Source organism: Chiloscyllium plagiosum, unplaced genomic scaffold, assembly GCF_037043375.1.
Source record: "Chiloscyllium plagiosum isolate Xiang-an unplaced genomic scaffold, Cpla_swu_hap1 HiC_scaffold_44, whole genome shotgun sequence".
NCBI classification, from domain to species: Eukaryota; Metazoa; Chordata; class Chondrichthyes; order Orectolobiformes; family Hemiscylliidae; genus Chiloscyllium; species Chiloscyllium plagiosum.
Genome location: NW_028270182.1, coordinates 10,400,295 through 10,531,957, shown reverse-complemented (window position 1 = coordinate 10,531,957; position 131,663 = coordinate 10,400,295). Strand labels below are relative to the sequence as shown.

The window sequence follows — 131,663 nt, the reverse complement described above, 5'->3', positions numbered from 1 at the left end:
AAGTGAAGGAACCCTTAGGAAGCAGTGATCATAACATGATTGAGTTTACTCTGCAATTTGAGAGAGAAGATAGAATCAGAGGTCACCATATTTCAGCTGAATAAAGGCAACTGCAGAGGCATAAGGGAGGAGCTGGATAGAATTGACTTGAACAGGAGCCAAGCAGAAACGACAGTGGAACAGCAATGGCAAGAGTTTCTGGGAGTAACTCAGGAGACACAGCAGACATTTATCCTGAGGGAAAAGAAGCATGGTGCGGGGAGGATGAGGCAAACATGGCTGACTAGGGAAGTCAGAGACAGCATAAAAGCAAAAGAGAAAGTATGTAATGTAGCAAAGAACAGTGGGAAACCTGAGGATTGGGAAGCTTACAAAGACCAACAAAGGCAACAAAAAGAAATAAAGAGGGAGAAGATTAAATATGAGAGTAAGCTAGCCAGCAATATATAGGAGGACTGTAAGAGTTTTTTCAGATATACAAAAGAAAGGCAAACGTGGACATTGGGCCACTGGAAAACGATGCAGGAGCGATAGTAGTGGAGACCAAAGAAATGGCAGAGGAACTGAATAATTAGTTTGTGTCACTCTTCACAGTTGAAGACATGAGTAATTTCCAAAAAATTTAGGAGTGAGGGGGCAGAGCTGAGTATGGAGGCCATCGCCAATGAGAAGGTGCTAGAAAAACCGAATGGCCTGAAGGTGGATACATCACCTGGACCAGATGGACCCCAGAGTTCTAATGGAGATAGCTGAAGAGATAGTGGAGGCGTTAGTAGTAACCTTTCAGGAATCACTAGGATCAGGGAGGGTCCCAAGGACTGGAAAATCGCTAATGTAACACCCCTGTTTAAAAAGGGAGTAAGGCAGAAGACAGAAAATTACAGATCAATTAGCTTAATCTCGGTCGTGGCCAAAATATGGAATGTTTTCAAGAAGGAATGATATAGTTCTTAGGCGAAAGGGATCAAAGGATATGGGGAGAATGTAGGAAGTGGGTACTGAGTAGGATGAACAACCACAATTATACTGAATGGTGGAGCAGGCTTGAAGGGCTGAATGGCTTTTTCCTGTACTTGATTTTTGTGTTTCTAAATAGGCATAGGAGTCATGGAAAAGTCCCTTGGTGACAAACCACGATTTGTGGAAATGAGGCAGTCTTTGAACCACCGCGGCATGAGTTATCCATCATAGACAGGTTCAGGATAAGCCAGGGCCCTGTGTAGCCAACTTCCACTGCTGGGATCTCAGTACCAACACCATGTGAACCTGTGGAGAGACACAAACAATGCTGCACACCGCCTAGGAGTAACCCCTCTACAGTCTAAGTGGTAAACTAATCAACTTAAGCTCAGCAAAAAAGCTCTGTGGATCTGTACTTGCCAAAATTTGGAATCGTTAACCAATCAAATCAATAATTGGGCTAGCTTCCAAAAGCAATACTGACAACAGTATGCAACATAGCTGATTATTAATTGAAGCTGACCTCAGACATTTTCCTTGGATCAGTGGTAGAATTCCTACTTCTGGAGTTTGTTGTATGTCCCACTCCAGAGATGTGAGCATGTAATTGGAGCTGAGCCTCAGTTGTGCCCAGTTAGTTGTTCCTGGTTGTAGTTGTCCCTTTTTTGATAAGATGTTAAACCATGGCCCCATCTCTGGCCCATTGGCTGGGTGCCAAAGACCCTGTGAAGAAGAGTGGGAGCTCTTTTCTGCCCGAGACCCTAACCCCTCCCTATTCCCCTGGTGATCTAGACCAGTATTTTGTCTTTTGTCCAATGTTACAAACATACAAATTAGGAGCAGAATCAGGCCATTTGAGCCTGCACCATCATTCACAAAGATCATGGTTGACTTTGTTCGTGTTCCGCATTCCATATTCTCATCTACTCCGAATATCCTTGATTCCCTTGCCTATCAGGTATCTATTTCCTCCTGACTTAAAAATATTCAGTTTTCACAGCTTTCTGAGACAGAGTTCCGAAATTGCACAGCCATCTGACAGAGAAAAAAAACCCCGACTTTAAAACTGTGTTCCCAAGTTCTGGAATGATTTGGTCATAGTTAATTACTGTTTGTGGGATCTTGCTGTGCGTAGACTAGCCAGCATACTTGCCACAGCCATGACACTTTAAACATTCTTCTTTGGCTGCATACTCTCAGAGGGGTCTGAGGTTATGACAGGAACTAAATAAGAGACGCCTGTCTCTAATAAATCTCCTATATCTGATCATTATCTGATCTGAGTGATATGTGTGCTCCCAGATGTGAATCACTTTAGCTGTGTCTCAAGGAATTGTAACAAGCCTTCAAAAACAGGTCACAGGGCATGTTTACTTCCCTTCTCATTGCTCAAATGAAATTAAACACATAATTTGAGTCAAAAGCTGTTTTTTTTAACATTCCTGCCACTTTTAGTTTCATTCTTCTCTCAATCCCACCTGAATTGGTTGGGTTATTAATCGGAGCAATCACCAGTTCGCTGCCCGGACCTTAATTTTAACTCTCAACCCCTGCCTGCCCTTTCTCACTTGCCATGTGCGGCAGTAGTGCCTCAGTATATTTATGAATGTGTGTATGTGTGCTAGGACTATCACTCATCCTCGTGCCTTACAAGTCCATAGCAGGGAAAGAAGTATGTATATTCAGATTATGTCTTTCACAATCTCGGGACATCCCAAAGCCTTTCACAGCCAAAAGGTTACTTCTGCAGTGTAGTTACTGTTGTAGGAAAGTAGAAACCATTTTGTGTGCAGTGACCTCCCATAGTGAAGTAATAGCTAGATCATCTGCTTTAGTAAAGTTGGCTGAGGAGCCAGGACATGGGTGCAGTTGCCACCACTTCCCCTTGAGGTATTGCCATAGGATCTTTTTATGTCTTACCCAAGAGGACAGTCTAGATTATGGGACGTGAACCCTTGCCCGAAGAGGCTTGATCATTAAGTATATTCAAGACAGAGACTTTTTTAAAAAATCTGTGAAGGACAAAGGACTACGGGATAAAGGCAGCAATGTGGAGTTGAGGATTATGAGAAAAACTATGAGCTAATTGAATGGTAGAGCAGACTTGATGGGCTGAATGGCTTCCTTCTGCTCTGCGTTTTACAGTTTGACAGAGAAAGCAAGAACAAGCAGACAGACACAGAAATGCATAAGGTTCTGAGTTTTGATGCCCAATAGTTGGCTTCCATAGAGATGGCACAGACATGATGGGGTAAATAGCCTCCTGTGCCATAACCATTCAATGATATTTGACTCTGTTGTCAATGACAGGAGTACTGTGTTGCTGCCATTGATAGATCTCCCCTACATTATAAGTGGTTACACCTCAACGAAACATTTAACTGTCCATCGTGCATATACAGGGATAGTACACGGAAAATGATATAAAACCATAAGACTTAGGAGCAGAAGTAGGCCGTTCAGCCCATGTTGTACTGATAAAATTCAATTCTACTTTCTTGCCTTTTCTTCATAACCCTTGATTTCCTCATTGATTAAAAATCTACCTATATCAGCCTTGAATATACATACAATGCAGTAGATGATCAGCTTTGATCTACTTGAATGGTGAAGTGGTTCGGGGGCCACATGACCCATTCCTTCTCCTGTTTCTAATAAATACAAGCCTATCTAAATGATAAGGGTTGTCACTCTTTTGTGGTTTTTCACAGAACGAAAAGAGGAATTTTTCCCCAATAGAAAATAAGGAAAGTAAATGAAGTGAATAAATGCTCCAGTATTTTTTTGGTGGAAGTTATGATTACCTGAGTTGGTCTGACAGACAACTGGTGCAGACATGATGGGCCAAATCACCCTCTTCTGTACTGCAACCTTTTTATGAATCTGATGAATCATCAGAAAGTTGTTTCCAATTTGTAGAGATCTCTCCAGGTCCAAGACTTGGACCTGAGAATTAGAAAATAGGAGCATTTTGGCCACTCAAACTTGCTCCATCATTGAATAAATGCATGGCTGATTTGCTGGTCGACTTTCTGCCCTCGACCACCTTGTCAATCAAAAATTCAATAAAGAGAGGCTGGGACTTCTTTCAATAGAATGTAGGAGTTCAGGGGTGACTTACAAATCATGAGAGGCAGAGATAAGGTGAACAGGAAAGGTCTTTTCCCTAGGATTGGGGAATCCAAAACCAACTAGGTTTAATGTGAGAGGGGAAAGGTATAAAAGTGACCTGAGGGGCAACTTTATCTGACAGAGAGTGGTGTATTTATGGAATGAACTGTCAGAGGAAGTGATAGATGCAGGGACAGTTACAACATTTAAAAGACTTTTGGACAGCTACATGGATAGGAAAGGTTTAGAAGGATATGGGCCAAATGCAGGCAAATGTTTAATTTGGGAAACTTGGTCAAATGGACAAGTTGGACCGAAGAGTCTGTTTCCCTGATATATGATTCTATATTATGGGTGCTGAAGTAAAAACAAAGTTCTGGAGAAACTCAGCAGGTCTGGCAACGTCTGTGGAAATTATACATTTCGGTCTGGTATGACTGATAAAGGTCATATCAGACTTGAAACATTTTCGCTGTTTCTGTCTTCACAGATGCTGTATCCCTCCAGCATTCTGTTTTGTCTTTGGCATCTGTCTTAACTCTGCCATTGAGTACACCCAGCCTTTACCACTCTCTGGACGAAACTATTCCAAGCATTAATAATTCTCGAGAAAAGAAATTCTTCCACATGTCTTAAATGGGGGCCCCCCCTCCATTTTGAAACTGCCCTGTTGTTCTAGATTCTTCCACAAGGGAAACATCCCATCAGCTTCTATCCTGTGCATGTTCGAAGTCTTTTAATAATGTTTCCGTAAGAACACCTCTCATTCTTAAACTCGAACTCCAACCCATATAGGAAGAAAAGTTCAGCATGTTGAACCTAAGACGAATTCTTAATCACTTGAATCAGCTGAATGATTTTTTTTTTCTGAGCTGCTAGCAATGCAAGTAGATCCTTTTTAAACACTGCGACCCAAATTGTACACAATACTCTAGGTGTAATCTTCCCAACACACATTACTGTTGTAGAAAGACTCCCCTTACTCTCTTGTATAATTTAACTCTCTGATCTGCTCACATGCCAACTGTGACTACATCTTAAGTAAAGTACTGATGTGAACCACTTAAGATTCCAAGAGTGTGTTGAAGAATTTAATTCATGAGTCAAAGCATTCAGCCTAATCAGACCTCAACACCTTTAATAAGTATAGAACATAGAACATAGAAAAGTACAGCACAGAACAGGCCCTTCTAGTATTCCCAATGTTCCTATGAATCAACTTTCTTCAATCAACACAATCTCACAATCATAAGGATTGCCACAAAGAGGGAATTTTCTGCAAATGTGTACAGAGAAATTAAATGAAGGTAAACACTGTTAGTTATTCAGCAGACGTAGTCCTGTTTAGCTGCAGAGAGCCGGAACAGTCACGATGGGCCTGATAGCCTGTTATGTTACAACCATTCTACAACAGTATGACTTTTACAAAGTTTGTGAGTATGACTACAACCTTACCTATGTTCAAGAGTGGTTGAGAGCTGATATCTCCACCTGTGAGGGATCTGCCTCTGGAATGGCTGTCTCTTGGCAAAAACTGACCAGATAGAAACTGAATTAAATTATCATCAACCTGCCCTTTCCCAGAACCAATCGGGCGACTCAGAGATGGAGGGTGGGGGAGGAACAGGAGGCAAATGAGCTGCTAATGGCCCCATTGTCTCCGAGAGGCAACATCCATGGTCGGCTCCAGGTTGATGAATGCCCATCCCCCAAAGTGGAGGCTCAGCAGTCAAATGAAAATATTGCTTTACATGTGTAAATGACATAACTAGACACTCCTTGGTCAGGAGCTCTGCAAGGGAGGGGTGGGGGGGGGGGAAGGGAAATTGTGTATTCACAGACCAGATTCTCTATGGATTAAATGGGAAAATCAGCCAGTAAGGTCAGTGATTTTGTTTGTTACGCATATGCCAATTATGGTCAAGAGTACCTATTATGGGAAGAGCCCAGAGTTTTATATTTTTGGACTTGGAGACTGTTACAGCATAGATGATGTTCATTTGGACAGTCTTACCTATGTTGACCATCTGAAGCAGCAATTCACCAAGTGTCATTCCTCTGCTGTTGCTCAGCCCTGCAAATGATCTCTTTTTAGATAATCTAATTTTTCCTTTGAAAGGCTTGTCTGAACCTGCCTCAACTTCATTCATGCAACAAGTTCCAGATCCTAACCGCTTGCTGTGTCATAAAGGTGTCACCATTGCTAGTTTTTCTGTCTACCTTAAAAGTTTTGCATTCTCTCTGTCACTCCTTCACCAATGACAACAGTTTCTCCATATTTGCTTGTCCAGATCCCTCATGAGTTTGAACATCTTGATCAAATATTCTCTCAACCTCCTTTTTGTCGAGATAAACATTCGCAACTTAGAGTTATAGAGATGTACAGCATGGAAGCAGTAACTTTGATCCAACTCGTTCATGCCAACCAGATCAACAAATCTAGTCCCATTTGGCCATTAAACCCTTCCTATCATTGTAGCCATCCGGATGCATTTTAAATGTTGTAATTGTGCCAGCCTCCAATAGTTCGCCTGGCAGCTCATTCCATGCATGCACCACCCCCGGCATGAAAAAGTTGCCCCTTCAGTCTCTCTTAAATCTTTCCCACCTCGCCGTAAACCTATGCCCTCCAGTTTTGGACTCCCCCACTCCTGGGGGGAAAAAAACCTTGTCTATTTTCCCTATCCTCATGATTTTATAAACTTGTATAAGGTCACCCCCTTATCTCTTGATGCTCCAGGGAAAATAGCCCCAGCCTATTCAGCCTCTCCCTATAGATCAAAACCTCCAACCCTGGCAACGTCCTTGTAAATTTTTTCTGAACCCTTTCAAGTTTCACAACATCCTTCCTATTAGCAGGAAGACCAGAATTACATGCAGTATTCCAAAAGTGGCCTAAGAGATGTCCTGTACAGTTGCATCATGACCATCCAACTCCTATACTCAATGCTCTGACTAATAAAGGCAAGCGTACCAAACATCTTCTTTGCTATCCCATCTACCTGAGATAACACTTTCAAGAAACTATGAACCTGCACTACAAGGTCTCTCTATTCAGCAACACCCTCCAGGATCTTACCATTAAGTGTATAAGTACTGCCCTGACTTGCCTTTCGAAAATGCAGCACCTCACATTTATCTGAATTACACTCCATCTGCCAATCCTTAGCCCATCTCATCAAGATCCCATTGTAGACTGAGATAACATTCTTTGCTGTCCACTACAACTCCAATTTTGGTGTCACCTGCAAACGTACTAACCATATCTCCAATGTTCACATCCAAATCATTTGTATAAATCTCTTATCTTCCTTTGCAACCGAAGTTCCTCATCCTTGCAGCCACGGGTCTGGAGTGACATGTAGGCCAGACCAGGTGGTAACAGCAGATTTTCTTTCCAAAAGGACATCTGCGAATCAGATGGGTTTTCATGACAGTCAATATTAGACACGTGGTCACCATTAAACTAACTTTTTATTTCTGATTTATTTTCACTGAGTTAATTCCACCTTCTGCAATGGTAAGATTCCCTCCCCAGGATGCCAGCACGTTATCGTGGCATTCTAGATTACTATAAGACCATGTCAGCCATTCAGCCCATCAAGCCTCCACCATTTAATGAGATCATAGCTGATCTGATAATTTTCAATTCCACTTTTTTGCCTTATTCCCTATAACCCTAGGTTCCCTTCATGCTAAAAGAAATCTATCTCTCTCAACCTTAAATACATTTAATGACCCAGACTCTACAGCTCTCTGTGGTAATGAATTCCACAGATTCACTCCACTGAGAGAATAAATTCCTCATCATCTCTGCTGATGATTTGGAGATGCCGGTGTTGGACTGGGGTGTACAAAGTTAAAAATCACACAACACCAGGTGAAAGTTCAACAGATTTAATTGGAAGCGCTAGCTTTCGGAGCGCCGCTCCTTCGTCAGGTGGCACAACCACCTGAAAGAGCAGCATAGAGTCATAGAGATGTACAGCATGGAAACAGACCCTTCGGTCCAACCCGTCCATGCAGACCAGATATCCCAACCCAATCTAGTCCCACCTGCCAGCACCCGGCCCATATCCCTCCAAACCCTTCCCATTCATATACCTATTCAAATGTCTCTTAAATGTTGCAATTGTACCAGCCTCCACCACATCCTCTGGCAACTCATTCCATACATGTACTACCCTCAGTGTGAAAAAGTTGCCCCTTAAGTCTCTTTTATATATTTCCTCTCTCACCCTAAACCTATGCCCTCTAGTTCTGGACTCCCTGACCCCAGGGAAAAGACTTTGTTTATCTATCCTATCCATGTCTCTCATAATTTTGTAAATCTCTATAAGGTCACCCCTCAGCCTCCGACGCTCCAGGGAAAACAGTCTCAGCCTGTTCAGCCTCTCCCTGTTGCTCAGATCCTCCAACCCTGACAACATCCTTGTAAATCTTTTCTGAACCCTTTCAAGTTTCACAACATCTTTCCGATAGGAAGGAGACCAGAACTGCACACAATATTCCAACAGTGGCCTAACCAATGTCCTGTACAGCCGCAACATGACCTCCCAACTCCTGTACTCAATACTCTGACTAATAAAGGAAAGCATACCAAACGCCTTCTTCACTATCCTATCTACCTTTGACTCCACTTTCAAGAAGCTATGAACCTGCACTCCAAGGTCTCTTTGTTCAGCAACACTCCCTAGGACCTTACCATTAAGTGTATAAGTCCTGCTAAGATTTGCTTTCCCAAAATGCAGCACCTTGCATTTTATCTGAATTAAACTCCATCTGCCACTTCTCAGCCCATTGGCCCAGATCCTGTTGTAATCTGAGGTAACCCTCTTTGCTGTCCACTCCACCTCCAATTTTGGTGTCATCTGCAAACTTACTAACTGTACCTCTTATGCTCGCATCCAAATCACTTATGTAAATGACCAAAAGTAGAGGGCCCAGCACCGATCCTTGTGGCACTCCACTGGTCACAGGCCTCCAGTCTGAAAAACAACCCTCCACCACCACCCTCTGTCTTCTACCTCTGCACTCCAAAAGCTAGTGCTTCCAATTAAACCTATTGGACTATAACCTGGTGTTGTGTGATTTTTAACTTTGTACATCATCCCTACTAGTCTAGTAACATTAATACTGCACTGCAATGTTTCCTAATCATCATCCATAACACAACTTGCTTTTTTATTGTACTGTATGCCCCTCTTGATAAACCCAGAATGCTTTATTTTTGTCTTTTCCCCTCCTGAATCCCTACTTCTCTTGTGCTCCCAGAGGGTTGAATGCCACAGGTATCACTGTTGCTTGTGTGCCAGCCTGATGCAGACTGAAGACATGTTCCCCATTTGCTAAGAGTAGGACCATTTGAGGGCCAGGGGAGGCCTCCCAGACCTTCGTCAGAAAGACCTCTTGGAAATCAATGATTGATCTCCTCAATGCTGAGACAGTGTGGAGTTGGAAGCAAGTGCGAAGGATGGTGGATTGGTGGTTTGAGATGGTGGGAGTTTTCTCACACAAAAATATGTAAAGCCAGTCCTATTCCTTCTTCCATTGTGGCAATGGGAAACTCATCAACCATTGTGGTTTGTGAGGCTGCAAGATTGCAACTGCTACATGTGGTGTTGCCAGATTGAATCACATTGAAACAAACAGGTCAAAAGAAGTAAAGAATATACAGAGTGCCTTTCACAGCCTCAGAGTGCTCCAAAGTTCTTTGTGGTTAATGGCACACCTCCAATTTAGGAATGTCTGACTTACAAACGCTTGTATTTATGAACATGATCCCACACATAGTCGTAATGTTTAAATGCCCACGATAAGAACATTTCCCATACTTATAAATGCTTTCCGTTATCCTGTATTGAGCTCTGATTTGTGAACACATAGATTTGTAAATGGACTCCAGAAAAGAACCCGTTCACATCTGGATCCTACCTATATCTTTGATAAGAGTTTCCTGTTGACGCAAGGAGAGGAAGGAATGGGATTGACCTTGGAAGTCTTTGTGCAAGAAGCCTCCCCCACATCCTCCATGGGCACCATCCTTGGCATTTGCTGCTTACTCATATTGTCTCCCAGATCAGTGTTGGGGAATTGGCAATTGATCTACTCGGAGGCTTTTCGGGATAGAGTTCTGGGAGCTCCATTGGCATTTTGTAATCTACTCCCCAAGTACCACTTTCATAAAGCAGTGAATGTAACAGTTTATTTTAACAGGGCAAGACGCCACAGATACTGGTCTGGCAAAATACTTTACTCAAAACATCAACTTTATTAATCTGTCCACACAGGCTGCCAGACCCACTGAATATTTCCAACACTTTGTTTCCACTTTGGATTTCCAGTCACCGCAATATTTTGCTTTTCTTAGTCTGTTTTCAGGATGTTCGTTGAAAGAGAAATACCATGAAAACCACCGGCTAAGTCATGTTACACCTTGTATAAAGTCTTCGATAGACCACATTGATACCTGTTTTACTGAAAGGATACAGAGGCACGAGAAAATGTGGAAACCATTTCTTATATTGGTACCAGAACCAGGCTAGTTTTTTTTTGGTATCCGGTAAATGGTGAAAGTCTATTCTATATCTAAGCATTACAGAATGGTATAGGATAATCAAATATTTGAAAAAGGAAACAAATAATCAAATAAATTATTTATGTAGTTAAAATGACTTATTGAAAACTTAGCATGTGTGCAGCATGTGGGTACTTCTGGATGCCAGGGCGATCCAGGGCAAAGATAACTATTTGTATATATTTACAGCTGGAATAGCTTCAGCTCAGCATTTGAGTTGCAGGCTGAACGACAGACACTGACACATCAGGAAGGGGACATTGACCTGCATAGAGGAGGTCCCACCCCTTAGAATTGGGTCTTCTGTTTTGATCAGCGATCAGGGAAAGGAGGATTTGTTAGAGTGAGACAGGTAAAGCGTCTCAGAGGGGAGCAGTGCAGGAGTCTTAACTTTTGCAATTGTCCACCAGGTTCTGAGGTTCTTTATTTGTTTGGATGAGAGAAGGCTGCAGGTGGATACTATAACATGGCACCATGGTAGGGGAGGCTATTCGCATAGGAGGGAATAAAAAGGACTGTAGTCTTAATAGGATGTGATACAATGAAGGGGAGAGACAATTCTGTGCAGACATCAGCGTGAGTTCAGAAGATTCAGAGGTGGACAAAAATGTTCAGGAGAGGGAGGATCCATATGTTGTGGTCTCTGAGTACCAGTGACTTATGCAGGACAAAGAAGGAGGTTCTGCTTGGACAGAATGAGAAACTAGGACCAAATTGAGCAGCTGAACCTCTAGATTATTCCTGGATCCAAATACCAATTGGTTGGGAAAAAAAAAGATAAATAAAATAATCACGTGGCTCAGTGACTGGTATGGGAGAAGTGGGTTGCAGTTTGTGGATGAATGAAACCAGTGTTGAGGAAAGTGGGGTTCTGCATTATTGAGACAAACCTAGTTGTGCTAGGACCAGCATTTTAGCAAACTGTATAACTAAGGGACATAAAATAGGCTTTAAACTAAACAGTGAGAGCAAGGGATCGAGCTTATAGGTCCATGTAATAAATCTAGGGGTAGAGTCAAAGTAGGAAGGTAAAATAGTCACATTGAAAATTAGAGAAATATTAGAATGGTAGGAAGGAACAGAGAGTATACCTAAGAATACACAAAATGACCCTCAGATTTATTACTATTTCTGGCTACTTTAGATGCTTTTTTTAAGAATTCATAACTTCCTTTGTGAGACTACATGACATCCTGAATACGGTGTGGAGGTTTAGTCTCTTTAGTTTTGGAAAGATGTAAATGACATTGGAGTGGAAGTGTATAATGAGAAAAAGTTGGATAGACAGTTTATTTCCAGAGTTCTGAACAGTCTTGACAAGGGAGACGTGGATTGGATTGTTTTCTGTTGTGGGTGAGTTCAAAATTAGGGGCCATTGTTAAACAAGTGAAGTTATCTTTTTAGGATAGAGGCAAGGAGCTTTTTTTTAAACCTGTGTGACTTCTGGACTCTGCCTCAGAACTTGGAAAAGGTGCTGGTCATTGAATATTCTTCAGGCAGAGTTAGATTGAGTTTTGTTAGGCAAGAGAATGGAGGATTATTGCATTTGAAGGAGAATGTTGAATTTGAACCAAAAAATGGATCTGCCATGGCTTTATTAAATGATGGCGCAGCCTCAAGGGGTTGAATGGCCAGCTGCTCCAAATTTGTGTGTTTGTATGAACGGTTATAATGCACTGAAAGGATTGAACAGATTGAAACTGAGACTAGCTTTAAATTCAATTTTAGCTGATGAATTTGAATTCACATTTCCAGAGCCTGGACCACTGGATTACATGTCCAGTGACATTACCATTATGCTACCATATCCCCGAACTTACGGCATCTATTAATTACATATCATTTGGTTCAAAGAGCTCGGAAGAAATACAGGAAGGAACACGAGTTGGCCATTGAACCTCATCTGCATTTTAATTTTGCTCACCTATCTCCTATTAAGATCCACACGGTGGCTCAGTGGTTAGCACTAATGCCTCACAGTGCCAGAGACCTCGGATCGATCAATTCCACCCTCGGGCAACTGTCTGTGTGGAGTTTACACATTCTTGCTGTCTGGGTTTTCTTTGGGTGCGCTGGTTTCCTCCCACAGTCCATGAGAAATGCAGGGATAGGGTGGGGTCTTGGTGGGATGCTGTTTGGAGGGGCACTGTGGACTCGATGAGTCGAATAGCCTGCTTCCACCACTCTAGGGAATCTATGAGTCAGATATGTTCTGTTCACTTCAGCATCTTAAACTAACTCTGAGGCTTGAAGATTTGACTGCTGAATAACAACAATGCCCTGAGGCAGATGGAATCCCTACTGAAATTTGGCACAAATACACTCGAGATGGGAGACAGCTTTGATTGATTGCAGTAACTGTGGAGGAATCTCCACACTGACTAACATTGGGAAGATCATTGGAAAGAACCTCCCTAGGAACATCTTTCAGGACCATTGCGCAGCTTCCTCCCATTGAAGCGTGCCACAAACATGAGGGGCACTGCACTGCCAATTTAAAAGACGTGGAAGGAACAGCACCGACTGCTGTTCACAGCCTCTATTATCACCCTGATGAGAGCCTTTGACTGTGACGGCATCTCCTCCTCACACAGCTGCAGAAAGTTTCGCCTTTTCCCGAGAGGTTCACTCTAAGGTCATTGTAGATTACAGCCTTAGCAAAAATGGTTAATTAATTAAATTTCCTTAGGCCCTCTAAACACTTAAACCCCTCCAACTGAACATCTCCCATTAATATGGCTATATCTCTGCAAATTCCATCTGCATGCTTTACCAATAATTGGGATTAAATACATGCAATATTCTATTCTCACCACTTGGTGTGCTCTTTTTCATATGCTCAATTCTGAAGCTGAAGCTAATGATAATTTATAGCAGGCCTCCGAGAATTGGATACAAATTAAATTTGGGTCCCGGCAGCACTGTTTTGGATGTAAACTACACCCATGTTGGAAAACTTAACTGTCCAGGGAAAGGGAGATTAGTCCCCTTGGAACTTTTCTCCAAAAGTCAACACCTAGGGAGAGCAAATTGTCAAAGAGAAAACAACTACTAAATTAACTAAGTCTTTTACTATCTTCACTGAAGTGGAAACAATCTGTATACAATTAGCAAAGAAGTGTTTCCTGTTGCATCATCTATTCATAAAACAAATATTTGGTTTCTTGTGATGGTGTCTTTCTGTTTTATTCTTGGAGTTATGCTTTGAGGTCTCTCCTTGCTAGTTTCTTCATAGTAAATGCTCTGTCCTTTTAATTAACTATTGACTATTTTATTGCATAGAAACTCAATGGTTACAGCAGAGGTGGTGGCCATTCAGCTTTCAACAGTAATTCAGCTCGAACCCATGCCCATTACTCTGCACACAATCCTATTATAGATTTTTTGAATGAAGCCATGATTGTGTTTCATTTGCATACTCTTACATCCTGCATATTCTAGATCCTAGTCGCTCACTGCATTAAAAGGCTTTTCATGTCACCCATCACTTTAAATTGGTCCTGTCTGGTTCTTGACCCTCTGACATAAGAAACATCTTTTCCCTCATCTATTTTATTGAAATCTCTTAGGAAATCCACACTTAATTTCCTGAAAGCATTCTCTGACCAGACAGACAGACACAAGCTTCCTGTTTCCAATTATAAGATGGCATAGAGTAACAGAGATGTAAAGCATGGAAACAGACCCTTTGGTCCAACTCGTCCATGCTGACCAGATATCCTAAATAAATCTAGCCCCATTTGCCTATATCCCTGAAAAGAGGGAGAATAGCTATTTGGATACAAAACTGGCTCGAAGGTAGAAGACAGAGGGTGGCTGTGGAGGGTTGTTTTTCAGACCGGAGGCTTGTGACCAGTGGAGTGCCGCAAGGATCGGTGCTGGGTCCAATACTTTTCACCATTAATATAAATGATTTGGATATGAACATAGAAGGTATAGTTAGTAAGTTTGCAGATGACACCAAAATTGGAGGTGTAGACAGGGAAGAAAGATACCTCATATTAGTGGGATCTTGATCAGATGGGCCAATGGGCTGAGGAGTGGCAGATGGAGTTTAATTTCAATAAATGCGAGGTGCTGCAATTTGGGAAAGCAAATCTTAGCAGAACTTATACACTTAATGGTAAGGTCCTAGGGAGTGTTGCTGAACAATGAGACCTTGGAGTGCAGGTTCATAGCTCCTAGAAAGTGGAGTCACAGGTAGACAGGATCGTGAAGGTGGCGTATGGTATGCTTTCCTTTATTGGTCAGAGTATTGAGTACAGGAGTTGGTACATTTTGCAGCTGTACAGGACATTGGTCACTTTTGGGATATTGCATGCAGTTCTGGTCTTCCAATCGGAAGGATGTTGTGAAACTTGAAAGGGTTCAGAAAAGATTTACAAGGATGTTGTCAGGGTTGGAGGATTTGAGCTACAGGGAGAGGCTGAATAGCTGGGGCTGTTTTCCCTGGAATGACGAAGGCTGAAGGGTGACCTTAGAGGTTAGTGAGTTTTGAGAAGATTTGTAGCTCAGGTTGAAGTTCTGAATGTAGGTTTGCTCATTTTCAGTGAGCCTCTGGATGAAGCACTGCTGATGTTTCCTGCTTTCTATTTATATGTTTGGGTATCTTTGGGGTGATGTCATTTCCTGTTCTTTTTCTCATGGGGTGGGTAAATGGGGTAAATACAGAAGCAATCATTCCCAATATCCATAAATGAAGCTGCATCAGAACATTATTTCAATGAGCCACCACACACTGCAGCACAGAGGAACTACGCAGAGCAGAGGAAAATCACCTATACCGTGTATTAGCAAAGAATAGGTACCCAATGAACACAGTCTGCTGATTTTTCAGTAACAAACCCAAACAAGCAGACAAAACGCATCCAGAAACCCTAGCCACTGTCCTCCAAGTCAAAGACATCTCAGAAATGACTACTCAGACCCCTTAGCATCATAGTAGCCCACAAACCCACCAACACACTAAAACAGCAACTAATGAACTTGAAATACCTTATACAGACAACAAGCAAAACTAAAGTCATTGATAAAATACTGTGGAAGAACTGTTACAAACACTACATTGGACAAATAGGCAGAAAACTAGCCACCAAGATACATGAACATCAACTAGCCACAAATGACATGACCCTCTCTCACTAGTTTCCTTACATTTGGATAAGGAAGGATACCACTTTGACTGGGACAACACATCCATCCTAGGACAAGCCAAACTGAGGCACGCATGAGAATTCAGAGAAGCATAGCATTCCAACCGGAACTCGATCAACAAACACATTGACTTGGACCCCATTTACCACCGCCTGAGAAAAAGAACAGGAAATGACATCACCATAGGAAATGATATCAACCCAAACCTATAAATAGAAAGCAGGAAACATCAGCAGTGCTTCGTCCGGAGGCTCACTGAAGATGTTACCTAGCATGGTGATGAAACGTCTGAAAATGAACCTTTGAGCTCAGTGAGCAAACATACATCCAGAACCTTATAAGAGGTTTATAAAATCATGAGGGGCATGGATAGGATAAATAGATAAAGTCTTTTCCCTGGGGTGGGGACGTCCAGAACTAGAGAGCACAGATTTAGGGTGAGGGGAAAGATATAAAAGGGACGTAAGGGGCAACTTTTTCACGCAGAGGATGTTGCATGTATGGCATGAGCTGCCGGAGGAAGTGGTGGCGGCTGGTACAATTGCAACATTTCAAAGGCATCCGGATGTGTATATGAATAGGAAGGGTTTGGAGGGACATGGGCCAAGTGCTGGCAAATGGGACTAGATTAAGTTGGGATATTTGGTTGGCGTGGAGGAGTTGGACTGAAGGGTCTGTTTCCGTATTGTACATATCAATGACTGTATTCATATACTCATCCAGATGTCTTTTAAATGTAACTGTACCACCCACATGACTTCCTCCGTTCCATATATGCATCAACCCTATGCCCCATAGTTGTTTCTTAGGACTCTTAAATCTTTCCCCTCCCACTTAAACCTATGCCCTCTAGATTTGGACCAGAGTGGCACAGTATTCCAAAAATGGCCTTCCCAATAGCTGCAACTAACCAATAAAGCATACCAAACGCCTTCTTCACTATTCTATCTATAAGTGACTCCATTTTCACAGAATTATGAACCTGCACTCCAATACTGTGTGCAATTCTGGTTTTCCTCCTATCAGGAGGATGTTGTCAGGTTTGGAGCTATAGAGAGGCTGAATGGGCTTCAGAGGCTGAGGGGTGACCTTATAGAGGTTTATAAAATCATGAGGGGCATGGATAGGATAAATAGACAAGGTCTTTTCTTTGGGTGAGGGGAGACCAAAACGAGAGGGCATAGGTTTATGGTGAGGGAATAATTTAAAAGGGAGCCAACGGGTAACCTTTTCACGCAGAGGGTGGTGTGTGTGGAATGAGCTGGCAGAGGAAGTGATCGAGGCTGGTACAATTACAATATTTAAAAGGCATCTGGATGGGTATATGAATAGGAAGGGTTTAGAGGGATATGGGCCAAGTGCTGGCAATAGGGACTAGATTAGTTTAGGATATATAGTCACTTTAGAAGAGTTAGACCAAAGGGTCTGTTTCCATGCTGTACATCTATGACCCATTTATTCCAACTCTTATTTGTCTGCCAATCAGTTTATATATATTTAATTGTATTTGTTTGGAGTATTGCTGGAAGCAACATCTGTACTCCTCCCAGCAATTCACAAGAATATCAGTTTGAGGTGGAAAGAAAATCAACATCTATTTTGTATGAGATTAGTTGTCAAGTGGACTTTGATTGGAAAATGCTCCAGTCAATGCCTCTACTAATGGTAATGATGATTGACAATTAATTGTCAACCTTTGCTTAAATGAGCAACAAGGCAGATTGACACCAATTGGTGGAAGCATTACCCTGAGAAATAAACCAGCAAATGGCTGCAACCTATTTGTTGAATTGAAACAGGCATCACAGCAAGCCCAAAGTAGTGTTAAAATTCTTCCCACATCCAGGATTATCCAGAAATTGTCATCCATTTGCAGAATCACATCTAACTTTGGACAGTGCATGATGGGTACAGCCATTTGGCCTTTAGTCCAAAACGTTGATTTTCCTGCTCCTCAGATGCTGCCTGACCTGCTGCGCTTTTCCAGTACCACACACTAGACAGTCAAGACTTCAGCTGTTCAGAAACAAGACTAGTTACTGTACCAACAGGGCATTTTTTGAGGTGTTGAGGCATGTTGAATTTCAGGTTTTACCATCTTCCCACAAAAACAAATTAGATCAGGATAAGTGAAAGCAAATTCTGGTTAAGTTGCAAATGCAAAACAGGTGGCAGCTATATTTGCTGCTGCTGACAATAACTTTCTTGGGCCTCAAATTAGTTTCTCTAGCCTCACACTCTGCTGAACCCCTGATCATTTGCTCTTTGATTGGAACATAGGGCTGCAGAGCAGGAGGTTCTTTAAAGCCTACTCCATTTGGCTAATCTGGTAGTTTTTAAGGTGACAACATAGTTGAGGCTAACTCTGCCTGGAATAAGTTGAATGAACAAGCCTTCACTGTTTTCTGGGGAAAAGAATCCCATAGGTTAATAACCTTTAAAGAAAAATAATTCTCATCAGTCTGAAAAAGTATACTGCTTATGTTTAAAATGTATCCCCTAGTTCTAGTAAGTCACTTCTCTTTTTCCAAATTCCAATGGGTAAGGTCCAGCCTGCTCACCTTTTCTTCACAAAATATGCTAATGAATTGAGTGAACCTTCTCTGAACTGCATCTAACTCTCAAATAAAATATGTACACCCAAGTTACCCTGAGTACTTCAGATCATAAATCAATCTTGGACTCTTCTGAACCTGTAGTATTCCATCTCTTCTATAACTTGCAATTCTGTAAAGCTTTGATATCACTCTTCTTGCATTGATTGTTTGATGGTTCTACTATTTCAGAAACAATCAGTGGAACCTTCTGACAAGAAGTTAAACTGAAAAATGCCACTTTTACCAAAGTAGGTGTGTGCTGATTGCCCTCAAAGTCATGCCTCAATATCTTTCTAACTTCTACCAGAAATCAAAAGCAACTGGCAATAGTTGGCTTAACAGTGTCACATGGAATTGAATCTTAAATGGTATGAAGGTACAAGGTAATATATTTTGGCAGGACTTAAGTCAAGGGAGCATATGGAAAACTTCCTTTATTAGTCAAGGCATTGAAGACAAAAGGTGGTTATGATGGCAGTTGGGCCACAGCTGGAAAACCAGATCGTAGTTTTAAGGTGAGAAGCAGGAAGTTTGAGGGGATTTGATAAATGCTTAATGACTGACGCAGATACAATGGGCCAAAGGTCCTCTTTCCACGCTGTAAAAGTTCTTTGCTAATGAATTACACTGGTACAATGCCTGCTTCTCACATCAGAACTTACCCCATCTTGTGTGTAACCTATGCTCTATCCCATTATCAAAAGGCACACAAGCAGGAACTGCGACTTCAATACAACATGGCTAGTGTTTACACAACCATCAACACTCCCCCAAAAGCACACTACAAACTAATTACTTGAAAGCATTGCAGTTTAGGAATTCACATGTTGCATGTGCCCACACATCCTGACAAGCAAAAGACCATATAACCCATTTTACTGACTTATGACACAAGGTAAACCACTATGGCAAGCTGATTGATCTGATCACAAACTATATTTTCAGAACACCTTGAATGTAATGGAGTATAATTAAGGCAATTTAGAACAGGATTATGACAGACACAAGATTAGGTCAAATGATCAAAAGCTTGATCAGACAACTAAATTGTAAGAAGCATCTGAAAGGAGGAAAGTGAGTCAATCATGGAGGAACAAAAATAGAAACTGCTGGAAAAGCTCAGTAGGTCTGGCAGCAGCTGTGGAGAGAAATCAGAGTTAACCTTTTGACCAGAAACATTAACTCTGATTCTCCTCCACAGAAGCTTTTCCAGCAGTGTCTGTTTTTGTTTCTGATTTACAGTATCTGCAGTTCTTTTGGCTTTTACTGAATCAGGGAGGGAAAGGGAGTGGATTTCAGAGCTTAACAGCTCTGGTCAAGAAAGGCACAGCCACCAATAGTGGAGCAATTACAGTTGGGAGTATCTGAGTGACCATAATCAGAGAAGTGCTGATAAACTTAGGAGGGTTCAGGTGCTGGAAATTAAAGAGACAGCAGGAAGGGCAAGCTCAAAGAGGCATTTGAAAGTAAGGATACATTGTCTATCCAGGAAACAATGTAAACCAGTGAGCACAGGAACTTGTTGCAAGACAAAGGCAGCAGTCTATCAAATGTCCAAGTTCAGGATGGGTAGAATGTGGAACACAAGCTAGCAGAATGTTGGAACAGTGGAATCTAGAAGTAATTAGGGTAGGTGCATGCAAAGTGTTACACAAAAATGTTTGTAACGTGTGCAGGATTAAATAATTATCCCTAGCCACCAATATGATAATCCAAACAAATGGAAAAAGATAGAGGCACAAAAAATCAGTTTCAGAAACCCAGGTATGAATTTATTTTTTTTACATTTCAAACTATGTACATTTGCTTCAGTTCTCAATTGTTCTCCCCCCACTCCCCCGACATCCCCTTCATATTCACAAAAGAACGCAAAGGTTTGAAAGACTTGTGAAAAGGCAGTATTCACAGGGCTCCCTAATCTCTGGTTTTGGGGCGGGGGGGATTTTTTTTAAAAAGCAGGGAGAAGTTTAAAGTTTACTGCGTAGTGGGCCTTCCAATGAACAAAAAAAGTACAAGTTATCATACAGCAGAGATGTAAGCAAAATATCTACAAAGCTCAAAGACTATGCACAACATTTTTTTTAAAAAAGTACATTATACACCTGCACCCTCACTCTTCCACCCCCCCCCCCAGTATTCATTACAGATAATCGTTGGTAAAATTAAAATCAACCACAGGCCTGTGCAAATAAGTCAAACTTCTATTCACATCCCCCCACCCCCCTCCCCAAAACAAACACACAAAAATAAGTCCTTCATCTGCCAGATTCCTGGATGTACTCCAGAAAGTATAATGTGGCATGGCGCAAAAACTAGACAGTTTAAAATATACACTTCCACACTCTTGAAGAGTGCAGAATTAAGTTAGCTTATGTAACAAGTGGTGCTTCATATCTGATCGAGTAACAGCCTTGGATGAGCTTTCGGTTCATCAGTCCCACGATCATTGTCCTATTCAGAAATAGTTGAACACAACGGAGTACAAAATGAATCAGCATTTCTTTTTTAAAAAAGCAGCATAGCTGAGCCCAGATCAATGCACGACCTCCATGGCCAGGGTTTTTGGTGGGGCCAGTAGTCAGTGCAGCACCCCAAATAGTGACCCGTGCAGCAGTTGATGGGTTTTGTCCTGTGCTCATCTTTCCAGAAATCTCAAGGGCTTTCCACTCGTCGTGATGTCAGTGCTGCCACCAAGCCTGCAGCAATGCTGGGGGCCTGTGAAGTTTCCATAAAGCCACATTGTTACCTCATCAGGGTAACTTCAGTACAAATAGCTCATTTGACTTAAGAACAGTGAACAAAGCAATTATACACTCCTTTGCATCCACATCTGGGCTGTTTCTGAAGAAAAGACCTAGAGTTGGACAGCGATTGGCTAAAGTACTGGTAGATGTGGATTGGTCATGGTTGGTGGAAAGGTATAAATTAAGAGCGTTGTACATCAACATTTCAATGTACAAGTGACAATCAACCAGCCTAATGACAACACTGAATTCTCCAATTCATTAGACTAGGGTCACCAATTCTACCAAGCCAGGTGATTTATACTATTTTTAAAAAAAATGTTGTCAAGGAGAGGGCAATAATATATAACACCATCAGTGGATTGGAAGTCATGCAGTGACTCTCGTTTGAAGACCTCTCCTAAGAGAGAAATATTGTGCGTTATTCCCAAATTTGCAGAACTCCATCCCTCACCTTGGGAAAAGACAAGTGAATCCAAGGACTCATCCTTATTTATAGCAGAGAGATGGGTGGAGTGGTTGGGTGGGGGTGGGGTCAAGAAACAGAGGAATAGTTGAGGGCACACTCTGATAGTGCCACCTTTAACAATCTTGCTGTGGCAATACTGGATTCATGGGCATTGTGTATAAGTGGGGAGATGAGGGGGAGGTGCAGGTAAGTGCGACACTTCCCTTACCCCAGTATAGGTTCAGCTCAAACAAGCTGCACAAGCAAAGGACCAGTGTTAAAACCTTGCCTGTGTGCTTGCACCCTGTGAATGGATTATGCTCAAGGCAGTGCCAACTTGGCAATAAGAGATGGCTAAAAATAAAATCGCACTGTTCAAAACATTCAAGGGCAAGTCCACTTTATCGCACCACTTCCAATCAATTAAAGCTGCAGTACCTTCCTTATGTTTCAGCAAGATTTATCACTTTAAAAAAATCTGTATTTTGTCTAAGGGTTAACTTACAAAGTTCAGTTGCTTGCATAAAGGTAGTTTTTTTTTCTTTTTATTAAAAAGGCTTCCAACACAATCTAAAACAAAATAATCACATAACATAAGCAGTAACCCCCAAATCAGGCTAAATGCATTTCAGAAATTCCCACCCAGAGAAGGGAAGTTACAGCTGCAACAAGTCTATCGCTCTGCCTTCTGATCTCAGCTACTGTTGGCATCCACTAACAGGAACAGCACTGAGCTGCACTGTAGGTGAATCGAGAGATGAGGGCATGGGGAGAAGCACAATGAGCGGTCGGCATTCTTGTTAAGGCAATGGAGAGATGGCGCCTGTACAACCAACAGCGGCACTCTGGTAAATGATGTGACTGACAGTTCTTGGTCCCCAAGGTTCTCGTGCACAGTATCCTGAGCGGACACGAAACCTTTCCACCTCCTTCATGTACAGTAGGCTGGCCCATTCCTATTTTAAACAGTGGGAGGTTTATGTAAATCCTTCCTGAAGGAGACGGATTTGGGATGGGGAAGAGAAGTTGCATTCACGAATTTCAAGGCAGCAGTATACAGAGATGCACTCACTGAATTGGGAGGAAAAGTACACTTGAGGTTTATCATAGGTAATACTGAACTGGTCTTTACAGTTACACTCAATGGTATTGTAACCGCAGAAGAGTTGTGCTCAACTACTGGCAACACCCCTTTCCATTTTCCTCATGTCCTGCAACGTCTGTGTCTCTTGTGGGGATTCAGTTTAAAAAAATCAACTGCCCTACAGGTACAAAGGTCAAAGGCTTATTCAACCTGGCCTTTGCACAGAGACAGGCTACAAGACCAGAGGCAACTGGTTGTTTTATCTGATTACCACATGCATGTTCAAACCAGCAGTTGCCAGGCAGCTATAAGTAGCAGATAGACCTACCTAGGTGAAACCACCTCCTTACAATGCTTCAGGTCCAGTTTAGCCAAGTCAAGGGGCACAGACTGTGACCTGGGATAGTCCATTACGGGTGGCTCACTGAGTTAAATGGTGCACTTTCCTAGCTAAGCAGAGGAAACAGCAGGTGGGAGGGAAAGGTATTTACTAGCACTTTTAACACACTTCTTAGGCAAAGAGAAGCAGTGATCGCCTTTACCTCGTCCAACCACGCATTGATAAAACACAGGTGGGGTCCCAATCTTCCAATAGAGCATCATGTTATGAAAAAAACCGCACAGGTCCGCCTTGCCAGATGCTATTTTTGAATGACCATGTTTCTCAAAAGCTGTAAGACAAGGTGTGGTTCACGGCGAGAAAGGAACTTGTGGGGGAAAGAAAAAGCATCATTTTAAATTGGAGCCACTCTGTTGGAGATAAAAACTAAAGCAGCAAACTCTCTACAGAGATGCACCCTATTATAACCAATTCTGGATCAACATCTATGGGGAACAGAAGTTTGGAAGGGAAAAAACCTACCAGTAGGTCAAATAAAATGACCTCTCCCTTTTAAAGAAATACACGCAAAGTCTGAAATGGTCCCATATCAACACTGGCGATGAGCATACTGCTGTTGCAGTGCTGTCAGGTCAATTCTTCTTTGGAGTGGGGGATGGTAGCGGCAAGGCGGATCCTAGGTTTGCTGCTGTCTTGTCACCTCCCAAAGAACGCTGAGCAGAGCATATGCTGTTGCCATTTCCAACCCTTTCCTCTTGTCCATTCATTCTAGCACCCGCTTCTGGGTCTGCCTTGGCAGGATTGGTCATCATTGCTTTCATCTTGCTGCAGGGGGTAGGATTCCTAAATTAACCGAAGCATGGCTGGGGCAGTGAGTCGAGGCATGCCATGTTTGGGTGGGGGGCTGCAATAGCTGCTTGTTTTAAGAAACAAAACCAACCAAAAAAGCTGTCAACGCAGCAGTCCACTTGAACCACCCTGTCCAAGTACTTATTTATTATTTTTTTTACATTCCTTGTATAGAGCACCACGAAAACGCTGAAAGTCCACACTCGCGCAGTGCTGTCTAGTTAAGTCCAATGTAGCTTGGTGCTGTGTGTGCAACCAAAGTAAAACTCAGAAAGTGGCCTCCTGACGCTTGGGTTTCCCTATCTCCCTCTCTCTGCCCCTCCTTTTATTTTAGGTAGGGACCCAAACTCGCAATCACATTGTCCAAATTATAGCACGCCAAAAGTTCCAGTTCTGGATTCAGTCTCTAAGTGCATTTCTTCAGGCTCCACATCCTTTCAAAAAAACATTTAAAAAAAAAACAGTAACAGTGTTTTGCAGATATATTTCCAAAAAAAGGAACTTTTTAAATTCAAGAAAATCTCCAGTTTCAGTCTATGTACAACGTCTAATAAAGTGCATGGTTATTAAGGTGCTTCATCCAATGAAGAACAGAAGTACCCAGAGGATTCACCAAAAAAATTAAGTGAATTTCACACTTCTTGCCAGCAGAGGGAGCGGAGATCCTGGATCCATCACTGTGACCACCTGCCATGAAGCATGTTCCAGGTACGGTCGAGTAGGAGTCAAAGGCAGCTTTTAGGAATATTTTTTGTTTTTAAACCTTGTTTAAAAGTCATCCAATGTCTCTATTTCTCCCATGTTCAGTCGCTCCGACGATGCGTTCACAGAAAAGCCTGTGTAAAGAAAGATAGCATGGGAATTAATTTAAACTCAACTCATCTCCCCTGCTCTATTTTAATGGACACAATTTCAGTGCTAGATTTATGCTTAATCATGGTGTTTAATTAATAAAGCACAGAAGAGTATGCTAATGCAATGGTTATGCTCATGGAATCCAAAGGTCTGAATTGATAACACAAGGATGATGGGAGTTCAACTTTCAATGTGAAAGTGCAAGGAGTTGAATTTAAAATCTCTGGAAAACAGAAACAAAGCTGGCAGTGGAAGTCACCGTGAAGCTGTCAACACTGTCAAAAATACAGATTTTCCAGGTCCTTTAAGATTGCTCAATAAGGCTTAGCCTTGTCTGCAGCACCCATGCCAAAATATTCAGCACTCAACAAATTTCCATACAGAAAAGCGACAGCACCTTCACCTCGTACACTGCAGTGGCTCAAGAAGGAGCATCATTGTCACAGGCCAACAAATGCTCACATTGCAAGAATGTAAGATTTCTCAATAGGACTACAAGGAATCATCAGGGCCAAGGCAGGTTCAGTTCTCCAGTGATTCATTCAAACTTTCCCCTCCCTTGTCCAATGTATGCCAGTGTCAGTATAACTACCCCTTGGATGAGCTCAGTTAGCTTCACATTGTATAAATCCAAGAGATATACTAGCCAAATGCATCAACAGAAGTGAAGTCGTCCATTTGACCCATCAAATTTATCCTGCATCTCCATGGAATAATCCAGTCAGTTCCATTCCCCTACTCTACCCCGCATCCATGCGTTTATTTATTTCAAGTGTCTATCTAATTTCCTTCTGAAATCATTATCTCCACTTCCAACACCCCTGTGCGTAGAGGGTTCCAAGTCATCAGCATTCAATGCCGTAAAGTATTCTTTGTATCCCTTAGCAAAATCTTAAATGTGGGCTTCCAGTCCTTACATCATTAGGAATGGAAACAGCTTTCCCTTTACTGCCTTATCTAAAAGATGTCATAATTATGTACTCATCGATCAAATCTCTAGTCAATTTTTTTTGCTTCTTTGGAAACAGCTCTGATTTCTCAGACCAACCTTGTAACTAACATCTCTCATTCCCAGAAAATCTCCTCCGCACCTTTCCCAGGGACCTTGCCTTCTTCCTAAAGTGTGGTACTTTGTAATAATATTAAGTATTTTGATAGTCAAAGAGAGCAGGTCAAAAAGCCAATCAATTCCATGCACAGAAGAGACTCAAGTATCATGGTTCCTCAAAATCCATTGCTTTTACCTGACCTTCTTCATGGAGTGCTGTCTTTTCTGCATTCCATGATGCCATTTCATCCAACAGATAAGCTAAGTAGCCAAAAGACCTTCTTATTTGGTTTGTGAACTGAAGGTACAATTGAAGAGTGAAGGAACACACTGGATCAGAGCAAGACTTCTTACTTTATCTCAGAAGTCATGTGATACTTTATTCCAGGGATTGCAGGAGCTCTCCATATTGGATTCAGCATGTCATATTCAAACTGTGGCGGCACCACTGACAGGAACCAGTTTCTAACACTACAGAATGCAAACAGAAGCTAGGTTTTCCGTACAGAATGGAAATTGCGGGAAATGCTTATTCCCTTCTCATTCATGAACTGCTCCATTTGGTGTTGTCTGGTAACTCCATCAAGACGTGAATATGGAGAAATGAAGTGGATCAATAGGGAATTATTCAACTGATGAGGAAGGCAGCATCATCGTTGAGCTCCATACTGTCATCACTTTCCAGGAGCAGTCACTGCTTGTAGTCAGCAGGAATTGCAACCAATTCTTCCTAGTCTTTGCTGCCCTCTTGATTGCTCCCCTTGCTGACAGGAGACAGCTCAGCAGAGGCAAGGAATTGAATCCGAGGCAGTCTGTTCTACTGTGAGTGAAGATTTCTTCATGCAAGAAGCACGCTCAAAATGCAGCTCTACAATTACTCTCAAAACAATCAGGAGTGTGGGCGGAATGAGACAGGCTGGATTTTGCAAAAAAGCAAAAGCACCCAGAAAAAAATAGCACATCTACTTGCATCGAGATATTTCTATGGGTGGGGGTGGTGGGAAACAAGAGTTAAAATGAAGTCTCCTGTTAGAAATAAGTCCTAAATGAGCAGGACTGGAAATGACGAGATCAGCAATTTTAGAGCAGGAAGCAAGAATTCAGTCCCCAGATCTACATCCCTTCTAGGCTTTAAATAAAAAAAATCTTTTCATGTAATGTGGTCACTAGTTTTATTCTTCCATCCCCCATTGCTCTTGAACTCAGTGACTCACTCAGCAATTTCCAGAGAGCAGTTAAGGGTCAACCACATTACTGTAGGTCAGTATTCACATCTGGGCCACAACAGGCAAGGAGAATTTTCCTTCCCCAGAAGGACACTGGGGAACCTGATGGGTTTTGAACGCTTTTAATTCCAGCTATTTTACTGAATTCACCTTCCACCATCTGCTACGACAGGATTCAAGCTTCCATCCCCCAAACTTTAGCCTGGGGTCCTGGATTAAGAGACCACCATTTCCCTCTTGCAAATAGTGGCAATGCAATCAGAATGGACAGTGACTCTTACCCAGGATACTAGGATCAGCCCGCACCATCTTTTGCTTCTTTTTCTTTTTCCCAGCTTGAGAGCTCTCGTAAGACGACTGCTGTGCACTGTTGTGATTACCCTGGAAGAGTGACTGTAGGCTGTTTGAACCGATTCCCCAGATGGAGTCCTGGCACAAGAGAAGCCATCACACAATTAGTTTGTCACAATCCTTTTAAGGAGCAACTGTAATCAGTTGTGTGGGCAGTAGGGTTGCATTCAGTGCCCCTTGACTTGTGGGGGCAAGATTTGCTAATGAGGACAGGAAGCACACGCAGTCTCTGCTTCAACTCCTGAGCCCTCGTGGAAGTCTACATGCTGCCTCCACAGGCAACTGAGGCTGGGCACAAGTGTCCCTATTACTTGGATAAGGCCATAAGGCCACCAGCATGTGTGGAAATTGAACCCTTCATGAGCTGGCATCTTCAGCAAAGAGCAAGCTAAGGGAAAAGCAGGACAGAACCAGTGACCAAATCGCAAAGTCAGGACCCGCCAATATCGCTCCACACAAAGCAACATTAAGTCACACCTGGCTCCCTTTTCATACCCCTCTCCCCAACTCATCCCAATCCAACTTTGGAAAGTTACAGAATTATTTCCGTTAGGTAAGTCATGAGGCAAATATTGCGGTGGTCAGGTGGCCGATGTGTGCAGTACTCAACTGGGAGCATCAGTGGATGCTGCTTATGTGGGAACTATTCCACACATGCTCTTATCGCTAAAACAGATAGCAGGTTTGGAGCCATTTTGATTATATGGCACAACAATGGATGATGAGGGGGAGTGACAGCCTTCAAAGGTTAGCCTATTCATGACTCACTCTAAGCATGAAAAGTCACATTATCGACACTGCTGTTGGCTGCACATCACAGCCTGAGAAACTGCTGCAGGCCGTGGCAACTGGGAAATCTGACATGGCGGCCAAGTTTAGGATGTTTGGCACCAAACTCTAGGCTCAGACTATTTGCTGTATCTCAACAATGCATCGTTTAAGCTGTTCAATGGGTCATTTGCCCTCATTCAACATCAATTTGATAGTAAAACTCTTTGAGGCAACAAAAATCACCTACTGAAATTGACAGCAGCTCTTCTGGCCAGCCACGACAATCCCAGCTAACGCTGAAATTTATAGAGTTCAATTATTTTTCCTCCTTTATCACATCCATTTCCACACACCAACCTTCCCCAGTCTTTGCTGGCTTCCACTGATTCCTTGCAGCACAATGCTTCCAACTTCAACTTCTGCATCCCGCCAGTTCTTAATCCAATCCAGGTCACAGGCTGATTCCTGCCCACCTCCTTTTCTTCATGCCAATGTCAGAGTTCCATTCTGTCAGACTACACTCTTTGAAACTGAGTCCCAAAATAACACCGTCACCTACATCCCTTTCCTCCAACCTTACAATCTTTCTAAGGTCTGCCCTCTTCACATCTACTCTTCCTCAAGGTGATATGGTGAGATTCACGCTGTGTTTGCTTCATCTGATTATGGCAATTTATTTAATATAATTGTTTTAAAAAAAAAGACAGTTCTTTTCTATAGTCAATTTCCAAAATACATGCTTTAAACTGAACTGTTCTATAATCCAAAATACACATGAATAAAGTAAGTATACCAAGTTAGAATGGTCATGCAAAACATTACTTGTGACTAAGTATTTAGCATTCCTCCTTGGGTTGGGTGGCCTGATATACTATCCTTTGAACAAGTAACAGCTTTCACCAGACTCAAGAGCCATTAAACATCACCAAAACACAATCCTTCACTTGGTCTGCTGTCTATGGCAGCAACGAGATAGGCTGGAAAAAAAAAGTTCCATGCTAACCTGTAACCTGTCAGGCTGCAGAGCGAGGTTCCCAGTGAGGCTTAAAAGTTCCTTTGTTAACTAGGAAAGAAAGGGAAAACACCATAAATCCTCAGGGAATTCGATCCAAACACATTGTCCGCTGCACATTACTGTGGCACATGATTCAGTGATAGGACATATCCCCCCCAAAGATCAGGAAACCCATGAGGCAAGGATAAAAAGGCAGGGAGGGAGGGAGATATTTTCCCAGAATTTGCCCTCACAACCCAAGTGCTCAGAAGATAAAGTGCTTATTCAGGATGAGGCTAGTTACTAACTGATGTTTGCTGATATACAACTGCTTTCCATATACAACTATACATAACCAACATGGAGACCTTAATCAGTAACTATTGACCCAACTGCATGGAACCCCCACATTATGTTTAGTCATAGGTTTGAAGAATGTTACTTGCACTGAAGACAATTCAAACTTACTCAGTTCCCCCATCACCGCCATGAGTTTCCCCTCTATTCCATAAACTGTCCCATAACCAAGAGGCAGATAAAAATCGAACACTAGCAACTGCCAAAAGAGAGTACGATGACACAGTGGGCGTGTGAGATAAGGTCACAGATCTTGTCACACCCTGTATAGACTTCATTCTCCAAATAGTGTACATCCTGTAGACATCGCATCACATTGATGCAAGACTTGGCCTCCTACCTCACACTGCCTGTCCCCAGTGCTCACACCAGTTTGCTTTAATTAAATAAAGCAGAGAGCTATAAACTTAGAGATTAGGATAAGACTGTTATCTTTAAAGATAAGCAGCCCATCTACATTGATACGCTGCAACAACTCAACACTCCTTCAAAAACTGGGGTCTCAACCACTGAGAAAAACAAAGATAGCAAGTGTCTGGGTATAAAATCTTCTCCAAATTAGAGGGAAGATAGTAGAGTAGTGTGGTAATAGTAATGTCAATGAACTATTCAAAGACCCAAACTAATGCTTCACAGACACGGGTTCAAATCCCAGCACAGTAGCTGGCAGAATTTAAAATCAATTAATATACCTGAATCTGAAATCTGGTGTCACTGACACCATTCCTTAGACTATTGGTGGCTGACGTAGAAAACAATTTGTTTCATTGGAAGGAAATCTGCTGCCCTTACCAGATATGGCTTATGTGTTTCCAGCCTCTGACATGGCAGAACAAGCCATTCAGTTCAAAGGCAATTAGGGACAGACAACAAATATTGGTCTTGCCAGCGATGTCTATATCTGATCAAAGAATATAAAAGAAAACTTCTTGCTGCTCCTTTCAATACTACAGGGCCAAAATGCTGGACGTCCTGACCTACCTGCCATGATAGCAGGAACTGCAGTGATTCAAAGCATGCGCGTGTATGTGTATGGGTGGAATGAATGCCAGTAGTTAGCCTTGCCCATAATTTTAAGAATAAATTTTTGTTTCAGCAAGTACAAGGACTCAAAAACGTAACCCTTCCAAAAAAAATATTTCTGGCCTTTGATTGAGGGCAGTCACCACTCGCTTGGCCAGGGTGGGGTGGTGCTGGTTTCCTTTCTGCTTTTATCCATGTTATGCAGGGTTGCCACAATGCTCATTTTGGAAGCAGGTTTTATAGCCAGTTTGGTCCTCCTTGCGGCTAACCTTTTCCATTTAATCCTGGGCTGGGATCCACTGCACAGTTGACCAGGAAACTTTTCTGCTCTTTCCAACAGTCCATTGGCAGAGTGCGAGATTAACAGGCTGACTACCAATGCTTGGCCATGTTACAAATGCACCTTCTGTGGCCATCAGGTCCTGGAGTTGGACACAAACCTGGACTTTCTGGCTTAGAGGCAGGGTGCCACAAGACTTCTACTTTGGGGACGAGTTAGGCATCCCACCATACATTACCCACATGCATCACATGGGGGTGGGGGCTCTCCTTTCTAAATTGGTGCTACTTTGGAAATAGTCTATGATGCAAGACAGTTTCCAAGGCCAAGGACCTACTCAATAGTTTTATTGTGCAATTAATTGCCTGCCTGTTCAATGCTGTCAGCTTTGTTTGATATTTTGCCTAACATTAATCAACCTCTCCTAGCTTTCTAAACAAACAACAAAAAGAAACTAAAGAGCTGTTGGATGGATGATAGATTCAATGCTCTACCCAACTTTACATTGTGGAGTACAAAAAAACCTGGCCCCAAATTTTGGCAACCTAAGCTCAAAATATAAAAAGCTAAGTGCAGGCTCGAGGCTTCATAATATTGTTACTGGCTTTTCCAATCACGTTAGTTGACGTGCAAGTATAATGGAGAATGGTCTTCCTCTGTGCTGTAATAATTAAGATTCTTTGAAGCTGGGCTATTCTCCCACAATGTGCAGAGGATGTTGAACCAAAGAAAAACAGCTACAGAATAAATTACTAGTGAGCGAGCTGGAGAATTTAACCCTAGCCAAAAGTAAAGGCTGAATGGAGAAAACATGAAATAAAAAATAAAATTAAAAGATTGCCGGTTTCTAAAGTGGTTTCAGTTGTTTGAAAAAAGGAACATAACTCCATGTAATGCCAATTCATTAGGTACATATGTAAAAATAAAGATATTGCAGACTTATGGAAGATGTACTCTGTTGAATGGGAAAGCAGAGCCTGTCCTGCATTTGTATCATTCATACTCTACCTGTTGCTGTTGTTGCCTTTGCTGGTTAGCCTTTTGTTTGGCACGACGCTCCAGGAACTGCTTGGCAAACTCTTTGGCCTCCGGGGTGTCACCCAGGTAAGCACGGATGTAATCATGCACCTCATACGGCGAGTCCACTTCTTTAAGGAAGGATACAAACGTGGGGACTGCAATGACAAGGAAGCCCATGAAAACCCTGATGAGGTCAGACTGCTTTCCAAATGAGAAATTCTGTGTGTCCAAACCAAAGATCCACACAAACCAAGTTTACTTCTCTCAGGTCCAACTTAGAAGTTAAATCTTGGCAGTTGTAATTCTGATCTGAGTGAAGGTGGGCTGAAAACCATACAACTGCCCCAATTCTGTGTGGTAAAGTGAAAAATTTAACACTGGCCTGAGTGAAGGCTGTTCTTCTGAAGTTGAGATAAAGCAACATGAACTTTATCACACGTTGTCTAGGATTGCTCAATACAGATGCAAAGTGCCTAAAACACACACCTGGTTGTTGGGATGCTTTGAAAACACAAAACTTCATGACCAAAGAAAAACCCAACCAAACCAGAGAAAAATAAATCAGAATGGGGACATGCTCTCTTACTGACCATCCCTCAGGATGAAGGAATTAAGTGGAATTCCAGATCAAGATTTTTACATTTCTATCAGATGGCAGAGGTGAACAAAGCAAGGTGGAAACTCAAACAGAGGACAGGATGGAATCACTCGGTGCAGAAACAGGCCGCAAGGGTGGCCAATTTAATTGGGGACTCAAAGGTGGCAAATAACAAAAACAGAAAGCGGCACAGCATGCAGTGAATGCATTCACATCCAGTGCTGCCAGTACACTGAATCAGTGAATTGTAAGCAGTGTATGTGCTCTGGGGGTGTGGAGAGGTTGAAGGACAAGGAGTTTACGATAGGTGGCATCACACGGAACAATTTGGCGGCACGTTATCCATTAGCCTCCCCATTATAAGGTGCGAGATCCCTTATAAACACTTGATGAAAACTTCGAAGTAAGGTTCCATTACTAGTGCAATGCAGATGCAGATGCAATGCAGAGTCACACTACTCCGAACAAGCTGCCTCATGCTCTCGATACCAACAGCAGGGAATATTACCTTCCAATACAATCAGACTGACAAAACAAAAATACCTGACTAATCTTTGCAGCAGGATTTCAGAGCACATGATCCCAGGCCCTACTGGACTACATCAAAGGGAGTTATAGACTGAAGAGAAACAGGCACTATTTATACATACCATCAAGATTATTGGCTGTATTAAGGACATGCAGCATTTGCTCACACCACTGAGTGAAACCGTCCTGAGTTTTGTTCATTCCCTGGAACAGCTTCAGTAACTTCTCCTCGTCCTCAGTTTTCTTTTTGCTCGGTCTGGAAGGAATTCCATACGAGTCACTGCAGAAGGGATTTGAAGAAAAAAGGTTTGGCATCATGTATTCAGCAATACAGTAACCAAATAAGTTCAAAATATGAGGCTCTTTCCAAGTGAATTACATAAAACTAAGTTTTGAAACAAGCTATTACAACCTTCAAGTACTTATGTTTGTGGAATTAATCAACGGAGATAAAACATCAAACACACACCAGGCTTGTTCGCTAACAAAAGCAAAATATTGAATACGGCACAAATGCAGGCTATTTCACCTATTGCAGTAGTACGGTTATATTTCAAATCTCTACACTTAGTCCATGACCCTGTCGAGTTCCTAATTTTTGGGTATCTGCTCAACTCCCTTTTACAATCTCATCTGCAATTGAGTTTCCATCATTGAGTTTCAGGCAGAGCATTCCCATTCCTGACATGGTGAAAAAAAAATTACAGCACAGCACCCCCCCACCAACATAAAGTCTCCAAGTCTTTTTCTTTTCCATTCAATGAATTTAAATCCAGGTCCTGTGGAAACTGAGGAATAATGGTTTTTGACCTACACTATTGAAACTGCTCATCTTGAAAATATCCACCCTTCTCCATTTAGATGCAGGGTAGAAGGGTCACTGCTGAAGCTAGAAGGTGGGGTGTTGGATTAGACTGATCACTGGTTCTGCTCAATTTAACAAGCCAGACAGGCGTTACTCAATAAACCGAAGACAGTTTACACAGCACTGCCCTGGTACCCCCCAACATGCCAGGGGGTTGAATTCTGACAGTACCTCGGTGCATATTGGGAATTTGGAATCTTGGACTCCCCCTCCCCTCATTCAACTCCTGCCCCATTATTGGCACTGCAGGTCTACCAGCACCATAGGACTGTAGTTATTCAAGAAGGCTGCTCATCACCACCTTCTCAAAGGCAGTTAGGGCAATGAATGCTGGCCAGGTCAGTGACACGCACGACCCCAAAGACATGAAAGAAAATTTTGATGACGAAATATTGGATGACTCTTGGATGAAGTATGGTCAAAGCCAAGAGTTTTGAAATGGGCAAAGTGCTCTGTATACTGTTTCTCATGAACCAAATGCTAAAACACAACTCACACTGTTCTTTTTAAAATTTTTCGATAACACAAACATCTGCCCAACATCACCACTTATTTAAGCATGATAAAAGTGAGCACTCCAAATGGCTTGGAGAACAGAGACAAACCTGAGCGAGGGGCTACTCCTGCTGTTCTTCAGTCCAGCACTTCTAATCACAGGGCCTGTGCTCTTCACAGCTTCATCACCCCAAAGGCTCATGTTAGAGTTCTTATTTTCATGCATGCTCCACATGCTGTTCATATCAGACCCCCACTGGCCAGGCAATCCCCACACCGATGAGTTGTTCATAGGCATACTGGAATGCTAATGGCAGGCAGACAAAAAAAGACGGTGAAACTAATCAGCAAAGTTAAGGTAAAACAACACTGACATATCCAAGCCACTGTCCATTAGGTTGCAAAACCAAACTAACAGACCAACCCAAAGGGAAATAAACAGGAAATTACTTTGCAGCTGCCCGTCCATTTCAGACAAATTGAGTAGGAATTGGGTGAAGAACAAAGGTCAAACAAGTACAACACAAGGAGCAAGGAAAGAGTGGAGGGCAAGGGCACAACAGCCAAGTTAAGGAGGCAAAATGGTATGTGATAGGAACAGTAGAGACACTGCGGAGTGGAGGGGGAGACAGACAGACAGAGGGGGAACGGGAGATCTGACGAGAAAGGGAAAGGATGAAGGGAGGAGGCTGATGGTAAGGAGAAGACAAGAATATGAATGATGAAGAGGAGGAACAAGATGTGGTAGAAGGGATAAAGAAATAGAGGAGGAAAAGAGGAATGCAAAATATTGACAATACAAGCTGCAGAATTTGAAAGAGAGTTTTCCAAAAATTCTTGCATTTCTATTTTCTCATCCATAAAGTCATAGATTTATAAAGCACGGAAACAGACCCTTCGATCTAACTCGTCCATGCCAATCAAATATCCCAATTTGACCTAGTCCCATATCTCTCACCCCTTCCTATTTATAAATCATCCAGATGCCTTTTAAATGCTGTATTTGTATCAGCCTCCACCACTTCCTCTGGCAGCTCATTCTATACACTTACCAACCTCTGTGGAATAAGTTACCTTTCCTTTTTAAATCTCTCTCTCACCTAAACCAGCCCCCTCTGAAGTCAGACAGCATGGAAACAGACCAGAATTGTATGCAGTATTCCAAAGGTGAGCTCACCAATGTCCTGTACAGTCATATGACACTGACTCCAATACTCTGTTCTGACTAATGAAGACAAACATGCCAAATGCCGCCTTCATCACCCTACCTGCAGCCCCACTTTCAAAGGACTATGCACCTACACCCCTGTTGTTTTGCATGGCAACACTCCCCACGGCCCAACCATTAAGATAGGAGTCCTACCCCGGTTTGCCTTACCAAAATGCAATACGTCAAATTTATCTAAATTAAACTCCTCAGCCCATTGGCCCATTTGATCAAGGTCTCACTGTACTGAGATAATCATCTTCACTGTTCACTACACCACCTACTTTGGTGTCATCTGCAAACTAACCATGCCTCCTATATTCACTTCCAAGAAGGACCCAGCACCGGTACCTATGGCACACTGCTTGCCTCAGGCCTCCAGTCCAAAAAGTAACCCTCTACTACCAGTCTGCCTCCTACCTTCAAGCCAGCTTTGCATCCAGTTGGTTAGCTCCTCCAGATCCTGAGAGATCTAACCTTACTAACCAGTCCACCATATGGAACCTTGTTGAACACTTTGCTGAAGTCAATTTAGAAATTGCCTACCGCAGACTTTAACAATCTTCTTTGCCACCTCTTCACAACCTCAATTAAGTTAGAGAGACACAATTTCTTATGCACAAAGCCATGTTGATTATCTCAAATCAGACTTAGAGTCAGAGAGTCATAGAGATGTACAGCATGGAAACAGAGCCTTCAGTCCAACCTGCCGACCAGATATCCCAACCCAATCTAGTCCCACCTGCCAGCACCCAGCCCACATCCCTCCAAACCCTTCCTATTCATATACCCATCCAAATGCCTCTTAAAATGTTACAATTGTACCAGCCTCCACCACTTCCTCTGGCAGCTCATCTCATACACGTAACACCCTGTGAGAAAAGTTGCCCCATAGGTCTCTTTTATATCTTTCCCCTCTCACCCTCTAGTTCTGGACACTCTGACCCCGGGAAAAGACTTTGCCTAATTACCCTATCCATGCCCCTCAATTTTGTAAACCTCTATAAGGTCACCTCTCAGCCTCAGACGGTCCAGGGAAAAACAGCACCAGCCTGTTCAGCCTCTCCCTATAGCTCAAATCTTCCAACCCTGGCAACATCCTTGTAAATCTTTTCTGAACCCTTTCAAGTTTTACAACCTAGTTTTGATAGGAAGGAGACCAGAATTGCACACAATACTTCAACAGTGGCCTAACCAACGTCCTGTACAGCCGCAACATGACCTCCCAACTGCTGTACTCAATACTCTGACCAATAAAGGAAAGCATACCAAACGCCACCTTCACTATCCTATCTACCTGCGACTCTACCTTCAAGGAGTTATGAACCTGCACTCCAAGTCTCTTTGTTCAGCAACACTCCCTCGGACCTTACCATTAAGTGTACAAGTCCTGCTAAGACTTGCTTTCCCAAAATGCAGCACCGACTTACCTTTCAGAATGCATGCAAATTCCTTTCAACAACTTGCTCACCACTGACGTAAGGCTCACCAGTTTCCTGGCTTTTCCTTGCCACCTTTCTTAAATAATGGCACATTAGCCAACCTCCAGTCTTCTGGCACCTCACCCATGGCTATCAATGATACTAAATATCTCAACAGGGGTCCCAAGAATCTCTTATTCAGCTTCTCAAAAAGTTTGGGAAATGCCCAATCAGGCCCCAGGGATTTATCTACCGTTGCGCTCCTTAAGACCGCCAGCACCTGAAATACAAACTCCTTTCAAGATGTCCCTGCTTATTTCCCTCAGTTCCCTCACTTCCATGTCCATTTCCACATTAAATACTGAAACGAAGTATTCATTTAGTACCTAACCCATCTCCTGTGGTTTCACACAGATGATCACACTGCTCTTTACTCATTACTCTTTCACTTTTAATGTACTGAGAGAATCTCTTTGGATTCTCCTTAACTCTATTTGTCAAAGCTATCTCATGTCCCCTTTAAGCCCCTCTTGATTTCTCTCTTGAGAATACTTCTATTTCCCTTATGGGGAATCTAGGGATTCATTCAATCCCAGCTATCCATACCTGAAATATTTTTTTCTTGACCATACCCGCAATTTCTCTAGTCATCCAGCATTCCCTACAACTATCAGCCTTGCCCTTTACACTAGCAGGAACATACCATCTCTGAACTCATTTTTAAAGGCTTCCCACTTACCCATCACCCCTTCACCTGCAAATAGCATCCCCAGTCAACTTCTGAAAGTTTCTGTCTAATACTGTCAAAATTGGCCTTACTCTAATTTAGAACTTGAACTTTTTGATCAATTCTATCCTTTTTCCACCAGTATTTTAGTAACTAATAGAATTGTGATCACTTGCCCCAAAGTGCTCTCCCATTGACACCTCAGTCACTTGCTATGCCTTGTCCTCCTTTGGGGAAATAAGGATCGCTTCTTCTCTAGTAGATTCAGTGACATATTGAACAAGAAAGTTTTCCTGCACACAAACTCCTTCCTTTCCCAGCCCTGAACACTCTGACAGTCCTAAGTTATGTTTGGAAAGTTAAAAGCCCTCCCCATTATAACCTTATTTTTAATACAGGTGTCAGAGATCTCCTTATATTTGCTTCTCAATTTTCTGCTGACTAATTGGGGGGGGGGGCGGCGGTGAGGGATACGAATAACAATCCCAATAAGGTGATCATCCCTTTCTGGTTTTTCAGTTCCACCCGTATAACTTCACTGGACGATCCTACAGGAATACCCCAAGTACACCTGTAATGTTATCCCTAATCAAAATGCCACTCCCCCTCCTCTTTCACTGCCTTTCTATCCTTCCTATGGCATCTATAACCTGGAACATTCAGCTGCTAATCCTATTCATCCCCAAGCCATATCTCTGTAATAGCCCTTAATATTCACTAGAGATTGAAGTGCATGCACCGCTTGATGTAGAGGTGGCAGCCAAGCAATGCTGCAATTAAACTGTGCCAGTGAGGTAAAGCCGAGATGGGTCTTCATCTCAGTGACAGCTCCTTCCTGATTACAGTTTCTGAATGTGAACAAACTCTGGGAGGATCTGTGACATTACCACAAGTTGTCAACGAAGGTGTTCATGCCCTCTGCCCAGGAAGGATTGGGTTAAAGTGTGAGACACAGCTGAATGCCCTTACCGATGTGTATGTCACACTGACAGAAAGAGAGGCAGCCCCAAAAAGGAACAGCTTGGCAGGGGAAGGCATTGTCTGAGGAAAGATTTGCATGTGGGTGAACTAAAGGATACTCACTGCTCGTGCCTGCGCTCTCTGCTGTTGCTGTTTCTGCAGCTCTTGCTGCATTTCCAGTAATGACTTGACAGACATCGACTGCTTGGGAAGATTGTTCCAGCCAGGTGACTTCTGCTGCTGGTGCTGTTGAAGGGCCTTCATTATCTCCTGTTGCTGACGACATTGCTGCAGCATAGAATATTAACATTTACAAAAAGGTTAGAGCGCACACATTATCAAGCCACATCAGAGATGGTTGACAGGTCTAGACACGAGCAACCTGAGCTGGTGCTGCTTTCTGCCAGTCAGCAATAGCACATCGAGCCATCACTGCGCCTATGGAATAACCACTGATTACATTCTACATGCACAAATCCAGGAATTGATTCTTCAACACCATTCAATCTGTGGCTGCACCAATTGATGTGAACCTGACTTTAACAGTCAAGGAAGAGAATCCAGAGGATTAATGGACTAGATCAACCTGGCAATGGCCTGTGTAAAACACTCACCCGAGTTTTCAAATCCCAATGAGATCTTGCCCTTCCTTATCTATGACCATTTCTGGCCCGATAAGTCTCCAAAATGCCTCCTGCTCCTCAAATGTTAGACCTGTGAGCACTCCTGGTTTTAATTGCTACATCACTTTAATTTTCTAGAGATCCCAAGCTCTGAAACTTGCCTCTTTCTTCCTCACTTCTGACTGAGCAAACTTTGGAACCCTTCTTAATATCTCATTAGGAGGCTTGGAACCAAATTTTGGCCAATTGTACTCATGAAATGCTTTTGAGTGCTTTAGACAGTCAAGGGCACCAGGGAAATGCAAACTTTTTTCTGTTGACAGAAATGAAAGTTTTTTTTTTGTTGACTACAACAAATAGAAGCCAAAGCTGTTCACCTGCATACAGCAAACTAAACAGCACAGGACAGAGAGTAGTGGGTTCAGTTCACAGCCCACACTGGTTTGCTGACCTCAGGAGAGCAAAAGGTTACAAATAGTCTTAATTATCAGAATAGGGTAGGAGGAGGGGATTCATGCTCAGAGTTCTCCACTCATTGAGCTCAGGTGTGTAAGACAGGGTCAAGCCTGTCTGCAAGTCAAACACCCTGTATACACACAAATTTGATAGTCCCTCAAGATTAGTGCTCACTTTGACAAGGTGCAGAAAGCCCTTGTCATACCGCACTGAGACAACGGTAGAACTGATTTACTGTGCGAGACTTTACAGCAGAGCCTGAGGCATTATGTGGCGTCCCTAGAGTAGGATCACTTTTAACTCTGCATTGGATTACTACAAAATGCAAACACATATGTGTTGAAAGGCTGCACTTCAGACGATAGCAATTCTCGGTAATGTAAAGCAACCCACACCAACCTCGGTGATCCGTCAGATCAGAAATACCAGTTTCACTGATGGCACAGTGGCCTTACATACACACTGCTTAGACAAAAGAACGACTGGCCACAATTGGGCACTCTCAATCTCCTGCCAACTTCTTTAGTTTGTCCCCATCAGGATCAGCACGCAGGAAGCAGAATTTCTCAATTACAGGGACAGGGCTGGTTACAAAATTGGTATAACCACTGGAGAAGAAACCGATGCCCAAGAATGTTGGGCAAGAAGAACAGGTTCACAAAGATCACATATTACTCATATGTCAACAAGCAAAAGCTCAACCGGAAATGGTGATGTTTTTGTACAGGCTTCCAGTCTGCGAAAGGCAAGTGCATCATGGTAGCACTCAGATATATCCTTTGCTTCAAGGACGTGCATTCTTACCTCCTCCCTGCGGTGTCGCTCCCTTTCCTCCTCCAGCTTCTGAAGTGGTGGTACCGAGTTGGACTGCTGTCCCCATGAAGTGGAAGAGGGGATCTGAAGAACAACAGCTCATTTCAGACATTGCAAAGTTTACAGTAACAGAACAACACAGGAACTAATCATTCAGCCCACCTGAAAAACAGTGGCCAATTGGTTATGTCAGTGAACCAATAAACCAGTAGCACAGAGTCAGACTGTGGGGGCATGGTTTCAAATATCACCTTAGCAACTCAAGAAGTTTTATCAGTTAACAAACAGCTAAGTAATAAATCTGGAACCAGAGCTGGTGACCACAGAAGCCATTACTGTTGGTATTAAACATCTAGTTGCATTTCAGAGAAGGAAATGTGCTGTACTTACCTACTCTGACCTACATGTGACTAGACCCACAGCAATTTGGTTGATTCTGAACTGCTCTTTGAAAACAGCCGAGCTTGCCGCACTTCAAGGACAATTAGGGATGGGCATCAAATGTTGACCCCAACTCTTGACATGATAAGATTAGCAAATATCACTGAATCCCTTCTCTCAAGACACCTCCCAGGAAGACATGCATTGTTGCATGGTGGGCGGAGAATAAAAATCCATGTCTTTTTAGCACAGTCTTTTCACTTGCTCAGGGAAACTGTGATAAAGCTATCCCTGTTGACACTGTCGTGTCTTCTGGAGAGAGAGACAGGCAGTTAACCTCAGTTTACTCAGAATGAGGTCAGAGGCCCAGGATACATGGACCAGCCAGTCTGTAAAAAGACCAATGGTAAGGGAGAGCTGGACTGCAAGTGCTAACGGACACTCTTAACACAAGCCAGGCTCATCTCATTTCACAAACTGGCAGGGGGACTTTGATCCCAGCAGTCTGGTGGGAATCAAATGCAGGACTTTTGATAAGCATGGAGATCCAGTTATGTAAATCTCCGCCCAGTTTCAGAGGAACTAGCAGGTGAGTGGTACCTTTATATGTGCTAACTGCTGCTGCTGCTGTAAGCGCCTCAGTGCCTCTTGCTGCTGCCTGTGTCGCAGCATCTCTTGCTGCCGCTGAAGCTGCAGATCCATCTCCTTGCGTTTCCGTTCCTCCTCCTCAGCAAGCCTGCGCCTGGCTTCCTCCTCCAGCTGGCGCCTGCTCTCCTCTTCCTCCAGCCACCGGCGGGTTTCATCCTGCTGCCGCCTATCTTTCTCCTGGAACAACAACACGTGACCACATGGAGCAGATGAGAAGAGATGCACTGATGCACTTCAGGGAAGGCTGAACACAGGGGCAAAAGCAAGAAAAGGAAGACCTGCATTTATATAGTGACTTCCACCATCAGAGGGAACATCTCAAAGCACTTTCCAGCGAAAGTACATTTGACTTAGATTGTGAAGGAGCAAAAATGGCCTTTGCAGTGAAATGCACTTCTTGTCAGATGTGAGAGTATAAAGAGAGTGTAAGAGTTACTGCGGATTATATCTGCCATAAGATTCGCATCCAACAGCATTTATCAGATCGAGTGGATCGGTTGGAGAGACAAATAGAAGCAATGAGGAATTTGCAACAGCAACAGTATGTTGGCAGTTGCAGGAAGGGAGGAAAGTCTCAGATACAGTCACATAGATGGGTTAACTCCAGGAAGGGTAAGAGAGGTAGGCAGCTAGTGCAGGAGTCTTTTGTGGATATACCCATTTCAAACAGGTATGCTGTTTTGGAAAATGTAGAGGGTGATGGATTCTCAGGGGAACGTAGCACGAACAGCCAAGTTTCTGGTACTGAGACTGGCTCTAATGCAACGAGGAGTACGTTGACTTCCAAAGATCAATTGTGTTAGGGGATTCTGTAGTCGGAGGTACAGACAGAAGTTTCTGTGGCCAGCAGAGAAAAAGCAGAATGGTGTGCTGTTTTCCTGGTGCCAGGATCAAGGATGTCTCAGAGGGTGCAGAATGTTCTCACGGGGGAGAGGGGGCAGCAGGAGGTCATTGTCCACATTGGAACCAATGGCATAGGAAGGGAAAAGGTTGAGATTCTGAAGGGAGATTACAGAGAGTTAGGCAGAAATTTAAAAAGGAGGTCCTCAAGGGTAGTAATATCTGAATTACTCCCAGTGCTACGAGCTAGTGAGGGCAGGAATAGGAGGATGGAGCAGATGAATGCATGGCTGAGGAACTGGTGTATAGGAGAAGGATTCACATTTTTGGATCATTGGAATCTCTTTTGGGGTAGAAGTGACCTGTACAAGGACGGATTGCACCTAAATTGGAAGGGGACTAATATACTGGCAGGGAAATTTGCTAGAACTGCTTGGGAGGATTTAAATTAGTAAGTTTGGGGGGGGAACCCAGGGAGATAGTGAGGAAAGAGATCGATCTGAGACGTGTACAGCTGAGAACAGAAGTGAGTCAAACAGTCAGGGCAGGCAGGGACAAGGTAGGACTAATAAATTAAACTGCATTTATTTCAATGCCAAGGGCCTAACAGGGAAGGCAGATGAACTCAGGGCATGGTTAGGAACATGGGACTGGAATATCATAGCAATTACAGAAACATGGCTCAGGGATGGGCAGGACTGGCAGCTTAATGTTCCAGGATACAAATGCTACAAGAAGGATAGAAAGGGAGACAAGAGAGGAGGGGGAGTGGCGTTTTTGATAAGGGATAGCATTACAGCTGTGCTGAGGGAGGATATGCCCGGAAATACATCCAGGGAAGTTATTTGGGTGGAACTGAGAAATAAGAAAGGGACGATCATCTTATTGGGATTGTATTATAGACCCCCCAATAGTCAGAGGAAAATTGAGAAACAAACTTGTAAGGAGATCTCAGCTATCTGTAAGAATAATAGGGTGGTTATAGTAGGAGATTTTAACTTTCCAAACATAGACCGGGACTGCCATAGTGTTAAAGGTTTGGATGGAGAGGAATTTCTTAAGTGTGTACAAGACAATTTTCTGATTCAGTGTGTGGATGTACCTACGAGAAAAGGTGCAAAACTTGACTTACTCTTGGAAAATAAGGCAGGGCAGGTGACTGAGGTGTCAGTGGGGGAGCACTTTGGGGCCAGCGACCATAATTCTATTCGTTTTAAAGTAGTGATGGAAAAGGATCGACCAGATCTAAAAGCTGAAGTTCTAAATTGGAGAAAGGCCAATTTTGACGGTATTAGGCAAGAACTTTCGAAAGCTGATTGGAGGCAGATGTTCGCAGGTAAAGGGACGGCTGGAAAATGGGAAGCCTTCAGAAATGAGATAACAAGAATCCAGAGAAAGTATATTCCAGGGTGAAAGGGAAGGCTGGTAGGTATAGGGAATGCTGGATGACGAAAGAAATTGAGGGTTTGGTTAAGAAAATGAAGAAAGCATATGTCAGGTATAGACAGGATAGATCGAGTATAAAGAATCCTTAAGTATAAAGAAAGCAGGAGTATACTTAAGAGGGAAATCAGGAGGGCAAAAAGGGGACATGAGATACCTTTGGCAAATAGAATTAAGGAGAATCCAAGAGGGTTTTTACAAATATATTAGGGACAAAAGGGTAACGAGGGAGAGAATAGGGCCCCTCAAAGATCAGCAAGGCGGCCTTTGTGTGGAGCCACAGAAATTGGAGGAGATACTAAATGAATATTTTGCATCAGTATTTACTGTGGAAAAGGATATGGAAGATATAGACTGTAGGGAAATAGATGATGACATCTTGCAAAATGTCCAGATTACAGAGGAGGAAGTGCTGGATGTCTTGAAACGGTTAAAAGGTGGATAAATCCTCAGGACCTAATCAGGTGTACCCGAGAACTCTGTAGGAAGTGAGAGAAGTGATTGCTGGACCTCTTGCTGAGATATTTGTATCATCGATAGTCACAGGTGAGGTGCCGGAAGACTGGAGGTTGGCAAAAGTGATGCCACTGTTTAAGGGCGGGAAAGATAAGCCAGGGAACTATAGACTGGTGAGCCTGACCTCGGTGGTGGGCAAGTTGTTGGAGGGAACCCTGAGGGACAGGATGTACATGTATTTGGAAAGGCAAGGACTGATTAGGGATAGTCAACATGGCTTTGTGCGTGGGAAATCATGTCTCACAAACTTGACTGAGATGTTTGAAGAAGTAACAAAGAGGATTGATGAGGGCAGAGCAGTAGATGTGATCTATATGGACTTCAGTAAGGCGTTTGACAAGGTTCCCCATGGGAGACTGATTAGCAAGGTTAGATCTCACGGAATACAGGGAGAACTAGCCATTTGGATACAGAACTGGCTCAAGGGTAGAAGACAGAGGGTGGTGGTGGAGGCCTGTGACCAGTGGAGTGCCACAAGGATCGGTGCTGGGCCTTCTACTTTTGGTCATTTACATAAGTGATTTGTATGCGAGCATAAGTGGTACAGTTAGTAACTTTGCAGATGACACCAAAATTAGAGGTGTAGTGGACAGCGAAGAGGGTTACCTCAGATTACAACTGGATCTGGACCAGATGGGCCGATGGGCCAATGGGCTGAGAAGTGGCAGATGGAGTTTAATTCAGATAAATGCGAGGTGCTGCATTTTGGGAAAGCAAATCTTAGCAGGATTTATACACTTAATGGTAAGGTCCTCGGGAGTGTTGCTGAACAAAGAGACCTTGGAGTGCAGGTTCATAGCTTCTTGAAAGTGGAGTCAAAGGTAGATAGGATAGAGAAGGCAGCGTTTGGTATGCTTTCCTTTATTGGTCAGAGCATTGAGTACAGCAGTTGGGAGGTCATGTTGCGGCTGTACAGGACATTGGTTAGGCCACTGTTGGAATATTGCGTGCAATTCTGGTCTCCTTCCTATCGGAAAGATGTTGTGAAACTTGAAAGGGTTCAGAAAAGATTTACAAGGATGTTGCCAGGGTTGGAGGATCTGAGCAACAGGGAGAGGCTGAACAGGCTGGGGCTGTTTCCCCTGGAGCGTCGGAGGCTGAGGGGTGACCTTACAGAGGTTTACAAAATTATGAGGGGCATGGATAGGATAAATAGACAAAGTCTATTTGGGGCTTGGCAGTCCAGAACTAGAGGGCATAGGTTTAGGGTGAGGGGGAAAGATATAAAAGAGACCTATGAGGCAACTTTTTCCACAGAGGGTGGTACGTGTATGGAATGAGCTGCCAGAGGAAGTGGAGGAGGCTGGTGCACTTGCAACATTTAAAAAGGCCTCTGCATGGGTATATGAATAGAAAGGGTTTGAAGGGGTATGGGCTAGGAGCTGGCAAGTGGGACTAAATTACACTGGAATATCTGGTTGGCATGGACGAGTTGGACCGAAGGGTTCGTTTCTGTGCTGTACATCTCTATGACTTTATGACTGGACTGCCTTAGAGGGAACCAGCATGGACCTGATGGGCCAAATAGCCTCCTTCAGTGCCATGAATAACTAGGATTCTAGAACCAGTGATTGAAGATTTAAAATCAGTTGTGAAGAGGTAAAAGGAGACGTGCTTTCCTCTCAAACTTGACCTGAATAAGGTGGAGCAGATTGAAACCATGAATAATTTTAAAAAGGATTTGCTCAGCTACTTGGGGATGAAGAACCTGCGCAGTTACAGACAAAATACTGAGGCAAGGAACAAGGTGGAATTGTTCTTTCAGAAAGCCAGCACTAGCACACAGATTAAATGGCAGCCTCCTCTGCTGTAGGTTCCAGTCATTTGAAGAAGGCAAAATGCATACTTTTCATTAAAAAACTAAAGGCAAAATCCATTACAGTCCAAACTAGACTTTGCCCTGTGAAAATCTTTGAGAATTCTATGTGCAATGTGGGTGTGCAGAGATTTTGTAGCCATTCAGTTACAGGGCTCCATAATGTGCCCTCTTAATTTCTCAATGTTTGCATCGCATTTGCTGAACTGAGTGAGGAGATTTGAGGGGCCAGTGATTCATCTACTTGTTGCAGTGTGGAGGAAGGTCACATGAGACATACATCCCACTGTCCCCCAACATGAAAGGCACAGCAAATCACCTGCTTCCGGAGGATGTCCTCCATCTGCCGCCTTTCCTCCTCATCGCGTCGCCTCAGGGCCTCCTCTTGTCGGCGATCCTCCTCCTCTCTTTGGCGCCGGGCAGCCTCTTCCTGCTGCTCTCTCTGAAATCGAACTACCTCTTCCTGGAAGGAAACAGGTCAGTTACTCTGTGATGCAATCAGCTCAGCCGACTGTCGGCTGTGAATAGAGAAGCCTGCCTCCTCAGATCCCTCAAATGCACGTGCCAAAATACAGACAAACAGCAACAATCTAGGGCGGTTCCATTGTGATCTAGCACGTTGAGCAGCAGAACCTGGACACAGATGAGCCCCAACTTCCCTCCTCACAGGAGGACAGAAACACACTGGACACAAAGGGGAGTGCAAGTGATGACAGACGAATACAACAGAGCTGATGAAATCTCCTACCCTGCTGGCTTGCTGCCAAACAGTTGGGAGATTGCAAATGGAGACATCCAAAAGGAGTCTTTTTTGAGAGAATCTGGTCTGTTCAACATTAGCCACAAGAAAGAAGCACTGCCTCGGCACCCTGAGAAGGGCAAGTGTGTTGATTTTTCAATAACACCACCTAAACATTGCTTCTAAGTCACACAGCCTGATTTGGAATATTACTCACGCAAAGTCTCTCCTCAAATGCCACACCTGCAGCACCAACAGCAAGAGGACTGCTTGGCTTGCGAATGAATAGTTTTCCTTTTAAGTTTCCTTTATAACCCACCTCACTTCTCTCTCCTTGAGCCCAGATTTACCCCTGCCAATTCATGCAGAATACAGTTCCCAGACTGGCAGCCAAGTCTCTGGCTATTTCACACTCCGTGGCTATTGCCCACAAATGAGTGTTCTGACCATAGATGAGCTGCAGCTTCACTCCAATCTTGCCCTGGCTCATTGGAAACATGCACTCGCCCAGCAGCATCAATGACTAACAACCAGGAGACAAAAGTCATCCACTTTCTCACCATATGGTGACAATACAACTCAGAACAACTCCCTGCGCATAAAAACTTAGGACATTCTAGGCTAGACATCCCCATATTCACTGCACAACATATTGAGTCTGGAATCATTGCAAATACCTAGATCAATGCAAACACAAGAAATAGGAACAGAAATAGACCAGAAAGGTTCTTGAGCTTGCTTTGCCGTTCAATGTAATTGTTACTCATCTTTAGCTTCACCTCCAGTTTCCCACAATTCAAAACCGTCTATCGCAGGCTAAATTACACTCCATGATGGAGCATTCAACTTTGGGGCTAGGGAATTCCAAACACTGAGACAAGACACTTCTCGTTGGAAAAGGGGTCAATCATTTAGGGCTCCAGAGACCAATGTGTGTGTTCTAGATTGTCCAGCAAGTAGAAACGACCTCTCACTGTCTATCCTATACAAGGTTCTGAAAGGGTTGGACATTTCAAAAGTGATCACATCCTATTTTTCATAATTCCAAACAGTTTTGGCCCAGTTCTCAGCACTGAAGGGCATCCTGGAGCCAATCCAGTGAATCTCCACTTTACTGTTCCTTCCTTAAATATGGAGACCAAAATGGTACTGAATATTCCAAGCGTGGTGTCAACAAAACCCTGTGCAACTGCACAATGTATACCCTTGAGTTTCGAAGACTGAGAGGGGATCTGATTGAGACGTATAAGATTACGAAAGGATTGGACACACTGATGGATGAGTGCCGAACCAGAGGACACAGCTTAAAAATACGGGGTAGACCATTTAGGACAGAGTTCAGGAGAAACTTCTTCACCCAAAGAGTGGTGGCTGTGTGGAATGCTCTGCCCCAGAGGGCAGTGGAGGCCCACTCTCTGGATTCATTTAAGAAAGAGTTGGATAGAGCTCTCAAAGATAGTGGGATCAAGGGTTATGGAGATAAGCCAGGAACAGGATACTGATTAGAAATGATCAGCCATGATTATATTGAATGGCGGTGCAGGCTCGAAGGGCTGAATGGCCTACTCCCGCACCTATTGTCTATTGACTTAGTTATTCCGGCACTCCAACTCTCTTGCAAAAAAGGTCAACGTGCCACTTTCCTTCTTAATTGCTTGCTATTTCTGAAGTTAGTGTTCATTGGTTCCTAGATTAGCACACCAGAGTCTCTCTGAACATAAACAAGTTTTATGCTTGTTAAAACCTCTGCTGGCTTTCCATTCTTATGACCAAAGTGAACAATCCAACACTTCTCCACATTACAGCCTGTCTTGATGCCCACTCAGTAACCAGTTTCTGGCTGAAAAAGTTAGAACAAATCACTACTTCATCAAGATCAGAAACCTACAGAAGAAATCATAAAACCCATGGGACTCAGGAGTGGGTTACAATAATAAGAACCATACCGTGGACAATTACCTGCTTCCTCCTAGTTAACTCATCCTCATCCCGACGTTTGCGTTCTTCCTCTTGCCACCGGATTTCATCCTGTCGTTTTCTGTCATCCTCTTCCCTTTTATTCCTGAGTTCAACGTCTCTTCGCTCCTGCTTTAGCTAAACAAGCAACACTCAAGTTACCCAAGACAATTTAGGAAGCAGTTTCCTTCACCAATACAATTCCCAGAGCCTGAAAGCACCTTTGACCTGAAAGGATGACAAAATATGGATCCACATTGTACACTTCACCCACCTGCTCCACCCGAACGTACATTTGGAAGTTTCTCTCTGCCCACGTGAGCAGGGGACAGGGGATGGGGTGTTGAGCTCCATGATCTTATTGTGTTCTGTTCCAACCTGACAGGTTGGACTTTGATGCCAGATTTATACAACTTTGACCCACATGCCAAGTGAAACTGCTCCAAAGTGGTAAAGTAGCAGCAGCCTCCCGACCTGTTACAGGTTATCGAACATTGCACAGGGGGAGTAGGGGATGGGAGCTGAAGAATAAAAGCGTTCTTGTCAAGCAATTCAAAACAAGCATGGCTGCACTTGTTTTAGTGGGTCAGTGTCCCTCTGAGCTACTTCTTCAAAACTGGATAATTCCTTTAGTTAGTACCCTGCCCTGACCTCAAAAATAATAAATCTGTCTGCGTGTGCACACAACACACATTTCAACACTGATCTTATTACTCTGAAATGGAATAAAGCACACACTTCATTTTACTAGCATTCTTTTTTTTTGGAAAACAATTGCTACAAGCTGCAGTTAATTCCAAGGTCACCTCCATTAGAAAGTTTTTAAACATCGCAACTAACTCCACATACAGTCAGAAGTCTACTGTATGGCAACAGACCCTTCAGCTCAAACTTGCCCACGCTGTCCAGTTTTCATTATTTAAACTAGTCCCATGTGCTCGTGTTTGGCCCATACCCATTCATATCTCTCCCATCTGTGTACCTGACCAAATGTTTCTTAAATCTCAAAATTGCACTTGCTTTCACCACTATCTCTGACAGTCCATTCAACATACTCACCACCCCGTGTGAAAAAGTTGCCCGTCTAGACTCTTTTGTATCCCTCCCCTCTCACCTTAAACCTGGTTTTAGACTCCTCCTCCCTAAGGAAAAGCTATTGGCTGCCTATCGTATACATGCCTCATGATTTTATCGACCTCAATCAACTTAACAGCAACAGACCAGAAGGGAATATGTATAAATCTTCACACAATCTCAGGAGTAGTCACAGGAATACCACACAGTTGGCTGCAGTGACATTTGGTTGTGCATCAGATGTGGTTCAGTGATAGGACTTCTGCCTCAGAATCAGAAGGTTCTGAGTTCACATCTCGCTCTTGTGCGATTTTGAAGGAGTGCTGCCCTGTTGGAGGTGACATCTTTCAGATGAAATGTTAACCCTAGCTCCCATCTGCCTGCTTGTGTGGGATGCAAAATATTCCACTCTGAAGAGGAACAGAAAAACTGCCCACAGTGTCCTCAGCCAATACTTAACCCTCAAGTGACAATATAAGAACAGGTCTGACCCTGATGACATTGCGGTTTGGGAGAGTCTTCAGCTTGCAAACTGGCATTTTTTACATTACAACAGCAGTTAGACTTCAGGAGCACTTCACTGGGTGCAAAATGCTCAACATACCCAGTAATTGTGAAAAGCCAAGCTCTGGTACCTGATCACCAGCCAGCAAAAGACTGGGAGAAAAAAATATGCAATTGTGACCCGATTCATCTGTGATGCTTCCCATGATATATACACTGTCAAATCAAACAGTTTGGGACATGTGAGGAATGGGCACAAATCACACAAGGTGCAGATGCCCCAGATTCATACCAGTGCATGAACTGGCACACAGGATGGGTGTAGGAAAAGGAAGGAGCCTCTCTCTCAATGAAGGGAAATATTGGCTGTTCCACTAGTTTGCAAAGATAACGTGCATCACGATGGTTACATTAGGCACAAGGGTGGCTTTTATAGAATACTTCTCAATAACCTGTGTCCTGGCCAAACAGTTACAGAAGCAAATCAGTGTAACACTAACACATAGGTTCAACATGCTCAGATGAACTGCTCACTTCCTGCACTTAGCACCTCACAGATTTCAGATACACATATACCTTGCTCCACAACGTCTGAACTTATTTCCATCTGCAGATACTGACAAGCTTATGCAAACTCTCAACAGATTAATACAGACTGTGGGCAGCATGGTGGCTCAGTGGTTAGCACTGCTGCCTCACAGCGCCAGTGACCCAGGTTCAATTCCCACCTCGGGCAACTGCCTGTGTGGAGTTTGCACACTCTCCCCGTGTCTGTGTGGGTTTCCCCCGGGTGCTCCGGTTTCCTCCCACAGTCCAAAGATGTGCAGGTTAGGTGAACTGGCCATGCTAAATTACCTGTAGTACTAGGTACATTAGTTAGGGGTAAATGTAGGGGAAAGGAGTCTGGGTGGGTTGCTCTTCGGAGGGTCGGTATGGACTTGTTGAGCCGAAGGGCCTCTTTCCATACTGTAGGTAATCTAAGACTAACACTCTTGGCAACCTCCCACAGACACTTGCACTGAGATCTTGCACAAAATCCCATATGAGTGACTGAGATGTAAAGGCAACATATTGTTTCCTAAAACGTTTACCATATCAGAAACGCAAATTTTATTAGCAAGTTGACAAATGTTACTAGAGATAAGAAGTCGGATATGAGGAGAGGTTGAAACAGTCCAAACTTTTTTCCTTGGAACAGGAAAAAGATGGCCTTTTGGAAGGTTCTAAGATGGTGAGGTCTGGACACAAGTGTAGAAAGAGAAAACCTGATCCCTCTGACTAGTAGGTAATGGCCAGAGGTTATAGTTATAGAACTAAAACATCGGGTAAAAGGTGAAGAGGAGACATGAGAATCAGATTCTTTTAGTTGTCAAGATTTGGAAGGCTTCAAGTTAAAGGAAACTCATTTAAGGGCAGCATGGTGGCTCAGTGGTTAGCACTGCTCCCTCACAGCACCAGGGTCCCAGGTTAGATTCCAGCCTCGGGCGACTGTCAGTGTGGAGTTTGCACATTCCCCCCATGTCTGTGTGGGTTTCCCCCAGGTGCTCCGGTTTTCTCCCAAAGGTGTGCAGGTCAACTGAATTGGCCATGCTAAATTGCCTATACTGTTAGGTGCATTAGTCAGAGGGAAATAGTCTGGGTGGGTTACTCTTCGGAGGGTTGGTGTGGACTGGTTGGGCCGAAGGGCCCGTTTCCACACTGTCGGGAATCTAATCTGAAAGTTGTAAGAGATTGTTGGACAGATTACAATAAGACGGACGTGGGACTTGGCACAACTGAGTCTTTCAGAAAGTCATCATACAAAGAAAACCATGATACAAGTTATACTCAAACAAAACAGAATTTAATAACCTTGAAGATCTGTGGGTTAAAAACAAATCACAAAATGGTTGCAGTGCTGGAGATTCAGCTCAAGCTCGGACCTCTGGGGATCCTAGTTTGAAAGCCTACATGACAATGTTGCAAGTGGACTCCATGAGCATGCTGAAATATCCCCTTGCATTAAAGGAGGATGTATCTTTTCTATGGAACCAAAAAAAACAACATCAAGGTCTTACTTTTGTAGCTTTCTCTCGCTCTAGTTTTTGAATTTGTTCCAGCAGTGGACCCTGAGATGCTGAATCCCACAAGCTTCCTGTATCACAACCTGGAACAGAAAGTGTACACGTTTTTAAAAACAAAACCCCAGAGTCTCTGAAACTCAACATTAATTAACAGGACTACATCAAAAGCAGGCTTTAGGACGACTGTCTAAATGCCTCTCTCCCTCCCCCACCAGCTCTGCCATTGCCTGCACACCTGACTTGAATGGGTGACCTGTATATTGGCCAACAGTTTGCAATGTTTCATCATTGGTGTGGAACAGCCAGTCATGAGACAACTGGAATGGACTCTATGGGCTGAATGGCCAGTGATCTATGTTCCCTGTAAGCTGCACACATGCGCAGCAGCTCACAAAAAACACATCCCAACATACAACATTGCACAACTTCCAATCCGTTTAAGTATACCACTCAAACTCCACAGAAGTCGATGCAGGCACTGCAAAAATTAGCAGGTTCTTTGCCTATGAACAAATGACTTCTTCAGGATCATCATGAGCATGAATCTTTTTCACACATTGCATTGAAGATTATGGCTAAGGTGGATAGGTTCTGATTAGGCAAAGGAGCTAAAGGGGGAGATAGGAACATAGAATTTGAAATGCAAACATGGTCGTACTGAACAGCAGTGCAGGCTTGAGGGGATGAATGACCTACTTCTCTCCTAATGTACACATTCACCTGCATGTTCTTCCTTTAAATCGGTTGCAAAAAGCCTGAATCACAGCACATAGCACTAATGGCCTACAGTGATGAATTTTGGCAACGTTTACAGAAAATACGAAAACAAAACTTGTGAGTATGAAAACTTAGTAATGTAGCAACAACAAAAAACCCATCACCAATAGCACTATCACTGGTCCTGCTCTGGCCTGCATGCCCAAAGGACTGGGAGCCAAGCAGGAATTCAAGCCTACAGGGAAGCAGAGGAGAAAATTTGGGAAGGGAGAGATGGGCCTCATTTTACACAGCAGAATGAATGTGATGTAACTTGATTTGAAAATATTTACACATAATTAGTGCACATCATCCAACGAACCAGTCCACTGCATAACCTTGGCTGCTTAGCAATATCCTATGGAGCAGCAAATGCTGTTCAAAACCCCATGAAATGAATGCGGATCCTCACCTGAGGGCTGTGAAGCAGAGGTCGGAAGGTCCCAAAGAGACCCAGTTTCGGGCACAGACATGGATCTGTTGATAGCAGGAATCAAATTTTGCTCTGCACACCTGTGAGGTGGGGGACACAAAATGGAGGAGAATTTTCAGGTGGGCAGGTGGTCATGATTAGATAAATAAAACACGCTGCACTGGGGAAATAGTCCAAACCATTGTTCATTCTTGCCTTCAGAATGAACAGAATACTATACAATCACGGTCACTGCTTAAAGATGACTGAACAAGTCAAACTGCGATTGTCAGCACTCAAATCTGTGCCAGTGTTTCATAATTCCACCCAGCAATCAGGAAACCTGCTCGAAAGCCCAAAGGGAAAGCAAAGCAGCCACACACTCTTGCGATCTGGTGAAACATTATCCAAATCGAAGAACTATTTTCACGTCAGAGAATGCAGTTAACAATTCTTAGATCATCTATTCCACATCAATATAATGTCGCCTATTTAAACTACCCTCCTTTGTCACAATTCATGTCAATTTCCACCAAACTCTGCTGACTCCACTTCCACAAAGGGAAGGATGCCAACAGGCTGGGATAATACCATTTTTGAGCAAGACTTAAAAAGGATATTTCTGTCTGGGTCTTAATTTAAAAAAATCTATTCCCACCTTTCATTTACTGGGTTTGTAACAACTTATACATTCATCCACACATTCTGCACATTGTCATTTTTTTTAATATCAAAACTATCTTCATGTTCATTAAATAAAGAGCCAGGAAATGGATAAATGAGAAGAGCTGGCAAAGTGAAAACCAGAAATAGGAAGACTGATGGTGGAACAGTGGGGGTCTCAGGAACAATTGCATGATGATAAGAAGCAACAAGAGCAGAGATTCCAGTAGCACAAGTAGACAGACTGGCATTGGACTTATGTGGGACTCAGGAGTGGCAGCAGTGAGGTTATGAGGAGCAGCAAGGAGCAGGTCCCTTTTATTTTTTCTTTTCTTGTCAGAGAAAGTCCCCTAAACTGAGGAGATTCCCTAGGTTTCTCTCTCTTCCTTAACCCCGCACTACCGACTAACTGCAGTAGTGCTTATTTTTCCCCAGTACTCATGCTGTGTGCGCGCATGTGTAGGACACAATGAAAAACAACAGGTGTGTAAACCTATTTGTATTCCACCACCAGGAAGAAAGGAAACACCCGAATGGCCATTGACAAGCAATGCCCTTCTCAAAAGGCAGTAGGTCCCTTTTAAACCTTTCCCATCTCATCTTATACCAATATCCTCTAGATTACGACTCTCCTACCTGCAGGGCAAAGACCACAGCTATTCACCCTCTCTATGCCCCTCATGAATTTATAAACCTCTAAGTGTCACCTCTCAGCCTCTCCTTATAAACTCAAACACTCCATGTCTTGGTAACAACATTGTATATCTTTCTTCCACCCCTTCCAGTTTAATTACATCCTTCCTGTAGCAGGGCGACCAGAATTGAACGCAGTACTCCAAACACAACCTTACCCATGCCTTGTAGTTATTACGTGATGTCCCAACTGCTGTACTCAATGCTCTGACCAATGAAGGCAAGCATGGCAGTACCCAATCTCAGAATCATAATTAACTGATCAAGCATCAACTACACCTTGCAGAAGAGAGTTCTAGACTGAAAATACATTTGGTGTGGGCAAATTGCTTCCTAATTTCTTTCTTAAAGTCTATAAATTAGAACCAGCCATATGTCACCGAGTCCCAGATCAGGTGAAAGCTAATTCTCAGTCTTCCCTCAGTTCCCCTCAATATCTTGAACTTTGATCAAATGCACCCTTTATCTCCAAATATCAGGGAATTAAAAATTTGCTATTTAAAAATTTCAACAAGCCTGAAAGAACACAGTATAACACAAACTTTTATATTTGCCTCCTTTTATTTTCACCTCACCCAGAACACACATGCCTGCATGCGCTCTGTGGAAAATCAAGCAGAACCATGAAGCCAAGTCAGTCCAACATATTCTTCACAACACCATCCTTTATTCCCAACTCCTCCACCGCATCTGTGCCCAGGATGACCAATTCCACCACAGGTCACACCAGATTGACGCGTCCTTCAAAGACTGCAATATCCCCTCCCACATGGTTGATGCCCTCCAGCAAATCTCCTCCATTTCCTGCATCTCCGCCCTTGAACCCCCACGCCTTCCAATGCAACAAGGACAGGACCCCGGTCCTCACCTTCCTACCCCACAAACCTCCCTATACATCGCATCATCCTCTCCCACTTCCACCACCTACAAGTAGAGTCCACCACCAGGGATATATTTCACTCCCCACCCCATCAGCATTTCAGAGACCATTCCCTACACGACTCCCTTGTCAGATCCACACACTCCCACCAGCCCACAACCCACACCCAGCACCTTCCCCTGCCACTGCAAGAATTGCAAAACCCGCACCCTCACCTCTCCCCTCACCACCGTCCAAGGCCCCAAAGGACCCTTCCACATCTGACAGAAATTTACACCTACTTTCACCAATGTCACCTACTGTATCCATTGCACCCGATGTGGTCGCTCTACATCGGGGAGACAGGACGCTAACTTGCAGATCATTTTGAGAACATCGCTGGGACACCTGCACCAACCGACCCCGACCACTCTGTGGCTGAATTAATTCAACTCCCCCTCCCACTCCACCAAGGACATGCAGGTCCTGGGCCTCCTCCATTGCCAAACCCTAACCATCCAACATCTGGAGGAAGAATACTTCATCTTCCACCTTGGGACCCTGCAACCACACAGGATCAGTGTGGATTTCACCAGTTTCCTCATTTCCCCATCCCCCACCTTATCCCTGTCCCAAGCCTTCAACTCGGCATCACCCTCTTGACCCGTCCATTGTCTTACCCATCTATCCATTCCACCCTCCTCGCCAACCTATCACCTTCTCCCCTATCTACGTCTACCTGTCGCATTCTCAGCTACCTTCTCCCCAGCCCCACCTCTCCTCCCATTTATCTCTCAGCCTCCCGGCCCACGAGCCTCATTCCTGATTAAGGGCTTTTGTCCGAAATATCGATTTTCCTGCTCCTCAGATGCTGCCTGACCTGCTGCGCTTTTCCAGCACCACACTCTCTGCTCTGATCTCCAGCATCTGCAGTCCTCACTTTCTCCTATATTCTTCACAACAGTCTACTGATAGAAGAGAATGGAATACACAAGTCAACTAGCACTGCGAGTCTACAATGATTAGATTAGATTACATTACAGTGTGGAAACAGGCCCTTCGGCCCAACAAGTCCACACCAACCCGCCGAAGCGAAACCCACCCATAGCCCTACATTTACCCCTTACCTAACACTATGGGCAATTTAGTATGGCCAATTCACCTGACCTGCATATCTTTGGACTGTGGGAGGAAACCGGAGCACCCGGAGGAAACCCACGCAGACACGGGGAGAACGTGCAAACTCCACACAGTCAGTCGCCTGAGGCGGGAATTGAACCCGGGTCTCTGGCGCTGAGAGGCAGCAGTGCTAACCACCGTGCCACACAATAGTGTTGTCTAACAGCAGTACACCTTTAAGAGACAGGCTCACGATATCACTTCCTTGGCAGGCGACCAGAGAATAGATAAGTCCCAGATTCCATCTTGGTTTGAAGCATTCTCCTTATGGCAACTGAATAGCTGTTGTAGCCTTCAATGCCACATTACCCATGTTCCTAGTTTCTGTTACAAGACAATCATTGATGATTCTCATCTTGCTGGAGACTGAATAAACTCAGGTGCCAAATTAACTGTCATAACTGTTTAGTTTATGTCGATGGTTAAGAATATTACACACGCAGTTTATACATGAAGTGCAAATCCCTGTTATATTACATTGTTGCTGTCAAGTGCAGCAAAACCAGAGTTTTCTAACTTTAATCTACAATTATTTGAAGGTAAAACAGAACAGTTAGTGCAACTATTCCATATCACTACCTTGATTTGAGGGCCTGGATCTGCTGCAGGAACACCACAAGTTGCTGTTGTTGCTGGGGCGTCATGTTTGCCTTCTGCTGTAGCGCACACTGTACAAGCTGCTGCCGGCTACAAAAACAAGGAGAGAGCCATTATGAATTTTGTATTCAGCTTTGGAACATGTTAGTTTCTCTACCTGTGAATGGGGTTGGTTGCTTTGCTCACTGGAAACACACCCATCAAGACAAAGACAGACGCAACGAGGCCAGGCACACGCCACAGTTACAGGAGGAGTAGAGCTTCCTTTGTCTAGACCAAATTCTCACTCTGACGTGCAGTGCTGCCGCTGCTACCAGCACTCTAATTTATCAGGTGACCATTTCTCATGCATCATATATTATAAAATAACGCGGAGTTAGAAGCTATAGGCATTAGGCAAGGAACAGAATCCACCCAAGACATCTCAGGATGCCTTTAAGTACATAATCTGAAAACAAACCCACATTAGAAACTTGCGTGGAGTTGAGTGGTTAGAATAGTTTTGGGAATGGCAAAAGTGAGTTACAACATTGGCTCTGAAATTCTATTCAATAAACCTGATAAAACACGGGCTATCTACAGAATATCAATTAGCAACGAGAGCTGCTGAGGTGTTCTAAGGTCCCAAGTGCTTCCTTTAGGGGAGGGATCCTATCACCTCTATCCAGACTTGCTGACATGTGACCTCTATCCAGACTTGCTGACATGTGACTCCAATCCCACAAACAGGTGGTGAGTTCAGGGGACACTGACCAATCTCAACACCAAAATTAGATTAGATCACAGGGTGCAGACCAGTGGATGGCCACTGAAAAGTTTGGTGTTGGGGGGGAGAAAGAGATCAAACCTTTCTACTTTTGTGCCAAAAGCATATGATGTGTTTACCAGCTAAGGTGCAAAATATTTCATTGCTCTCCATCCAGTTCCATTCCAGGTAAAATACTGTCACTGTTCATGCCCACTCTCAGGTTGAAGATGAGGCAGCTAGGAAATTTGCAAATAATGCTAAGTGTTCTGCTGACATCCCAGAGACATGCAAATAAATGACTGATCATATACCTGATTCAGTAGAGCCAAGCAAAAATCTACATCCAATTAATAAAATTTGAGAATAATGCAATAACTGATGGACAATGCCGTCACCTTGAAACATTGGCCCACCTTTTCTCTTTGCAGGTGTGGCTGGAGCAATCTGTTATTTCAAGCGAACAAATTTTCAATGGGAACATGCACATGAGTGTTACTCTATGTAAAGCACAAATGCTCTAATAAACCTGGAAACCCCGTAGTTCAGAACCAGGTCACGCAGCCAAGGACAAAGTTTCCCTCTTTTCCACCAATATAGGGTGTTAAGTGAATCCAGATCTGAGTCATAGTGGGCCCTCCTTGCTCACACCACTATTCCCAACACATGAAATCATCAGAGACCAATAAATGCGTCATGATGGAAATAATCAGATGACATTAGTACAGAAGAAAGCTGAAGTCCATCTCTGTTAGCTTATGATTTGCCTCAACTTGGGCATGCTAATGGAAGCTAATAATGCAAAAAGGTGTTCCACTGCGCAACGTTAACACTAATCATCCCAGCCAACACATAGCATTCATAAAAGTTTGGACTGAAGAGTGCAGAGACCATGGTAGCAAATGACTTGACGACATTATGCAGCAAAGAGAGAGTGTTTTAACTTGGGGGCCAACAATCAATCCACTATAGCTGAAAACAAGTAAAAAAACGAGATGCAACTTAGAGAGACAGGCTTGCAAACCATCTGTGGGGCCCAAAAAGGCATTCTGGGCCAGATTAGCTCTGTATGGACTAATCGAGCATCACTCACACATCTCAAATAGACACCCTGAATTTAAAGTAACATTGTCAAACCATTGCATGACATCCCTTGTGTGACACTGTGGTGGGTTAGTAAATGGCAAAATGAAAGATATTGCAGGTCATGGGGTGCCCTGTACTTCACAGAGTACAAGAGATCTGCACTTCTTACCTGTTTATGAGTTGCAGAAATTGCTGGTATTGAAGCTGATGATACAAGGCAGCTGCCAACTCCCGCTGCTTTTTCAGTCTCCCCTGGTCCATATCGCCCTACCAAGACCAAACAAACTCCATTTGAAAAAAAATAAACTCCAACTTCTCCGCCTCTCGAACCAACATGTGCTCTGAAAAACCCAATTCTGCAAATAGATTGCTCGGTCACCTTTACACTTAGGTTTTACCACACGCAAATATTTGTACTGGTTAGTCTTGTGAGACACCTGTGAAATGCAGATAGGAAGAAAAATAAAATGAAAAAAAAGTGGTAAATAATATTAAACACAAACTTTACAAATAAAATTCAAACTAAAGGTCTTTATTTGAAGCTATAAATTTGCTAAGTTACTGGCCAACGGGGAGATTTGATGGATGGAAGATAATCAAGTAAGCTCCTTTAAGGGACAGGAAGAGATCATGGGACTGGAGTCTGGTTGGTTTTAATCTGCACTGATGTCCAGGCATGGCCCACACTGGAACCAGTGACAATGGCGTTGGTTCAATTTTTATTTTAACAAGATATGCCTGTGATTTTAGCTTCCGAGTCTTGGGTAGCACTTCCTATCACATACTGATGTCTAATTTTTACAGACAACGTATGCCTCCTACTGGCTGACATAAAGCAGCATTTTCTGCAGGGCTGTGAGGAGGCCACAATTCCACTTGACTGTTCTCTTGGTTGATGGCTTACAGAGTAAGGGACAAGCTTTAACAAAGGGAGGATAAGGACTGACCCCCCCTGACCAAAAATAAATTACTGTCAACTTTACTCCTAATGAGAAGGATGCAATGACCAAGTGGCAACCTTAAAAACAGTCAACTAGCAGAAAGGTCAAGAGATTAGAATGATAATGACGATCCTGCAGACCACAGGGGTGTTAAAACATCAGACTGCTGACTTGGGTCGAGGATAGCCCATCCCTCCAAGGAGAGGTAGTTACCATTGGGCATGCACTCACTGAGGCAAGGGGGTATCAAAGAGAAATACAATTAGACAAGATCACAGTCAATACACTCGCCACTCAAGAGTGCCGATGAACAATGGGCACTACATTTAACAAAAGGTACATAGTCGGCTGTTAAGCACCAAGTAGTCTGGTGGCTATGATAAATGCGATAAAGATGCAAATCCTTTCACTGTAAGGGAGCCGGTTGTTTGAGGGGGGCAAGATTTAAAGGTGGGATAGGGAGCACGTTGAGATATGGGCAGAAAATCAAAAGGCGAGGAAGCAAGAATGTCAACCAGCTCACAAACAATGTAGATTTTTACCATGCTACACTCTAACCCAACATGCTTTGTCAACAAGGCAGAAAACAAATGGTTCTGAAATCTGACACCTCCTTTGTGTGGCCAACAAACCAAACCATTGCAACAATTAGACAATCATGGTTTGTGCCACTATTTCAGTGTGTGTACAAGCTGTATCTCACTAGTCTCCCAAGCTAAACCACAGAGCAGATCCACAAGTTAACAATGTGTCAGCAGGAAATCACTACTATGTCCTCACTTGAATCATGTCAGTGAAATATGCTGACAAGAGAGAAGCCTCAGCCACCCACATCAAAAATTAGCCATAATGAAATTCCTAGCTGGCTTTCCACAGAATTCCATCTCCCACTTAAAGGACACATAGACGCAGTCACGTTGATGCCTAGCTTGCTTTGCTGCCACCACCAATCAGAAATAAACCATCCATTTGTTAAATAATGAGAGAATGAACAGGTCAGCTTACGTTTCTGAGTTCAGCACTGGTACCAATCAACCCTAGAAATCATTTCACGCCACAGGTCTGCTCCACACATTTAAAAGTATTCTACAAAAAAAATACACGATAGCTTGGAGGCTGTGCAGTGATCTCAGACCATGGCTCTGAATGGTACTGAATCAGAACTTGAAGATTCAATCCTGCACCCTACATTTTTCTGGGTTGGGGGGTGGGGGGGGGGGGGTAATCTGCTCCCTGAAGAGACTACAGCATGATTTGGGAACTGGTAGGGCTGCCACCAAATTATCATTGCTCAAGTGCCTGCAGATTAGCCACTCGTCACTACAGCAGAGGGGAGAGTTGAGAGTTCAGCTCAATAGCACTCACTGGGGGACAAATTTTGGCATTATCAAGAGGTTGTGTTTCAAAGGGTTCACTGTCTCAAGTTATGCATGTGGAGAATCTAGCTAGGGTCTGTGCACCAGGAGGAGACAAAGCTAAAAGACAGGATGTGGTGAGGCGTTACTTCTCATTTTCTCCCCTCCACTGACCCCATTACAAGGTAATCTTGCACAAGATGGGTATTTGCATGGGGTGTGTGTGTGTGTGTGTGTGTGTGTGTGTGTGTATGTATGTATGTATGTGTGTGGCATGACAAAACAGTATATAAAGTAAGGAATGTGGACTTTTAAATAAGCCACTAAAGTCAACATCCCCCTTTCAAATCCCAGCAAGGAATGCTTACTTACCAGCAACGGAGGAGGAGAGGGACCAGGAGCAAAAGGCACTCTTCCCCACATCTTAATCACATCCCCCAGCGGCTGGAAGCCCTCATCACAACCCCGTTTAACCAAGAGGGACATGGGAAAATATCCAGCTTGGAACCAGTCAGCCATTTCCTGCGTTGTAAACGGACCTGATAAAAAGTCAACATTTAATTTTAGGCTTCCCTGAATTGGAGAGAAATCAAGCAATTAAGTTCCCCTGCCCCACTGTTAAACCACACAATTAAACTGCAACTGTGTTGTGTAAAGGAGACAAAGCGTTTCAGATTTCTAATGTCAGTCAGGCAGGCAGAGTCTTTCAAAGGCATATCTCACACATTGCAAGACTTACATTTGGTACCAGTGCTGACGAGGGTGGTGCTGGAAAAGCACAGCATATCATGCAGCATCCAATGAGCAAGAGAATCGATGTTTTAGGCAGAAGCCCTTCATCAGAAAGAGGCCTATGGGCCAAGGGGCGGGGGAAGGAAGCTGGGAGTGCGATAGGTATGGTCTGAATGCGGTCTGGAATCCCTGTGGGATCAGTTGATTCCGTAGGCAGGTGGTGAGGAACGAGATGAAGCTGTGGTATGAGTGCCATTTATCTCTCAACCCCCTTGGCCCACAAGCGTCATTCCTGATGAAGGGTTTATGCCAGAAACATCTAGTCTCCTGCTCCTTTGATGCTGCCTGACCGGTTGTGCATTTCCCGTGCCACACTCAAACTCTGAGTGTAGTTTGAGTGTAGTTTTGCTCGCTGAGCTGGAAGGTTCATTTTCAGATGTTTTTTCACCATACTGGGTAACATCTTCAGTGAGCCTCCGGACGAAGCACTGCTGGTGTCTCCTGCTTTCTGTTGATGTGTTTGGGTTTCCTTGGGTTGGTGATGCCATTTCCTGTGATGATGTTATTTCCTATGGCAATGTCATTTCCTGTTCTTTTTCTCAGGGGGTGGTAAATGGGGTCCAAGTCAATGTCTTTTTTGATAGAGGATCCAACTCTGATCTCCCGCATCTGCAGTTCTCACTTTCTCCTATTTCATTTAGTACCAGAATGATCATCAAAAACAGTGACTTTGCCAATTTTTACGTTGCTGCAGAAGCTTTGACGCCAAGCACAGCAAGACTACATGCTCCCTGGATGAAGGTAACAAAATCTGGACAAGTTGGAAATCCGGCACGTGACGTTGTAGCCTGTGCAGTTGGTAGTTTAAAAAGTGACTTGAAGGCTCCCTCAGTTACCAAACCCAGAAACGCACCAAGACATTTCCGTTTGATTTTCAAAACGGCCCACTTCTGCTCAATTTCTTACCTTGGATCTCTCCCTGTGGATCCTTGTAGAACCATTTCATGGCTGCCTCATGAGAGAGGGGTAAGGCAGCAGCAGCTCGGTTCCTCTGATCTTGCATCATCTCCACAAATCGTTCATCATCCAGTGAATTGTCATGTAGTGATGCCACCATTTTCTCAGCCTCCTGCCACACAGAAACCACAACATGGGAAGGGTCGCAGCGAAGTTACACCCAGGTGGCCGCAAAAGGCTGGCATTACATATCTGAGGACCAGCTTTTCATTTAAAAGAAAATCGGGCTCAACTTCTGAGGATCGAGGAAAAGGGGTGGTACCCTTTCGCTTGGGAACATTGACCCACATCGGAAAGTTCTGGGGAATTAAATGTTTCATATTGCTACGTGGAAACTGGCTGCTGTGTTATCAGCATTACTACAGGGATTACTTTCAAAATTACGTCAGTAGCTGTAAAGCACATTGGGATGTCCTGAGGTTGAGAAAGGCACTATATAAATGCAAGCCTTCCCTTTATTCCAAGTTAAACTTCAGGGAATCCACATTCAGTGGCAATTCTTTGAACCGAAGTATCAGCAAGATTTTGAGAAAACTTTAATAAACCATCTACTGGAGCAGGTAAAAGGCAGCCTGTAATTGAGCCATCATTTGCAGGTTCCTGGATTTTCTACTAAGAATGAACAAGGCAGTCATGTGACAACATGTTCAACCCCCTCCTCACCTGTTCAAAACGTTTCATCCCATCGTCGTCATCGTTGTCCACTGGTGCGAATTCGGCAACGGTGCTGGGATAGGGAGGAGAGGAAGAAGGCGAGGACGAGGATAATGTGGACACTGTTGCAGGGCTTAGCTGAGCAGGTTGGCCCAGATTCACAGCTTCTGCATGGGAAGCAAAACATGACCGAGAGAGAGAAAACAAAAGGTCAGGACTCAGGACAATTTATTCCCCCAAAGCATAAGGAAGAGGGAAGAGAAATAGCAGTTATAGGTCTAAAAATGCACCTGAAAGACAATAAATAAATGGTCTGGATTTGTCTTAGTTTGTTCCACTTTTAACAGCTCACAACTGAAATGCCCTTTCTAGCTGCTACCAGTCTTATGTATTTCCTGTCATTTCTAAATTTTTCTGCACCTCAATAAAGAAGGGCCAGTCAGCACAGCCATTCTTATTCACTTCCTATAGCTGGTTCAAGATTGTGCTGGCAGAGCCACATTTAAAAGAAAACATTTTAGAAGTTGTTCAGATGTAGGGAAAGAGTAGGCGAGTAACGTTAACTAGATTGCATCCAAATAGTGTGTGCATATTTAGATTATATTTGATTAGATTCCCTACAGTGTGGAAACAGGCCCTTTGGCCCAATCAGTCCACACTGACCCTCCGAAGAGTAACCCACCCAGACTCATTTCCCCTCTGACTAATGCACCCAACACTGTGGGCAGTTTAGAATGGCCAATTCACTTGACCTGCACATCTTTGGACTGTGGGAGAAAACTGGAGCACCCAGAAGAAACCCATGCAACACGGGGAGAATGTACAAACTCCACGCAGACAGTCACCCGAGGCTGGAATTGAACTGGTACCCTGGTGCTGTGAGGCAGCAGTTCTAACCACTGAGCCACCGTGCCACCCATTTAATGGCTTACCAGTCCCCTTTCTGCACTATATTTTATGCTTTCATGAAAACTCCTAACAACTTCCATGCAGTTCCATCCAGTCCAGCAATCATCCTCTTCAACAAGTGCAGCAATTTACTAAAATTATTAATTAAAATATTTTACAAACTGGAAACTTAAAAGGAGAAAAAGTTTCTTCAGAACAGAGGATGGACAACAGGTTTGCAGGGAGAAACTATACCAGAGTATAAACTAGGGTTTATAACCCTAGGGATGGAAATGTGTTGCTGGAAAAGCGCAGCAGGTCAGGCAGCATCTAGGGAACAGGAGAATCGACGTTTTGGGCATTAGCCCTTCTTCAGGAAGAAGGGCTAATGCCCGAAACGTCGATTCTCCTGTTCCCTAGATGCTGCCTGACCTGCTGCGCTTTTCCAGCAACACATTTCCATCTCTGATCTCCAGCATCTGCAGACCTCACTTTCTCCTTTATAACCCTAGGGCTGTGCTGCATTCCAGGACTGGGCTGGTTATAGTAGCTATCGGCTGAAAATGCCATCAAGTGATCACAGAAGTTGCGATATAAATGCAGGCAGTTTCCTTTTTAATTGGCCCACCCAGCTAAGCTGACACTGCACTGTTGTACTGAGGGAGTGTTGCACTGCAGTGAATGCCAACGGATTGAGTCTTTGTGACCAATATTTTAGGCAATTACATACATGAATATTTTTGAGAGGGTTGAGAAATTAAAGCCAGCCCTTGACAACTACCAATACTGATAGTGCCATAGTTCTGAATGCAGCAGAGAACAGCTGTGCTGTGCTATTTCTTGACAGTTTAAATGAGAATATTCTTGAGATATTATAATAAAAAAAAAATCAGCAGATTGTTCCTACCAACTCCACTCTCAAAACAGGCACAAGGAACATGGAAAATTCAGGATAACTTGGGCAAAAAAATCAGGAAACAACTCTTGCATGCTGTACATTAAAACCAAGGAATTCTTAGCTGAAAGCGGAGGTCAACATCTACACATATATAATGTACCTCAGAAGTAGTGGATGTTAAATGTTCCAAAGCTCCATTCTGAACAGGAGATAGAGGTTCTATGTGTACCCTGACCAACCTTTCTTACTTAAACACAGTCAAAACAACCAACCTGCCATTTCATCACTGCAGGGATGTTTCCCATTACACCAGTGACTACTTTAGACAAAATATTTCATTGGGTTTGAAATGCTTAAAACAACTGCGGCTGTGCACGACAATAAATGCAAGTGTTCCTCTCTAGGTAACCATCACAGCAGGGACTGTTCGAAATATGCCAATACCATCTAAGCATTTACAAGACCATGCTGATTTGCTCAATGGTCCACATCTGTGGGTAGGTAAGCCCAAAACATTTAAAAAAAACATTAAGTCACAGCACTGAACCAGAGGAGCAAAGGAAGCCATCTAGTCTGTGCTGGCTCTCTATATAGCAATACAGAATGTTTACATTATATTAAACAGATGACTAATCTTTTAACATTTGACTGGTTTCTTGTTAGGACACTATATTATCAGCTCTTCCTCAGGAAATGGGGAAGGGGCCTGTGGAAGTTTCACAGCTCTTGCTATTGTGACAAAATACTCAACATTAGGAAAATGTGTGTGGTGTGCGCATGCATGTTGTGCTTGGCTGGGACCTCCCACATACTCAAGATGCCAGTGCCCTGCCCAGAATCAGTTTAATATTTTGACAAATCGGTAAGACTGAAAAGCTGCCAAGCATTTCACAGTTTGTCAATGTGACAGGGAAAAGGAGTGCCAGCGGGGGAAACTGGGAGCAGCCAAAAGGGAAAAGGAATGGTGGTCCTTGGTGAAGTGACTGGATATGTTTTTAAATGTATTAAACATGCAAAATCAGGCGCAAAGTACAAAATTCCCTCCAATCCTTCTGCTGACTCTGTGCTGCACTATGTGGTGCCCTCAAGATGGCTGCTGCATGCATTTTAAAACAGAACTGCGCAAGGCCTGTCTGTTGCTGACTGCTGTGGAGCCATCCAACCATGCAGCTTAGAGAAATAGCATTATAAACAATATGTATTCTAATACGGATTTTCAACAGCAATTAATGCACACATGGTTTTTTGGGGGGGGGGGGGGGGGGGGGGGGGGGGGGGAGGAAGAGACTCATTAATTTTTGCATTCTTTTGTTGCATCAACCAGATTTAGTTGATAACAGCAGAAGCTGAAAATATATTATTAAAATCTGAAGGAAGAAATGTTCGATGGTGAGGGCACACAGTTTGACATTGTTACAAGACGGCACATTTCCACACTGATTACGTAAGTGTCAAGCACCTCAGGTTACCCTTCCACTGACTTCGATAACAATTAGTCATTATTAGAATTTCATACCATCGGCAGGTTTGCTCTGTCCCTGAGCATCTGATGCAGAGTCTGACATATCAGGTTCTGCCCTGTGCACAGTGGGTTCACACTCTTCTGGTACTGCGAGAAACACTTCCTGGGCCTGTGACTCTGAGGGAGAGGATGATGAGCACGATGGCGAGACTTTGCCATTGTAAATCTCAGCTGGTAGATCTGTCTTGTCTGCTGTGAAGGAAGAGGTTATTCAGGAGCAAAACCCTTGAAGGACAGTGGGCACATAGATTAAACTTGAAGAGGAGAAGGAGAAAAAAAACACTACCTTGGCCAGCCTTTGAACATTAATCAATTTCAGACAGGGATAAATGTATGAGGCAGACAGCAAAAGCAATATTATAACTGGACTAGAGTCATGGAGTCCTACAGCCTGGTCCTTGCTAACCAAAATGTCCACCCACACCAACCCCACTTCCCTGCACTTGGCCCATACCCTTCTAATCCTTTCCTATCCACATATTTGTCCAAATGCCTTTTTAAACGTTGATGGTGTATCCATCTCAACCACTTTCTCTGGCAAATTATTCCATATGCATACCACTCTGTGTAAAATATGTTGCCCCTCAGGTTCCCTTTTATTATTTCCCCTCTCACTCTGGATTCCCCAATGCTGAGAAAAAGACAGTATATTCACCCCATCCATGCCTCTCATGATCTTATACACCTCTATAAAAGGTCCCCCCTCAGTCTCCTATGCTCTACAGAAAAAACGTCCCAGCTTGTCCAACCTCTCCCTATAACTCAGACCAGAGTCCAGGCAACATCCTTGTAAATTTCTTCTGCACTCATTCCAGTTTAGCTACCCCTACGAGCTCTCTGCGGAACGTTTCAGAGAACACCTCTGTGACACACGCACCAACCAACCCAACCGCCCTGTGGCTGAACACCAACACCCCCGCCCACTCCGCCAAGGACATGCAGGTCCTTGGCCTCCTCCATCGCCAGACCATGGCAACATGACGCCTGGAGGAAGAGCGCCTCATCTTTCACCTTCCAACCACAAGGGATGAATGCAGATTTCTCCAGCTTCCTCCTTTCCCCTCCATCCACCTTATCTCAGTCCCAACCCTCGGACTCAGCACCGCCTTCTTTACCTGCAATCTTCTTCCCGACCTCTCCGGCCTATCAACCTCCTTCCACCTATCGCATTCCCAACGCCCCTCCCCCCATCTTTTATCTTAGCCTGCTTGGCACACCTTCCTCATTCCTGAAGGGGCTTATGCCCGAAATGTCGATTCTCCTGCTCCTTTGATGCTGCCTGACCTACTGCGCTTTTCCAGCAACACATTTTTCAGCTCTGATCTCCAGCATCTGCAGTCCTCACTTTCTCCTGCCCCTACTAGCTATCCACATCTGGAATAACGTGTACAATTCTGGTTGCCCAGCTACAGAAAGGATGTTACTGAACTGGAAAGGGTGCATAAAATACTTTCAAAGATGTTTTCGAGACTGGAAATAAGGAGAGGCTGAATAGGCGGGGACTTTCCTCCCTGCAGGATGTTGAGGGGTGATCTTATAGAGAGTTATAAAATCATGAGGGGTATGGATAAGGTTTCCCCCGCTCCAGGGTAGGGGAGTCCAAAACTAGAATGCATAGGTTTAAGGTAGAGGGAAAAGATTTAAAAAGGGACCGAAGGGACAACTTCTTCACATAGAGGGGTGGTGCATTTATTGAATGAGCTACCAGAGGAAGTGGGCGAGGTGGGTACAATTACAACATTTAAAAGATATTTGGACAGGTACATGGATAGGAAATGTTTAGAGGGATATGGGCCAAATGCAGGCAATTGGAACCAATCCAGTTTGGGAAACCTGGGATGGCATGGCTGACTTAGCGAAGGTTCTACTTCCGTGTTGTATGATGCTATGACTCCAAGTCATGAATGAGCTGTAGTGTGACTTCTGCTGAAAGATGCACACCAGGGGTTAAGACAGGTCAACCGTTACACTCTCTGCAATCAATTGGCCTGCCATTACCATCTCATCTCACCCACTTGATCATTTGGAGAAGGTGCCAGGTCAAAAATTCCTCCCTTCCAAAAACAATGCATGTGCACAGGAAACTAGATCATGGAGAGATTGCTAGGAGGGTGGTGGACATGGGGGCTGGCGAAAAGGATGTTAAAAAAAAATGGACAAAATCCTCATGATGGCGATTACATCAAAAGACTGGACGATTTCCAAGGTTCAGGGCACAGGAAATCTATTCCCTGTACTGCCACTTGGTGCCCTCAGCACACTTCCAACACTAATTTGGAGCACGAATTCATTCTTTCTGTTTGCTGGACAAAGATGATTGTCCCGGCAGTGCAGGCACCTTGCTGTAAACCAATATATTTACTGCTCACTTGGTTACCGGGGCTGTTTCAGTGCTGTTCTATCTGCATCAACACCATCCTCAGCGGGTGTGAGAGACAGACATTTATCTCCAATGTCTCCATGCTTCCCCCCCTCAACTCTGCTGTTAAGTGGCTGCATTTGGTTCACAAGTGAGGAGCAGGGCCAAGGGAAAATGGGGAAAAAAATACTGTTGTAAGGGGCTGCTTGCAGAAAATCTTGAAGCATGAGAGAATCCTAAGCACGAATTGAATTACGGTTATCTATAACAACGATGCTGGATGCCTTGAACTGATGAGCATGTATTACTCTAGTTACCTGCATCCTCGTTTTCTGTTCTATCAGGTTCTTTATAGAATTCCATATCATATTCATTTTCTGGTCGTTCATCCAATTCATCTACTCCTCGAAATTCAAGTTCCTGCTCTTCAGGAATTGGTTCTTTGGAACCTTTCTGTTTAACACAGCAATTAAGAATTAGCTAGGAAAACAGCACAAGAAACCGGATGGGTGCTTTGCAGAAAGCTGCAAAAACTACATTAAATAGCAATTACATGACAGAAACAGGTCATTAGGCCCAGTGAGTCTGAGCTGGTGTCTGCGCTGAACATGGACCTCTTCTACCTTAACACATCTCACGTTTCCTTTCTTCATGTATGTTCACTAGCTTCTGTTTAAATGCACTAATGCTACTCGCCTCAACTAGTCTGCAAAATAATGAGAGTTTTATTAATGCTTTACTCAGAGCATCACAGAGCCTGACAAATATGAGGCCATTCGGCTCCTCTGATCTGCATTTTAACTCTATCCAAATGGACGGGTTCTGCAATACCGAATATCCTTGCCGAATGTAATTCCTTAGTCCTGAGATTTTCATATGACTCCGAGACAACCTTTCGGGGAAGACTTTCATATTTCCCTTTCAAACGAGGAAATGATTCCTGCCATCACTCCGAATGCTCTATTCTGATGATTCTGTCCTCCCTTCCTCTGGACTCCTCCCAACGAAGAAAATAGCTTCCTCCCCATAAACCCAATCAATTCCAATTATAAACATCTCATTTTTCTCAATCTAAAGGAATACAAACAGTCCATAGGCTTATGAATTAGGAGTAAGAGATCCTTGGGCATCTGATCAGACGCAACCTATCCTTATAATTAAATCCTATTAGCCCCACTAGCAATATGGTAACTTTCTGCCCTCTCACCGAAAAACCAAATGTCCCTTTTGACATTCAAACTGCACTGGAGTTAGCTCATCTCAGCTCAAGACACTGACAGTTAGCACTGTACAAGAGAAGGTTAAAGGTGTGTGAATTAACTAGGGCTCCTGTGCACACATATAAAAATGTGTGATGGCAAAACAGTGATCAGTCTATTAATTTCTATCCACCTGGAATTGCTTGGACAAGCCACTAGGAGATAACAGCATAGTGGCAATATCACTATACAAGCAAATCGAAAGTCCAAGCTGCTTAATGCACTAGTGCAAAGACCAGTGACAGAAATTAAATTCAATTAATAAATTTGGAATTGAAAAATGACCTAGGTAATGCTCTGGGTCCTGGGCCCAAAATCCTAATATCTGCCATTGTTGAATTAAATTCAATAGAAATTGAGAATTAAGAGTCTAATGATGATTGGTGAATTGGCGTAAAGATTCAGCTGTGACGTGAGGAAGAAAATCTGCCACCCTTACCTAATCTCTCAATTTTACTTAAGGCCACAGCAATATGGTTGACTCTGAGAGGGATGGGCAATAAATCCAAAGCCCGCACTCCGAATGAATCAAAAAACTTGGAGCACCCGTAGGAAAACACACCAGCAAAAGTCAGGGCCACCAGATTTCGAGGGAGGGGTGCGGAGGTGTCATTCAACAGAATTAATTGCATTTATCTATTCAAACCCTGGAGGGTTGAGAAAATATTGCCTACAGCACATGTACAGAGAAACATCTGCAACGGTCACTCATTCCTCTGCCATCCCACTTCAACAGCCAAACATTCTGTACCTTTAATGACATGAAAGCCCCAGATGAATCAAACGTCCCCATTTCCTCTTCTGCATCTTCTAGGCACCACTCAGGTAAATTATCCTTCTCATCCTCGTAGCTTCCACTACCAGTCCTTCCCCTTCTGTAGGTACGCTCCTCATCTCGCTCCCGGAAGTCAAAGTCAAACCTTCGCCGCCGATCAGCATGGTCCCTCCAGCCTGCCGAGCGAGGACCATCTGCAATAAGCGGATAAGGTTGAGAATGGGGACGGACACACACAATGGTAAGGACATATATCAGCCTCTCAATTGAAAAGCACTGCAAGATCTCATGGTATTTAGTGCCAGTCTCTAGCATTACAGTTGGCGCAGTAGAATTCAAGACAGAAAAATCTTTGAGTTTGTCCCGTCAAATCCCAGAGTGGGTTTATAAACTTTTACATATAGAATGCTTTACAAAGTTGAAAAGCTTGCCCTTCTTCTGAACATTACCCAAGATAGAAGGATCTGATGCACCTACGAAACACCTCCCCTTTGAAGTAACTTCAAAGTTAGATTTCAAACCGTATGACAACAAGTGATAGTGCTGGATGGAGAAGAGCTAATTTCTTCTGGGCATCCAACCAAATGAACTCATCACATTAACTTTCTTTGGGATCTTCCAACCTGTAACTCCATCTTGAAAGTTTGACACTACCCTGATTTGGAACTAAATCCACTGGTTCCTTTACTGTTGCTGGGTCATTAAGCAACTTAGAACTCGAACTCCCTCCCAACAGCACCATGGACTGCAGCAGCACAGGGCTGAAGCTCAGTCACATTCTCAGGAGCAATAAAAGCTGTTTTTTTCTTCCCAATGTTGGTCATATTCTCCATTTAACAAAAAACCTAAAACCTGCAAGTTTACAGGGACCTTTATGTTTCCGATTATCCAGTCATGATTCATTCCTTCTTTGTGCCAATACATCATCGGGCAACTTCCCGGGAGGAAAGAGTTCCATGAGGCACCTAATCAGAAGACTTGCAAGTTAGACATGCTTGCGTTCTTACCCCAGACATGGCATTAGCTATATAATCAAATATGCTCTTTATTCAGGTATGGCTTCCCATCATAAAGCCACAAACTTTCAATGCTATGCAAATCAGTTCTGGAAAACTGACTCTCTACGGTTCCAACAATTTCAAAAATCCTCTGTCAGGCTCCAGTACTATCCACTTTTGTTACAGATGCGGTGTACCTATCAACTGCGCCGAGAACATAGGTGCCTATTCTTTTTTCATGTACTTTAATTCATTCCAAGGTTATTTAAACCTACTGCACAGACTGATGACTTTATTATGCTATCCTATCTTGAAGCTGTAACTGCCCCAACACACAGTGGAGCCCCCATATCCGCAGAATTGGCTTCTATGGTTTCAGTTATGTGCCATTTACCGCAGCCTGAAAATAGTAACATGGAACATTCCATAACCAGGGACCATGGGGCTGCCAGGGAGGTAAATGATAGGATTCACTACTAACCACGGTTTGGAACGTATAACCCGCAGATATGGGGGAAATTCTGTATAACTAACGGATACAGTTAACAAATAATAGCCAATTCCACATCTTTGCCACCATGATTCCCTGCATAGAAAAGTCAGTGACTTCAAACCTTTGCAGCTTTTCCTTTGTTGCTACTGCACTTCAAATTTTCTATTGTCTTTACTCTCCAGGTAATTTTAAATTCAAAGCAGTTTAACCAGCTCTTTTCCATTCAAGTTTGCCTTCATAATTCTTAGCACTGTGCTTCCATCAAAGGCATTTTAAATGTCTTCACTTTACTAGTTTTAATCACTTTCAAATCCTCCAGTGAAGCCTTTGTCAATCACCATTCTTAAAATGTGGTTACATAGGTCATTGCCTCCCCCAATTATTATTTCAACAATGTTTCAGCTATGCCAGTTAAGCACCTGGTCTGTATATCTTCCTAATGACTGCCTTTAGGAAATATAATGGCCAGATGTTTTTACTTGTTCCTTACCCTGAACTTATGACCTATAATTAGAGCCCTCTGTCCATCCTAGTCCTTAATTCGACAGCAAATTCTGCTATAAATGCCCCCCTGCTACATCAAACACTGCAAAAGATACTCTAAACCTATCTGGCACAAGTTGGAAATGGGTCTTCTGTGGTACCTGGACTTGGGGGCCGCCACCTCTCGCCTTCTCTTCTTGCTCCGGCTGTCCTCCAGCCTCCGTCTTCCTCTTCACCGTTTTGTTCTTCTCGAATGGCTCGCCAGTTCTCGCTGTCAGAACGTGCAAAATCCTGTTTGCGTGACGTGGGAGCTACTTCCTCAAACCCTACCCGTACTTAAAGGAAAGAGGAGGAGAAAAAGGAAGGAGGAGGAGGAAGAGGAGAAAAAATGTTGGGAGGGAGGAGAAAGAAAGATGATAAAGTCAGACTTTCAACCTGCCCAGCCAGACTTATAACTTGCTCAGCCAAAAGGGTCTGCATTTAACTTTAGCACCGAAATTTCACCTTATAGAGGTTTACAAAATTATGAGGGGCATGGATAGGATAAATAGGCAAAGTCTTTTCCCTGAGGTGGGAAAGTTCAGAACCAGAGAGCATAGCTTTAGGGTTAGAGGGGAAAGATATAAAAGAGACCTAAGGGGCAACGTTTTCACACACAGGGTGGTATGTGTATGGAATGAGCTGCCAGAGGAAGTGGTGGAGGCTGGTACAATTGCAACATTTAAGAGGCATTTGGATTGGTATATGAATAGGAAGGGTTTGGAGGGATATGGAGAGGGTGCTGGCAGGTGGGAATAGATTGGATTGGGATATCTGGTCAGCATGGATGGGTTGGACCGAAGGGTTTGTTTCCATGCTGTACATCTCTATGACTCTATGTTGATCCATCCGGATTATTCTGAAAATGAGTTTCCCTAATAACTGATGAGTGCATAAAGTTTCTTAGCAATTTGTAAAAATGTAGTCTTAATCACGCTGGGGTCCACAGAGGACGCAAAATGAATCTTATTTCCACTAAAGCTCAAACCATACCTCCATCTCGACGCCCAGGCTTCTCAAATCTTCTGTCACCCCTGTGGAAAACAAAGAATTGGCAGTTGGAAAACAAACACCCAAAAGTAGAGAAACGTCAAGAATGAAAAGACTGCCATATGACCATTTAGTATTGCTCACCATACTCGCACTCCCAGCTGACCATACAAAAGTACGGAGCAACCTCATATCGTGGTGAGAGTTGTGGGATTCACGCGCATAATTGTGAATGTTATTTGTTGAGGTTAGGTTCTGCTTTCTTAAAATAAAAATAATTGGTGGATTTTTCTGTGTCTGAAATTAATAATTAACTTTTAAGCATTTCTGCAGCTAGGGTAGCTTCTTTTAAAAGCAGCTTTTGAATACTGGCTTTACAGTAATTGTTTCTTGTGCAGCACTAATGGACTTCTGGTTAGTTTAGATTGTTTTGCAATTCTGCAAGGTAAATAATGGAGCCTCAAGATTTGTTAAAGTATAAAATAAAGAACTGTGGAGATCTGAAAAGAAAACTGCTCGAGAAACTCAGCAGGTCTGGCAACATGTGTGGAAAAAAAAGTTAACATTTTCAGAGTTAAAAGTGATATTTACACTGAAGAGAGGGAAAGAGGGAGATATGAAAAAGGAGAGGGTGGACAAAGATTATGGGATAGTAAACCAGGACAGAAGTCTGGTCAGAAACTTAAGTGATAAGAACAGCTAAGAGCAAGGAAAACGCGTTAGCTGTGCTAAATGCAACCCGCGGAATGTGATAATGCGCCTTAGAGTATGCAGGAACGGATGATTGTGCTAAAAACAACCCATGACGTAATATGACAGGGTGTGGAGTTGGTTTAAAAAATGTGGAAAGGTGGAATCAGACTCTGAAATTATTGAAGTTGATGTTGAGTCCTAGAGATTGCAGGGTCCCCAGACAGAAAATGAAATGGTGTTCTTCGAGCTGGCGATGAGGCTTGATGGAACACTGCAATAGGCCTACAACGGGAATACTGGCATGAGAATATGGTGTGAAGAAGTGGCAGGCAACTGGAAGCTCAGGTTCCATCCCCAAAAAAATGACCCTAAGTGTTCACCCAGTCTGCATTTCATCACCCAATGTGCTCTGTCAGATTTTTTGATATCAAGTGGTGAATCAAATCCCCACCATCCCCTGATGGTGGGGATCTCAGTCAAAATGGATTGTCCACTTAGCACTTCAGCTGAGGATGGCTACAAATGCTTCAGCTTTTTAAATATATTGATGCACTGGGTTCTTTTATCATCAATAGGCTTATTTGTTGAGGCTCCTCCAATTGTTAAACTATTCCTGATCGATCATGACTGATTAGCTGATCTCAATCACTGCAACAAGCGAGGCAATCACTATTGGTGCCCCTGTTGCCTGGGAGGTGGACAGGGAAGAATCACCCATTAAAACCTCTGCTGCTTTTGAGCATCCATCTACTGGAAAGCTGTCAGCTGATAGCCAACGAGAATCTATAGCTGGTCAAAGCCTTAAGTGGACTCTTGCTTTAAGAGCTGTTGATGGGATTGAGTGCTGGAGGTCTGCTGGGACGAGGAAACCATACTAAGGCTAAAGTTAGGCCTTTAAGGGAAGGCAATCAGAAAATGCAAACAACATATGCTTTTCTGGAAACCACTGAGGCAACAGTAAGATTAATGTATTTCTGTTTTGTGCAATTCCTTCATTTAGCACCTGAACCAATTCCTATTTCACCATTCGGAGTTTCAATATGGCAGCCAGTACCCCTGAATCTAAGCTGCCATGTTCCTGATAATGATCTAATAATTAAAATATTCCTCAGGGATTGATTAACTCTGTTAGTTATTATAAAACAGAAAAGAACATAAGTAGCCATGACAGCATGTGCAAGTTACAAATTCTTAGTAGACTATCTGGCAGGCAGAATTGCAACACTACACACAGAGCATGTGGAGCCCTTAAAGGTGAATTCTCTTAAAGGCAAGGAAGACTTAGAACACAAGAGTCAGAAATGTCACAGCGTCAGATTCTCTCTCCTGGTATCAGTCATATCTCCTGATATGGAGTCTATACAGCTGCTGCCATGCAAACAATCTTGTATCGCAGCTGATTTAAGAACTCAGCTCTGCAGCATGGCTTCAAAATATTGATGCAAACCGAGCCATCAGTTTCCATGCACTCATACATGGATCTGAGAAAGGCATATCATTATTGCAGTACCTGGCCCTGCAGGAATGATTTTAATTTAATACCAGGGTAAATATAGCTTTAAACGCATAATTTTCAATAGCATTCACAACAACATTTCAACTTGAACAGTTAAAGAACACAAGGATGGAGGACCATCAACCACCTCGTAAAAACCTCTTAGCCATAGTCAACCTCCCCTGGCCTCTGTCCAATTGCACGTAACACCTGTTGCAATTACCTTTCTTCCCAACTTTGACTTCGCAGCATTTCACGTGCCCCACGGCCAAAACCCCCTTCACCGTCTTCGAAACTTCTTTGGTAGTAACCACTTTCACCCCTTCCTCGACCTGCGGGTTAAAGAGACAAGGGAAAAAAAAAGCGGGAAATAACACATGCTGCAAAACAATTTCCTGAATCTGATCACAACTCAAGGGATCTGGATGAAGTAGATTGAAAGAAATTGCTCCGTTTAGTGGAGAGTTGGGGAATCAGAATACAAGATTAGTGATGTATTGCTTCAGTTGCACAGGAGCTTGGTTAGATCACACCTGGAGTAGTACGTAGTTTTGGTCTCATTAACTCAGGAATGATATTATTGCCACAGAGGCTGTGCAAGGAAGGTTCATCAGTCTTGTTCTAAAGATGGTAGAACTGACCTATTAAGAGAGTTTGGCCTAACTGGGCCATTACTCTCCAGAGTTTCGAACGGAGGTGAATTCTTTGAAACTTACAAAATAGAGATACGCTGGGTTGATGCAGGTAAGAAATTTACCCTGGTTTGGGAGTCTAAATCTAGGGGGCACAACTTAGAAATAAGGGGAATAGAGTGTGGCTGCCATGTCTGTATTTTGGATAATATTAAAAGGAAAAAAATGCCAAGTGTGATCTAACAGATTACTTTTGAAAAAAATTGCATACACTTTTGGTAACAAAGAACCAATAAGTTTGGTAATGTCTACAGCCATAAAGCAATCACTGATTTTTGTTTTAAAGATATTATGAAAACACGCAAGGTTCGCCTAGAACTCCTGAATTAGACAGAACAGTAATTAATGGGAAGGGTCACTTAGAATAAAAAGTGAATGACAGGAAAGTGACAAATCGAATAGGGATAACACAGTTAGGTATAGTGTATTGGAATATATCATGTGAAAGTGTAGATGGAACTGGTTATTGACAACTTTCTCTTGAGATTACACGTCCTTACACATGAAGCTTTTTGTTTTAGAAAAGAAGTGAATTTGATAATTTGGCCACCAAATGAAGTGTCAGGACCATGTGGAGAGGATACACACACTTATGTATGTGAAACAAGATTTTACAAAAAGGATTACAACAGGATGAAGAGGTCACCTCAAGCTAGTACCGTGAGGGACATTTGATCAGGCGGAAGACTTGTGTTGATTGTAAAAACAATTAAATGCAAACAATGAATGAGTATTCAGCATAAAGCTGTTCGGTTTATTTTTTGACATGTATGGTACAGAAGTTGGACAAAATTGGACAGGGGGTGGATGACCGCCAGGCGGTGGATTATACAGAGTTCAGTTTAGCCAGTCAGACTTTTTCTCCAAGATAACATAGTTAATCTGCATGCCCATGTCCTCCTGTGGCCTAAGCAGGAGAGTAACCACAATACAAGAGACAGCCAGGCAGCATCCAATAACAAACAGCACTGCTATTTGGGAACAAAGGGATGTATGGAGATGGGGCAGTGAACTGGATGTGGGGTGTCTCTACCATGATTTGTTGTAGGGTTGAGCAGGTTCAAGAGGCTACATGGCTGACTCTTGCATTCCTTCTGCTTCTCTGAGAGATCACAGCTTGTACATGTTGCAGTTCTGGTTTCTTACCTCGGCCTCTTGCACTGCCTCGGCCTCTGACAACCCCTGCCGATGGGGCTCCTCCTCCCCGCCCCATCAACCTCATCACTGCAGAGCTGTTCACAGACATAGAAAAATTTCTCTATGCAGAAACAAAGACAGGATTTTCAGTTTAAGATAAATTAAAAAAAAAGACAGCTCTTCCTTGCAAAATGTCAAGGCTGTTACGACAGACATTTTTTATAAAAGACCATAAGTGACTGATGCCCATTTGGTACAAATGTCACATTTATGTCTGTCCAGAAGTCCCATTTTCTTGCCCAGCTGCCTCAACAAGTGAATTGTGTAAAAGTTTTCTCTGCTGGATTCCCAAGATCCATCCATTTTTTTTTCCTAAGCGGAGGTGAAGCTGCTCAGACAATATTTTTAACTCTGAATGTTTCACGCTATGATGAACTATAATTCAGCAATTGCTTTAAATTAGTAGCTGTATTTACAGCCCATGGGAACAGCTGCTGTGGTTAATGAGGGACAAACAAAAATGGCAAAAATGTATGCATACAGGATGGCCTCCACCCTCCATAAAGTGACCAACCTTCAGACTGGCCCTCACTTGCAAATCCCATTTAACCCATCACCTGCGACTGAAACATTGGCTAGATCAAAAGTTTTAATTCTAAAGTAATTGTGCGCTCAAATTCCTCCCTAACGCCACCTGATCTCTAACACCCTTGAACTTCACAACCTCAAGATCTTTGCCCAGCTCCAATTCTAGCCTTCTATAATGCCCTGATTTTAATCATTCCAATGAGAGACCCAGCTCCTTCAGTCCTAAGATCTATAATTCCAACTCTAAAATACTCTGGCTGCTCTTCATCTTCAAAATGCTCCTTAAAGCCTCCCTCTCTTCATCTATAATATCACACTTTATGACACAGTAAAATCTTGTTCCTACGAAGCACTTTGGGATACTCGATACTGAAGTGGCTACACGAATACAGATTGCTGCTGTTGTCATAGTAAACAAGTGCATTTTAAGACAGCACCCAAATTCACTCCACATTTCAACAGCTATATCTCCTGCAGTAAATAAGGTCTTGAATTGAACAAGTATGCAGTGACCCAAAGGGGCAGAAGGAGCGTCAATTCCCTTCGGCCACACTATCCTAACTGCTGCATCTAATGAGTGTCCTGCCTACTTGCAGCCACAGTCAGATTGGATTTCTGATAGCAACATAAAAAGTCAACTTGAGGCCGGATAACGCAATTCCCTCCTTCCAGAGCAGCACTGCAACTACATAAGAGAGTGATTTCTTGCAAAGACCCAGATAGCAACTACTAGTCTAGAAATTTCAATTTTTTAAATGCATAACTAAGCCAGGAAAAGTCCTGAATCTAGGCAAGCAGGTCCAACAGGAAAGGAAATAAAGTGTAATGCAGCAAATATTCCGGTACTACTGTGGGAACAAACGAATGGTATCTATGTAAAGCTGATTAATCTTCCCTGCAGACTATGCGGAGTCAGGGGAAGCAACTGTAAAATATTTACTCTCACGGCCACTGTTATATTTTTAGTTGAAGCTTATCAGCAGTGGCCCACTTTGAGTCCACAAGAGTATGAGACCTTGAACGAATCCAGCTGACAGTACATCAAAGAAAAACTACATGTTTACACACTGCAACCAGCAGTATTTGCAGGTTTTAAACAAAACACATTAACTCAACCCACCTGCTCTTCCTCTGTAAGAGGTACAAGTGCTAAGGGCAGAAGCGGCTCATCTTGTAAGACAGCCAGAAATTCTTTGTCCGACAGCTCTTCAGGAACCTGACAAAATAAAACCAAGAACAGGACTCAGCACGTGCACTGGATTTCTCTAGTCACTGAACTCAGAGCTATTGGTTATGAGTCCACTGCTCGAAGGTTTTGTAATGTCCCATGTACCGTTGATCTGTCAATATTCTCAACTATTTACTGAAAGCAGGGCCACAGATCAATCTTTCAAGATTCTGAGGGGGTTTGATGGGATAAAGAGAGAGTGCATATTTATTCTCTGGAGAAGTCGAGAACCTGGAAACCGCTTCAAATAACAGGTCTCCTGTTTCAGGTGGAGCTCAGGATGGCTAACAGGGTGGCTAGCATTTGGAAATCTGGAGGCTGGGTTGCAGAATATATTCAAAGACCAGTCAAACTGAGCGTCAATCTCCAAGGGAGTCAGTTGTTATGGAATGGGAGTGGGTTAATAGGGCAAGCAGGAAAATCGATTTTAGATTAACTGTGATCCTAATGAATGCAGCCTTGAAGGATCAAATTGCCTACTCTGCTCCTATTTCTTAAATTCTAAGCAAGGCAGCAAATGAAGTCTGGTAACACTGAGTTGTTAACTTTTTTGTGGCTTGGGACAAAGGAGGAAACAAAACTGAAGAGAGAGATGGAAAACAATAACTGATGACTATTTTGCATTACTAAGTTTAGGAACTAAAATGATACATTCAGAAGCCTACATATACCAAAGCTTACCAGACCACCAATGAACCTCTACCACAAATAATTATCCCAACAAAACTTTTCCATTTCTTTCTCTGGGGCTCCAAGTACTGTAATTGAATATTTCAAGGGTATCTGACTAATGCAATGGATAGTTTCCACTCATGAATTCTCACCCCATAGATATGATTAAATCTTACTTTCCATTAGCAAGCACAGACCCATATTATGGCGAGTGCCACTATCACCAGAGTCCGCACCCTCCTTCAAATTCTGTTTCCATCGTAGTCAGCTTAACTACTTCAACCAGCTGGCTGAACAGTTTTACATCAAGCACCACTTAAACCCATTTTATCAGACATCCGACAGTATCAAAGGGTAACTTACTCATCCTTGGACACAGTCATGCTGCCCAACTCCAATAACCTAAGTACCCTGGATTTTAATCTAACTTTAGTTTCTTCACCATATCCAAGTTGCACAAATGGAATGCCGGCATGCCAAACTAAATCAAGGCATCTTTCACTGTTGTTCACGATCAAAAGTTCAGCAAGTCCCACTTCAGTTTAACTAATTTACACCATTGTGTTCTCGCACAGAGTTGCAAACAGAGAGTACGTTCACATCCAAACGTGCCCACTCCTGCTACTGAAATACCCAACATCCAAACTCAAGTGCTGTTGGGCAACTACTCAAACTCAAAAGGTCAAACAACAGTTTTTTCTGTTCACTATGAACCTAAAGTTTTCAATTAAAAAAAAACTAACAGAAAGCAAATATCACACCCAAAAGTAAATATGGAGGCACTGATCCTCAGATAATCAGATAGTAGTACAACCACTCTTCATGACTGACTCCAGACAGCTCCCCCACAATTTCATGCTTCTTTGCATGCTCAGAAATCATCTTCCCTCACCTAACTCTATCGTTCTTACCCTTCCTGGCTGTGAGCGGTCACTACAAATGGCAAAGAATTGTCATTCAAAATAATGAGCACACAACAGACTGTCAAAAAAAAAAACAGCACATCACAGCCAAACACAGTTCAGCTTGTATTCTCCAATTCAGAAACATTCCTGAACTGATAAATGTCACCAAGTTACAGAAAAGTACAGGCAGAATGCAAAGGAAAACTCAACTGGTTAGGCTTGTTAAAAGTACCTTGTTATCTTTCATATAAAGTGCTAGCATTTCCTCTCTCCCATATCGATAATCTGCTAATTTGTATTTTGGCAATGCAGGTGAAGGAGGTGGGGATGCAATGCTTCCACCACTGGACAATGCACGAAGCCTGTAACGAGAGAACACAATTTGTTCGATAGTCAATTCACTTCAATAAAATAAGTAGTTTAAAATGAATATACAAAGCTATAAACAGGGATTAAACCAAAGTCCTTCCTGGAACAGGGTGTGTGATGCAATAAATGTGCTGGGATATATCAGTAGCCAATATACACAGCTAATAAAAAAACTGAATGATAGCGTAGTGAATCTAAACACATTTATTTAGTACTCTGCACTTATCCATACCACAGTTTTTTTTACAAACTAATACAGGCCAGAGTTCTGCTCAAGGGCTAGTTCCATTCTCCCACAGCAACATTTTAATGACACCCAGATTTCTCCTTCCTGAACTGATAAGCACTGATCATGAAGAATAACTCATAGCTGGGAACAGAATTAAATAGGACTGAGCCAGCGCAGGCACAATGGGTTGAATGGCCTCCCCTTTGTTGAAAGATTCCATCGGCTAAATTTTAATGGCTCAAATGAACTGTTTTTGAAGGAGTTAAATTAGGTGATTCTACATAAAGCTTGAGAGAAACAACACAAAGGTATATCAGCATCTGCAATATGTTAGATTGCAAAATGGTTAATGGAAAGTGTACTGATTAACTCAAGCAAGACAATCCATTGATGTGGAACAGCATTTTAATTTTTGGTACTGCATTAGTTTGTACAACTACAGCGTGGTCTGTTTAAGAGATTGCTATTAATTTTCACTGAAGCTGAACTCCACTGAAACGAAGTGCAAAAGGTCCAAGGTACAATAGAAGTCAGCATCTCAAATAAATGCATAAAGCCCAGTCCCCAGTATCCTACAAACTTCATGAACACTCAATTATCACACAAAGTAATTAGGTAGTTATATTTTACACTTATATTTTACAAGAGAACTGCAGATTGACTGGCAAGTGGACTCCAGTTGGTAGAGGCGTCATCATGGAGAATGCACCAGTAATTATGATGACAGTTAATTGCCAAGCTTTGTTTAAAGAATTTGCAGCTAGAATTTAAACAATCAGCATTTTATTCTCACAGTATAAGTGTAATACCAGGTTACAGTCGAACAGGTTTATTTGGAAGCACTAGCTGTCCACCTGATAAAGGAGCAGAGCTCCAAAAGCTAGTCCTTCCAAATAAACCTATTCGACTATAACCAAGTGTTGAGATTTTTAGCTGAAAATGTGTTGCTGGAAAAGCGCAGCAGGTCAGGCAGCATCCAGGGAACAGGAGAATCGACGTTTCGTGCATAAGCCCTAAGAAGGGCTTATGCCCGAAACGTCGATTCTCCTGTTCCATGGATGCTGCCTGACCTGCTGCGCTTTTCCAGCAACACATTTTCAGCTTTGATCTCCAGCATCTGCAGACCTCACTTTCTCCTGTTGAGATTTTTAACCTTGTCCACCCCAGTCCAACACCGGCACCTCCAAATCATCCTTTTACTTGGGTATTTCTTAACCTCTGTCCTGATGAGGGCATGATGAAAATCTCCAAAACATGTCCTTTCTCAGAAAGCGCTTTGGTTATACATTACCATTCAGGTCCAAAGTTGAGCGTCTGAGTCTCTGCTGCCATTTCCTTGTCTTCCGACAAACAACTCTACAAGATTAAAAATAAAATCACATCACTAAAGTTATGATAACAAAGTTAAGCATGGTAATTATTCCCCCTCGAGAGCTACATATCATTGGCATCTTCTCTTCTGTCACCCACTTAAAACCCCACACTGCCAAAATGCCCGTTTCAAATCTTCACTGGGAAGAGATAGTAGGAAGTATATGAACTGAGCTACAAGTAACTGGCATTAGCTTTCTCTCCTCATGGGATCAAGCCACAGATTGGCAGGATATGCAAAGAACTGAATCTACAAATCCAAAAGCTATCACTGTTACCTTGGCTCAACGGCAACACACTCTCAGTTCCGTCAGAAGGTTCAGTTCTAAAGCCACTTCAATTAAGTGCCAAAAAAAAATAGCAAGCAGCCAAAGAACCACACATCAACACGGAATCAAGTTGTTCTGAATGAAACGGGAAAACGAAGGGAAACATTCTCAACAACCACCTTTGGGCACTTCCTTAAAAGGAGGAGTTAAAGGCAGCAGAGTGAAATAACCCACTTTACCAGCACTGGCAATTGTGCATAAAGCCCTGAGGGAACAGATGAACAATTTAACCGTTGCACCTCTGAATGCTACTCTTCAAGCAAGCTTCCAGGTAGGATGTGGAGGGATGCCTAGATGAAATGGTCACCACTACTTCTGGTCCACGGGCGAGTGGCTGCTTTAACAACAATGTAGCTGGCAAAAGGAAAATATTTACCAAAAAAGGAAGTGGTTCCCATTCATCACACAATGTAGCTGGCAGAAAGAAACATGCAGACAGCTTGATATGCCTCTTAAATGATTCATGGTAATGAACAAAGTAGAGCAGCAAATTTCAGAGTACAGGAGGGCCATAAAAACCCATGGATATAAGTGTCTTCCCATTGTAAGCAGAGTCAGGTCAGCTTGTAATGGAGAGACAAGGCAGCAAAATGGTTTAGGTGCAACTTCAAATATATCACCCAGTCTGTGTTTAGATATCACCTGCGATGTTGCGTTCACCACCGAAATGGAAAAAAATCAAATTCTTTCAAGTGCAGCCTGACTCAAAGCCAATTTCAAAACCACTGTCTTCAAACCACAAGGCTGTTTAAATTGCAATCAACGCTGTCAACTTACAGAAGTTACTGCCCATTTCAGCACAGATTCTTCCCATGTTCAGTTGCACAGATGTGAACCATTCTCTCCTCCCACACACCACCAAAATAAGAGAACTTCCTCCCAAACACCAAAATAAATGGAATTGTACCAAGAAGCCCAATGTATACTGCAGCAATGCTTATTACCAAATATTACTATATTCACCCATTAAATACTGACCAGAAAATGGTCTCAGTGCATGAGTTTTCCCACAGAGGTCTGTGGTGGTGGAACAAAAAAGCACTCCTCAATATTTACCACTTTCCAATAAAGACTCAAACAGCAGTAATAAACAAAAATCAACTTAAACTGACAAGTAATTATGCTCAAAGTTGCAAAGCTATTAAATCCAGTGAAATTTCACAGCTCCACCACATGTACCTACCCTCCAACTAATCCTCCATTTTAATATCAAAGTCACATAGCCAGAAAGTTAAGATAAATTTTATGCCACTGTAAAATGAATACAAGGAATAGTTAATTCATGTACTACACTCCAATATGGCACTAAGTTTCACTTGCAGGTTTGTATCGTGGGAAGAAACTTAAGAAATGCATTTGAACTGCACTGGAGTCTTAGCAAACACTATAACATGGAAAGCTCTCTTTTGTGCCTCCTTTTAATCTACATTCCTTGTTTAACCACATAGTGACAAAGAGCAGGTCATAATGCTGGTCAAGCATTAGCTGCAAGTCCTAACTACTTTAAAGGTGCTCCTGCAAACAGTTTAAGGCTTGAAATTGTTTTAATGCTGTCCTATGAAGTTGGATTTGTACAGCTACTTTCAGAATGTCCAAAAGGGTTTTACAAAGAATCACTTTTAATTGACAATCTCAGTTATTGGAAAGTGGAGCTAATGTTCACATGGTAAAATCTCAAACAGCAATGATGTCACCAGATTTTAACAGCACTGGCTGAAACACAAATATTGGTGAGATTATGGAGGAGAACTCAGTCGTTTGAAGTCCGATTGGATCTTTTTAAATCTTTGGCTGAGAGCCTGGTAGCTCACCCAAAAGATGGCACTGCATCCCTCATTCGAGTCTGAGGGGTTGAAGGTTCTAAGTCTATGGGATTGGACTGACTCAGAGGAGAGTGTGGTACCACAGAGCTGAGGCTGACACATAAGGGATAACAGATTAAGTTAGCGGCAGCATTGAAATACAGAAATAATTTTCAGTGCAGAAATGTGGAAGCTTGTCTCCTGTACAGATCAGTAACACCATGATGCCTATTTCAAGCACAGTATTCAAAGTAGCATTGCTTGCTATCATTATCACCTCAAGTCCATTCCATTAGCTTCTGAGTGATATTTTGGATGTCCTAGAACTAACTTCAAATTATCCTAGCCAGAAAGGATATTTTTGGAGGCTTCAGACAAAGATAGGTGTTGGTGGAGCAAGGAATAACTTGCAGTCACATTGCCGGTCAAGGGTTAAGTGCTTGGTTGAGATGAGAGTAATGGGCAGTTGGGCAAGGTGGCAGAGGGCAGCAGTTGTCCAAGTAACCACAGCAGTTGGAGGCTGTAGTTCTAAAAGGATGCTATTTTAATGCTCTTATAAAGTTGATAAAACATGATCTCTGATCAAAGTCTAGAATTTGTACTTGCAGAGTTACATTGTACTTTGCTCAAAAACTGCATGAATTCATGGAAAACTCTAGTTTTCTCACTTTTTAGATTAGAATCAATCTAAACATCATGGCATAGACAGAATACAGGGGGCTAACACCTTCAACATATTGTCTAGCTAATACCCATTGTTACAGCTAACCTGAGAATGCAACTTTTAAAAAAAGATTTGCTAATTTACACATGAAAGAAGTTAAACTATCATGGTATTCGAACAGATGAAAGACTCAACAGACAATCAAGGTATTTTTCAGTGTATAATTTCAGTTACATCACACTGTAAATTTTTGCTATAAATTCTGTGCCTTAGAATTATGTCCTCCACTATCACCTGATGAAGGAGCGGCGCTCCGAAAACTAGTATGCTTCCAATTAAACCTGTTGGACTATAACCTGGTGTTGTGTGATTTTTAACTTAGAATTCCAAAGTACTACTCTCTATTCCCACCAACAAAAACTCCTAACGCACTCCCAAGCAAAATACTTATCAACTGGTCTAACAAGATTAGTCTAAACAGTCATAGTGGTTGCTGATAAAGTTTGAAATCAATATTAAATCCAGCTTATTTACAAATCACCACTCACTGAAAGCTACATTTCAGGCATAATGCCAAAACTCCCTTGGAAAAGGAGAAAAGACCAATGTTTGGATTTTGAAGGGTGAAAGACCAACTATGCCACACTTAACCTTAAGATAGGCCAAGTCAACTCATCTGCAATTAGCTGCTAGTTAGAACGCAGCCATTGTTAATTAGGTAAACACAGCAGTAAATTTCACACTCCAAGGTCCAGAATAAGATTAATGGCTGGTTAATTTACATGTTTACCACAGTGATGGTTGACGGGAATGTTAACCAGGCCCGACTCTTCATTTTAAACTTCATTAGTAGGACTTGCAAGGACCTCTGGCTCCTGTCTCTCTCAACATGGCATTCAGCTTAGCTTCTGTCCTCGGTCTCAGCACTGTGTTTTAATTTAGTCACCATGATTAAGAGAAGACATCAAAAACTTGGTGGTGGAGGAGAGATGTAGTGGAATGGTACTAGGGAGAGACTAGCCTCGAAAAATTGAGGAACCTAAAACAAAGGGTCACACATCAGGTGGTCAGTCACTCAGGACAGAGATGAGAAATTTCTTTTCAGTAAAGGGCTTATAAGCAACATGTCAGCCATGATCGTATTGAATGACAGAGCAGGCCTGAGGGGCTGAATATCTCTGTTTCACATGTTCATATGAATCTTTGGAAGAACTCTCTACTTTGGAGAGCTGTACATGTTTGGTGGCCAAGTATATTCAACATTGGGTTTAATGGAGTTTTGGGTATTAAAGGAATAAGGGATACAGCGATAGAGGGGGGAGGCGGGCAAACATACTGAATGGTGGAGCAGGGTCTATGGGCTGGATAGCCTACCCATGTTACTACTAAATATGTCAGATCAGAAAAATAGAGGAGACAATGGAGATATTCAAAATTTTGAATAACTCTGATGGAAGACACTATTACATCAGACAGACGAGATGTTAACCAGAGTATAGGTTCAAGGTGATTAGTTAAAATAAAAAGGGTGATAAAAAGGCAGCACGGTGGCTCAGTGGTTAGCGCTGCTACCTCATACCACCAGGGGGACAGGTTCAATTCCAGTCTCGGGCAACAGTGTGGAGTTTGCACATTCGCCCTGTCTGTGTGGGTTTCCTCCACATGCTCCAGTTTCCTCTCACAGTCAAAGATGTTCAGGTTAGGTGGAGTGGCCATGGGAATGGCCTGAGCAGGATGCTCCTCAGAGGGTCAGTATGGACTTGATGAGCCAAATGGCCTGATTCTATACTGTAGGAATTCTACGAGAGGATAAAATCCAAATGAAAGTTTCTGTTATCTGGAATATACTTTCTGAATGGTGGGGAGTTGAATGAAAAGTTACGTTCGATAAGTGAATTGGATAAACACTGGGAGAGAAGACATTTGCAGACCTACAAAGAAGGAAAAAAAGCAGAAGAAGGGACTAACTGGATTATTCAAAATATACAGCCTCCATGGGCTGAATGGTCACCTTTATGTTCAGAAGTACATTTAATGAAGCCAAGTTGACACCGGAAGGACAAGAACTCCCATCTCTTAACAACAAAGAAAAGGCAGCACACTTTTCAGCAAAGCCATCCTCTCAGTGGATAGATCACAGCACAAAGCAGGAAACTGTGCAGGAAGGAAAATAACTTGTATGCATTCCTTCACATACACATCGCAAAACTCTACACTGTGTATCTGAATCTGGTGTGCTGAATGGATCAAAGTGTTTTTAGGGATTTTGATCAGAAAACAAACACCTTTTCAGGAAATGTTTACAATCAGCTTCCTGTACACAGTAAACTAGATAAAAGCTAAGAGAAGTGAACTTTGGTTCTCACCAGGAATTTCAAATTAAGCAATCTTTTGTTTCCATTACATTCTCCCCTCCCTCAAAATATCAGGTTAAGGTTTCCAGTTAAAAACCAGCAGAAAAAACAAAACAAAGATAAGAAATGATAAGACCCCAGGACTTATTCAAGCCCAAGCTGAGCTTACTGCATCAGTACCTGCACAAGCTGAACACTCTCAGGGACAGCTATGTTGAATCAAATGCACTCAGCAAAAGGCTCATCACACTGAGAGGAGGCAACAGAGCTTCAAGGTGGCAGCTCCACCAAAATCCAAAGCAAGTCAAACCTTTCCAGTGGAACAGGAGAATGCCTGTAAGAAGGTCATAATAATATTTTCTTCATAATACCGATCAACATGCAGTCTTATGAACACAGGAATTAGGAACAAGAGTAGGCCATCCGGCTGCTCAAGACTCATTCACAATTCAGTAAGATCAGGTCGCAACTTCATTTTTGCACCAGCACTGATAACCTTAGACTCCCCTGTTACTCAAGAATCTGCCTCTGCCTTTAATACAATAAAAATGGCTCCATCTCTGGATAAGCGAGTTCCAAAGATTCAAGAATCTCAAAATGTGTTTCAAATTACTGTTAAATTGCATTTTCTTCTTCTATCCTCCCTACAAGAGCAAGCAAACATCCGTTCAGCATCGACTCTGTCAAGTCCCCTCAAGATCTTATAAGTTCAACAAGCGTATAGGAGTAGGAAGGGTTTGGAGGGATATGGGCAGGGTGTTGGCAGGTGGGACTAGATTGGTTGGGATATCTGGTCGGCGTGGACGGGTTGGACCAAAGGGTCTGTTTCCATGCTGTACATCTTTGACTATGACTTCCCATTCTTCTTAGTTCCTAAGGGCACAGGCCCAGCCTGCCTGACTTCTTCCTCAGGCAGGATCCTGCCTTTCCTAGATATCAGCATTTATATCCTTTCTTAAAAAGGGACCAAAACAGTACAGTTCTCCAAAAATGGCAACAACAATGCCTTGTGCAAATGTCCTCTGGGTATATCCCATTTATCATGCAATAAATGACAAGATCCAATTTGCCTATTAAATCACTCACTATATCTGTGCATTAACTTTGCAATTCATGGATCCACCTGTAGCTCAGAGGTTTACAAACACTCTCCATTTATATAACATGCGGCTTTTTGATTCTTCCTGCCAAATCACATTTCTCCAGGTCATACTCCAACTGCCAAACTTTTGCCCATTCACAAATCATCCGTATCCTTTTGCAAATTAATTTTGACCACTTCACAGTGTATCTTCCAACATACCTTTGTGCTATCAGCAAATTTAGCAACTGAACAGTCATGATTTGTTCACACCCTCTTTGTGCGGAAGAAAGGCATGCTTTTATACGTGCCTTCTAGGACCTCACATTCAAAGGCCCAGCTAGTGAAGTGTTGCACTGTATTCTGTCGTTAAAAACAAACTAAATTTACCTCTGGCGAGGTCTAACAAATAGCAAGGAGGCAGATGATCTGCGAAGCTATTTTGATGATGTTAGATGATATACAGACTTGACCCAGATAGTGGGACTGTGTGTGCACAGTAGCATCACGATCACGTGAATAAGCATACAATTCTAAAATCACCATGCTGTGTACTCAGATATTCAGTCAATCGCCCCACTAAAATTTAACTTCCACCACAGAATCATAGAATCCCTACAGTCTGGAAACAGGCCCTTCAGTCCAACAAGTTCAGACTAACCCTCCGAAGGTAAACTGGTTCCCGGATCAGAATGCAACTGATGTAATTCTGCAGTTGCATGCAGCAGTGGGAGAGCCCTGACACTTTTTCTGTGCTGCTGGTAACCATGACTAGTTCTGTACTCATTAGTGCTGACTGAGTCAGAGGAGAAAGTGAGGACTGCAGATGCTGGAGATCAAAGCTGAAAAATGTGTTGCTGGAAAAGCGCAGTAGGTCAGGCAGCATCCAAGGAGCAGGAGAATTGACGTTTCGTGCATAAGCCCTCCTTCAGGAATGATTCCTGAAGAAGGGCATATGCCCGAATCGTCGATTCTCCTGCTCCTTGGATGCTGCCTGACCTGCTGCGCTTTTCCAGCAACACATTTTTCAGCTCGTGACTGAGTTAGAGGAATAATCGCTCTCCGCATCAACAAATACAAACAGGACATCACAGAGAGCTTTCCTTTGCTGTGTCGACCTGATGTTAGAGTGGCAAAAAAACACCGCACAATAAGAGAATTGACTGGCAGATGTTTGAAATGAAACTGACACAAGGGAAAATAACTTTTGTTGCTATTGCTTTTGACTGTTTGCCTGGCATTTCTGGATTGTGGTCAGTTCTATAGGACAGAGGCACTGGATTTTGGTGCTTTTCTACAGCAATCATGCTTTGTGATGGTCTGTTCAGGGGCACCCAAGATCTGCACATTTGTGTGGGTCAGTGGGTTACAGCCAAAAGGATGGACCCTGGCCAAAATCACTTTTACCCTATGCCAGCCAGACCAGTGCCAAACGCCACACAAACGTACCACCAGCTGAGATCTGTGAACTCAGCACTGACTGCAGATATGATTGGACGCTCTCTGGATCTATCTGGTTTCCCTTTCAGATAAAAAAATTCTAAACAAACTGACTGGGGGGAATTGGAACTGCAAACAAGTGTTTGATGATTTCCGGCTGTTGTCTTATTAGGAAACTTGAAGGGAGTCTCGCCAAATTAAGTTTGCCAGGCAGGCAAGGAAAATTGTGCAACAGCATCTGTTGCTGCGTTTGACCCCATCTGCGGGGGAAGAGAAAGCTTCAGAAAAAGACAAGTACCACCTGGCAGAAGCAGAGGCTGCCAGCTGCAATACAAAGCTTCTCTAACAGTTAACTACGTTACTGAACAGGATGTCCTTGGCCTTTTCCAAGTCCGAACCTGCCAAGACACTCCCCATTCACGCTGTGTGCACTGCCCAACAAACAGTTTTGTGATACGTTGCAACTTTGGCTTACTGCACCAATTCAAACCATGCACATTGTTTTAACCAGAATAGTTGTATTCTGGGAATCAAAAGGGAAGGGAAAAGGGCAGGGCGTATTGGCTAATCCAATCCCAAATCCGCATAAAATATAAAAAAGCAGACTCCCATTTTTAGACAGGAGGAAAAAACCTTTTGTCCATCCCCCAGACCTCTCGTCATTTTTCCAATTTAAGTATGGCCCTGGGACACACTGTGTACTGTTTCATAATTCACTTCAAGACAACTAAGCAGCAATGCTGCCCTCAGGAGTTTATTTTAATCTCTGAGATTTACCATCTACGGATAAAAAAAAGGTTTAGTGGTAAAATTACTTCCTTAGAAGGGGGCAATAGTCTTATTGGGAACAGAAATAGTGAGTTAACATGCTTAATGTACCTCAAATTGACATTTGTCATGAGTCACAAACTGTTGGAAAGCTTGCACAATTCTACAAATATCATTGCCAACACAATCTGGCTAATTCCATTTTTCAACAGTCTTCATTTAAACTTCCTTTATAATATGTCAGTCTACATGATTGTGCAGTGATTCATACTACACTGGAATTTATTGCCACATGAACTTCAGTAACAAGACAAGTGGGGCCCCAGCACACAGCTGCACCATTGCCAGCAATAAAATAACAGCCAAATGGAGGTGGTTACAATAAACAAGCTATTTAACTTGGATGGAGATTGCAGGACGACAAAATTCACAAGCTTCAAACGAGGTTAGAGACAAGAAATAACACCTTGCTCTCAGGAATAAGGAATTACATTCCAAAACAAATGTGATTTAGAAGTCCATTTTTAAATAGCAGCTGAATCAGTATCACTTGGGAATTCACTCAACTTGCTTTGCCTTGCATCTAAGAGAGACTTTTAAAAGGGGCTTTTTTAACAAGGAGAGCTTTAATGATAGGAGGGAAATCCATGATGTTTGTGACATTGCAGGATTTCTTCTTTAAGCTAGAACTCTTTTCCCTAAGAGAAGGACTTACATTTACTGTTATTTTCCTGCATTACATGACCAACTCTTGGTTTTTAATTCTTTAATGGTATGTTGCCAATGTTGACAAGGCCAGCACGTGTTGTCAGTCCTTGTGGCTTCTGAGGCCATTTCAGAGAGCAGTTAAGAGCCCGCTATATTGTTGTGGGTCTGAATTCACATGTAGGCCAGATTGGGTAAGAAAAGCATATTTCCACCTTTATGTGTTAGGTGATATTGCTTCTGACAATGAGGATCGCCTTTACAAATCTTGATGACCAGATCTGGAGGCAAGCTTTACATTTCAATTTTATGAACTAACTTTCACCAGTTGTTGGGGTGGTTCTTGAACATAAGTCCTCAGTGCTTCAGACTGAGAGAATTCGTGAGGAGAAGAGAGTCGTTTTGAGAGCGCCTGATATGGGGAGATGAGGCGTCCATGGAGTTGAGGAGTAGGAAGTGTTGCTTATTTCCCCTTAGACCAGTTCTCTGGCTCTGTTGAAAGCAGCAATCAGGCCTGAGAGCTGATTGTATTATGGCAATACCAAACCAAGACAAGGAAAAGAAGCTGCATGTTCCATGCTGATAAGACATTTGGAGTACTGTGTACTACACTGGTCTCCTAGATTATGTCGAATGTAAATGTATGTTAAATGAATATTGGGAATGGATGGCTGTCTTACAAATAAACATTGAACAGATTAGACTTGCTTCCATTGGACTTTAGAAGAGTAAAAGGCAACATGATGAAAATATAAGATCATGAGGGGCCTTGGGAAGATGTGGAATGCATGCTTCCTCATATGGGAGAATCTAGAATTTGGGGTCACTGTTTAAATGTAAGGAGTTACCTATTTAAGAAAGGCGATAAAAACATTTTTTTTTCCTGAGGGTTATAAGTCTTTGAAACTCTCTTTCTCAAGAGGTGGTTGAAGCAGAGTCCTTGAATATTTTTAAGGTACAGGTGGATTGATCCTTAATAAGCAAGAGCTGAAAGGAGGTAGGTCAGAATATGAAGTATTCAGATTGGTTGTAACCTGACTGAATGGCTAAGCAGGCTCAAGATTGACAAGATTTCAAAGAAAACTGCTAAATTAATAATGCAGGATTTTTTGCAATTTACCTTTAGTGTTATCTAAACTCAACACAAGCTTTCAGAGGTACTCTAAACATAATACAAAGAGGCTTTGAATGTACATCCTTTGTGTTGTCCAAACTACTTCAAGCTAATAATATTCCATTAGTGTTTAAAGACTTGCATGCAAGTCAGTAAGACATGACGTAGAGCTATCCCTTGTTTCACACACAATGTGATCTGGGAAAAAAAAGCACGTTAAACGAAAGCTGAAAATGTGTTGCTGGAAAAGCACAGCAGGTCAGGCAGCATCCAAGGAACAGGAGAATCGACGTTTCAGGCATGAGCCCTGAAGAAGGGCTCATGCCCGAAACTTCGATTTTCCTGTTTCTTGGATGCTGCCTGACCTGCTGTGTTTTTCCAGCAACACATTTTCAGCTCTGATCTCCAGCATCTGCAGTCCTCATTTTCTCCATGTTAAACGAAAGTCACTTTTGTGAGAAAACATGCAGTAGATGTATGGCATGCTTCTGATATGGAAGTTTTTCATTAATAGCCTGCTTTCACGTATTAACTGAACACTTTGTAAACAGAGCACTTCTGCAGTAGATGCTCAATTTTTAAAGAATGATGAATAAAAAATGTGCCATCTTCCACAGAACAATGTTATGGCACTGTTGTCACTAAATACAGCATCATTGGCACCCAAAATGACAACACAGTAGCACGTTAATGTATGTGCAGTTACTGAGTCAGTGTGAAAATGGAGGTCATGGAAGGGAAATGTATTCAGGCAGGTTCTCTTTTTTTAAATAAAAGTTTGAAAACAAAATGTAATATTTGATTTTGCTTTTAAAGGCCTTCTCACTTGAATTCCCCCTGCTTTCCACAGTTGCTAGTTGTTTCTTAAGAACACATGCATTCAAGCCAAGAGATGACCTACCATTATTCATGACACAACAATGGGGTTCAATGGCAGATTCTCATCCTTCTATTATTTTCATTATTGAAAAAAAACTAGCCTCAAGTTGTTGTGGCACTGAAATGGTGCATAGAAAAACAAGTTAGCTTCTTTTGTTAAGAAAATGATATGGTGCATGACCTGAATCAGCCTATGATTGATAACCTGAGCCTTCAAAGAGAATGTCAACGTGTTTACTGCACCAATGCACCACTGTCCAGGCTCCAATGCTAAAGAAGTGTTAAAGTTCAGCTTTGATGTACAATAAAGCATGCACCCTTCACAGGGGCAATTCAGAAGACACCCTGCACCATTGAAAATACAAAAAAAAACCCACTACTGCAATAGCCTTAATTTCTCATCTTGCTGCAAATCCAGTCCAGGGATCATATCAAAGTAGAAGGAAGCCAGTCTATTGGCTCTGCATCAGGTCTTTCACTTGCCAGCTCTTATGCTAGCCATCCCAGCCATCTTAGATTAGATTACTTACAGTGTGGAAACAGGCCCTTCGGCCCAACAAGTCCACACCGATCCGCCGAAGCGTAACCCACCCAGACCCATTCTCCTACATTTACCCCGTCACCTAACATTAGGTGGCCAATTCACCTAACCTGCACATTTTTGGACTGTGGGAGGAAACCAGTGCACCCGGGGGAAAACCCAAACAGACATGGGGAGAACGTGCAAACTCCACATAGTCAATGTCGCCTGAGGCGGGAATTGAACCCGGGTCTCTGGCGCTGAGGCAGCAGTGCTAACCACTGCCACCCACCCTTTCACCTTCCAAGTTCTTCTTTGAAAAGAAATTGTTCTGTTTTACATTGGCATTGGTGAAGAGAGGGGAACATGTTGCAAATTGTGCCTTGCACTCACCAGGACGAATATAGAAGTGACAAATTTCAAACAAACAATCATACAACATTCTTTTCTCCAGCGGTATACAAATTTTGCATTAATCCAATTGCTCTGATAAGCAATTTTCCTAAATTTCATTCATGGGTTGTGGGGATCACTGCATACTCCCAACTAGCCTTGAGAATGCTGTAGTGAGCTCCCTTCTTGAATTACTGCAGTTTATACTCTGTGGGTACATGCAACATTGTTAGGGAAGGAGATCCTCTATTTTGATCCAGCAATAACAAAGGAGCAGCAACACAGTTTCAAATTAGGATGCAGATTGGAGGAGATATTGCTGGTGGTGGCTGTCCTTCTCGGTGGTAATCATCATTGGTTTGGAAGATGTGGAAGGAATTCAAAACAAAAGGATTGGCAACATATGGTGTTTTGGCTTTCATTAACATGGGGATCAAGTTCAAGAGCTGCGAGGTTTTGCACACTTGGAATATTGTGTCCAGTTCTGGTCGCCCTACTATAGGAAAGGTACAGAGGTTTTGGAATGGGTGCAAAGAAGGTTTACCAGGGTGCTGCCTGGACTGGAGGGCTTGTCTTATGAATAAACTCGGACTTTTCTCTCTGGAGAGGAGGAAGAAGAGAGGAGACCTGATCGAGGTATACAAGATAATGAGCGGAACACAGAGCCAATAGCCAGAGACTTTTCCCAAGGGCAGGACTGACTGGTACGAGGAGTCATTGTTTGAAGATATAAGGAGGAAGGTATAAAGGAGACATCAGAGGTAGGTTCTTTACGCACAGAGTCGTGAATGCATGGAATGCATTGCCAGTGGTGGTGCTGGAAGCAGAGTCATTGGGGACACTTAAGCGACTGTGGACATGCACATGGATGGCAGTGAGTTGAGGGGGCGCGTAGGTTAGTTACTATATTTTACATTAGGATTAACCTCAGCACAACATCGTGGGCCAAAGGGCCTGTTCTTTGCTGTATTTTTCTATCTATTTCTCTTCTCCATAACAGACAGTGCACTCTAAACTCTGTCTAGCCACTCTGCAAACATGTTTTGTCTTTGAATGCAAACCAGTAGGCCACCAGAATGTTTTTCCTGATTTACTCAATCCAAAACCTTTATAATTTTAAACATTTGTGACAAATCATTTCAACCTTTTCTGCTTCCAGGAGAATGCCAGAAACATATACATGAAATGACCATGAATGACTTTGTGCACCAATCTCATATGCAAAACATATCTACAGAAAAGGAAAGGTTTCTTGGTTTCTAATTTACATCAGCAGAAAGAATGTTTTCCTCTTTGAAAACCTGATTATCAGTCACAAAAAAGAAACCTAGAAATCTACCACGGCATACCAGATTAAAATGAAGCGGAGAGTTCTGGCGAGCTAGTGTGGGCAGGATTGGGAGGATAGAGCAGATGAATGCATGGCTGAGGAGCTGGTGTATGGGAGAAGGATTCACATTTTTGGATCATTGGAATCTCTTTTGGGGTAGAAGTGACCTGTACAAGGACGGATTGCACCTAAATTGGAAGGGGACGAATATACTGGCAGGGAGATTGCGAGGGAAGAGATCAATCTGGTACAGTTGAGAACAGAAGAGAGTTAAATAGTCAGGGCAGGCAGAGACTAATAAATTAAACTGCATTTATTTCAATGCAAGGGGCCAAACAGGGAAAACGGGTGAACTCAGGGCATGGTTAGGAACATGGAACTGGGATATCATAGCAATTACAGAAACATGGCTCAGGCATGGGCCGGACTGGCAGCTTAATGTTCCAGGATACAAATGCTACAGGAAGGATAGAAAAGGAGGCGAGAGGGGAGGGGGAGTGGCATTTTTGATAAGGGATAGCATTACAGCTGTGCTGAGGGAGGATATTCCTGGAAATACATCCAGGGAAATAAGAAAGGGACGATCACCTTATTGGGATTGAATTATAGACCCCCTAATAGTCAGAGGGAAATTGAGAAACAAACTTGTAAGGAGATCTCAGCTATCTAAGAATAATAGGGTGGTTTTGGTAGAGGATTTTAACTTTCCAAACATAGACTGGGACTGCCAGAGTGTTGAGGGTTTAGATGGAGAGGAATTTGTTAATTGTGTACAAGAAAATTTTCTCATTCAGTATGTGGATGTACCTACTAGAGAAGGTGCAAAACTTGGACCGAGCCTTGGGAAATAAGGCAGGGTAGGTGACTGAGGTATCAGTGGGGGAGCACCTTGGGGCCAGCGACCATAATTCCATTAGATTTAAAATAGTGATGGAAGAGGATAGACCAGATCTAAAAGTTGAAGTTCTAAATTGGAGAAAGGTTAATTTTGACAGTATTAGGCAAGAACTTTCGAAAGCTGATTGGAGTCAGATGTTTGCAGGTAAAAGGACGGTTGGAAAATGAGAAGCCTTTAGAAATGTGATAACGAGAATCCATAGAAAGTATATTCCTGTCAGGGTGAAAGGAAAGGCTGGTAGGTATAGGGAATGCCGGGTGACTAAAGAAACTGAGGGTTTGGTTAAGAAAAAGGAGGAAGCATATGTACGATATAGACAGATAGATCGAGTGAATCCTTAGAAGGGTATAAAGGCAGTGGGAGTATACTTAAGAGAGAAACCAGGAGGGCAAAAAGGGGACATGAGAAAACTTTGACAAATAGAATTAAGGATAATCCAAAGGGGTTTTACAAATACATTAAGGACAAAAGGGTAACTAGGGAGAGAATAGTGCCCCTCAAAGATCAGCAAGACAGCCTTTGTGCGGAGCCACAAAAAATGAAGGAAATACTAAACAAGTATTTTGCACCAGTATTTACTGTGGAAAAGGATATGGAAGATATAGACTGTAGGGAAATAGATGGTGACTCCTTGTAAAATGTCCATATCACAGAGGAGGAAGTGCCGGATGTCTTGGAACGCATAAAGGTGGATAAATCCCCAGGACCTGATCAGGTGTACCCTAGAACTGTGGGAAGCTAGTGATTGCTGGGACCCTTGCTGAGATACTTGTATCATCGATAGTCCCAGGTGAGGTGCTGGAAGATGTTGGAGGTTGGCTAACATGGTGCCACTGTTTAAGAATGGTGGTAAGGACAAGCAAGGGAACTATAGACCAGTGAGCCTGACGTCGCTGGTGGGCAAATTGTTGGAGGGAATCCTGAGGAACAGGATATACATGTATTTGGAAAGGCAAGGACTGATTAGGGATAGTCAACATAGCTTTGTGCATGGGAAATCATGTCTGACAAACTTGATTGAGTTTTTTGAAGAAGTAACAAAGATTGATGAGGGCAGAGCGGTAGATGTGAGCTATATGGACTTCAGTAAGGTGTTCGACAAGGTTGCCCATGGGAGACTGGTTAGCAAGGTTAGATCTCACGGAATACAGGGAGAACTAGCCATTTGGATACAGAACTGGCCCAAAGGTAGAAGACAGAAGGTGGTGGTGGAGGGTTGTTTTTCAGACTGGAGGCCTGTGACCAGAGGAGTGCCACAAGGATCGGTGCTGGGTCCTCTACGTTTTGACATGTACATAAATGATTTGGATGTGAGCATAAGAGGTACAGTTAATAAGTTTGCAGATGACACCAAAATTGGAGGTGTAGTGGACAGCGAAGAAGGTTACCTCAGATTACAACAGGATCTGGACCAGATGGGCCAATGGGCTGAGAAGTGGCAGATGAAGTTTAATTCTGATAAATGCAAGGTGCTGCATTTTGGGAAAGCACATCTTAGCAGGACTTATACACTTAATGTCAAGGTCCTCAGCAGTGTTGCTGAACAAGGAGACCTTGGAGTGCAGATTCATAGCTCCTTGAAAGTGGAGTCGCAGATAGCGAAGGTGGCATTTGGAATGCTTTCCTTTATTGGTCAGAGTATGGAGTACAGGAGTTGGAACGTCATGTTGCGGCTGTACAAGACATTGGTTCGGCCACTATTGGAATATTGCGTGCAATTCTGGTCTCCTTCCTATCGGAAAGATTGAAAGGGTTCAGAAAAGATTTACAAGGATGTTGCCAGGATCGGAGAATTTGAGCTCTAGGGAGGGGCTGAACAGGCTGGGGCTGTTTTCCCTGGAACGTCGGAGGTTGAGGGGTGACCTTCTAGAGGTTTACAAAATCATGAGGGGCATGGATAGGATAAATAGACAAAGTCTTTTCCCTGGGGTCAGGCAGTCCAGAACTAGAGGGCATAGGTTTAGGGTGAGAAGGGAAAGATATAAAAGGGACCTAAGGCGCAACTTTTTCACACAGAGGGTGGTACGTGTATGGAATGAGCTGCCAGAGGTAGTGGTGGAGGCTGGTACAATTGCAACTTTTAAGAAGCATTTGGATGGGTAAATGAATAGGAAGGGTTTGGAGGTATATGGGCCGGGTGCTGGCAGGTGGGACTAGATTGGGTTGGGATCTCTGGTCGGCATGTATGGGTTGGACCGAAGGCTCTGTACATCTCTGACTCTGACTCTTAGAGGACATCCTTGACACACAACTAAAGAACAGAATTCAGAGCGACATGTTTTAAATACCACCACGAATGTTAAATTTCTAGTAGAGGGATCGGAATGAATAATAATGGAGCCTTAAATATGCAAAATGTAAATTCGCTTCCAAAAAAAAAGTACACAAGGCCAGAAAATGGTTAATTAGAAAAGGATTATGTTGAAAAAAAACACACACAAATCAAAGCAATTGACTGCAGGCCCAGTCACGTTTTAAATAGACAGCAAATTTCAATGATGATCTGAGGACACAAATTTGTTCACATACAACAAATTGTCTTAGAATGCAATTATGTATACGACAAATGCTACAACCCATTTTGCAGCATCAACATTGCACAATTATCAATTTAGTTAATGGCTGGGTCATCTAACTCAGTACGGTTGATTAAGATGCTAGGCAATCTGCACTTCTGGTAATGCATTGGAATCACTGAAGTTAACGTGAAAGGTTGACCATTTCATTTTAAACATGGAAACTGCGACAAGGCAGCAGCTCCTTCAATATTGCATTTTCACAGTCGAGATTATGAGCATGCAGTCTGAAGCTTTGACCTCCTGGCTTTGACAAGTGCAGAGGTGGTACAGGCATCTGAAATAGTTTTTCAGAAGTCTTTGTCGGTTGATAGCAGTCACACCTCATTTGAAATTGATGAGTTCAACCCATGTTTGCACACAATTGTGGTTCGCAATTCAACACGCAGCTGAGGGGGTGCCATGGTGTCAGAGGTGCTGTTTTGGAGAGGACCTCTTAAGCTGGAGGTTGCCACAGGTCCTCATGGTGGGCACCTTAATACCCCAGGATCATGATTGGAGGCTTTCCACCTGTCAATTTAACCTTCAAATGAACAGAGAATTCTGACCTATTATCTCACAGTTTTGAGAGAGCTTGCTTTGCATAAATCAGTTGCAAGATTTCCTGCATTATGACAGTATCTTAGAGGTTAGAGAGGATTTAAGGAGAACTTTTGCCACCAAGAGAGTGGTGGGTATCTAGAGTGTTCTGCCTGAAAGGGGGCAGAAGCAGGAATAATTTCATGTTTCATTGAAGACTTGAAACACCAAAGCATACAAGGCTGTCGGTCAGTGTTGGGAAATGGAATTAGTGGATGGGTGCTTAATGATCTATCTTCATGCTGTAATACTCTATGATTCAATTACAACAATAACATGAATGTTTAGGCTATCAGTGAGGGGGAGAAAGAAGATTTCTTTTAACCTCTCGCTCAAGTTCAAAAGTAATACAGAAGCCCTCCATTGCCTCATGTATGTTCTGCCACGCCATGTCTGATCCATGACTCAGCTCCATTGACCCAAATGCTTTTTATAAAAATTCTATCAACTTCAGATTCAAAATTAATTGGTTTGGCATCTGATGTCGTTTACAATTAAGAGATCCAAACTTCTCAATTTTATGCTCGAGAGCTCTAATTTTTAAATTTTCTTTCTAGTCCCAGCCTCCCAAGCCTGTGGAAAAAAATTTTGCTTCAGTGTCCCTTATTTTCATGAGAATGTCAACTAACTAATCTATTTTTCATCACCTTGCAGTGTATGTAGTACAGCGTCAGGGAACTGCTACAGCACCATAAGCACATTTGAGACAAAATTCTGAATTATCTAGGACTTCAAGTTTTTCCCCACTTGACCACAATTAAAGGCTTGAAACTTGTTACAAACACTGAGATGTGAGAGCTGGAGACTTGTTAGAGCAAAGGCATAGTTGTCATTACATAGTCAAAACACAATGGCAGCCATTACTGCCTCAGATACTGCAAACCCATTTGAGGTGTGAAACCCAATTTCAAGCAGCCCTGATGTTCTGCCTATTCATGTGGGCATTAAATACCCTATCCTAAGAGAAACAGGAGAGCTTTCCTGTCCAATTTTACACCATAAGAGTTAACTTAGCTGAATGTAATATTGAACAGATAAAATAAAAATTCGAAATAAGAAAGGGTGCAAACCAAAGCAGGTATGCAGCAAGCAGAACTGGAGCTCAGAAAATGATACCACCCAAAAAAAAACATTCTTGACAGAAATTGAGCACACTCCAACAATTGTTATGAGGAAAATTTAAAACTAAAAAAAGAGATCTGACTCAAACGAGACCAACAGCAATGAACAAGTTCAAGGGAATGAGGAGGACCAAAGGCACTAACAGGAAAGAAAAACAGAGTCAAGGACAACAACAGTCCAACTGGCCCTTCAAGTCTGCTCCATCATTCAAACAGATCATGGCAGATTTGGTTTGAACTTCAATTTTACTTTCCTGCACACTCCTGACAATATTTCATCCTCATGTTAATCAAGAATCTGGCTACAGCTGCCTTCAAAATACTCAAAGATTTTACATCCACTGCCACATGAGGAAGAGAATTAAAACACTCAAGACCACTCAACCTTCAGAGGGAAAATGCTTCTTTGTTTATGAAATGGGTGGCCTCATATCTTAAGCTCTGATCCCCTAGTTCTAGACTCTCCCACAAGAGAAAACCTCCATCCACAATAATCCTGTTTACTAACCTTGTGATTCAGGCACACTTCTTTGCATCTCAGCTCTGCAACAATTTCACATTTTCCACATTATTCTTCATTTGCTAGTTCTTTGCCCTTTCACTTCACCTATTTTCCTTTGCTGGTTTAGTATCTCATTTTGCTAACTCACTTTCCTATCTACCCTGGTGTCATCAGAAAATTTAGCTACCATACCTTTGATTCCTTCATCCAAATCATTACTATATATCAAAGAGTTGAGGCCTCAGCATCGACCCGTGACACACCATTCAGGATATCCTATCAACTGAAACCATTTATTCCTATCCAAATTAACAGTTCAAGACAGACTGCAACCAAATGTGGATGTCGTGGGAAGACTGATTTATTATCAAGGTGCTACAAGATTTTAAATAACAGGCATTGGATTTAATTAAAACAGTGCCCGAAGGGCAAATAGGGCACCACTGCAATGTTCAAAGCACAACACAAACAGAAGAATGTTACCTACCTTGACCACAGGTCAGGTTCCCAACCTACAACCGGTGTTGGAGACTCCCCAAGATACGTTGTTCTGAGTAGCTAATACAACAGATGAATTGGTCTGATAGTAATTCCCTTTATCATTCACAAAATACTGGTTTACTTCACTGAAAGAAAGGACAAAGTTCACAGTTAAAAATCAGACCATACTAGACATTTACTTTTGGGATGTGGGAACAGGGAATCCATTGATAAAGTTATCAATACTCCTAACAATAATCCCTTGACTAATTAAACATTATATTATTGCATATACATCAGGTATACAGCTCAGAAACCTAACATTCAATCACCGAGTGGTCATATTTCACCGAGGCCGCCTTCCATTTTTCTACATCACTGTAGCGCACTATTTCCATCTATGTCCTATGTTTGTCTAGCTTCCTCCTTTTAAATGCACAAATACAATGACTTCAGCCACTTGATGTGGAGGCAAGCTCCAAATTCTGACCACTCTCTGGGTAAAGACAATCCAACTCAACTTCACGTTTCTTGATAAACACCTTGCATCGATGGCTCTTGGTTCAGAACTAGAGGGCATAGGTTTAGGATGAGAGGGGAAAGATATAAAAGAGACCTAAGGGGCAACTTTTTCACGCAGAGGGTGGTACGTGTATGGGATGAGTTGCCAGAGGATGTGGTGGAGGCTGGTATAATTACAACATTTAAGAGGCATTTGGATGGATATATGAATAGGAAGGGTTTTGAGGGATATAGGCCGGGTGCAGGCAGGTGGGACTAGATTGGCTTGGGATATCTGGTCGGCATGGATGGGTTGGACTAAAGGGTCTGTTTCCATGCTGTACATCTCTATTTGATGTACTCTATTTGAACCCATCCTATCAAAACCTGCAGAACAGCAAACATCTGAGGCCTCCAAATAAATATCAAAAACACAAATTTACTATCAATCAACATGAAGGCAAGACTAAAAACTTTGAAGAGGAAAAACTGCATTAGCTGAAAGATGTTTTTATACATTATTTGCAGCCAAGAATCTCTGCCAGTCAAAGGCTGCCAATGACGATAAGTCAGTAACGGATAGTCGCCCAGAGAAGGAAACACGCAGGAATCAAGACCAACCCACACTAAATGCTGCCTAAGTGCAAAACAGCATCTTAAAATAGAAGCATAGCTGGTGCAGAAACACAAGCCTGAAGATAGAAGGAACCAATCATCAGTCTGCTATTTCGCCAGGAACCATATTTTCAGCTATGGCATCTACAAGATAACAAGCAAGTTACAAGAGCTGCTATGAAGTGCCAAGCAACACGATAGTCTAACAGCCATGATCTAGTAACCACTGAATTAGTAATCTAGAATCCTGGACCAGCCATCTGGAAACGCAAGTTCATTTACTGAGTCAGCTAGGAAATTTCACTTCAGTTACTTAAGTAAATCTGAAATAAAAAAAAGTTATGATCCGTTTGCTGTCAAGAAAATCTGACTGGCTAGTGTCTTTCATGGAAGGAATCTGCCACTGTTAACTGAACTGGCCTGAAAGTGACTCCAGACCATATCAATGTGGTTGAGTCTCATCTAGCCAGCCTCTCTCACATTGGATACAAAATATACACTACCAGGGTTCTTGGGAATGGGTCAAAGAGGGCAAGCAGAGAAAGAGGGATCAGTAAAGTACAACCCAATATTACCAAAAAAATTATTTTCAGCTCCCCAGCTAAAGTGAAATTAAATGTAACCCTAGAGGATTACAGAGAGCAGGCATGCATTTGAATTTTCAGAGACAAAGTTTGGGGAGAGCCCTGGAATCCCTTTTTAAAATAGCAAGAACTAGAGTTTGAGGTGACATCAGCAAATACTCTGCAATCTGTTCGCTGTGTAAAATTCTGAGCCTGGCACACTGCCATAGACTTTTGTTTGCCTCATTTAATAAGAGCATAATCAAAACGCAGAACTGGCTAACTAACTTAGTAGTGTATACAACTTTCTATTGCAGTCAGATTACTGACTGTATTGGAAAGCAGCCAAAGAAGTCAGCAACTTTTTTTTTTACAAACCACAAAGGATTGAAGGTTGGCCATTGAAACAGACCCACAATTCACCCACACCATGACTTCCCACTGTCAGCAATCCTTTTAACTAAATGTACCATCCAGAGGGGAAGTTAAAAATAGAGAACCTAGCCCCTCTAACCACTCATGTCTAAAACTGAACGAGCCAGTAGCTGAGAAAACTCTAAATCCACAACATGCTCAATGCCAGCAAAGTCAAGCTCAAGAATGATACCAGTTTTGGGTCTGCGCTAGGGGTCCAAGACTTGTTCAAAAATACCAGTTTTATGTTTTACATTTAAGCAGCTACTTGGCCTGACAGAGGAAGGTAGAATGCACTCACTCAAGACACTCATAGGAAAGAGCAAAACACTAGCTACAATTAAACTCTTGCAGTTTTCCCATCAGCAGATTGCACTCTCTCCTGCAGACCACACACTGATGCACAACTGAATGAATTACATGGAGTGATCCAGTGGTTAGCACTGCTGCCTCAGTGCCAGAGACTGGGGTTTGATTCCACCCTACCAAATTCCTCGTGATGTGCTACATGACACCATTTTCCCACATTCCCAGTTAACCAGTTTAAATTAGATCCCACATCCGCTTGCTCGTGTTTTTCCGAACTATCCTGTTAATCCTCCCTCAAAGAAAAGGCTGATGGTGCCACTCGGAACCTCAGCACCCACCCATGCCAAAATAAAATCGCCTCTCATGCTCTCTAACACCAAGTGATACTTTCTAATATGCAGTCACTGTGAAGAATCCAGCTGCTCCACCCCTCCCCTAAATAGGAGTAGCCTTGCCGCCACCTCAAGTCAAACCTGTTTCACAAAACTTCAGTGGGAAACTTGCCAATTCACAGTGGCACCACCAAAGCAACTTTCACCAAGCTTAACCATGGGCATCCTCACCATTTGGTCAGTCAGTTAATACATTTTAGTTAAATTATAAGTACAGAGTAGAGGAGATTCCAACTGCAGAGACACTGATATCTGGAGAACTGCAGAAGGAAAGGGGGCCATGTCCCAAATGTTTAGACTAACTTTTAAAAAGCTTTATTCTCTAAAGTTGAAGAGATCAAAGTATGAAATAAGAATGGATCCATTAAAATTGCCCTTCCCAACAAACCTATTCAAAGGTTGTACTCACAGTTTCCCTAGGAGTTCAGCTGGTTACACACTGTCTCCAAGGATGATGGAAGGGGATACTACAATTGGTCTCAGCACCTCTAGATGGGAGCAATGTGAAAAAGAACAGAGATAATAGGACAGTAAGAAACTGCTACATTAGCATATTGAAAGAAAAGAAATTTTAGCATTTGTGAGCAGATTTCTCAAAGTAGCTGATAGCCAATAAGTAACGTCACTGTTTCAAGTCGTACACGTGCAACCACTTTGCACACAGCAAACTCATTAATGGGATAACAACCAGAAAATCTGTTTTTCCTAACAGTTGGTTGAGGATTAAATATTAGGCAGGTCATCAGGGTTAAATCCCCTACATCTTCAAAATAACGCAGGGAATTTTTTTTTGAAACGTAAAACATAAACAGAGCCTCAGTTTACCATCTAATTCAAGAGAGAGCACCTCAGACAATGCAGAACTCCCTCTGTAATGCAGTGAAGTGTCAGCTGATATTGTGGTGTACAAGTCCTGGAGTGGGACTTGTACAACCCACTGATGAAAACACTAACAATAGGGAAAAAAGGTGAAGAAAGGGACAGCAAAGAAAGATTACAGTGATGAATGCAATGATAAACAGTGATAAGACAAATTATGGAATATGGATAGAGAAGACATACAAACATTCAAATTAGGAGTAAGAGTACGCCACTCAGCCCTTTCAAGTCATTCTGTAACATTATAAATGATCTAAATAGTAGCTATTTTCATCTACCCACAATAACCTTTCAACCCTTACTCACCTACCACTGCCATAAAAAATATTTTGCCCCCATAAGCCTTTGAAACAAAAAGTGCCCCAAAGACTCATGACCTCTGAAAAATAAACCTCCTGGTCATTCTTAAAAGGACAAGACTTTTTTTTTAACAGCAGCCCCCTAGTTACATGCACCCTGTCAAGACCTACATTCCCTCTCGTTTTTCCTGCAACTGAGCGGACTGGAGTTCCATGCACGGCAGCGACTTATGGAACCAGAGGTTAATGCTGTCACACACCAACTGGTATGTACAGACGCTCCAAGGGAAATTGGGATCTTAAATGTTTCAATCAAGTCACTATTTGCTAAAGTCCAGTGAATACAAAATGTTAGAAAGTTTCACTGATTTGCAAATGTTTAAGATTAGAAAAGCTTTTAGAAGTTATGTCTTCCAAAGTGGGACAAGTGAATAGAGCCTGTTTCATAAACAGGTTTTGTATTCAGTGATTCTAACAGGTAATACAGACCCTGTACACCTTATTACTGAATATCACAACACAGTTTGGTTGCATTAAAGAGGACTATCATCAATATAATACTGGAGATGCAAGGCTTTAGTGACCATGATGACCAGAGAAACAGGTGGTCCCTTGAGGTGACAGGAAAAACAAAATCAAGGGATGCTCAAAATGATTAGAAGTTAGGAAAAAGTTAACAGGGATAAAAGATCTACTCGCGGTGAATGATTTGGTAATAGGAAGGCATAAATCTACGCTGGAACTACATTTGTAAAATATGCAACAGATTGTATGGCCCAACTGAAAGTGGGAGAAGTAGAATGAAAAACATGCTTTCAAGGAAAGATTCAAAGGAAAGATTCTGAAAAAAAAATCAAGTGAATAGATCACTTTCCGAAAAACAGTATGAACAAAATAGGTCAAACACACGTCTTATTGATTTGAGTCCACGGCTGATAACTAACTGCATGACCGATTAAACCGCATGCACTTAAGCTACAACAGGATCTGACCAGAGTGTGAAGCTTCAACAGCCAAATAGCTGACTGGCACTTAAATCTGGACTGCTGTGCTGGAATGCAACTGGTGCTTGCACAACTGTAACCCAGTGAGGAACTGCAGATCAGGAGAGGGGACGAGGAAAACTAGTTTGCTGTCAGCTGTCTGGAACGTACCCTACTGGAGATCATCCCATTTCATGTTGGCCAAACACCAAACATGACAGCCATTCCAAAGTTAAAAATATATACCAACCATGTCGCTTCCTGAGTGACTGTTGAATAATGAGACCATGCATTACTTTATATGAATCTTGAAGCTACATCTTAAGGTCTGTCCATGGCAAAGCACTGCTATCACAACTGCCATTTCCGAACTTCTCAGCACATACCTAAAACAACTGACACTTCGGAATTTGCAACCGATGTGTGCTTAGCAGTTGTATGTTTCGACCTGCCTCGACAATGTGTTTGCCACCTATGCGGCCACAGAACCTTTTCATAGAACAGAATTGTTTCCCAATTAACTTGGGAATTTGATCCAAGTTTATGGTTTCCTGAGTTTTATACATCAAGATAGCCCACTGTTTCATCCCAATCTGGTCATACCTTCTGATCAGAATTTCAGCAGGTGTCTAGAATTATGCTTAACTGTTACCTCTCCAGTGAGGAATAACCTGGTGAGACTTGCTGTCGCATTCACTCTGAAGGCATAGCCACTGACCATGATTCATGATAAGGGTTGCTGATTTTTATGGAGCCGAGCTGTTGGCAGCATGGGAACAATGAAGCAAAAAGAAAATCTCGTCATCACCCCACCCTCTGCCCGCAGTAGAGATGGTTCATGTTGTAATGGCTGTCTGGGAAAGGAATTGGCTTCCTACATAATCATTGATCCATTCTGACTTCTCCAGATCAGTGCAATAGCATGCAATTGGAATGTTACTGATGGCCTTGGTATAAAATCTTGGGAGGGCAAGTACAAAGGTTAAGCAGGGTTCCACAGTCATCTGTCAAAGAGTTACTAGGTGAGGACAGTATTTGGTGCCACCTAGCTAATATGGTTAAGCAACCTGTAACATCAATTGCTCCAAATCACAAAAAGAAGTTTTGCCATTTGAGCAAGGTATCAAAACAAAATCAAACAAGAAATTGATAGAACTTGCAGTTATACCTTAAGATAATATAATGGTTCCAAGATTCTTCACAACAGTGCTTCCTGCTAAAGTTTGACACCGAATCACAAAGATAGTTAAACGCTTAATCAAAAAGGCAGGTTCGCAAGGAGAAACTTAAAGGAAGGGAGATAGCCAGTAAGATTTAGGGACAGAGTTTCAGAGTGAAGGGCCTTGGTAAATTGAAGGCACGGCAGCAATGGAGGAGTGAGGGGCCAGAGTTGGAGCAGCATAGCAAACCTGGTAGATTCCAGAGTACCAGGTTTTGTATGCAGGAAGCCATGGTGAAAAGGGTAAGTAGTAAAAAAAAAAACGAGGAATAAAAATAGGTTATTCAGCTACTGAAACCGATTCTGCCATTCAATGAGATCATGGCTGATTTATGACCTAACGCCATACATCTTCCTTTGGCCCATATCCCTTAATACCTTTGCCTAACAAACACTTCAGATTTAAAGCTAACCCACCTAGCAACAACTGCTGTTTGGAAGAGTTCCAAACCTCTACCACCATTTGTGTGTTGTGCCTCCTAACATCTCTCTTGAACAGTCTGACTCTTGCACCTAAAACTATGCCCCCTAGTTCTAGAAACCCCAACTTGTGGAAACAGTATTTTTATCTAAGTATCTTTGCCTTTTAATACCTTGAAGACTTTGATCGACTAACCCCATAAAAATCTTCTAAATGCAAGAGAAAATAAGCCTAATTTATATAACTGCATGAAGTGAGGTACTGCCAGAACAGATTGAATGTGAGTTTTTTTTTGGGGAGGGGTGTGCCAAACAAAGGAGGCGCTGTGGACAGAGACAGTGGCCGAGGAAGATGGCTAAACAGGATCTGGTACCAATTAGCCAAAGTTAGTGGAACTTTAAATGAGATCGGGTTTTGGCTGGTCAGTAAAAAGTGCAAATGTTTTGAAGTTATTCTAGGATATGCAATAACAAAAAAATTGAACTTGACAGAATAAAAGGCCAGACAGTATGATATCCACAGTGCATGTTTTAGTGTGGCATTCAGCCACGTAGCTGAAAGTTAGCTCTCTGGTAATGAGCCCATTTCCTTCTCTCTAAAATAAAGTCAACAATGTTTCGGGATGAACAGCATGTATTTTACTGATCAAACTTGAAGATTTCTGACTCTTCTCCAGCACTGAGGTTTTCTGCAGTTCAGGGGAAATCTTTAAAAATGCTGCTCTCCTGCAAAGCTGACAGTTAACAGATAGAAGCCATTAGGCACAGAAGAACTTGAAGCTCATTCCAAGAGCTTAGTGACGTATGCAAGGGATCAGAATACTCAATTATGGAAGGCACTGTTATTGCACAGTTGGGCGATGCTGCAGAGAGCTGGAATCCTCAGCCAGGAATTATATCCAGAGGGGGATAACGAACATACTGCATGTACAGTCTAGCTACTCACACCTAGCTATTGCTTGTGAGTCATTCATCAGCTTAAACGTCAAACAAAAAGCAACAGTGCAACAGCCAAGCTGTTCCATTTTATACTTTTAAAAAATCTCATTTCCCATCACAAATAACTTGAGTCTACAGAACGGAGAATAAATCGGCCACCTTTGGAAAGGTGATTAGACTGCGGCCCCACGCTCCTTGTTCACACGAATGTAAAAGGTCTGAAACGAGTGAAGAAACACTCATGTCCTAGCCAACAGTTACCATTAGACCAATAACACAGATGGGCTTAACTGATCTTGCTGCAGTTTATGATACTAGGCTATGGACCAAGTACAAGAAAATGAGATTAGAATAGTTAAGTAGCTGCTTTTGATTGGCACAGAGCCGATGAGCTGAAGGGACTTTTTTCTGAGCTATAAACCACTATGACAAGGCCAATCACACCTTGCCTGCCACGACTGCTTAGATTTTGAAAAGCAGTTAATGCAAACGCACATTTGTTTTTTGGGGGAAACCTCTGCTGAGGAGAGGATGACCAAACGCACAGGCAACTAAAGCACAATCTTTCAGTGATGACAACTTCTGGCATAAGAATGGATGCCATTCCAAATACATATGCCTTGGTCATTTTTGGAATGTTATACAACACCTCTGGCCTGAAGATCCGCATGCACCGAGTTCAGTAAGATACTTCCTCCCAAGATCAACCCCACAGGATTCTGAACTCTGAAATAGGTTCGATGGGATGTTTCCAGAAGCAGCCTAAAATTCTGGACTTCAAAAAATCTCACTATTTTGCAGTGTAATGGTCACCTGTCTCTCTGCTACTACCATATAATATTCACTTGCACATAAACAGGATTAATTTTAGCCTGGACAAAATGGCTGCAGGCCTTGAAAATGTGGCATAATTCTGCTCAACAGAAGACTACTGCTAAATATGGTTACTGTCAGCCCTAAAAAAGCCATACCTGATTCAACCTCAGCATGGAAGGAATGAGATACGCTCTACACAAAACACTTGTAGGGCTCAATGTTGTAGATACAGGAGGAATATTTCTGCTGACTGGGGCAGGAGTCAATAATCATGGGCAGGCCATATGGGACTGGGATGTGCATGAGCACTTGAAATGTCATAACATTCATGACTATTGGCCACGTGCTGGAAAGTGGGATTAGTGTAGATAGGTCAGCGAAGACTTGATGGGCCGAAGGACCTGTTTTGTGCTGTATAACTCAGATTGAGTAAGAATTTCTTCAGTCAGACGCTCGTGAATCTTTGAAATTCCCCAGCCCAAAGGAGTGTGAAGGTTCAGTCATTGAGTATGTTCAATACAGAGATCCATAGATTTCTACACATTAAAATATCAAGGGATAATACTGATGAAGCAAAAATCTGCCACAGTAAAGTGCTTTGAAACTATTGGAAGACCAATCTCCAAATTTTCCATTGATTTGGCAAAGGGTTAAATGGCCTTCAAAATGCTCAATTCAAGCAGTGGTTTTGTACCACACAAGGATGTTGCATTTCTATTCCCACCAATAGCAAAGGTGATCATTAAACCATGTTAAACACTGACTGTTTTAGACAGATCCAACTGCTCAATCAGTAGGCGAAGTTACCATAGCTACTTAATCTGTAATCACTTTGTCAAGTTACAGTTTACAATAACATGGCTGGCAAAAGAACCCTTGGCATAAAAACTGACCTCTGAAACAAGACAGATGAGCTGAAGACAACCCAGTGGTGCACTTGCCTACTTTGTGTACTGCCATTGATTTTGAGGCAATGTTAGCAGCAATTAGTAGAACAGCCAAAGAGAAACCAACAAGGAAAGCAACCTAAAGGCATTTCTACTGCTTTTGGAATGCCAACGTAAAAGATCCTGATTAGTGCATCCCTTTCTGGGCCAAAACACAGGCAACTGGCCAAAGTATTGGTTGGTCTGATTTTAATGTCGAAGAAGAGAGGCTTCACAGACAGAAACCTAGGCACAATTTAACTCAGGATGCCAAAACAACTGACAGGAACATGCTGCATGACCAAGTGAGAAAGGTATAAAACCTGGATCCATATTTAATTGCGACAGTATGTGAAAAGAAATCAGTTAATGAATCCGAAACGTTATCTCTGATTTCCCTTCACAGATTTTGCTGGACCTACTGAGCTTTTCTGGCATTTTCTGCTTTTGCACCTGGGTGACTGCTGACCAGGTAAGAGTGTTCTTAAAGAACTGGACTGTCAAAGTCAATCAGAAACATACCTCAATTGAAGCACTTATGTTGCTCTCCTGTCACTGTTCCACCCAGGTTTCTTTAGGATATCTGGGCATTCTTATGGTTGAATTTGAAAACATGGGAGAAAGAAGCACACTCAGAAACAGGGAACATTGCTGTCAGCCGAGAAGCACTGTTGGATCTCCCTTTGGTAACAAGGAATGGGTGTACGAGCAGATGAGTGCTCAAATATACACAGATTATAGACTGACAAATGCCTCATCAGGCAACTGCTGCTTTGACTCAACTTCATTCAAGAGTTGCAGAGTGGTGTGGCAATGGTAGTGCTGCATTAATCCACATTGCTGGTTTATGCCCATATGCTTCATTCCCTCGACTAGCTGCACAAAAAACAGCTCCACATGCTGCCAAGATTTGCTCAGGAAGTTGCAGGTTTGCCAATATCCTTCATGGAAGACATACCACCTACAGAGTCTGGTCTATATAAAAAATACCACTAAGGAAAGTTTACTTGGTCATCATCACACTGCTGTTTATGGAGGCTTGCTGTGCATATACTAATTGCTGCATTTACCACATTACAACAATGACAATAATTCCAAAGAGTTTCGCTGGTTCACTTTAGGACACCCTGAAGTGTGAAAGGATCTAGATAAAATACAAGTACTATATTTTAAACCTTATGAATAGAAAATATTAATGATTAAGCACTAACATTGACAGCTTCTTTTTAAAACAAAAGAATTTCAAAAACAAGTCAAAGCTTTGTAGCAGCTATAGCCATGGAAACCACTACCTGCAAGCTCCCATTCGAGTTCTTTCACCACCACTGGGCCAAAATCTTGGACCTCTTTTCCCAACAGCACTATGGGGTGTACCTATACCACACAGGTCACAGAGGTTTCAGACTGTGGCCCTCTTCCATGTCTACCAGGGCAACTGGGTAAATGCTGCCATTGCCAATGATTCACCAAATGAAAAAAAATTTAAAAGACTATTAAACATCCCAGTTTCTCAAGTTTCATGATGGTTGCAATTTCAGCTGAAGACAAGGCATGAAAGGTACATTCTCTCAGGTAAAGGGATGAAATGAAAAAAAAAATTAGCAAGCCTCTATGATTCAAAAGATGGGGAGTCAGCTGTCTACATTATACAGGAACTGTTTTGTCTGTTAACAACAAGCATTTGTAAGGCTTTCATCTAAATGTATCTGCATTCATTTTCATAAATACATTTCTATATATATATATAGATCTGAGGGTGCACCCACCGCTCAGTACCTTAACTGAGGTATGCAAGCCACATGCGTTATCAATTGGACCACTCAAAAATCTAACCATACACTGTCTCTTCTGTGCTTCACCAATACTTTCCAAATCAGACTAAGCAGTATCAAAGTCAGGTTGTCCATTCATTATCATTTGGGTAACGAACCAGGCCAGGTGTTAGAATTAGAGGTAGGGGAGCACTTTGGGGACAGTGACCACAATTCGGTGACTTTTACTCTAGTGATGGAAAGGGATAAGTGTGCACTACAGGGCAAGAGTTATAGCTGGGGGCAGGGAAATTATGATGCGGTGAGGCATGACTTAGGATGTGTGGCTTGGAAAAGTAAGCTTCAAGGCAAGGGCGTAATTGATATGTGGAGCTTGTTCAAGGAGCAACTATTGAGTGTCCTTGATAAGTATGTACCCGTCAGGCAGAGAGGAAAGGGTCGTGTGAGGGAGCCGTGGTTTAATAAGGAATTGGAATCCCTTGTTAAATGGAAGAGGGCGGCCTACGTAAAGATGAGGCGTGAAGGTTCAATTGGGGCGATTGAGAGTTATAAGGTAGCCAGGAAGGTCCTGAAGAGAGAGCTAAGAGCAGCAAGGAGGGGACATGAAAGGTCCTTAGTTGGTAGGATTAGGGAAAACCCTCAGGCTTTCTATAGGTATGTCAGGAATAAAAGAATGACTAGGGTAGGAATAGGTCCAGTCAAGGATAGTGGTGGGAAGTTGCGTGTGGAGGCTGAAGAGATTGGGGAGACACTGAATGAATACTTTTCGTCAGTATTCAATCAGGAACAGGACATTGTTGTCAATGTGAGTACTGAGTCACAATTAAGTAGAATGGATGGCTTTGAGGTATGTAGAGAAGAGGTGTTGGAAATTCTGGAAAGGGTGAAAATAGATAAGTCCCCTGGGCCTGATGGTATTTATCCTAGGATTCTCTGGAAAGCAAGGGAGGAGATTGCAGAGCCATTGGCCTTGATTTTTATGTCCTCGTTGTCTACAGGAGTAGTGCCAGAAGATTGGAGGCTAGCAAATGTGGTTCCCTTGTTCAAGAAGGGGAGTAGGGATAACCCAAGTAACTATAGGCCGGTGAGTCTCACTTCTGTTGTGGGCAAAATCTTAGAGAGAATTGTAAGGGATAGGATTTATGAACATCTGGATAGGAATAATGTGATCAAGGATAGTCAGCATGGTTTTGAGAAGGGCAGGTCGTGCCTCACAAACCTTATTGAATTCTTTGAGAAGGTGACTAAGGAGGTGGACGAGGGGAAAGCGGTAGATGTGGTGTATATGGATTTTAGTAAGGCGTTTGATAAGGTTCCCCATGGTAGACTACTGCAAAAAATACGGAGGTATGGCATTGAGGGAGAGTTGGAGGTTTGGATTAGGAGTTGGCTGGCTGGAAGAAGACAGAGGGTAGTAGTTGATGGCAAAGGTTCATCTTGGAGTGCCGTCACTAGCGGTGTTCCGCAAGGATCTGTTTTGGGACCATTGCTGTTTGTCATTTTTATAAATGACCTGGAGGAGGGGTTAGAAGGTTGGGTGAGCAAGTTTGCGGATGATACGAAAGTCGAAGGAGTTGTAGACAGTGAGGAAGGATGTGGCAGGTTACAGCGGGATATAGATAAGCTGCAGAACTGGGCAGAAAGGTGGCAAATGGAGTTCAATGTAGCTAAGTGTGAGGTGATTCACTTTGGTAAGAGTAATAAAAAGATGGGGTACTGGGCTAATGGTCAGATACTTGGTAGTGTGGATGAGCAGAGGGATCTTGGTGTTCATGTAAACAAATCTTTGAAAGTTGCCACCCAGTTAAATAGTGCGGTGAAGGCGGCATATGGCGTACTGGCTTTTATTGGTAGAGGAATTGAGTTCCGGAGCACTGAGGTCATGTTGCAGTTGTATAAGACTCTGGTGCGGCCGCATCTGGAGTATTGTGTGCAGTTTTGGTCGCCATACTATAGGAAGGATGTGGAGGCACTGGAACGGGTGCAGAGGAGGTTTACCAGGATGTTGCCTGGTATGATAGAAAGATCGTATGAGGAAAGGCTGAGGCACTTGGGGTTGTTTTCATTGGAGAAAAGAAGGTTTAGGGGTGACTTGATAGAGGTGTACAAGATGATTAGGGGTTTAGATAGGGTCGACAGTGAGAATCTTTTTCCACGTATGGAGTCAGCTATTACAAGGGGGCATAGCTTTAAATTAAGGGGGGGTAGGTATAGGACAGATGTTAGGGGTAGGTTCTTTACTCAGCGAGTCGTGAGTTCATGGAATGCCCTGCCAGTAGCAGTGGTGGACTCTCCCTCATTATGGGCATTTAAGCGGGCATTGGATAGGCATATGGAGGATAGTGGGCTAGTGTAGGTTAGGTGGGCTTGGATCGGCGCAACATCGAGGGCCGAAGGGCCTGTACTGCGCTGTATTCTATGTTCTATCCCCCTGCATTAATGAGGTCATCAACATTACCAAGCTTCTCCCCTAGCTTTACTAAAAAAAACCTCCCTCAATCCATGCCTCATTGGCATTCCCGTTACCCTGTCAAATGGAGCAGGGATAAGACAGTGGAAAATATTACCTGAGAATGGAGGGCTTTCAGAAGAGACAAGGCCAATTAAATAAAGAGAAAACAAAATAACATGGCAACATGGTAAAGGAGAGAGCAATGAAATTAGTTGAGTAGCTCTTGCAGAGAGCCAAAACAGATGTGGGCCAAACAGCCTCCCTCTATACTATCATGGAAACAGATCAGCATGAAAAAAAACTAAGTTGTCACAGCCCCAAACTGGCTTGCTCTGGTTTTAACAACATTTTCCAATGCCTGCAACCTTTCCATAAGGCCATAAGACATAGGAGTGAAAGTAAGGCCATTCGGCCCATCGAGTCCACTCCGCCATTCAATCATGGCTGATGGGCATTTCAACTCCACTTACCCGCATTCTCCCTGTAGCCCTTAATTCCTTGTGACATCAAGAATTTATCAATCTCTGCCTTGAAGACATTTAGCGTCCCGGCCTCCACTGTACTCTGTGGCAATGAATTCCACAGGCCCACCACTCTCTGACTGAAGAAATGTCTCCGTATTTCTGTTCTGAATTTACCTCCTCTAATTCTAAGGCTGTGTCCACAGGTCCCTAGTCTCCTCGCCTAACAGAAACAATTTCCTAGCGTCCACCCTTTCCAAGCCATGTATTATCTTGTATTATCTTTCATTTTAACCAGTCTTGAATTAGCTTGATTTTGAAACAGAAATTAACTCAATTACGAATCCTTTAACAATCAAAATACCAAATGTGGCTGCATAAAAGAGTAATAATGTGTTTTAAATTGGAAGGCCAAACAATTTAAAAACCAAATGAGCCAAGAGTCGCAGCTCGGTAACCATCTAATCTGTTGAATAAGTGAGGTTTCTCAACTCCCAGCATTTCATACTTTTATAAGCCTAGGATACGTTCTAAATGAGGGTCAACCATAAAGTCTTTGAAGGCACAAGATTAGATTTATGAAGTAACTTCATAGTTAAAAGTGTATTTATTTTGCAATGAGAAAGTGCAATTTATTCTCAGCTTTCCCTGCCCTAGCAATGCTGAAGTTAGTTGCTGTCTTCTCATTCGCTACCATCATTTCATCTTTTTTCTAACTGTACTGGCTCCTGCTCCAAATCAATGTCTACTTGAATGAAAAGAATGCAGAGAAGAAAAAAAAATCAAAAGATAATCTGGAACTAACAGTCTAATGACGACCACGAATCCATTGTTGTTTAATGGAAAAACCTATCTGATTCACTAATTTCCTTTAGGGAAATAAACTGCCAAGTTTACCTGGTCTGGTCTATATGTGACTCCAGAACCACAGCAATGTAGTTGGCATTTAAACTACCCTCTGGGCAATTAGGACGGACAATAAATGCTGTTTGACTGAAGACAAGTGTCTAGCAACAAAGACAGATGCCGGATAGACACATGAAATAGGATTGGAGTGGAGTGGTAGGCAAGTTGCCATCCCCTCACACAACTCCTAACCCATCTCGAGCCAACTCAAACTTCAGTCATGCGCACTGTACATTTGCTTAGTCACAGGGTACTTAGGCTGCATCTTTAACCAAAGTAATATACTTACATCATGCTTAGATGGAACAGAGAGAAAGCAATGACTTTGGAAATAAGGACCATTTTAATCAACAAAAAAAGACTATGGAAATTATGTCTGTGAATCCGCCAGGAGTAATGGGTGCCCAATCATGCACTTGTAGTTAGAACAAGTCATTCTTCAGGTGACAACTTTCTACTCAAACATAGACGACAGATTCAGAGCACCATTCCTTACTCCAACTCATACATATTACCGTGGGATCTTCCTGCAACACACAGCTCAATGGCAGACTGGTACATTACAGAATGGGAGATGGTGGGCTTCAAGGTTCTCACGCCACACAGGGGCAATCTTTAAACTTGTAGAACTGGCTTAATAAATTGGAAATGCAAGATAGTGGTTTACAGGCAGTGGAATGATCAGAGCACTGCAAATAAAGACTTATTCCTTTGCCAGATTTGACAGCGTGGAACTCAGCAAATGGCTCTATTGCTTCTACTTACGTGTCTGAAGTTAATGCTTTAGTTCAGATATTGGTGGGGACAGCGTCTGACTCGAAGTCGAGCGCTGGCAGCCATAGAGACTAGGGCATCAGAAAGCTATGGGTATCAACTCCGTGTCCTTTCTCGTTTCTGTCAGGACAGTATCCCAGACGTGAATCAAACCTTTAAGGGAATGTGAAAATCAGTCATGCAGAACAGTGCAATAGTGGAGGTTAAAATATATGAATATGCAAAATGCTGTGCCTACACAAATGGTGTTTGCATTTCAAGAGTAGACGTAACAACCTCAGGACACTCTTAAGTGATGAATTACTTGAGTAGCAGCCCCTATTGGAAACATGGCTGCCAACATAACTGTGGCCAGTAATTGTTTTTTGTCATGTTGTTAAAGGGTTAAATGTTGGCCAGGACATTAGGGAGTACTTACACAATCATCTTTAAAATAGCAGTCTCGATGGGTCGAATGGCCTAATTTCTGCTCCTATGGTCTTATGGGATCTTCGTTTCAAGATGGAGTAGACAGTTTTAACATCTTGACGAAGACAGCACCTAACAGTGCAGCACAGAGTACTGCACAGAACTGGCAGCCTACATTTTTACATTCAAGTCCATGAATCCACAAACTTTTGACACAAGTAGAAAATGCTAACCAGTGAGCCACAGATTTCCTTACTGGTAAGCTTATGTTCTGAGGAGAAGGAGAGAGATCAAAAGGTGATAGATTGTTGGAGGAGTTCCATCATTACTTCAGGCTCTTAAAAGCACTCACGCCAAACACAACCCCAGGCTCAGAAAGACAAGCCTCCCAAATTCAAGTGGACAAAATACAAACATTTCACACACTTGCCCCCGCTACAACACTGAAGAAATAATTTAGCTTTCACAGTACGAATTTAGGAAGAAGCTTTACTTACTGCAATACAGCTAAAAATATATCTTTGTAGAGAATTATTCTGATGACCTGATGTCTCACCACCACCTAAGAGAAATAGATCTGTAAAGAGAGGAGGAAAGGAAGTGTTAGAAACCTTTTCTAGAATAACAGTGCAACCACCAGTCTCATCATTAGGATCTCTTATTAAAATCTTGAACACATTTGCCTTCTAAAAGTGCCAAATCATGGAAGGTACAAATACACAAAGGATTCTGGTAACTTAAACACATGGCAATTACCAGACAGAATAGAGGGACATCAAACCTTAGTCAGTCATTCAACCATGAAGGACTATTACTGCCAAACTTAATTCTATTCTACCCGGGTCACTGAATTATAATTGCAAAGGTTTACTTATAGCACAGCAACAGTCCAATTGGCATTTCAGTCCAACAGCTCCTTCCAGCTACCTCTTCATCGCATACTATACAAAATCTCTTATTACTTTCTCCGTTCTGTGTTTAGGAGTTTCCTCTTCAAGGTATTGATAATATTCAGCTTAAGCTTTCCCTTTGAAAGAGAGTTCCACATTCCATTCAGTGAACTATCTCCTTTCATTAGTGACCATCTACGGCTCCCAGCCATGAAGCCTCAGCAAGTTGAATAGTCTTCCCAACATTAACCCCATTGAGGCTCCTCTTAACCATAATCTACTCTAGGTATAATCAGAAGCAGAAAATTTGGCTAATATGCCCTTCTTGGAAGAAATAAATGCAGATCTACTTCTGCAATCAGCTCTCAAAACAATCAAGGTACCAGACAGAGGCATTCACGATTTGGATGGATCAGGGCACTAGTGAGAACTTACACAGTGGAGCAGCACGTTAATCAGGCTATGCTCACATGAAGTATTAGACTTAAGCCAGCCATGACAAGGCTGCCTGTACTTGTGCAACCGCACCAGCAGTCGAGAATTAGTGCATCCAGCTGACACAAAAAGAAAATCAGGTTTAAAGTGGAGAAAATAAAATATGATAGCGTGTCAGTCAATCACACTAATTTTCAACCACCCATTAGTGAGGGTTTAATCACAGCCACGTCAAGATGACAACCCAAATGACTGCCAAGCACTTGAAGGCAAAGGAGATGGGAAATATGGCAACTGTACTCAGTATACAACTGTCACATGCCTCCAAGCAGCTTGGTGAGCTGGACTAGCAGCAGTAATACGTTACTTATTCAGGGAAGCAATGACATTTGCAAAAATAAAAAAAAGTGGGATATGGAGTATATGTTACTTCTCAGATATTATTACTATCACAGATCCGACCAAGGGGCATCAAGAAAAGATTTTGCAAGGTGATTTATATTCATATTTATTACAGCTGTAGCTTCAATTTTGGAATACAACACAACCGTAAAGCATGCTGCATTACACAGAAATTGGTTTCGAACAAAGGGCAACTGGTTATTTCAGTCATTCTAACTAGCTGACGTGTAGGGAAATTTAAAAAAAGGAGACACTCATAACAAAACAGAGTAAATGCATGAAGGCTGATACACAACTATGTGAATGGTACTAAATTTCACCCTAAATTTATAACTTCAGCCAGAGCAGCAATGATCGACACTGGTGGCTCTGTGTTGAACATGGGAGAGAAAAACCAGGCCCTCCACCACAAGATAGTCTACACTGGGAAATGCATACATCAACAGTAGGATACAATGTGAACATGACAGCCTGTTAAGTTCACAGGAACAACAAATGCTACCTCACCACAGTAATAAAAGCAAAGTACTGCAGCTGTTGCCTATCTGAAATAAAAACATATTGCCAGAGAAACTCAGCATGCTCAGCAGCATCTGAAGGGGACTGTTTTGGACTGAAAACATTAAATGTATTGCTCCTACCATAGTTGCAGACAGAGCTGCTGGATCTCTCCAGCACTATTTATCATACCAGGGTCCTGTTAGTTACACAGAAATATACAGCACAGATCCCTGTGTTCATAGATAATTGAATGAGCAGTAGAGAAATTATCAGTAGTGCAATTATGAAGACAGGAACCTCAGCCCTCAACATGTGCTTCTAGTTTTTTGTTGACAAAGAATTAAAGTGAACTCCTCAAATAAACTCTTATGTACACATATGCAATACATATAACTGTTGCACACATTACAGTAAAATATTATTTTCATATCAGATCTCCAACATACATGGAACCAAAATTTTGGGTGTCATGCACATGAAAGTGCATCAGTGCTGATGATACACCTAAAGCAATAAATACAAGCACCAGACGACAATCCAATCTTGACAAGTGGACCATGTTCACATCACTACTGGTTAAACAATACCATGGCCATAATATCAGAGCTACAAGTCAATGCTACATATCTAAAACAAAAAAAACAAATGAATAACAGGCAAAATGATCTTTTCACAATCATTTAGAACCACAAGAAATTACTGCAGTTGCATATGTAAAATCTATTCAGCCAACAATTTATGAACTTAGAAAATTTCATAAATTCGTATTACAAATACTGAAGCAAAACTTAAAATTTACAACATATTCTTTAATAGAGTGCCAAAAATATTAAGGCAGCAGAACAGAATTCAGTTGTAAACAATCACCATATGCAGCATTCAAATGTAAGATTCAAAGATTAAATAAGATTTTAAAACCTGACCATAACAAACAACTGCAAGTGGAGTAGACATCTTTATTCCTTTATCAGTAGCAAAGCGTGCAACAGGGCCCAATCAAGCCAGGTTCAATCCTTTACAACAGTTTCAAGTTCTCAATGCACAAATGTTTACCTCTCACAAGAAAAGATCATTGCGCTCAACCTTTCCACTTTTTTGGGGAGGGGGAAGAGGAAACAGGAGGTTAAGTCACACAAGTGTGCGACTTATAAACACAAACCAACCTTTTTCCAAAAAACAAACCACAACTCAGTTAGATCTAACCTGAGCATTAAGGGAAACAGCAATACATACAGGCACTGCTTCTTTTTGGGGGTGGTGGAATCTAAGGTCATGGCTTGTTTGGAAGCTAACCTCAAATTTTCAGATGTAGTATTTTATTTTTTTTTAAAAACTCGATTTATTTTTATGGAACACTCGAGGTCTTGTTTATTTCGGTGCATTCCACATGGAGGCCAAATAACTAAAAACCGTCATTATGATTGGAGGGGGCGTGGGAAGCAGCTTCTGGGGGAGGGAGGAAGAGGTGAAATTATTGAGAAAAAAATAAATAAAAATCCGGCAGTTAACTTTAGTTAAAAAAAAGTCATAAGGCCTGTCACTCCCAAACAAATTCCCTTGATGCCACGTCTGTTGTTATATCACCTCCTCCCCCTTTTCAGGGCTAAACTGGGAGGGTTTTAACACGACTTGAGGTTATTTATGTTTTACTTTGCAAAGAAGAAACACGATTTTGGTCAGTACAGGTAGGGTTTGAAGATTTCCCCCCCTTTTGGACTTAAAAGAGTTTCCGGGAGCGGGTTTTCTTTCTATCCCAACCACCGTGATGCAGGGGGCCTTGCCTGCCTGCATCCCAGCCTCCTATTTCTCTCACCGGCCCCACTCTAGGTAGGCCTCAGAGCCGGGGCCTTGCCCTAGGAGCCAGCCTCGGTCACTCGAAGGCCCCCCCCCGGGGTTTGAAGATAGAGTGGGGGGGGGGGGGGGGGGGGGGAGACGCTCCAAACGAGCGCGAGGCTGGGAAGCCGGTCTCACATGCCGTGGGCTGGAAGGTGCAATGGTCGCGCGAGCCCTCGCCTCGCCGTTACCTCCGGTGAATCAGGAAAGTCCGTCTCCGCCTCTCACTCGCCGCCGTCGCTGCGGATTCTCCGCCGATTCTAAGATGGCCGCCGCGCAGTGCGTCACGTGACCACCCCCTTCCCCGACGCTCAGCGGGCCCCGGCGTTGCCCGGATGTCGACGGGCGGGGCCTCCTCTCTTTCCCCACCCACCCCCGTGCCGCGCGGGAAACAAAACAGTGGCTTGCTCCGCCCCCCTCCCCCAAAACAGGTACCTGTCCTCACCCTCAACGGGCGTCAGGCCCCTCCCTCAGAAATGTACCGCGCCCCAAGGCTCAGGCCACTCCCCTACAAACACTGACCCCGCCCACAAACGGTCAGGCTCCCCACAACACCCAAACCCCGCCCCTAAATCACGCTGACTCTGCCACAACTCTGCTCCAAAATCACTGAGAAAAACAAACAGAACCCGCCCCCATAACCGTTCAAACCCCGCCCCAGACATTAAGACCACGCCCTAAAACATGGAGACCCCGCCTCCAACGCGTATTCAAAGCCCGCCCCCACAAACACTCGGACCACCCATCAACAAATACTTAGACTCCGCCCCCACACATTCTCAGGCGCGCCCCGCGAAGTAACACAGACTCCGCCCACAACCACTCAGACCCCGCCCCAAAACACTCAGACCCCACTCAAAACACTCAGAGCACACCCCAATACCCTCATACCCCGCCCCCACCTACTCAGACCCCGCCCCCAGCCATTCAGACCCCGCCCAAAACCCACAACACCGCCCAAAAACACTCAGACCCCGCCCAGAACATCCAGACCCCGCCCCGACCTACTCAGACCCCGCCCCCAGCCATTCAGACCCCGCCCCCAAACCCACAACAACGCCCCAAAACACTCAGACCTCGCCCCGAAACACTCAGACTCCGCCCAAAACACTCAGACCCCGCCCCCAACTACTCAGACCCCGCCCCAAAACACTCAGATCCCGCCCAAAACTCTCAGACCCCTCCCCAAAACACTCAGGCCCTGCCCCCAAAACACTCAGACTCCGCCCCAAAACACCCAGACTCCGCCCAAAACACCCAGACCCTGCCCCAAAACACTCTGACTCCGCCCAAAACATTCAGACCCCGCCACAAATCTTACACACAGGAATACTCAAGTTCTGACCGTTGGAAGTATTGGTCGTTGTGAAGTCGTACTTTGTAAAATTCTTACAGTGTGGAAGCAGACCATTCGACCCATCAGGTCCACACCAACCCTCCAAAGAGCATCCCACCCCATCCCTGTAAACCCTTAGTTTCCCATGGCCAATCCACCCTAACCTGCACATCCCTGGACACTATGGGCCATGTAGCACGGCTAATCCACCCTAACCTGCACATCCCTGGACACTATGGGCAATGTAGCACGGCCAATCCACCCTAACCTGCACATCCTTGGATTGAGGGACGAAAGCGGAGCACCTGGAGGAAACCCATACAGGCACGGGGAGAATGAGCAAACCCTACATAGAGAGTCCCTGGAGGGTGGAATCGAACCCGGGTGCCTAACGCTGAGGCAGCCGTGCTAACCACTGTGCCATCATAAAGAGACTGTGATGTACTGTAGTAATTTAGAATGAATCCTAATAATTATTGCTCTGTCATAACCTGTCACCGTGAAAACACAAAGTTTTGAAGATACTCTGCAGCCTGGTTTGTATCCAACTCATGTTCCCTCTCCATAGATATTGCCAGGCCTGCTGAGTATTTCTGGAGCTTTCTTTTTCAAGTTTCCAGCTTTTTGCTACAAATCACAACATTTTTCATCCTGTGACAAAGACACTCGTGGACATACCTGGAGTGTTTTTCTTTAAAAGTGATTGTTGAAAGGTAACTGTGGACTTGAGTACTTGTTTTTAAAAAGGCTTCCTAGAAATTACATGACTGCTTGCTTTGCTGTAGACGTTACTTGAGGCTGTTCCTTGAACAGTGGGTGGGAGAGATTCTTGTTTTACAAAGGCAGCATTGGAGGAAAATTTGTTAATAACAAGAAGAATTGGGGGAAAACCTGCCAAGAACAAGCTGCCTAGCTGACCACTCCCTTTTTTTGAAAAGGAAACCCCTAGATATCAGCACAGGGTGAAAATCCCTTTTGAAAGAACGATTGCAAGAATAAGTCAAGATTCTACTTCCTGAGCTAGCTATGTCTGCAAGACTTCAGAGACAAACCTGCATGATGGATCCACAGTGTAGAGCAGGAAAAGCACAGCAGGTCAGGCAGTATTCGAGGAGCAGGAGAATTGACATTTTGGGCATAAACCCTTCATCAGGAATAGTGAAGGGCTGATGAAAGGCTTATGCCTGAAATGTCAATTTTCCTACTCTCACACTCTTGACTCTGATCTCCAGCATCTGCAGTCCTCACTTTCTCCTGCATTGTGAGTGACTTGACCACATGTTCCAGAACACCATAGCATCACAATCCAGAACATCCTACTTTTGTGTTTTTGCTTTCAAGAATATCCCATTGGCCAAAACAGTCTTTTTCACAGATAGCCAATCTCTGCAGAGAAATGTGATTTTTATCCTTCTTCCAAATAGAAAGAATGAGCATGTGTTTTGGGATGAGGACATAGAACTAAGTCATTTTGCACCTCAGGTGGCTTAGTGGTTAGCACAACTGCCGCACAGCTCCAGGGACCTGGGTTTGATTCCAGGCTCGGGCAACTGTCTGCGTGGAGTTTGCACATTCTCCCCATGTCTGTGTGGGTTTCCTCCCACAGACCAAAGATGTGCAGGTTAGATCGATTGGATATGTTAAATTGCCCAGAAGTGATCAGGGATGCATAGGTTAGGTACATTAGCCATGGGAAATGCAGGGTTCCAGGGATAGGGTAGGGGGGTGGGTCTGGTTGGGATGCTCTTCAGAAGGGCAGTGGACTTGATGGGCCAATTGGCCTGCTTCCACACTGTAGGGATTCTATGATTCTGTGATACTGTGGACCGAATGGCCTCCTTCTGTTCTGTAATTATTCTGTAATTATTCTGTGATTCTCTGGTCTCCAATCAGGATGTAAAATCTGGATGTGTGGAGCCCAGAAAGAGCAAGGAGGAACAAACATTGGTACCAGTGGATTTTAAGTTATCAAACAGTTATGGGCATGCTATGAATCGGGAAAATAGAAGTGCATACAGCAAGGAGAATACAATAATCATGGGTGATAGCAATCTACATGTAGACTTGATCAACCACGACTGTGGTGGAAGAATTCCTGGAGTGTGTTCAAAATAGGTTTTGAGAGCAAGGTGTTGAGAATTCAACAATGGACAAGGCTATTTTAGATGCAGTGCTATGCAATTAGCAGAGGCTAATTAATAACCTTACTATCACAAAAGAACCTTCAGGAAATAGTGCTCATAACATGTTGGGCTTTTCCATTAAGTTTGAAAATTATGCAATCCAACCTGAAAATGGGGCCTTCAGTCTAAACAAGGACAATTATGAAGGGATGAGGAGGAAGTAGACTGCAGTGGATTAGAGAAATAAAGGAAAAAGATTGACTGTGGATTGAAAATGACTAAATATTTATACAAATAATGCTTGATTTTTAAAACAAAATGTGCATTTCTTTTAGGCAAATGCATCCAACAGGAAAAATGAGAGAGCCATGTTGAGTGAGAGAAGTCACTGATAGTATTGGATGAAAGAAAGACGCTTATAAAGTGTCCAAAAAATAATAAAAGTCAGAGAATTAGGAAAAGTTTAGAATGCAACAAAGGAGGACTACAAAAATGAGAAACAGAGAGTTGAAGATGAATGTAAAATATCAAGAAACATAAAAATAGATTGTAAAAGCCTCTGTGTGCATGCATAAAAGAAAAATATGTGAAAAGACAAATGTGTGATTCTTATAGGGAGAGACAGGAAAATATATAAAAGGAAATAGAAATGGGGGGAAGCCATGTATGTACTGTGTGTCTGTATGACGCAAGACGTCTCTCGAAATAATCAAGACCCTCAGATTTACTGAGGGCCTGGAGCTGGAAGAAATTAATATACATAAAGAAAATAGGATTGGAGAGATTAATGGGACCAGTAGTAAATAAATCCTTGGTACCTGATGACCTTCATCCTAGTGTGTTGAAAGCAATGGATAGAGAGCAAGTGAATGAAATTGTAATCATTTTGCAAAATTCTACTTATTCGGCATTGGTGCCTACAGATTGGAAGATTGTCAATGTGTTTAAGGATGATAGGAGAAAGGAAGTGAGAACCTCAGAACTGACATGTACAGTAGGGAAAATATTGGAATCTATTCTAAACAATGTGAATATTAGGAATATTAGGAGAAAATAATTGTCTGATTGGATAGTGTTACAATCACAGCTGATGCTATTAACAGACAAGGCAGATCCCTGAAAGGAAGCTGGCTTGATAGATCGTATGTTTATGTATTCTGGTTTTCACAAATTGATCTCTCATTGAAACCTAAACACGTCATGTTGCAGAACAATAAAATATAAGATTATTACAAAAAATATTAATATAAAATAGAATAATCCAAACTACCTGCTTAAAACACAAATTCAGCAATTTAAAAATTCACAGAAGTACAATCTCCAAACCACTTTGTAAATTGAAATGAAACAAAGTAGCCTTTGTATAGCAATGAAAATAGCATTCACTGAGTTCTCACACAGAGTCCCTGTATATAAAACCTGGATAGGTTTAAATCAACTGTGACTTCAACTGGAACTGCAGATAGAGTCTTCCTGGAACTATTATACATCTCAGCTTCAATGTGTGCTGTTTTAAGTAACCTCTTCAGGGTATTACTCCAGCACCTCTGCTTGGGGACTAATGCAATTCTTTAGTCTAAGGTAATCGAGTTCACTGTGCAACCTTCCCTTCACAGGAGCATGTTTCTACATTAGCATCATGTTCGAAGGACTTTTCTACTCAAATTTTTAAAACGTCTGAAAGTTTTCTCCTGTTAGCTACATGGGTGTTTCCCTTTATCTTAAAAAAAAGCTTGATAAAGTTTAACATATCTTGAGGCATGTGGTGCTGGAAAAGCACAGCCGGTCAGGCAGCATCCGAGGAGCAGGAGAATCAACGTTTTGGGCATAAGCCCTTCATCATCCCTTCCTGACTCTCCTGCCCCTCGGATGCTGCCTGACCTGCTGTGTTTTTCCAGCACCACCCTCTTGACTCTGATCTCTAGCATCTGCAGTCCTCGCTTTCTCCATATCTTGAAGCATACCTTTTTGGATTCAAAAATAAACAAAAGTCTAATGATGGTGCACTTACTTTAAAACCAGGCCTCAAAAACAGTTTTTAATAGAAATCACCAGGTCACAGAAATACTTACAAAGTAATATCAACTCCAATTGCACAGAAAGCCCACAGGTTACTAACTCACAACAAATACTATTCAAAATTACACATATAAATACCACAGTTTTAAATCATAACAGAGTTAACAAGGATTTTTGAAGGGGAAATCATGTTTGACAAAACTGGTAAAGATTTTTAGGACTTTATTACCAGAATCAAAAAGGGGTTACCAGTGGATGTGGCGTATTTGGATTTTCAGAAGACTTTTGATAAAATCCCACACAGGGTGTTACTGAACAAAATAAAAGTGTAAGTTATTAGGGGTAATTTACCCGCATGGATTGGTTAACAGGCAGAAAGCAGAGAGTTGGACTACATGAGTAAGCTAACACTGATGGGAAATCCTGCCTATGTGCGGGTGTCAGTCTCTTAGGTATGATTTGGGATGCATGTATGTGAGCTCCTGAGCCTGCAGGAATTTGACTGTATATGTCAATCTCTGTATATTAGTCTGTGCGTGTGTCGGAATCGCACTATGTGTGTATGCATGTTTGTCCGTGTGTGCATGTGCACATATGCATATGTGTTATTGTGGGTGTGCCTCATGGTGTTTCTGGCTGACTTTGTGCATGCCTGTGTGTGTGTGTATCTGAGTGTGTGTGCGTGTGTGAGTGTGTGTGTGTGAGTTGCTGTGTGAAAGAGTGGGAATTCACGTCCAGCTTAATATTCCAGGATATACATGCTACAGGAAGGATAGAAAGGGAGGCAAGACAGGAGTGGCATTTTTGATAAGGGATAGCATTACAGCTGTGCTGAGGGAGGATATTCCCGGAAATACATCCAGGGAAGTTATTTGGGTGGAACTGAGAAATAAGAAAGGGATGATCACCTTATTGGGATTGTATTATAGACCCCCTAATAGTCAGAGGGAAATTGAGAAACAAACTTGTAAGGAGACCTCAGCTATCCATAAGAATAATAGGATAGTTATGGTAGGGGATTTTAACTTTCCAAACATAGACTGGGACTGCCATAGTGTTAAAGGTTTAGATGGAGAAGAATTTATTAAGTGCGTACAAGACAATTTTCTGATTCAGTATGTGGATGTACCTACTAGAGAAGGTGCAAAACTTGACCTACTCTTGGGAAATAAGGCAAGGCAGATGACTGAGGTATCAGTGGGGGAGCACTTTGGGGCCAGCGACCATAATTCTATTAGATTTAAAATAGTGGTGGAAAAGGATAGACTAGATCTAAAAGTTGAAGTTTTAAATTGAAGCAAGGCCAATTTTGACGGTATTAGGCAAGAACTTCCGAAAGCTGATTGGGGGCAGATGTTCGCAGGTAAACGGGCGGCTGGAAAATAGGAAGCCTTCAGAAATGAGAAAATGAGAATCTAGAGAAAGTATATTCCTGTCAGGGTAAAAGGAAAGGCTGGTAGGTATAGGGAATGCTGGATGACTAAAGAAATTGAGGATTTGGTTAAGAACAAGAAGGAAGCATATGTAAGATATAGACAGGATAGATCGAGTGAATCCTTAGTAGAGTATAAAGGCAGTAGGAGTATACTTAAGAGGGAAATCAGGAGGGCAAAAAGGGGACATGAGATAGCTTTGGCAAATAGAATTAAGGATAATCCAAAGGGGTTTTACAAATACATTAGGGACAAAACTGTAACAAGGGAGAGAATAGTGCCCCTCAAAGATCAACAAGGTGGTCTTTCTGTGGAGCTGCAGAAAATGGGAGAGATACTAAACAAGCACCAGTATTTACTGTGGAAAAGGATATGGAAGATATAGACTGTAGGGAAATATATGGTGACACCTTGCAAAATGTCCATATTACAGAGGAAGAAGTGCCGGATATCTTGAAACATATAAAGATGGATAAATCCCCAGGACCTGATCAGGTGTACCCTAGAACTCTGTGGGAAGCTAGAGAAGTGATTGCTGGGCCTCTTGCTGAGATATTTGTATCATTAATAGTCACAGGTGTGATGCCGGAAGACTGGAGGTTGGCAAACGTGGTGCCATTGTTTAAGAAAGGTGGTAAGGACAAGCCAGGGAACTATAGGCTAGTAAGCCTGACCTCAGTGCTGGGCAAGTTGTTGGAGGGAATCCTGAGGGATAGGATGTACATGTATTTATAAAGGCAAGGACTGATTAGGGATAGTCAACATGGCTATGTGCGTGGGAAATCATGTCGCACAAACTTGTTTGAGTTTTTGAAGAAGTATCAAAGAGGATTGATGAGGGCAGAGCAGTAGACGTGATCTATATGGACTTCAG

At 42.7% G+C, this 131,663-nt stretch overlaps 1 protein-coding gene across 9 annotated transcripts; it reads right to left on the bottom strand.

Moving 5' to 3' along the window:
- Nucleotides 1-20,631: 20,631 nt before the first annotated feature.
- Nucleotides 20,632-124,142, bottom strand: LOC122544337 (GRB10-interacting GYF protein 2-like). Of its 9 annotated transcripts, none has more exons than XM_087982784.1 (33): nucleotides 124,070-124,142; nucleotides 120,315-120,394; nucleotides 119,401-119,562; nucleotides 106,973-107,051; nucleotides 103,777-103,915; nucleotides 84,155-84,219; nucleotides 82,498-82,627; nucleotides 80,581-80,676; nucleotides 78,882-78,993; nucleotides 77,267-77,375; nucleotides 74,859-74,899; nucleotides 73,988-74,161; nucleotides 71,829-72,046; nucleotides 70,136-70,271; nucleotides 67,454-67,651; nucleotides 64,161-64,318; nucleotides 63,447-63,609; nucleotides 62,121-62,287; nucleotides 59,622-59,719; nucleotides 57,604-57,711; nucleotides 53,631-53,731; nucleotides 52,457-52,545; nucleotides 48,825-48,959; nucleotides 46,446-46,589; nucleotides 41,464-41,688; nucleotides 40,474-40,566; nucleotides 38,714-38,878; nucleotides 34,386-34,582; nucleotides 33,038-33,195; nucleotides 31,778-31,944; nucleotides 29,119-29,178; nucleotides 27,275-27,422; nucleotides 20,632-21,114 (listed from the first exon to the last, which is right to left on the bottom strand). In XM_087982784.1, the coding sequence occupies exons 6-33, from the start codon at nucleotides 84,193-84,195 to the stop codon at nucleotides 21,035-21,037; spliced, it is 3,711 nt and encodes a 1,236-aa protein (XP_087838910.1). In that variant the 5' UTR covers nucleotides 84,196-84,219; nucleotides 103,777-103,915; nucleotides 106,973-107,051; nucleotides 119,401-119,562; nucleotides 120,315-120,394; nucleotides 124,070-124,142; the 3' UTR covers nucleotides 20,632-21,034. The 9 variants fall into 9 exon arrangements, with proteins under 9 accessions (XP_087838910.1, XP_087838913.1, XP_087838914.1 ...); XM_087982787.1 differs by having other exon boundaries at nucleotides 67,454-67,648; XM_087982788.1 differs by having other exon boundaries at nucleotides 73,988-74,152.
- Nucleotides 124,143-131,663: the final 7,521 nt, after the last annotated feature.

Excerpts from the sequence above, each read along its gene's own strand:
- LOC122544337 (XM_087982784.1), bottom strand. The coding sequence starts at position 84,195 with ATGGCAGCAGAGACTCAGACGCTCAACTTTGGACCTGAATG. Across the intron at positions 59,720-62,120 it reads CCTCTCCTCCTCCGTTGCTG|GGCGATATGGACCAGGGGAG; the intron begins GTAAGTAAGCAT and ends TGGTCTTGGTAG. Across the intron at positions 57,712-59,621 it reads TTTCTGCAACTCATAAACAG|CCGGCAGCAGCTTGTACAGT; the intron begins GTAAGAAGTGCA and ends TTGTTTTTGTAG.